This window comes from Indicator indicator, chromosome 24 (genome assembly GCF_027791375.1).
Source record: "Indicator indicator isolate 239-I01 chromosome 24, UM_Iind_1.1, whole genome shotgun sequence".
Lineage (NCBI taxonomy): Eukaryota > Metazoa > Chordata > Aves > Piciformes > Indicatoridae > Indicator > Indicator indicator.
Genome location: NC_072033.1, coordinates 6,994,196 through 7,137,152, shown reverse-complemented (window position 1 = coordinate 7,137,152; position 142,957 = coordinate 6,994,196). Strand labels below are relative to the sequence as shown.

At 45.9% G+C, this 142,957-nt stretch overlaps 3 protein-coding genes across 6 annotated transcripts; 2 read left to right on the top strand and 1 right to left on the bottom strand.

Annotated features, from left to right (window-relative positions):
• Positions 1 to 53,595: 53,595 nt before the first annotated feature.
• CEBPB (CCAAT enhancer binding protein beta) lies at positions 53,596 to 54,585 on the bottom strand. Its single transcript, XM_054392020.1, has one exon. It carries the CDS (start codon positions 54,583 to 54,585, stop codon positions 53,596 to 53,598), a length of 990 nt encoding a protein of 329 aa, XP_054247995.1.
• An 8,970-nt stretch (positions 54,586 to 63,555) lies between these two features.
• Positions 63,556 to 83,343, top strand: PEDS1 (plasmanylethanolamine desaturase 1). The gene is made up of 5 exons (XM_054391779.1): positions 63,556 to 63,826; positions 78,298 to 78,389; positions 79,963 to 80,107; positions 80,928 to 81,140; positions 83,222 to 83,343. Exons 1-5 carry the CDS (start codon positions 63,556 to 63,558, stop codon positions 83,341 to 83,343), a joined length of 843 nt encoding a protein of 280 aa, XP_054247754.1.
• Positions 83,344 to 87,820: 4,477 nt separating this feature from the next.
• UBE2V1 (ubiquitin conjugating enzyme E2 V1) lies at positions 87,821 to 102,094 on the top strand. 4 transcript variants are annotated; one of them, XM_054391780.1, is made up of 4 exons: positions 87,821 to 87,851; positions 97,656 to 97,804; positions 101,099 to 101,224; positions 101,620 to 102,094. In XM_054391780.1, the coding sequence occupies exons 1-4, from the start codon at positions 87,830 to 87,832 to the stop codon at positions 101,764 to 101,766; spliced, it is 444 nt and encodes a 147-aa protein (XP_054247755.1). In that variant the 5' UTR covers positions 87,821 to 87,829; the 3' UTR covers positions 101,767 to 102,094. The 4 variants fall into 4 exon arrangements, with proteins under 4 accessions (XP_054247755.1, XP_054247758.1, XP_054247756.1 ...); XM_054391781.1 differs by having other exon boundaries at positions 87,830 to 87,845; XM_054391782.1 differs by having other exon boundaries at positions 87,830 to 87,851; positions 97,665 to 97,804.
• The last annotated feature ends 40,863 nt before the right edge of the window (positions 102,095 to 142,957 follow it).

Below are 142,957 nucleotides of genomic sequence, written 5' to 3'. Positions count from 1 at the left end.
TAGAGCATGGAGGCACGAATCACTGCTGTTCTGATCTGATGTCCAGTGATAATGCTAGTTTCAGTTCTGCTTGTAGAAACCTTTAAGTGTCTAGCCATGAGTTTTTTTTTTTTGTCTCCTCCTAGAATAAAATGATGTTGCTTGTTTGTTCACTCAGATCACTGCCTGCTTACATACAGTAGAAAGAAAAGAAGATGTCCCATCAGTTAGAAAATGAAGTCTTTCAGTCTAGTAGGAAATAATCCCTCAGAAATGTCCCGTATATGTGGAAGACTTCTGAACAACCATCTAGAACAAAGCAGTGAAACCTGATCAAAGAGAACAAACTCCATCATTTAAGATGGTTTTGTAACTGTAGTACTTTATCAACAAATAGATATTGCTGTAAGGGCTGACTGACTGGGTTGTGCAGATGTGTAACATCTGTGCACATTTGGCCTCTGGAAAGTGTCCTAGTGATGGTTCATTCCAAAAATTGTATTGGTTTTCTAGCATTTCTCTTGACTGGATAAAGGAAGAATGCTTTTTCCGAGGACATTTTTGGTGAAACTGTTTTTTGGTTCAGATCCAGTAGACCAGGGGAGGCAGACTACAATAGTGAATAAGCTCTCAGTTCTCCTAAAGGAGACCCCAAAGCCTTGTCAAAAGATTATGTCATTGATGACAACCTATCCTGGGCACACAGTTGTGAGCGCTGCTGGTTAAACCATAACAGAGAGGGAACAGAACTCCCAACCAACTGTTTCAGTGTCACTTTTTTCAGAATGTAAAGAAGTCAGGAGTCTTGGTCAAGAAATTAATGTGGCTCAGGGATGAGCATTTTGATATGTTCTGAACAGCCCTGGTGAAGGCTACATCTCTGTTTCAGTGTGCATGGCTATTACAAGTGCACAGCATCAGAATAAGAAGGCAACAGCATCAGTTGCATCCAATTCTAAATCAGATCTGAACCTAGAAATGGGCAACAAACCTTCATTCAGCAAAACAAGGGATGTGAAGGTGATGCATCCCTCCACTGTCAAGGTAGGGAAGTGTGACTATGTCCCACTGAAGTGTGACATGGTTCGATGAGGACAAGCTTTACACTCAGTAAAGAGAATTTCTCAGGTTTGCTCAGAGACATCTCCTGAGTAGGGGAGGATGTTTCACTTTCATTGTTGCTGTCAGGACCCATATTTGTAAGGCACTCTGAGCACATGACTCTGCTTTCCCTTTGAATCTGGATTTTCTGCTGATGGAAAAAGAAGAAGCCAGATACCAACTGTGTAAGAAAAAAACATTTTTTTCTCCTTGGCTACATTGTGATCTCAGTATGTTGCGCTTCAGGGTATGGTCTCTCTTCCCCAGAACAGCACAGAAGAACTGTATAAAATATGCATTTGTCCATGCACCTGCAGGGAGGAGAGGGGGCAATGCAAAACCAGTGGCTTTGCTGTCAGCCTTCTTATTGAAGGGTATGTTCTGTGGTTTCTAAATTCCTTCCATGGTCTAAGGCAGTAAACAGGTCTCTCTGTTAGTCAGATGCGTAAAGAGAGCTTACTTCTCTGTGCTTACTATCTAGGTTTGTTTGGGTACTTCTATACAGCCACAAAGGGATACAGTTCATGACAGACCTTTTCAGGGAGACCTAAACCTTTTACAGAGGGGAAATTTTTCCCCCAATGTGTTCTTTCCTGACAAACTGTGCTCTCCATCCCCAACTGGCAGTAAGCTGAATGACTTTCCATTAAATATGTGAGCTTGGAGTGGGGAGAAAACAGCAGCACACAGGCCAGCTTATGAATTATTTAATATAAGTACCTGTGTTTTAAACTTACACGCTTAACTTGCACTTAATCCAAACAGCTGTAAGTGCTTTATAAAAGGTGATATTCCCCCATTTTGTGGAATGAGAAACTGAGGCATGGTTCAGCTCAGTTATTTGTCCAATATCACTTGCTGCTGGGAACAGAAAACAGAGTTTGATCTCATGTAAGAATCATTAGATAATATATATTAAAGAGGAAATACATTCTTGTTTTGAATATTAATGCATTTTGAGATCTTAGGAAGAGGTAAACATTTTTTAATTTAAGCAAGGATGTTCTTCTTAGGTTCTTGTTCAGCCATCTCCATAATGCATTGTCTAGTTTAAAAATACAGCAAGAATATTAATTGGAACTTAACTCTGTCTTCCTTTTTCCACCTTCTTTCTTCTCTTTCAAGATCCTTAGACTTGATCTTGTTTGTGTGAATCAATCCCCTGCATGTGAAGCTTTTTTCAGCTTCTCTAGCCTTTCTGTTTCTTGTTAGTTCTATTCACAGAGTGCTTGTTTCTTGTAACTAATTTCCCTGTACTTTCATTTGCACCGTGCAGTTCAAACATGCAGGCATTCTGGGAGCAGGCAGCCTGCAATCCAGGCCAGGGGAGGTATATGCTCAACACCTCCTGCACAGTCCCTACTTCCTTGTTATTGCTGCCCATAAGCTCTGTGGTTTCTTTGTTTTAACCTGGCAAAGTTCCACTGTGGTGAAATCAGCTCAGCCCCGTGAGCTGGCTGATGGCATGGATGGTCTAAGGCTGGACTTAGCTTTTGCCTTTTTTGTTTGCTGATAGATGAGCACTTTGTCCCCTTTGAAAAGCTGACCACTTCAAAATCCAAACACTCTCCAATACTAAATTGTACCACAAGTCCTGGGAAGTCCACTGACATTAAGTCACATCTTGAAAGTTTCAGGAAGCAGTTTTGAGCTGGTTTTGTGTGTGTGTGTTTGGTTAGTTGGGTGCTTTTGCAATTCATGTATGTATCAGTTTATATGACCCCAAAGACATTCTGACTGGATCCATGCTTGCACAGTATCTAGTTTGCAGAGTGAGTTTTCATCTCTATTTTTCACCACTGCTACGCTATAAATGTTAATGGAGATCATAAGAGGACCATCAAATTGGCTACAAACTATTTTGTCTTGGTCAGATTAATTTTAGGTTTTGGACATTTTTTAAGTTTCTGACTTAAAATGGTTATCTTTTGTAATTTAGCATCTTTCTTATTTATCTGGCTTCTAGCCAAGACCTCTTCCCACTGTTGGTAAACCAGACCAGCCATTGGGTTGACAGACTTCTGTAGTCATGATGAGGAGCATGCCCATCTCTGTCTCTGAAAGCTGAACTTTATTGTCCTAGACACAAACACATGGCACAAAACCCCCTTTTTAAATGCCACATGAGATTCTGGGAATACTCTCCCTGATCCCAGGATACTTTTAGAACTGTTTATCTAAGCTCTTTAAAAGTATGCCAAACCACCAGGTGTTCTGTATGCCTGGGGCCCCACTTGTTCTGGAAGGCTTCCTTGTTTTTGTTTGTACAGACAGTTATCCTGGTCTGGATACTGGTTAAGTGTGCCTCTCCCACTGCTATATGCATGTTCCTAGGGATTGAGAGAATTGCTTCCCCACATTAGGATTACTGTGACCTCATTTCAGTGTCCAGTTCCAAGGACTGCAGTGGATGGTGAACAAGACTGTGTAATGGCTCTTTAAGCTGTTTGCCTTGATCATCTTAAATCCAACTTGGGGCCATCTCTTGCTTCTATACAGACCATTTCTTCTAAGGCTCAGGGGACCTTTGCATTTATAAACACGTTTCTGTTTAATGTTATGCAACAGCCACCATTTAGTTGTCAAGATGGGTTTATTTCAGTGGGAGCTGAGTGAAATTCCATGGCTTTGTGTTATGCAGAAGGTCAAACAAGATGGCCATCATATCCAGGAAACTATAAATAGAAACTGTACAAATCAGCAGAGCATGACTAGTGGAGAGGTGGTCATGTGAAACTGCCCAAATTTATGTGCCTGGTTTGGGAACTAAAGGTTAGGTTCCCCATATGGAGAGAAGTAAATGTATTTTGAAACACCCTCTGGAAGAGAATTCCTTCTCTGTTTCCCTAAGTGCTTAAAGCAAAGAAAAAACACCCTGAAGTATACAATCAAAGAGCCCAGTTCAGCCGAGTCATTCTTTTTCAGCTTCCAAATGAGACAACCATCTCTATAGAGCTTTCTTGGATGGTTCTCATACCAAAATCTTACCAGGTAGAAACTAGGAGAATTATGAAACCTGGAAGAACAAATAATACCTCTTTGGATACCATATCATCACCTTCCTTTTCGTCCTTTAGAAAAACAATTTACTGCTTCATTGTTTTGTGCAGGTAACCATCACAAATACTAGACACAAGCTGCTCTTTCATACCTGAGCTAGGTGGTGGGTTTCATGACAGTGCTCTGCTTGCTTCTCTATTTTCATGCACATGACTAGTTTGTGTATTTGCAGAGATTACTCTCCCTTCTCAAACAGAGAGCAGTGACTGGATCAAATCCAAGCATTGTTTAAGGGTGGCCTGTGACTCTGTGGTTTGTTTTCTTGTTTTGTTTGTAAATGTCAAAGACATAATGATATTTTTTGGAGGTAAAAGTTAATATGCACTCGAGTATTTCAAAGGGCTGAGCTGGGGAGGAAGTGAAAAAGTAGGTCTCGGTATTTCTTTGGTGATGTCTCTCCTCAAATACAAAGTGGAAGCTGATCATGTCTCACTGGGAGGCCACATTACCTTCCTTTTAACACCACAGGCTGCCTGTCTGAACGTAGCCACCTTGGATTTGGGTTTAAATCTAAGAAAAAATTACGTCCCTGACCTGATTTTTGAGTGCCAAATTTCCAAAAACTTCAGTGAGGTGTGTTTCATAGTAAGGACTTTCCAATACTAGGCCCCTGCCTTATCTGGGATATAAATGAGCTAGGCAGGAGAATTTGCTATGCTTGAGCCTGGAAGGTTAATCTGTGTTGCCACTTGGACTTTGAGATGAACAGCCAGTCTTTAGGTACCTGGCAAAGTGACAGAGGAAGAAAATGGTCACAACTAATAAATTCATCCTATTTCACTAGGTTAAAAGAGACCTTGAGTGGATTATCCAAGGTAATAGTGTGAAATTCTCAGTAAGGGATTGTTTATTATGGGCAAGTAAGTCTAAGTGACAGCAAAATGTTCTGCAGGGTCTGATGCTTCTGTGAGGTCTAGGCTTTCCAGGTTGTTCACATGGAAATATCATTGCCATTGTACATAACTAGCAGTACAAATTGGCTTCAGAACTAAACTCCTGGGTTTTGCAACTTTCTCTATGCTCAGTAATAGCTAAATCACGCAGACAGTCATTCAAAATAAGAGTACAATTGTTATTGAACAGGGCATCTTATTCATCTCAATATGTCAGATTTCTATAAAGGAAGTATTCAGAGGTACAAAATTGGTTCCAGTGAATGTTTTGTCATGGAAAAAAAATATTAACAGCTTTTGAAACACATTTTTTAATTGACTCATCCTTTTTTTTTTTGTTTGTTTTTTTTATCCCCTCAATTTTTAGTTTGCAAAGATCATCCACGTTTTTTCCAAGTAGGTACTAGGAAAGGCTTTGAAATTTCAGAAATATTCACAGGAAAGGCAGAGCATTTCCTGATATCTCAGCTTGGATCCTTGGGGGAATATGGCATTTTTTGCAAAACTGACAGAAAGCAGGTAGGATTTTCACTGCCTGCCAGGCAGGTTTGAAAACCTGCTTGATTTCCTTCCAGCTCACCCACCCAGCTCCTAGGGAGGCTGCCAACAGACAGACAGGGAGTTGACAGGCAGAAACTCATCTTTGTAGTTCTTCAAATCTCTCTCCTCTTCTGGTGGTCTCACAGGGGTGACTGCTATAGCTCTGCGCAGCCTATCGCTGGACTGTTTCTAGCTAGGTCTTCCAGAATAACGATCTCCGCTAAAACTGCTGGAATCTTCAGGACCTCTGGCTCCTGGGCAGCCTGCCAGACTTGGGCTCTTTTTGCAATCTTTAACACTGACCTCAGGCTCAGAGCTTGGAGCTTGCTAGCAGGTTCCCACCTGTTGTCTCCTCTAAGGGTCAGGCAGCCATTTCCCCCAGAGGGCAGGTATGCAGACTCTCCAGCTGCCCATATCACCTTCAGATTCAATCCAAATTATTATTTTTTTTTCAGGTATTTGAATTTGTCTACTAATTCATGGCAATTTCACTGAAGTGACTCTTGAAATTGAGATGAGGCCAATTGAGGAATATTCTTTAGGGCGTAACTAGGAGTGTTCTGTGAGAAATATTCATCCTTTTGGAAGTTATAGACAAAGTGAATCCTGGATCACCCTGGGAACTGATCCTTTCCTTCTTTGAATACCTTCTGCCTTAAGGAAGAAGGTTGAGTCAAAGCTGACGTGGGTCCAGTTCACAATACTCAAACCTTGTTTTCTGGTTCTTATGGAATAATACATTGTCACCAGTGAAAAATGGTAAGATAAAGAACCTCAGTCCTAGGGCAGTATAAACTCTTGGTTTCAGACATACAAAATTTCATATTTGAGAAAGTCACCTGGTGGAGAGCCCAGTACTAAGGGGTTTTTTTCTGTCTTTGTTACACCTGTTTTGTTCAACAGAATTGCACATAACACTGATATGAAGATCAGCCACTTTCAGCCAGCTGAAGATCCTTTCCTGGGTGTCAGAGAAGGCCAGCTTGTGACATGTCTGCTGAGTGTGCAAGCTTTGGCAGAGGCTTTGCCACATGCTCAGAATTGTGTTTGGGAGCACAGTAGCTCATTTTGACCAAGCAGTTTAATTAGCTACTGAAATGAGCTGGGGTGAAGGGTGAAGCCTAGAGATAAGATTTCCATATGGCTTTACCAGTGAATCACTGAGACCCTGTGGAATATGGCTTGCATTCAAAGGTTGACAACATTTAACCTCAAAGAGCTCTCAGGCACTGGGACCTGAGTGCTTTAGCCTTTACTAAACAAATAGTTTTAATGATTTGAGCTTTAACAGGAAAGTCCAGTGGGGGCTGTTGAACTCTGGAATTCGCTGCAGGGGGGCACAGGAGAGATTAGACAACATGGCTAATCAAAGAAAATCTGCTTTACATTGTACTGCTGCTTGCACAGCCCCCAATTCATATCTGCAACTCCCTCCTGCCTCAGAGGGAACTGCATGTGTAGACTGACCCTTTCTTTGCTGAACTTTCCTATCAAGATCTTCCAGGACAACCTCTGAATTCTTGTCAGTTTTTTCAGTGATCACTTCTCTCCCTGAAGCTGGGACGGTTGTCCCAAGATTTGCGCTGCCCCTCTTTTGAATCAGCACACCTTTATCCATGGTGTGGAGTAAACTGAACTGTCAGCTGAAAGGATTTTTTTGGCTGCTCCGGTCGACTGCGCAGCTGCACAAACAGCTGTGCCAGCAGCATGGTGAGTGAGGAGGGGGGCGGTTGCCCATGCCACTGAATGTGAAACCACAGCCTTCATCCTTACAACTGAAACGTGCTTTGGTGCCAGCAAACCACTAACGGCAAAGGCATTGGATAGTTCTTCATTCTTCTTGCAGGTAGTGGAAGATAAAGATGGGCCTTGAAATTCTGTTGTCCCACTAGCACTTCAACCCAGTAGGTCCAAATGTTTAAAAGAAAATGCCTCCAAACAAAAGTGTAGGTCACCAGTTGGTTTGTTCTGAGGTTTATTCCAACCCCAGCTCTCACTAGGCTCTTGTGTTTGCATTATGGGCCTTGGAGGCCTTGGAGCTGTGTGTGATCATGGCAGATAGAAATGTGGCAATGTGAAACATCATTGCCCATGAGCTGTTTGTTCCCACATTGCTGCCAAAGCTCATGAGAACCTAGCTGGCAGGACTTTGTGGCATTGCTGCACATCCACTTTGGGCAAAGTCAGCTGCCTTACTTTAAGCTATTTGTGATAGTTAGAGGCAACCTGGATGACTTTGTACTAAAGCAGATGAGACAAGTGCACACTCATCTTCTCTTAAAGAACTGTGGTGCAATAACTTTCAGAAACCAAGTGGTAGGATGTAGCCAGAGTGAAGTAATATCTCAAACAGCTTCCTCTGTTTCTGCAGTGTTCATAAATGGGTTTGAAAATAGCTTTGTGTTGTACACCCAGACTGAGCCCCCTTAAATCCTCATTACTCTCAGCAGTGATGTGATGGGCCTAAGCACCAGAGCACAGCTACACACCAAATGATCTTTTGTCTGCATCTACATCCCAGTTGGGACACGTCTTTTAAAAGGCAGCCTTTTGTAGTTTTTGTACTTCAACTACCAACTAAACTTCTTATCAGTGTGATTCTATCAACAGGAAACTGGTAAGAAAAAAAGAAGTACCCAACCCATACACCACGATGTTATCTAATCTCTATCCAATCTGCTTTCTGCTTGGGGACACATGCAACAGACTGCAGTAACTGTATGTCAGAAGGTCAAAGAATACAGACAGGGGACAGCAGTACAAATAACCAGTTGCGACTCAAAAAATCCAAAGCTGAAGCAGATTTTAAAAGCTGCTTAGTAATCAAAATATCTCACTGTATAAATCAGCCTTCTTGTGGTCATAGCTCCTCTGTTTTATACTCATTGGAATGTTTGTCACCATATCAGAGATGCAACAGAGGTATTATGAGCAGAAAAAGAAAGAGGAAATAGAGTTTCATCTTAAACCACATGCCTGTACTTTTCAGGTATGGAAGAAAGTGGTTTCACCTATTGTGAAAGAGACTTTTTTGGAGTGCAAAAGTCAGTTCCTGAAGTGTTCAGCTCTTACAGTTGTGTGGGGATATAAGACTTAGCTAAAAGCATTTATGAAGATAAAGAGATAACATTATATATAGGTTTCCTAGATGTATGGGTTGGAGTAGATGACCTTTAAAGATCCCTTCCAACCCAAACCACTGTATGAGTCTACGACTCGCAGTTGCAACAAATTGGTAATTGTTAATATTTGTAATTTCAGCAGACAGCTTCTGGCACCATGAAGATGCTCTAGAACTATTTTGGTCAGAAAAGGTTGAGGCTTCCTTTGGTGCTTCTTTTCAGTTGAGGTTGTGCTCACTGGAGACTGAGTGCCAGCTACAGTCACTGAAGCAAGGCCCTTATGTCAGATGTAGACCTGGCAAAAGCGAAAACTCAAACTGCAGATCATCTCCCTGTTCTGCCCTCCAGAAAGAGGTGCAATATCAGAATACTGTACTAAGGTAACTCTGACCAGCTGAAACAGATGGCACAACCATCTTGTCATCCTTTCTCATTGACCCCAGGGTTGCCTAAAACCTCTGCAATCCAATTATTGGTTTTAATCTTATTGCATTATTGCACTAAGCATATTATTTAAAGACTATACAGGTATGGTTAGCTGGAATATGTGTGAGGCTTGCAAATTAAATGCATTAATGAAAGTGGAATGGGTGCATGTCAACAATCCTTTTATGAGGAGAATGAAGAGCAATTAAAGTAGGAAGACTGAGAACGAGAACTTAGAGTCAAACAGTTTCCTAGCACTTTCTTTCATGGATTATGGAATTAACTAATTCCTGGTTCTGGGACCCTTTTCTTGGAACTGATGACAAAAAAGACTTAACTGGGTCATGTACATAATCCTGCTGCACTCAAGGTGTGATTAAAGGATGTGGGAGTAGGTTTTAAATATATAAAGAGCTGGAAGATTTTTATTCAAAAAAAGTAATAATTGAAAAAATTTCCTTAACTGGTCTAGAATTTTAGCAGCCGTCACTAGGAAAATCTGTTATTACGAAAGCAGAGCTCACACACTCTGAAGGACTTTAACCCATCTGTCTCTCCTCTACATGGAAAGACCAATACATTGCTTTTTCTGGCTAAGGCACTTCTTAGCATGCTGTTTGTAAGCAAGTAGTTATTTCAGTAAAATATGCTGTTGAGATCTGTTTTAGAAAGAGAGATCTCAAACATTATGGACTGATCAGGTGCAGAGATTAGAAGATGCTGCACTCCACATCATTGTGGTGCTGCTGCTTTCGGCTCTGCCACTGTCACAATCACCATGTGAACACACAGTGGAAAGGCTTTTTTAGTTGAAGTCTATGAGCTGAAGTCACCTCGTGATGGACTTTAAGAGGTCCTTGTATTATCTGGGAATTTGGTATAGCAGATACAAGCCAAAGTATTGAATATTTGGCTGTATTAGCTTGTGAATAGAATTCCATCTTGCTGAGTTGGGGAATAAAAATGAAATATGAGTATCTTAGAAGAGGTGTCTCTTACAGTGTGTGAACCTAATCTAGCTGCAGCACCAACAAAGCTTTGGCTCAGAAGGTTGGGAGGATGCTCAAGATGAAGGTGACCTCAGGAGAGTGGCTCTCGGCCCTTCTCTGTTTGCGTAGAAGTCTCGCTGACCATCATGTCCCGTCACTGTGGAATCTACAGAGTGATGATGATCCCACCAGATAAAGACACAACCCTGGCTACCTCATTTTTATGCTAAGGGTCGTGAGACCCTGGCCCAGGTTGACCAGAGAGGTGGTAGTTGTCCCATCCCTGGAACTATTCCAGGTCAGGTTTGTTTGGGGCTCTGCAGGGGACTGGATTAGATGAACATTAAAGGGCCCTTCTAACCCAAAACATTCTATGATTTTGTGATTCTGTGCAGCAAATAAGCAAAGATGATTTAGCCTGCAAAGACCTTGCTGCTCCATGTGTAGTGATGGGAGCTGATACCATGGATTTTAGGCATTCCTGCCTCCTTGATTACTGGTGTCTAAATGAACTTGAACAAATCGTGCTGGCTGTTCTGGCCTTCTTGTTTCTGACTGTAAATGCAGATGATCCACCTTTAAGTGGTTCTGCAGGAGCCAGAGTACAGGCTTTCTAGAGGTGCATGATGTAATCTCAGAATGCGTGTTAGAGCAATGATTATTGACTAAAAAAGGATAATTTTTAGCTTTAAATATATGTGCCTTTTATTTTGTCTTGCTATTTCTTTACTTGCAATAATTGTTTTCCCATTTTTATATCTTTTATTTTTTAATCAAAAACTCCACAGGCTGTTTGCAGAAATGCCCTGAGTCTGTGCTGGTTAATCTTGGGTTTTGCCATCACTGGAACGTGCCAAAATTGTCTTGTTGTCTATTGCTGTGTTTGACAAGCGACATTCAACCTTGTGTCACTGGTATCATCTCTTTGGCCTGGCTGTGTACTCACTTCCCTTCAAGTGGTTAAGTTAGTGGTTGTTTTGTGTCTATAATTTGGCTATGGGAAACAGATCTTCCTAGCAATGTGGTACTAGAAAACTCCCTAGAACTATTTCAGTTTTTTTTTCTTCCCACTCTCTGTTATGAAATATTCATGATAAATTACTGGATGCTAGCAAATGCTGTGTTATGGTCATGTGTGCACAATACCAGTAGATGCTTTTTATAGCATGTAGGTCTTCAACAAGAACACAGAGAGCCATCCACTGTGGGTGACAGAGCGGGCTGGCACCTTGCTCTTCCCAATTACTGCTCATTGTTGTTTCTCCTCATTCAGCCCATGACTTCAGCTAAAGAAACACTCAGAAGAAATGAAGAGGGCAGAAAGGACTTTGGAACAGGGCTTGTTTGTATCACTTTAAGTTTAAAGTTATACGGTTAAATCAGGGATAACTCTCATCACACTCATGTAAAGGCACCTTTATCAATGTAAGTTACATGGCAAGTTAATTTAAGCATGGTCTTTACAGAGCACCTGCTGCAGTTCAACAACGTTTATGGGTTTGGATCTGAGTAGATGCAGAAATAGTTGTGTGGATATGAAAATGCAAAGTGAAATGGTTATACTAAAATAAGTCATACAACTAATGGCATCAGCAACAGCTCTTTCAGAGTAAGGGGTCATATTATATCCACCTCTTAGAGGAGGAAAAAAAGAGGAGAGGAGTCTCATTGCAGGGGTTAACTGAAGCATTTCAGCTTCTTTGTGTAGATAAAGCCTTTTTAAGGAATTCAGTATTCTGTGTGTAAATATCCTTCCTTATTCTAATTTCTTTCTCCTTACAACTTGGATACACTCCCATCAGTCAGAGCAGCATGGTTTTACAGAAACTGCCTGATGGTCCTGAGAATCAGCAGAGTCAGAGCTGGTTCTGGGAAGCTTCCATTTCCTAAAGGATCTATTGAGACCCATGGCCAGCTGGGGTGAAGAGAAAGCTGGAGAAATTGAGTGCTAAACTATCACATTCCAGCTTTCTGAAGCTGGCTTTGACTCAGTTTAGGTCCTTTTCCAGAAAGTCTCTAAGCTGTGTTGTTACCCAGAGTCCATGTCATAGACAACTTAGAAACGTGGACCTCCTCAAAAGAGCCTCCTGGAAAGAGATGTGTTGGGATGGTTTGAGCCTCAGCAAAAAGCAGTGGTTATAAAAACAAAGCATCCTGTCCCCTGCATTTGAAAGAGAATATTTATGAAAGGAATGCACCAAAACCCACAAGAGGTGAAGGGACATGTAGAGCTGTCTGCACCCTCCATATTCCTTACACACTCAGTCACTGCAAAAAACAAACAAACAAGGTGGGACTGGCTTGGCCGAGATGGGCACAGAGACTGACTCAAAGAAGCCCAGTGTCATGGCTGTAAACAAAAGGGGAGATGCATTATTTGGAAAGTGAAACAGATTGATAGGAAAGCTGTGTGCAAAGAAAGGATTATGAAAAGGGAGGAGTGGCAGCAGGACATGTGCATGGCACCACTGTAAAGTGCACAGTGGGGTAAGTGGGGCTGTAGGTTTGTCTGGGTGCAAGCCTGTGCTCATGTATGTGCCTGTCTGCGCGTGACTGCCCACACAGATATCCACCCTCTCTGAAGGGAAGGACCGTGGGACAGGCCTTGTCATTTCAGCTGTGGGGACAACTCCTCACCTTGTAATCTCTGTTTTTGGTTTTGTTTTTTTTCTTGCTCTGCCTTGAGCAAGGCCTGGATGTGTGCCCGTATCCATGTAAGCACATATATGTGAGTACCTGTGTGCGCTCCCGAGAGCCCTGCGTGTCTCAACTTGTGTGTTTATACAGGTGCGTGCACAAACACGTGTGATGCATGTGTTTGTTTGCACACACTGAGTAAATATGGGTGTAGCTGTACATTTATGTGTGACTTTATAAGCCAAGTGTTTGGTGGAAATTGTGTGTTATACCTCTGAGTATGTGGGAAGCTGGGTTTGTGTGTATGTGCTTCCTTCATGTGCGCAGCTGCCTACCCACCTCCGGATGGGGCTTTTCCGTAACAGGGAATGCTGCTACATTTTCTGTGACCAATGGCAAAATAATAGTGCCAAGTGAAAAGCTTATGCCAATATGAGCTAGTGACTGGAGCAGGATAGCTGTAGTTCTATAGTGCGTCAGTGGTTCTTTTGTAACAGACACTTTTTCAAAACCTTACCTGCATTTACATCGAGCTCTTTGCAAAAGGGGAAGCTGTCAGTTTGGATTCCACCTGTTCTGGGATTCTTTAATCCACTCTAAATGCAACATGTTCTTTGGATAGTTATATCTCAGATATTAAGATTAGACTGTATCTTCTCTACATCACTAAAGATCAGTTTTTTAATTGCATTGATCTAAACATAGAGGTCCAGCAGCAGCCCAAGAGCTGAAAGTGACTGGGGGGCTCCCTAGCACTGAACAAGCAGTCATTTGGCCAGAGTGCCTCTTAGTCTCATCTGTGACAAGTAGGATGTGTGTATGAAAGGATCTCAGATTCCTTGGGCATAGCAGTTACAGTGATTGAGCTCTGAAGGGGGTCGGTAGGGACATTTGAAGTTCTGGAGCAGACCTGTGCTTCACCTAGCCCATCTTAGTGATACAACCGACTGCCTAACTGGGATGCTTCATTTATTTCCCCCTGCCACCTGGCTGTTTTAAAATCTCTTGTCTCACAACATTTAATTTTCAATGAAAAACACTTCTCATTGCCTAGCAAAACTGTTCTTCCCTTCAGACAATACTCTGTGTGTGCATATAGACCTATGTGTATGTAGATATATGTGTATTTATGAAATAATACGCTGATTAGTATCTGCACTGTGCTGTGTACTGCAGTATCCAGTTATTATGTCTTGGCCACATCTAATAGGTGCTGTGCTCAGCAGTGCTGCATCGTGGCCTTGGTTGCTCTTGTAGGATGACACTGCCTTACTGTGGGTACTCAGTGGTATCTTCTGTTCACAGATGCAGTGCCGTGTGCTTTGTTTCCTGATGACATTTGCTTTTAGCAGTGGTACCATCTAGGGCCAGTGAAGGTAATAGGGTCTACATAATTTGCACTGTCTAGCCTGAGTGTAGGTCCATATGGTTTAGATTTTTTGTGAAATAGATGTGATTTCTCTGTCAGAAGGATTTCTTCCTTGGTTTCCCCAAATATAAAATTAAAGAATTCCTCAAAAATAGCAAATTAATTGCCAAGGACTGCATAGTAGCTATGATCACTGCTTAATGTGCTTTAGATTCCAGACATGTAACAAATTAGCTTCTGTCTAAGGAATCATCTTTCTGCAGGCAAATTAAAGATCTGTACCAAGAGATGCTAATGACATAGCAGTGATGTGATGTGATATGATGTGATGTGTCTTTTTTGTATTGTGGTTTCCTTGTGACTTTATCATTAAAGCAAGTGAAATTATTTTTAGTAATTTTAACTATTTTACCAGAGTATTTGTTCAAACAGTGCTTGATTCTTGGGGAAGGGGAAAAAAAAAAAAAGGAAAGTTAAAAGCCTGACCATGTGTACAAAATACTTATTGCACAATTTTGCACACACAATTACCCTGATGGCAAATGCAATTACACACTGCACATCTACAGCTGCATGCACAAATTGGCAAGTGCTCAACTCAGGATTTTTATGAAGTGTAGTGAATTTATTCAGCATGAGAAGGCTTCAGGAATGAAGTCTTAATCTGAGGACACAACAAACTAACCTTTCTGTAGGACATGCCTCCATCCTATCTTCCCCATCCCCATTGCTTCCTCTGCAACTGACTTTTTCCCTGGAGGGCAGTGATGAGTTTTGAACTTCATGATACACTCATCTGTCCCTGTGGAGCAAAGAGCAGCACACTCTGAGTGATCTGATTGCCTCTGATATGATTTTATCCTGCTGAAGACTGTGCCCTCCATTTGCAGAAGTGACCTAGATCTGTTCTGATTTTTACTATATGCTCCAGGGATGATATTTAAGCTGTTTGCATGGTTTCACTAGCTCTTGGTGTTCTTCAGGGTCCTCATGTTCTTTGCTGCTCTTTTACTGTGGCTTAGTCAGGAGATTTTTTTTCACTTTGACCAGAAAAGCCTCGTAACAACTAATGCTCTGGGGCTCTTCCCCAGCTGACAGATGTAGTTAAGTACTGGTAGTTCAGATTTCACCACAGACCAGATCTGGATTTTCAGTGTTCAGCACTTGCAACTAGAGGCCATATTTTCAAAGCAGCCCCCCTCTCTCACTCTGACACTTTTGTAACTTCTGTGGTGTTAATGGATGGATTTTTCCAAGGGCTTGGCAGCTTCTTGGAAAGCTGAGAGAGGTCTTCGGAATATTTAAATTAATGCTACTTTTCTTCCAGAAGGTAGAAAATACTGTGACAGCATGAGTGACCACAAAACTATTAAGTCTATCTGGCACAAACTGGTAAAAAACAGACTGGGTTATGGATGAAGCTGCAGCCTTTCTTTACCCTTGCAGGTCAAGCTGAAGACTCTAACAAATCAGTAACCTTGGAAGGGTGGAATTCCTCTAGAAACATCTTCTCTCTCTTCTGAGTGTTGAAGGAGATGAGGTTGGAAAACATCATTCATCTGTTGCTAAGGTATAACTCACTCAACTTTGGTGACTGATTTCAAAGGGAATCCTGTGTAAGTAATGAGTAAGGAAGCTTTCAGAGGGTTGAAAGCTTGCTATGGGTTATACTCTGTGTGTTCATTTGCTACCTGTGGCTGAAAGAAGCTAGAGAGGAGCCAAGAAGTAATTTTGCTCCATGGGAGAGCACTAAAATTATTTTTTCTGGCTTACACAAGGGATCTGATTCTCCTGTCACTTATGAAAGCTTTGTAGCTATGTAATCTTACCTGAGCTGCTAATTTATTTCAGTACCAGTGAAAGCAGAATTCAGGGTATTGCTTCTGTGAGAAGTGAGCAAGCAGGGGCAATATGCATTTGTCTCCATGTTAACCTTGTTCCTTTTGCTCAGATCTTTTGTGAAGCTCTTCTTAAGTGCTTTCTATCAGTAAATAATTGCTTTCAATATGTGAAAAAAAAATGTGATTGAGATGATTCTTTGCACAAGGATACAGTGGGAAGGCAGTTCTCCCATTTGTGAAATGACCTTAAACAGTCAGCCTAGTGATGCTCTTCTTAAGGGAAAGAGGAAGGAAGTTGCCAGGCTATAGCCCCCCTCCCATGTTAGACATTCACTTCCCATGTGATGGAAGAGCATCTGGTGGGTTGTGCAACCTTCCCTATGAAGCACAACTCTGTATGCATACCAAGACCTTTGCTGTGGGATTGGTGCTGTGGTCATACTGTACATGCCTGGCTGTGTCGTTTTCCCCTGCTTGCCACTTACTTGCCTCTTCATATCAGAAAAGCAGAAACATCTTGTTAAAAACTTGCATCAAGTCACTGTGTGTGTGTGTGTTGGGGGGGGCAGTGGAGACTTAGGATGTGAATCCAGCAGCCACAGGTGTGTTGTGGAGGTGACACCACCTCTGTCCTAAGGGGAAGGTTTGTCATTTGTCTTTCTGCAGGGTGAGTCACAGAGCAGCACTCCGGCTGACAGCAGCAAAAGAAGCCAACAGGGCGAGAACATGTGAGAACAGAAAAAATTGTTTAAAAGAGGCAAACAGCAGACAATCCCTAAGTTAGCTTCAATTCCCTGTGGCTGGCAATACAGAGGGCAAAAAAAAAGACACTATTTTTAATGCTCTCCCAGCTCAGCATTATAAATCAGCAACTGATCTGAAGTAGTTATAGCACAAGTGGAAAGATGGTTTTCTCTTGTTGCTGTCCAAAGGAATTCACTCAGAGATCTAAATGTCAGGGTCTGTCTTTTGTTTCTTGCTTGAAATCTGCACTTATCTCCAGATCTGAATGGGAAATGTTTTGCCATCCTGACAAACTTCTCAGAAATTAGAGAATGTTCCTGTATTCACACTGAGTTGAAACTCACATTTTTTCCATGCTGCACAAAACCCTCAGAAGACACCCATGCCAGTGTAAGTGGTAGCCTGGTGATTCTGGTAGCCATTTGGGATAAGAATGAGCTAGGTGCTGGCCTTGGTTCTCCCCTTCCCCTAGCAAGTGCCTGGCTGTTGGAACGCTGAATATTTAGGATCTGCTTTACCTTTCTTAGGAAAAACTTCCTTAAAAAAAAAAAATACATTTTTAAATTTTTAAATGTGGCTTGATAGAGATCTCTTCCTCCTGTTCAAAAATCCTTTTCACTGAAGATTCCCAAGCAGTTGTAGATGACAAAGCTGTAAACAAGTGTTCACCAGGTGAAAGCTTCCCTGACCCCTTCACCAGCCCATTCAGTGGGTGCTGGGCTTTGCAAGAACAGCCAGCAGTGGATGTCAGGAGCTACAATGAGGTCAGCAACTCTGAGTGTGAACACCCATGGGGGATACACCATCAGATGGACTAGGTCTATTTTTCTCATATATGTTTTCCTTTCTATATAATCCTACTGCTGTAGCTCTTCTGGTCGGGGTGTGAGGAATTGTCACCCTGACTGAGGTAGGCTGACAAGAGTCCCTAGTGTGAATATAGTCCAGCCCAGACAGAAGCTGAGTTCATGCTAAGATTGGCTTAGCTGTATTAATGAGGTAACAGACCCAGTTACTTAGTGTCTGAATCACACACAGAGGATTTGTTTACCATATGAACAACAAAGACTTTGCTTGTCCTTTTGGTCAAAGAAGAGGCACTATGGAAATTGAAAGATTTACCACTATTTAACTATATATCAGTTTTTCACTTTCAAATTCTGTCCAGGTGGTTTATTTACCATAAATTTAACCTTGGACTCAAGCTGAGATGCTTAGATAGCACAGTACCTTGGAAATGCTAACCCAGAGATAAAGAGAGTACCATCAGACTGAAATGAGAAGAACTGTCTGGCCCCTTCTCAAATACCCAGGATAAACAATAGTGATCTTTGTACTTGGGCTGTAGGCGTGTTGTCAAGGTAAACGAGACCTGGCATGGGGCCCTATTGTCTCCTTTCCCACAACTCATTAAGATTTACTTGTTTTATCATCAATGAGTATAATAACCAGAGCTCTGATTATGCCACAAGGACATCCCAGTGCCAATGATTCATGAAACAGAGATTGCATTAGACATCAGAAGGGTCTTCTCAGAGGTTTCCTCCGTCTCTTGTAGGAGGTAGGAACATTTCAGAATAAACTTCTCAGCAGGGACCACAAGGCCAATATTGCACACTTGTGTGAAGTCCTTTGTGTCCTTTATCTAGCCCTCACCCCCCTTAAGTTTATCCATCAGGGGCACCCTTCCCTAATGTGCTGCATCAACACCCACACACAGAGGTTGAGTTGCAATAGGGCTGGAGGCTACTTTACTTCAGAGTCCTTGCCAGCAAGGATTGCAGCACATAATGAATCAGCTGGATTATGCTTACCTTGAACAGGTCTGCCAAAAACTCTGACCTGATTTCCTCTCCCCCCACTCTCATTTCATTGTGAGGAGCCAAATGGGCTCTGGATGCAATACAGTGCCACTAGCTAAGTTGCCAACCCACAAAATTTTGCAATAATACACCTTTGTCTTTCAGTAGCATCTCTTATCAAGCAGTTCATAGTTATTGTTACAGACCTCAGTGCCTCAATGGAGCAGATAAGTGTTATTCTCCAAGCTACGATCTCCGAGCAGCTCAGTGGTAAAAGTAAGACCACGCTGGGCTGCTCTGCTGCATTAGCTGTTTATGAACATACATCTAGTGATTCCCAAGTGCAGATACAAGATCTCAACACTTTAGTTCCTCGTGCTACTCCACAGTTCACTTCTTAAGGAGGCAGTGAAATATCTGTGGTACTTAATACAGGGGGGCTTGTTCCTTAACAGATGGGAGTTCAAGTGCAGTTGTCCCAGCACTGTCATCTTTAGCTCCGTTCAGAGGGCCAGTTAACACTGGCCATATCAAGCCTTGCCAGAACCCATTATAGATGCTGATTTGGACATATGTTCTGGAATATTGGAGTAGTGTTTAAGGAGAGTAGACTTTGTTAGTGAGTGTTTGTGCTCCTGGTAGCTGTTTTGCTGGAGATAATGCTTGCAAAACTGCAAATAGAACATGCTTATCTTTCCTAGTTTCTAGTTGAACTAATGGATGTACACAAGCTGTTGGAGAGTTAATTGAATAAGTGATGTGTTGCAGGGTTTTGCTCTCATTCCCTTCTAACACAGAAAACTGTGTGCAGCAGTGTCCTGTTTCATGTTTGTTTGTTTTTAATACACAAGCAAAACAGAGCATTCATGTAAGAGACAGCAACATCAAAGTGAAAGAGAATGGAACATAGTAAGAATTGTGAGGATTCTTATTTCCCGGGGAGTTTTTTCCACACTCTTGGGCTTGACCACAAACCCCAGCACTTCAGGGTCTCTCCAGTTCTGTAGTCCCACATACCAGATACGGGGAGCTGGAGAAAGCCTGTGGCACTATGCAGGGAAAGAAGCATGTGATTGTCTGTCTGCAGTGCTGTGCCTGAGGCTTGTGCCTGTCACACAGTACAATGTGGAGCTCGCCCCCATCATCTTGTGGTGTGGGATAGGACTCAGCCCGTTCCGCTGAGACCTGGGATGCAACAACCCTTAACTAAATTCTTCGTCTTTAAGCTCTGGGCAGTCCTTTGCATGCCTGACCTTGGGTCATGGTCACATGCAGAAGAGGGGACAGAGCTAGAATGCCTTTCAGAAGCACTGCAGACAAAGGACAGGTTCAACATGTTTGATCAGACAAGCATTAACCCATTTTAGAGAACAGAAAGGTTTTTTGTGATATTTCAGCATGGAGGAACTACAGAAATAACTCCTAGAGACTGATTTTTATGACAGACATGGAGGTTTTCTGTTTTGTTTTGGTTGGTTGGGTTTGGTTTTCTTTTATTAATGAAATCAGTAAAAGATTTTCTTTGGTGTCTGTTTATTCAGAGGAGATGTTTAAGAAGATGTATTGCATGCATCTATCTCATACATTGGAATAATATATAACATGTTAAATATAAAGACTGGTTGTGAGGATTAACTGTCTCCCAAACGTCTTTAAGATCATGTAAGTTTTCATAACTGAATTCTTCTCTTGAATAAGATAAACTACTTATTTGCATATAATAAGTTGATTTTTGAGGCCAATGCTGCATAGCTTTGCCAAAGTGAAAACTGCATTTGCAGAATTTTAGTTACTCTAAGCCAAGCACTTGGCCGTTTCATTGCAGGCATGTACTGCATTTGGACCTTGTCAAAATTCATTCAGAAACTGAATGTGAGCTTTTTTAGCTGTACCAATCATAGCAAGACAGAGCTTTTCAGAATGAATGCCATCAAGACTATTTGCAGTAAAGATAGATTTCTCAATGTTCACTCTAAAGGTTTTTTTATCGGTAAGACCCTATCAATGCTTTTGTTTTTCTGCCAGTTGCAAAATGTATTTGTAATAATACACAAACTGAAAGCAGGCAACACCTTGCACAATGCAGCATACAATGCATCAGCCACCTTAGCTCCCAGGATATCCAGAAAGGCTCAGTTTATAAAACTGTTTGCATGGCATGTTTGCAGGACAAATTAAATGGAATTTTAGGTAAAGATTCTGTGATCATAGGGCAGAGCAAACAGTAGTTATAACTTTGGTGAAATATATAAACTGTATCATGGGTAGTTTTTGCCATTTCATCCCCTGAGTCTGTGTATAATACTCTTCACTGGTTGGTTAGTATGAATGTGTTTCTATCTATGGATCACTTTCAAAATATTTATCCTATCTTGATTAGTGGTATAATTTACACCAGTAGTCATCAAATGCATGGCTTTGTGAATGGATAACACCTAAAGACCCTTCAGGATGGCTGCTAGAGTATTGCTGTGCCTTTAATATGTGGGTATTCCTGTGCATAACCTAAGGCATCTCATATGTGTTGTGAATTTAAGACTGTTCCAATCAAAAAAGGAACAGGCCATTTTGGTGGTGAATGGGGACCTGTTTTGTGAGGGACCTTCCAATCTGTTAACTTCTCCAAGGTTTTGCAATCTCCATGGTGCATCATATATTCTTTTCTCTGTCTTCTTGTCCAACAACTGTGTTTATATGTGAAAACATAGGAAGAATTCTGTACTGAGTCTCACCACAATCTACTAAGTGCACCAGGCGGTTATGCCAGATTGGTTAAGTTCTTCTCTTGGTAAGGGTAGCAACAGAAAAATAGCCAGAAAAATGAAGGACAGGGAGTGAGACAATGTGAATCAGACTTGCAATTGGTGCAGAATGGATGGCCCAGCTGGCTCTTCAACTTCAAGATGAAGATAATCTGGATTTAATTTAAACTGGTGACAGTCTGTCCCAGGCCATCTTATAACATCAATCACTATGAACCCAAGCAAAGTTAACAGCATTTTATTTGAGCCACACAAATGAGCTCCATGAGTGGAATGAGACAAAACAAGATTGAAAATGCCATGCAGAAAGTGCAGTGAGGCAACAGAAACAAGGCAGAGGAAGGCAGGGCAAGATCATGCTGACCCAGATGGCAACAGGTCACATCTATGACCATCTGGCATGTGTCTGGCCACGGGAAGGGTGTTAACACTGCAGCCTACCAAACACCTTCCCTTCAGGTTAAGCCATATGCCTCAAATTTGTACTTTTTATTCTCACCCAGTTGTAATTTGAATTGTTATCCTGAAAACTAATAGGAAAATCCCAGCCACCTCTGTAAGTTGAGACAAGGTCGTGGTCGGCATAGTGAGGCAGAAATCAATTGACTCTTTTAGAGTTGCACTTGCTAATGCCAACAATGTAATTTGTTTTATTAGTCTGTATGGGCTTGATCTAACTCTTGCTAACGTCAAGCAGTGAATGCAGAGCCTGTCCTGACAGTCAGCCTTATCACCATCAGGAGAGATGGGGCTCATAGCATTTTATGTCTGCTGCCAAGAATTAATTGTGTTCAAGTTAATGCCTGAGTTAAGATTAAGCTCTGCTTGATTGACAACTATTGCTATGGCAGGAAGCATAAACCATGAGGAGCCAACTTAGAAATTAGACATTTTGTCTGGATTGCCTTCTGCAGATGGGAAAAAAGGAAACACTTCACTGTTCTGCTGAAACGCAACAGTGTGCATCAGGGCAGTAAAGAGATGTCCACTGCACAGAAAGTAGTACCATGATTAAGTTGCTGTGAGGGCTGTGCTACAAAGAAGCAGTTAAGAAAAAGGGCTGCTGTGGTGACAGCCAAGAAATGGGCAGAGCATGTTGTCAGGGGTAATGAAAGGAGGGCACAAGGAAAAAGGCAGGGAGTTCAGCTGGTGTAGCCAGTGAGCCATCTGGGAGATCATGGCAGCCTAGGAGTAACTGGCCACAGAGAGACAGATCAGTTGGGGGAAAATGAAGACTTGAGTCTTCAACCTATCTGTGCATGAACAAAACCCCCAAGGAATAAAGTAGAGCCTAACCTGGGGCCAGCATAGAAGCCTGGAGAGAAGGAATGTGAAGAAGTAGCAGAAGTGGTTTAGGGCTAAGCAGTAGGTGATGTGACTTTTATGCAGGGTCTCCAATGAGACATAACCACTGCCTTGTAGGTCCTGTGATGAGAATTGCTTTGGAGTTCATCAGTAATAAGAACATTAACATTATATCCCCTAATAATATATTAGATATGCCCCTATTCTTAGTATTCTCTTGGGTTTGTGCCAGGTCTAAGATAGATCAGAATAAACATACAAAAACTTCAAGATTGTCTGCTCAATGTTTTTGTGGTAAGATGATCAGAGAACATAGAGCACTGGAGGCAACGAAAAAGAAGCACTTCTGAGAAATGTTTCATCCATTGCAAATGTATTTTGTTGGGGTTTTGTTTGAGTTTGTTTTATGACTTATGAGTATAGATGCAGGGACAGTTTCTGGCTCAGAGCCCTCAGTTAGTAAAAGCTGGCCAGAGATCCCTCTCCTGCACTTAGACACACAGAGGACCTAAAGTGCTCCTTGTCTTTGTTTTGGTGCAGTTGTTCAAAACGATGTGGGGTGTACACAGGGCGTGTCGATGCTGGGCCTTGTGGGTGAGTCTGTCCAGAGGTTGAATAAGCCTGCCTGACGCCCTGCTACCTATAGTGGAATAAGCAGGGATTTTTTTTTTTCATTAGAGATTATTATTAATTACAAGTATTACTATTTCATTTCAAAGTGCAGCTTAGGAATTACAACACTTTCCACTTCTCCTTTGGCTCAGTATCTCATGCTGGTTCAGATTAGACTGGGAAGCACTGTCAGGAGGGAACAGAAGGGATCTCACAGGTGAAAGAGGTATCAGTCCTGGTCAGAAGAGTGTTTTTGGACCACAGATTCCCCAGCGCTTCCCAGCAGTTAGCTGTGCAAAGGTATCCACACACTCCATGGCACAGGACACTGCCATGCTCCCATTTTCTTTTGAGCATTACAATTCCACCACCTCAATTTAGCAGAACAGTGCATTTGAAACTACCCTTGTGGGATGGCTGTACAGAAGCAGACTGGAGCACCCAGCCTGTCTGGGCCCGACAGTGTGGTACCACCTGCAAAACTGCAGCAGAAGCCAGCCCTGCAGATCAGCTGATTGACAGTAAGTCCCTTATAGAGCCTATGAGAACTTGGCAGGAGTTGGGAGATGCTGCCACACCAGGGCATTGCTTTCAAAGTGGTAAGAACAAGCTTTGAGCTGCAGCTTATTTGAGAAGCACACCCTCAAGGAAATCCCATTTTCCCCCAGTTCCCTGCTTTGTGAGTGTGACTGCCAGCCACAGATCTTTCTCCCACAGCTGCTGTGCACAGCAGAACATGAGCTGAGGCACAGCTGGACGAGCATGCTGTATCTCAACTACTGATTGTCCCATCCCCTTATCCCTTTACAGTGTCCAGCCACACTTGAAAGGAATTGAAGGGAAATTGCTGCAGAAGGGTTGTGCCTTCCCCATCTCTCCTGGGGTATCCAATTCAGAATGTCCAGCCTGTTTATAGCCTGAGCTCTTCAGGCAAGGAACGTGTATTATGTAGTTTATATTTTATGGCAGTATATGAATGTTTTGTTATAATAACAACAACAATAATAATTAGGGCTGTGAGAGCCCTGGAGGGCTGGAAAGGAACCAAGCCCTGCAGGTTCTCTTGGATGTTCAAGTTTGACAAGGTTGAACCATCCAGTTTTAACCACTATCATTGGTGCCCTCTCTCACCGGCTAGCATTATGACCAGGAAGTCTGCTCCTGTCCTCCACATGTCAGCTGGGAACTGGGATACCCTGGGGCTTCTTGAAGGAGGAACTCAGAGTTACTGAGGAGGATGTGAGTGAAACTCACTGAACTTTCATGAATGTGGGCTGAGGGTCGTGAATCATCAGATCTACATCCGAGGCCAAGGCTGAGCGGGGCTGACAGGCTGCACAGAGCCATACCGTGATTTGGAATTGCAACACTGTCCTTTGTCCATAGAGCACTCTGAGATCTCTGGCTGAAAGTCCCCCTTCTATGTCATTTTGAAAACACTCTGAAGGCACTGAACTTGAATGTGTTAGGTGGTGCTATAGGTAATAAAAGCCATCCTTGTCTGGAACCTCAGACACAGTGTCTTTCTTTGGATCTTCTGTCTGGGACTAGATCTGGAACTGATAATGATAGAATTTTTTTCCAGATTTCCACACAGAAAATCTATGTGGACCTGGAAAGAAGAGATGTTGCTGATGCACCAAAGGGTCAGCTCTGATCATGTTCAAGACACTGTGCTGAGCTGCGGCATGACATGCATTTCCCAACAAGGCAGCCTGACAATCATTGCGTGGGACAGGGGTCCAGGCACTCCTGAGTTTTCTAATCCAAATTCCCACAGTGTTGCCTCAGCTAATCGCAGCCTCAGTTTTCCTCACTTGTAAAATGTGGGGGTAATAACTGTGCATACCTCACAGAGGGCTGTGAGGATTCATTAATTAAACGATGTTCGGGAAGTGCTTTGAAGATGAAAAGCCCTATATAAATGCTGGGTGTTACTAGTGCTTAGTGAGTACCTTCAGAGCCACAAGCAGGGTGTGCCTGCAGGAAGCAGAGCCATAGGCTGAGACTTATGGCTAAGTGCCTTTAAAAATAAATATGATCACTAAATGCACTGGAGGTCAGCTTCCCTCTTCTTCAGCTTGGGGTGAGCTCCCACCTCAAAGGCACTGGGGTTTTGCTTTGCCTCCTCCACTTTTGGAAAACACAAAACTGGTTTGGGAGTGCTGAGGGAAGAATTGTACTCATGGTGGTGATGCTAGGAAGCAACCAGTTCCCTCTAAAGTAAACAGGTACAAAACCCTACATATTCAATGAGAAGTATTGTCCTGACAGGTACCAGAAGTCTTGGGGAGTGTGGGATTAGGAGAGCAGCTCTCGCAAGTTGGCTTTGTCAGGAAAAATGTGTGTTTCCATATGTTTAAATGCTAGGGTTGCATGTACAAACATTGTCACTATTGAGACAACTGCCCAAATGACATGCAGGTGGCTAGTCATGTAGACCAGTCTCATGACTCCCTGTGCAGTCATGCCAATTACATGCATACTTTAGGGATACAAAGACGAATCCGTACTTGCTCCTTCATACGCATGTTTGAATGAAAACATAAATGCTGATTTCCTCTTCTTCTCTGTGCTCCTGGAAAATCTAGTATTTAATATTCACCTGACTAAGCAGAAATAAGAGAAAAGGGGGTTTGATTAGGTTAATTGTTTTTAATGACAGCCTGCTACACTTGACAGATCCTCCTTGTGAAGCCTCCAGAAAGGCAAAATTTCTTTCAGATGTATTTGGCATGTTTCTGTTTTTAGTAGGCTGTGCTGAAGTTTCATTTTCTGAGTTGGGCAGGAAGGTCATTTCTTTCACAATTCTTCTTAGATTTTTCTGGGAATGGCATACCTAAGAAATAACATATGACCTATGGAGATGTCCAGGTGGAACTAATGGCAGAAATTGAGAAGATAAAAGCTGTGTTTACTAGCCTAAACAAGACTTGATTATAGAAAATTAACAGCATAAGACCAAACTTTGAACCTGACTCCAATGTACTTGTGTATAAGATTTAGGCAAAAGCTGGAAATTCTTCTGAGATAGATACGTGAAGTGCTTCAAGAGCAAATGTTAGTTATTAAACAATTTGTAACATTAAAATTTATCACATATGTCATTGGTTCTTTATATTCTAAAATTATCCAGAAAAATATGTAAATACCTGAGTCGTATCTACAGCTGAGGCCAGAGTGCATCTATCACGTAAGGAACACTGCTGGGCTGCTGAAGGGGACATGCAGAAAGATCAACAGAAACATGTAGACTTTACAAGGGGAGGACAAATGTCCATGATTTGAGACCACAGAGACCTGTAGGGAGCAGGCAGTGATTAACAGGTTCTGCTCTGTGTGCAGGCCGGAGGGAGTTTTATTTTACCCATCCTGGAATGCCCTCATGTTCCTTCTTATCATAAAGCATATCAGGTAGTTTGGCCACTCACTGTAACACACTGAGCACCAGGCTTGGGACACAGGAGTACTGCCACTGGCAGGTTGGGATCCTTTAAATGTTTGTGCCTCAGTTTACCCACTGATGAAGATGATAACCTTCCCAGAGTGTTGTGGTGATTAATTATTGATGTTAGTAAAGTGTTTTGATAATGAAGAGTGCTACATGCTGGCTAAAGATGTTAATTACCTCAGACTCATGATGAAATTTTTGTATTTACATAATGAAGCAGTCACGGAAGATGTGCAGAGATGGTCTCTCCTGGTGAACCGATTCTTCTAATTCAGCTAACCCTGCCATTGTCATTATCTCAATCAAATCAAATCCTTTTTTCCATGAGGAATGTGCTTCTAGAGCAAGCAAAGCCCACATGCTCTATGTGAGATTCCTGGGATGGCAAGCAGCCACAGTACCTTTGCTAATTTCAGTCCCTGCCCATGAAACTCACCTCACCCAGAACTTGTTTCAACTTCTCCAGCTGTTCTTGGCATGCGTTGAGATTTCATAAAGTTGATGCCATCAACTCCCACACATATGGCAAGAGAGAGTGAGAGAAAACCCACACACAGTAACTAATATATAGGGAGAAGAGGTATTTGCATGGGAGAGCACAAACATGAGGCTTTTCTAGCTGGCTCAAATGGCTCTTCACTGTTAATGTCAAGATGCAAAAGGATATGCAAATTAGGAGGATGACTCAGAGAGTCCTTTCTAATGCATAACTCCAGGAAGAAGCAGGATGCTTCCAGCAGGGCCACTCGATTAGTTTTTATGGAGGCCAGCTGGGCAGTTTTTATTGCAGTTCACACAGCAGAGTGGAGCAGTGTCATCACTTGGACTCTGGCAGACTGGGCAGGTAGCACGTGATGGCTTCAAGGCTGGGGACTGTGACTGCACATTACAGCTGCTTGCTCAGAGACTACTGAGGAGTGTAGAAGGTGGCACATGTCTAGGCCACTGAAGAAGCCGGCAAGATCTGATTCATGGTCCAGACCCAGAATGCAATCTACCCTTTGAGGTAGTTTTGCTAAGGCATTATACCTGTGGTACAGTAATTTTATTCTCCTTATACGTCGTTTTCACTTTTCCTTCAGAGGCAAGTGCATAATTTTTCAAACTTTCTCAGCCTGTGAGACTTGTTTTCAATCCAGAATTCTTTTTTCAAGATGTTTCTTAATTATTTGATAGATCCTTTAAATTTATAATCTCACCCTAGTTTCAATAGGAAAAATCTAGAGACCACAGGCAGGGGCACAAACACAGAGTGCAAGCAATAACACCCATTTCCATAGTCATGTTTAGATCTGGGCAGGTTTCCAGGGGAATACACATTTGTCTCCTAGAGCTAGGACTTCAGGAGGAGCATGGTTTTTTCTGCACTGAACAGTCACTCAAAACTTTTGCTTGAGGTTTGGTCTGCTTGTTGCAGGAGAGCGAATTGTTGTAGTGGGGATAAGGCAAGAACAGGAACAACACCAAGATTTGGCACAGCACAGAGGTTCTTACACAGAATGGGGATGAATTTCAAGTTTCTCTGCTCAGTTAGCTCAAAATAATTGAGTGCAAGTGGGCACTGGACACGTATTGAGACTCACTGCTTCCATGTTCATCAGGCACTTGGCAATGCTCCTCCCTTGCCAGTCTCCTTCACTAGCTGAGGACAGAATCACTTGCTTGGAGTTTCTCAGCCTTCTGTGCCCACCACAGAGTTTAGCCTTGTTCATCTTCTTTGCTCTGCCATGTGTAGGGCAGGATCCTGCCTATCAGCTGCAGCTGCTTCATTAGTCACTAATGGGCTGCACACTTAGGAAGCATTTAAATGTATTTTATAGTGATTGAAAGACTACAATGACATTTTGCTAATTAATTCATTGCATACCCAGGGAGCCCTGCAAAACTTGGCCACATTGTGGGGTTTATTGGACACCAAATATCAGGCCTTTTATTTCCTTTTCTATTTATATTCTCTATTCTAATGAAAACCACAAATCTTTCCAGGTGACTTGTTTATTAAGTGAATTTAGAACAGTTAACATTTGCATTTATTAATTTTCTAGAAAAACTGGTATTGCTAGTTGCTTGTGACTCTGACTGCTATCTTGGATTTCATTGGATACCAGCTGCAAGTCTTGGTAATGAGATTTTGTTGATGATTAAGCCAATGACGTGATTTTCTGTGGCATGGAGCACCTACAGCTTCCTTCAGCTTCCCAATGACCTGAGGAGGACTCAGCACCTCGGACAACACCTCTGCAAAGTGAAAATAAAGGCCAAAAAAAATCATCTTTAGGTTTTCACAGCTGTGTGCACAGCAGGGTAACTGCTTGTAAAACCTGAGTGTGCATCTGCTCTGGTTTCTGATACATTCAGGGTAATGGCACATCTGAATTATTCTCGTGAATTACATGTGTAAGCTGAGTCCTAAAGCTAGTCATGTCCCAATCCATGAACATAAACTGATTTTAATTTTAATATGAGTGTTTGGAGTTCTGAGCTCAGGCAGTGAATTTTGATGTGTCCTTATCTGAAGAAGTATCAGCAGTACCTTCTCCCAGATCTGTATGTGCCCTGGACTTTTGTTCTATGTTTCCTTGATTGCACAAACAGAATTGCTTTTTTAGTAATTTCAGCTGATTTCTTTTCACTAACAACAGATCTTTTCTCTCTGCAAAAACACCTTCAAATTCTTAATTTCTTTTACTGGGTCAATGTTATCTCTTCTATGCTCTACATAATACTGCTGAAGATTTTTTTTTCAGATAGGCAATACGCCAGTCTCCTTCATAAAACTGAATTACATCTTGAGCAGGTATGAACTTGGAACAATTCCTACCTCCCAAGTGAAATAACTCATCTGATGCATTGGCATACCATGGATCCTGCACAAGCTGAAGAGGCTGGGAAGGCAAAAGGAAATTTTTCTAACTCAGAGCTAAATTCTACTGATGAAGGATATGTTCAACCAACTGCAAGAAAACAAATGATTGTTCTGATTTATTTTCCACTGTAGGAATAATTGGTAACATTGTTCTTCTTGGCAAAGATGAATAGTTGGAACCAGACTGTTACACAGAGACAAAATATCCACAGGGAGAGATTTCTGAGGCAGTCATAGGATGCACCCTACAGAGTGTGATTCTCATGACATTAAAGCAGTGCTAATGGCATTGCGATTAACTTCTAATGAAAAAAGAAATTAACCTGATAAACACAGCATAAATGTTCTATGGAAGGGGCAATAAAAATGTTAAATTTTAGGCAAGGTTTGGCTTTCACTGAAGCCGAAAGAATTGAGCTCACTGAATTTATCCAAAACAGGAAAAAGAATTTAATGACTGTGGAGAACGAAGAAATCGTGCATGAATCTGAGCTGCTGAATAACTCTGTACCACAGAAGAGATCCCCCAGAGTTTTGCAACAGTAACTGTTGTGTTACTTTGTGGAATTTTCTGGTCCTTTGATAATGTTTCCTCCTTTTAAGAGCAAAATCCAGACTGCTTCTTGAAAGCTTTTAGAATATTTTTCCTTCAGCTTTTATCCTAGAGGAGAAGGCAGGTATTTAGGTATTTAGGACAGGGAGCCAGCAATTTGGATTCTCTTCAGCTTTGTCACTAACCAGTGGTGTGACTTTTGTCTCCTTGTACAGCACCACGGTTTAGAGAAGCTCTGAGGAGTCTCTCTGTGTGTCAGAAAGGATTCTGTTAGTGCCTACTACAGGCACTACGCCTTGGAAAACTTGACACTTGGCGTTCCCAGCTCCTGTAGTGGATCTTTGCAGTCTGGCAGAAAATACTCCCACTTGCAGATTGTGAAGCTGTGCTGAGGTACAAGTTCCCATGTTTACCCACACATGCTTCTTTGACTCAATCTTTGATCTCCATGGCATTGTAACACCATAGCTTTGTTTTCATTTACTTTACTCCCAGTGTCAGACAAGCCTCATAGTAAAGCAAGTGTTTATTTAGAAACAATTTAAACATTTGGGTACTAGACTGGGAGGAAGTAAACAGCCAAAATGTAAAGTAAATTGAAAATATTTCAGTACTGGATTAAGTTTTTTAACAGAGGGTGATATTTTAAGCTGTCCTCCCTGGAAACTAAAAGAATGTCTGCACACTAAGACACTGGGATCCGTTAACCCCACTCCTGAACATGCACCATGCTCTGTCCTTCTTTGAAGTTCTCCACACTTTTATTCCCTAGAAATTAGGTTTTATAATATAAATGTGTCTCTAATTGGCTTTTACCAAAGCCAGCAGCAATGGATATTTTGCCAGTGGTTCCTCTGGGTTTAGACCTAATTGACCAAAGGTGTGTGACCTCTATAAATACAGCTGCTGGCCCTTCCTGGGAAATAAGTGTCTTATTATTTCCCTCTTCCTTGTAGCCAGCCTTCTGGTTACTGCTTCCCACCCACTCTGAGCTACTTCCTTTGTTTCTTTATACAGAGTTATTAATGTTATTCAAGACACTGGTTATACACAGATTCTATTAAGTTATTGTTTGTGATGTGCTACTCGTTTCCGACAGGGACTTGTATATGCTAATTTATATGTTTACGGATTATTTATTGATAAAAAGTTGGCCTGAAAGGACTTTTCTATGAGAACAGGAATTTCTCAGCTTCATCCTATGTCCCAGTCTCTTAGGCTAGGATTTTCAAAGTTCTTCAAAGATACCCAATTTTTAAAGTCTGCCTTGAAAGGAGTCATTGAACAGCTCAAGGTTCTATTGATCTTATTTGATTTTGAGTGCTTGCCTTAAAGTAAGACAATTGTCACTGGGTACCTCTAGATTCCCCTGACTTTATTTGGACTTGGGTATTTGCTCAGGAAATGTACACACTGGAAACAACAAGCTAAATAAAAACATGGGGGGTTTTTGGTGCCCTCAACTTTAAAATGGGACTTTCAGTTTCCAAAGGCTGGCAGGGAGTTAGCTTTGAGTCAGTCTTTGTGTGGTCATTTTAATTCTGGAATGAGAGTGTTCTTGCACAGAATTACACTAAAAAGTTTTGTCAAGAGACATTGTCTTTTGTTTCCATGAGTTTGCAAATATTCCCAAACAAGTTTGATGTAAGCCAGCAAGCCCAGCTTTTATCCTACCAAATAACAGCACCTCCCTAAACAACATGAACCCTCAGCTAAGTGGGAGCACAGGGAGGTGCCACAATGGAGTGCACTCCTGACCTCACACTGCCAGCAGCCTGGGCCAGACAAGGTCCAGAATTTTTGCCATGGCCCAGACAAGATTGCTGCAGAGGGTCCCTGTGTGATACTGTCACAATGTCATGGTTTGATGAGACTTCAATAAACTTTCTAAGCTGCCTGAATTCCTCTGACAAAGGGCATTATATGTGTACAGTTTGCATTGTCGCCTAGCTATGAATGGCAATTAAGACTTCACACCTAGAATTTGTATTCACAGTTTGTAAAATTCATTTGCCTTGAGTTCTTTACTACTGCTACCAGCAAGGCATGTGGCAATTTTTATTCTTCATCCAAGTGGTGTAAAACAAACCACTTCCATCAGTCTAACATCTTCAACTGACAGCAAAATGGCCCAGACCTGAAGCAGCTGACTCGATGCCACTGTGGTTGTGGTTTACGTATACCTGAACAGAGTGTACACACCTTAGCAAGCTGAATTAAAACGATAGTGCACAAGCATCCAGCAGATACCACCAAGCCTGATTCTGCAGATCCTCAGACCATGAGTGAGCTTACCCACAGGAGCAGTCAGGTCTGGGGACTCCCACTGATTGCAACACTGTGGCAAGGTGATTTGCATATAGAAAATGCTTCATGTGGGCACATTCTTGTGTTTATTCAGTCCCGTGGTCCCTCACTGCCATCAGCGTTCAGCGACCTTCCCAGCAATCAGCAGCATTTAGGACTTCATGGTATCCCATGCCCTAATTCAGCAATTCATTTAACTATGTTAGTAAGATTCATACACATCATTCAGTGATTTTTGGAATGGGGAACACACCAAATACAGTTAAATTGCACTTTCAAAACATTGCACTGAAAACAGCACTCTTGGTGAAGAGTAAAGCCAATGCTCATTCTTTTCCTTTTCCCTGATGCTATTAGGTTGGATCAGATTGGGAAACCTGTGTTCAAGGCAGTGAGTAGGCAGGCACAGGTAGTCAGTCCAGCTGCTTTAATGGCACTGTCTGTGAGTGCTCACCAGAGCTGTGTGCTGGGGCCCACGATGGGTGACACACAGCAGTCAGAACGCAAATATCTTACTCAAGCGTGGCAGTTACTCATGGAAGTAGTTACCTTGGAGCCAGAGGGACTGACTAGGGGCTCCACTTTATAGGATTATTTTTGTTGCTGATGTCTGCACATTGTGACCAGAGGTGTAGGCAAACCGGAACACAGCCACATTGTTTGGACAGAGCAGCAACAGACCCTTCTTCACAGACTGCATCTCTGGACAAATGCTCATTTTCTGACTTTGCTGGGGAGTTTTGTAACAGTGTATAGTGAACATATTCAAATGGGAAAGTCTCTAACTGGTGACTAGAACATCAGTACAAAGAATTGTTAATAAATTAATTGAATTTGGTTTTATTAGCTAGAAAAATAAGCCTAGGTTTATGTTGTTTTAGTAGAACTCAAATCAGGACAGAAGACATTAAGAACACAACTACCATAAAAACTGCCACACAGTAAGTCAAAGAACAAGGAAAGTCCATGGCTATTAATGTTCTACTATAGCATTCCTCACAGCCTCTCTGCAATGTAGAGAACTGCAAGCCAACATTTTTCAACTGTCCTAAAGAATGTGAAATGTAAATGTTTAGAAGAGTGTTTTTCTTGCCAAGCTGAGAGCGATCATAAACATCAGCTTCTAATAGAAACATTTGAAAAAGATGCACTCCCTGCTGCCAGCTTTTGAGAGCAACACCATTTAAATTAGATCAGAGTCTCCTTGAATGCTTGACACTCCATCACTGCCTTTTATTTGCCAAAGTTCATTGGATTGATGTTATGTTTAAGTTTAAAGTATGAACTGCAACAGTATTCAATATGCTGCTTAAATGTCATGTGGTAAACAATAAGTTACCTGCCTCAAAATAAAATTTGAGGACATGCCTAAAGAAAATTTTGAGGGAAAAGCACCAGTGTTTTAATTGTGGTACTTTATTTCTGTGGCATCACAAATGTGCATAATATTTTCCTGTCAAGTGGAGTTTATGAGTTTGTCGAGGTATAACTTTACCACAGCTAATAATATACTAAAAGTGAAATGTAACTTACTCCTTATCCTACCCACTCCACCTCTCAGCTGAGAGGTCTGTAAGCATCATTGATAAAATAGCGCAGCACACTGCTGTGACAGACCTGTATTCAGTGATACTGAAATCCTGATTATGGCAGCACATTATTGATCCACAGTGACATCCTCCCATTATTTATTGTCAGATAATCTTAGCCAAAAAGTTCAAGTTTCAGAAAACTGAAATGCTTTGTGAACTAACTGACTGGCTTAGTTATATTGCCCTGAAATTCCGAATGAATCAAACAACATCATTTTAGTATTTTCTAAGAGAAAACATTTTAGGTTTGGGATTCATTGGTTTTCCATTTCATTTTGGTACTTAATTATATTTTTAGAAACCCTTAAAGCAAAATTAAATATTTGAGTCAAAGCATTTCCTTATGAACCAAAATATTGATATTTAGTGACAACTGCTGCTGGTGAATAAAATCCAGTGTATTTTTAGAAGTGCCACTTGTGATCAGAACCCAAAGCATTTCCTTATATAATCAGTGTTCATATTCTTCAAACTCCTTCATTTTGCACAACAGCAGATGAACTGGAGGTGATATGGTTATTAGTGGATCCTGCTCACACTTCTTTGCAGTTTTTATTTTGGTAAAGACTTGAAATAACTTAGGAAAAATATGTTCTTACATAAGCTACCCAGGTTTTGTGTGTAACCTGCTGCTTGTTTGGAACCACTTTGTTAATTTAAAAGAGGATTTTGAAAGACAGTTGTAGGTAGCATCCCCAGGGAAGTAGGTACCTAAAGAAGGATCACAATGCTAGGACTGTTTGGACAACCACAAAACTGAAATAGCTGTGCTGTGGTGAAATCTTGAGACTTTATTTTCATGAACAGTAATTGGCTTTTGGTTTAGTCTTTGCTTCTTTTTTTGTTTGTTTGTTTTTAATATGTGCTTTGAGATGATCACAATCTACATTTACAGACTACTTCTGCAAGTATGGCAGCTAGGACTGTCCAGCTGCGCTGTTCTGCTCCATAAGCCCCATTTGAGAAGAGCTGAACTTGGCTGTAAAGCTTATCATGGAAAGCAAGGACAAAAGACTGTAAGTAAGAGATATCTTGAATGGATGCAGAAGAGAGTGCTTGAATCAATTTAATCTTTTTCTGTTTTGGTTGTTACAGAAACAAATAAGATCTTTAGAAAGTTATCAGCTGTTCCCCATGCCAGAGAAAGAAAGACCAAAGATGAGCTTGAGTGAGGAGAGGACCAGTCAAGCCTCACAGCATGGAAAGATATGAAAAAGACCCAAGAGCAGAGATTAAGAGGGTGTGAGCTGTGCTGTGCTGGCAATGAAATCCCTGAGAATTTTGCCATGAAAGCCCAACTGAGCTGTTCTTCCAGGTATGAAAAGTACTACAAATTACAAATATAGAACTCACATTAAGAGGTTAAGACAGGAAGCTGTTTTCTTCCTAGGGTGAGCCAAGAAGCTGCAAAATCTGGGTCCCCAAATGCATGTATTTAAGCCAAGCCTTGGCAGAAATCTTGCTTCCAGCATCCTTTGAGGATGTTTTTTACATCATAGATCTCCCACCACTTCCTTGAGTTCTAGTGGCTTTCCTTCTCTTTTTCATCTGACCAAGAGCAAGCACTGTGAAGTATATTTTAGAGTCAACAGATGTCTTTGCATTGTCTTTAACAGGCTTTGAATCAGAGTAGAGAGGTTGTCGTTCTTAAGTTTATAATTTGTTTTGCAGATAAATTAGGACATTTTGCTATTGTTTTGATTTGAGCCTCAGATAGCCCTAGAAATAACAGATGCAGCAGATACATAAAACAAAGTTCATGCCAATGGGACAACCAAAAGAGTTTATATCTGTCATCCCAATACAAACAGGACCTTGGTGGCAGAACCAGGAATGAAAGTTAAGAGTGCTGACTTCCTTCCTTGTGCTTTCACCATTTAATCATGCAGACTCCCCAAAATTATCATAAAATTGTGCAGAGTAGCATCCAGCAGAGACCAGCTCTGCCTGGCTCCTATGAGCTTGCCAAGGCTATGGGGATAGTAAGGGAAGAGACACACAATTAATTTTCAGAAGGGTTTTTTCCTCCCTTTTTGTTGTCGTCTTTGTGGTGGTTTGTGAAATGCTGGGAAGGAATAGGACAACGAACAGAAAATATTCCAAGGAAACCAGCCTTCTCTGTGCCATTGCCCAACAAGCAGCCAGTGTACCAACCACGGAGCTTTGCATAAGGGTGTATGACACACATGGGGACTATGATTTCTGCTAGCATGAGGCCTCTCTTACTTCTGAATTCACAGAGCATAGAAAGGCCAGAGAATCAGAGCTCTCCCTGCTTGGTCAGTGATCTCCCTCACCTCTAATACAAATGCAGGTGCAAAATTATCCAGTCTTTTTTTTTTTTTTCATAATTAAGAGCCATAAAATGGAAGCTGCCTTTGAGCATTTGGCTCTTCCTCTCTTGCAAGTTAGGGCCAGATGCATAAGAGGACTTAAGCACCTACAACTCAGTAGGTTCCTCCCTTTTCAGGATAACATTTCTTCTAGTACCAGCAACTTTATGTCTAGACATGCCCAGAACTGCTGTGATCTGAGCAGCTTAGTACAGAGTTCCCACCTAAAACCCACTGGGATCCTGAAAAAAGTAAAGAAGCACCTATTTTCTTAGGACAGCCAATTCAGATGGAATACTCTGACCAAGCCTAATACACACCAGCAGGACCAGTCTCTTCACATGACATAGTCATAGACACAGACACAGAGAGGTGCTACCTGGCTGGACAGTTTGGCTTTGACTGACAAACATGAGTAGAGTGAGAGACATCCTTAGCCATTTTGTATAAGGGTCCAGGCATGTCCCAATCTTCTGGGGATTGTCTGGGGGAACGAGCATTCCCTCGGGAAGTGAGATTGTAAATCTGAAAGTTTCCAACACAAAGAAGAAACAGAAAGGCAAACCCCTTTCAAGGAAAACATAAATGTAGAGAATTTGGAAAAATAAAAAAAAATAACCAGCATAAAAATGTGAAGAAACCACAGTTATTTTGCTGGCTAATATCATGAAGACATGATAGTACTTGCAGCTTCCTTGCTTGGACCTGGCTTGCTCCAAAGTTATTTTGTGTGTTAATCATGTGGTTTAGATGATGAAGATTAGGTCTGAGTGAGCTGCTTCAGATAAAAGGGGAAAAGGCTGCAACCAGACATTCACCCAAAACTCCATCCTAAACTTTTCTAAGCTTTGAATAAATAAAAAAGTATTAACTTTTCATTATTATTCTTTTGTTTTGCAATTAAGGTTTTATTTGAAAGTACTATTATTCATTAGCTGCAGTTATTCATTCAAAGCTTTGCAAGTGTACAACGCTGCAGAAGGAATGCTCATCGCTGCAAACACAAAAGTACACATTTCGAGTTCACAAAAGTACATTTCTATCCCTTTTCCTGAAGTAGAATTTTATTGGAAGTAGGTTCTTTAATCATTTTTACTGCTTCAATTGTAACTACCACCATGCTGTCCAAGTTTCTGCCCAGCTTTGGTTCTCAAGCATCTTGGCCTGAAATGTTCAATTACAGATTTCCTGATAAAGACTGACTGCAGCTGACACCTAGCGATTTGGCCAATGTTTCTCAGAAACAGGTAAATGAAGTCATGTTCCAAACCCTAAACAGAAATGTCTGAGTGGTCTGGTTCTCAAAAATCCCCAAGAGCCAATCACTGCTTGTTAATTTGGAAAACTGAAACTTTTTTCTTTAGCACTATACTATGTATAATGCTTTTAGATACCTGTTTTAAATGGCTGTCTCAGCTGATGGCATCCTTCTGTGCTTGATTTGCACTTACTTGGCATGTGGTGTGCAAGGGAAATATGCACCTACTCCACTTTTATGGCTGAGCTGGGCAACTCTATGCAAATGTCAAATGCATGCACAAGCCTAGTATTTGCCATTGCAGACATTAGGCATGTAAGTATAACTGTTATAATTCCCTATCACATCCTCCATTGCTTTTAAGTTATAGACACTGAGAGCTTGGCACTTCCACATGTGCCAAACAGCATTTTACACACCCTGTGGACTTGCTATGAGCCCACAGTTTGACTGCACAGTCATAAGGCAGTGGGGAATCAGGCTCTAGATGTGTTGTATATGAACACTTCTGTTTAAAGAATCAAGCCTTGTGCATTGCAGTCCATTAGAATACACCAAAGAGCAGGAAAGCTGACTTAAAATACCCCTTAAAGGGCTAACTATGGGGTACAGGTCAGGGAGATACCAAAACATCAGGCATTTCACAAGACTGCTGGACCTTGATCCTTCCAAAGTGCAGGCAAATAAATGAGATGCTGAAATTATCTCCTTCACTGTAGTCACTGGCAAGAGGCAGTTACCTTCAAAATGAGGTTGAGCATCCCAAAAGTTAAGGAAACATGGATCCTAACAGCTCAGTAAGATTAATCCAAGCCTTGAAGCCTTAGAGCCAAGTCTAGGCAGAAGAGGTGTGTCGTAGGACACAAGATACTGTCTGCAGACTGCTGCTCAGTTGATCTCCCTGTACACCTGCAATTACTGACTCCAAGTGGGTATAAAGGAGGGAGCTGCTTCTTGTGACAGTTGCTGTTTGTGCAGCAGTTCAAACCCTTGTGTCAGGATATATTAAAACCTGAATGAGTAAATCAGCTCTAGAGAGTGACTTCCATCATAAACCAAAGAGGCTTGGATTAACATTTGAACTTTTTGAATGCTTATTCTAATTCAACCACAGAATCTTCTGTGAGCTTCAGCTATCACTAGTGAAGACACACGACCTTTATCTGTGGTCCATCCATGAACTTTGCAGTTTTTGCTTCAGTGGGACTTCGTTGTGCAAAGTGTCTGTGCTTGGGTGAATGCTGCTCAGAGAAACATGGATTAATAAACTACACTTTTATATGAACTCTCTTACATCTTCTGTAGTTGGGAATAATACCATGGCCTCAGACTTGAAGTGAAAACAAATAACCCACTTCAAAAATAAACTGCCCTAGGAAGTGTCTTTGACTTTTTGTTTTATGCTGAATTTAATAAAAAGAAAAGAAAAAAAAAGAAAAAGACAACATGTGAATGTAAACAATTGTCCCTGCAATGAATGCAGTACAAACATCCCAGTGTTTTGCTAGTACCTGAGAGCTGCACTACAGAACTGTCTATAAACAACAGTGAATCTGACAGGTCTGGTTTATTTCTCTTCCTCCTGCATTTCCTTTCAGTGTAAATTAATAAATATTAATGAAGAAGAGAAGCAATAACACTTATCTATTATTTTTTCTCCTTTTATTTTCTGATAATGCTTCATTTAAAAGTGTTTTGGGCTTACATGTAGACATATATATAGTTGTTTGAGCCTTTTATTAGCCATGATTCATTCTGCATATCAGCATAAAGTGGTGCTCATGCTTTCAGTCTGTATCTGTTCCATGATGCTCAGTTATCTGCCTGCCCCTGAGCTATTGGTAGGTATGGATTTGCATGTACACTGTTCTCCTATGACAATAGTATGCCAGGAATGACCGGTCTGGTATTACCTGGTCAGGTGAGGTTCCATTCAAATAATGTACATGCCACCAAAACAATTCAGATCAAAGGTCTGTCTTTCAACAGAATTAAAATGTAAGGACTTCTAAAGCAATTTTAGCAGTTGGCTTTACAAATGAACTTATGTCAGCTGCTCTGTATGATGACTGACTAAATTACTTCTGTATCTAATCTTATCTAGGTATCTGTCTGTCTGTTTTTCAGCATTTCAGTACCCATCACCATATTATCTAGGCGCCACCATAAGATTAAGAAGCTCTGCAATGACATTCTCAACATGATCTGTTCAAAGGTCATTAGCAGAGCCTTTCATACTGGAAAAGATTGGAGGAGAGTTCGGAAGCATGCAGAAGGCGAGAAAGAGGAAAAGGAGGAGGTAAGCTGTTGCAGCCATTTTGCTTGTGCTCACCCTGTGTGGCTGGCTTAGCTAGTACTGAACATAGGAACATCAAGTCAGCTGCCTTTATTCTGCTACAGGACCACAGTACTTGTAGACTATAGTCTCCTCAGAAGGTTATCTCACATGGCCTCATGACTGGTGTCCCTGTGCTTCAAATGCTGCTTACATGTTTGGTCCTTATGATTTTGGTGCACTACTGCCTCAGAGAAGGACATTTCTCTCACAATTCCTAGTGGAGACCAAGCACTGCTACTCAGGCAGCCACCTTCTCCAAGTGAATGCATTAGTTAGCATTTAATTTTTAGTTTAGTGTGCAAATCCTACAAACTCTTTGTGTCTGAAGAAGCCAAGATGGGTGTTTTTCAATGTACATAAAGTTACATAGGCCCCACAAAATCAGGAAAGATTATTTTATTCAACAAGGCCTAATCCTGCTTCCACTGAAGCCAGCTGCTGCTGTGTCTCTGACAGCCATGAGCACACACTGAGGACAATCTGAGGACAAACTGAGGATGACCTGGGGACCTTGCATTATGGAAGGTGGCTCTGGCCATGCTGTGCTCACCAACACAGTCTGTGACTACCATTTCACGTGCACTGGTAAGATTTGCCAAAGCTCTTTTTTTCATCACTTCAGTTAGGAAGCTTGATTCAGTCCTGAGAAGGCCAATGACAATGTTGACATCTTGCTCAAACAAACCCCTAGAGGTCTTTTGTACCCCTTTTGGTACAAAACCACTAGGGGATTTACACGAAGGGGTAAATAGGTGGTTCCAAAGCAAGAAGGAAAGAGCCAAAGTTGGAAGCTAACCACAGTACGTGGGTGTAAACGATTACCAAAGGCTTCCAGTAACTCTGCTATCATCAGAGACTGGCTTTATGGGTATGGCCTCAAGAAGTTTCCCTCCACTTAATTAAAGAGGCAGATAAGTATCTAGGTGGAGTGTGCAGATAGGTTCTGAATGAGTTATCCACTAAGGCTGGTTCGCTGCACCTATTGTTAAAGCCAAAATATAATATCAGATTAATGCATTATATTTGCCTATTATAGCACTATGTCATCATTATATGACATGTTATAATTAAAGCTCTGCGTTAGAAACAAAACTATTTGGCTTGGGATAAGTTGCCTTTATGACTTCTGTGGTTATGATTTCCTCCTTTTCTTAACCCCTTAAAACTGCATAATATAGCTATTTGTAACTGAATAAAGAAAGTTTCTAGTTTCAGATTCTAATCTCAGGTAATTCAATGTAAATAAAGTAAAAATCTGGCACATATTCTTTTCCTGTGTCTGAATATTTGCTAATAGAGGGAAATCCACCTTGTTTGGGTCAAAGGAGTCACAAAGATGGGCATCAGATTAAAGGAGAGCATGCATAGCTCACCATCTGGCCCTCTCAGTTGTCACTCAGCTGTCCACATCAGTTCCTGAACCTGTAAAATTCTGCATTACTTTTCAGGAGAGAAAGGCACTCAGCATACTTTCACTCTTCTTTATCTTTCTTGGAATTACATGAGGAAAAATTAGTTATTAGACTAGATCTGGACCTAACACTCAGGAAAACCATGCTCACAAATGCAAATCTGCAAAATGGGTGTGTGATTGCATGCCTAACGTGGAGATACGATTAAGATTACAGTTTGGGTAACTGACTATGCTAATGTGTTTAATTAGTGATTTGCATATGCAAGGTTTTAAATTTCAGGAGTTGGTGATTCATGCAGTTCAGTGCCATCCTTGGCCTTGCTGTCAGAATCAGACAGACAGAGGATCCCAGCGGTACCCCTCTCCCCCATATCAAATGCACAGAGCAAGTGTTGGCACCAGTCATGGGGTAATTTCCCCAAAATAGCCAGGCTTTGTGAGTTTGAGAAGCAAACGTTGCAGGGCAGTGAATCTCCCTGCTGTTGTTTGGTAGCAGCCTTTCTTATTTAATATTTTGCAATACTCTTTATACAAATCTAATGGATGTCTTTTATGTCAGTAACTGAGGCATGCATTCGGTTGGTTTGGAGATGACCACCTTAATGAAGGTTAATGATGAGAGGACAGTTGCCCATAGCTAGGGATGATATCCCACTGCCTTAGTCAATCAGGTGGTGAGAGTTTATTCTGTTGCTGCAGTGTTGGTAACTCGATAATTTGCTTCCTAATTTGTGGATGACCTTTCACATAGTCTTGAAGAGAGTTGGATTTGGTCTTGCTAACTTGCATGTACAGTTTCAGGGTTTAAGTGCACCAGGAACTCTTTTGTTATTTCTGTTTCACCTAGATCTTAGAAATGTACATTCCCTTTATGGGCACAGTTTCTCCTGTGTAGGAAGGCCCCAAGCACAAGCACCAGATGTCTCAGATCATCCATGTGGGACACATCCAGCCTTCTGATCTGTATAGCTCACCACAGACACAGTGTTAGCATTTCATCTAAAATAATGAAATTCCTAAAGTAAAAAGTGAAAAAGTAAAACCAATAACAAGCAAAAATATGGAGATTTTGGGTTAGTTTGTGTTTTGAGGCTTTTTTGCTATAAGCTTTTGCCACTGGTACCCTGGCGGCAGCTCAGAGGGAAGTTTCCCTCTGTGGCTGCTTACTCACCCAAGTAAGTCACAAAACTTGATCCCGCCATGACTGCTCCTGTTCGCACAGAACCCATGGCTGCCAAGGGATGACTCAGAGGGCAAAATGGGACATGATGGGCCACCTATGGGCATTCCAGAAGAGTGTGTCCTTTCCCTGGTAATTAATTTTCTAGTCTGCAAAATACTTAACAATACAAAACACTGCTAATTTCTCTTTTTGTTAGACATTTCCATCAGCCTCTTAAAGATGCTTTTATGAACTTCATTCAGTCTTTTTCCATGTTGATTGACAAGTCAGGCCTAATTACCTGGATGGTTTATTATCATGACATGTTGTCCCTGAACAGCTTTTTATTACATGCTTAATTAAACTACAAGGATACTCACCAACATCAGGAATTACAGACTGTTAAGGGGAAGGGAATTGGAAAGCAAAATGTTGAGGACTCGATGGAATTCTGTGAAGGCAGAGCTCATTCAGAGGGAGAAAAAGGAAGACAGTACGCAGCTTTGAGGGTGATCTCAAATGCCTTGAGAGGTATGAGGCATGATAAAAATATGGAAATATGGCCCCTGCAGAGGATTGCATCATGAGGGATAGGCTTCACTACTCATCGGGTGAAAAAAAATTACTTTCTAATAGCATCTGCCTATTTTACATGTATAATGAGCCAAAATCTGTGTGGTCATGTTACTGCCTGGGAAGTGTTTGGAGTGAGGGACAGTTGTGCTTCCAGTCATTTTTACTAGAAGACTTTCCCTGCTGAATTAATTCATATTTTTAGCTTTTAACATAAAATTTAAATAATTAATATATGGTATTGTCATGGCTGCATGTCTCATATTGCACTGTTCTTTAAACAAATAATACCTGAGACACATTCAGGAAGTATCTGTCTGCAGATAAAAGAAGCGAAGCAAAGAAAGGTGAATTAACTTGCCCAAGATCCTGAAAAAAGTTTGTGTCAATGCCAGTCACAGGACTTTGCTTTCTTACTCCAGAATCACTAGATCATCACTCTAACCTAATTAATGCAGAGTCTCTGCAGCAGAGGCTGAAAGCAACCATCTGTGCTTAACATCTAGAATGGAACTGGTGGAGCACCCTCCTGCACTGTGCCAGGTCCCATCGGCTAACTCAGCTGTGCAGCATGTCCAAAGCCCTCTTGAGACCCCTAGCTAGTGTTTAATCCTTAGGGGAGCTGAAGGAGAGCACAAATTAGCTGAGAGAGGTGTTTATTTGGAGGTCACATTCACCTCCCTTCTCCCCTCATGACGCGGTGGTAGGTACAGGAGGGAAGAACCCAGAGCTGCATTTGTAAGGAAGCTTACGATAAGTTGGCTTTTTTGCCCTACATTTGTACACAAGAGTGATTGGACTAGAAACAACTCTGGATCTTGACAAGCAGAAGGCTGAGTTGTTCAGAGTTCTCAGGACATGAGAGTGAAAGGCAACACTCCTTGCAGGCAAGCTTTACATAATATGAGATGGTTTTTAGATGGATAATTAATTCTCCCATTTCCTCTTTGATTCCTAAAAAAAACTTTACACATACTCAAGTCCCAGTGACAAATTCTTCTCAGAAGAATCTGTTTTGAAGGAAGTGAGGGCACAGAGGTCTGAATTCCTGATATCAGAAATGCTTGTTTTGGACTACCAGAAACAAAATGTTTCAAAGATGGGAATGGCTCAAGGAAATTCCTCTTTGAGTGCAGGTGAGAATGAGGCCAGTTTGTGCTCTTCCATGGCAGCACAGCATAACCATATTTTCTGAAACACAAACACATGCTGCAAATATAACTTTTCTTTGAGGAAAAAAACATCCCCATCATTTCTGGCCTCAATAGTAACCAAGATAACCCTCAGAGTGGGAGCAGTGTGCAAAATAGAGAACAATGTCTGTCACAGTCTGGAGAAAACAAGTAATAGACCCAAGAGGTCCATATTGTCTCTTCATTACAGGAATCTGTTGATGGGAGGATTAGGAAGGTACTAACTTAAGAGCACAGGTACTATCTTGATTAGTAGTTTCACAGTCTTGTAAAAAGCATCTGATTTTGCTCTCACATGTAGGTGGGGCTTTGTTGGCAGGTGGAGCCTAGGAAAGGGTTACCACTATTTTTTTCCCCACATCTAATGCTATCATGAATGTGTAAATGGAATTATTGCAGAGGAGAGGGTGCTGCAGGGACAGACTTTGCCCTCCAGCCCTGCTCCATGGGCTCTCTAATAGACAGTTGCTGCTGGCAGGGTTACCCAAACATGTGAGAATCATAGAATCGTCTTGGTTGGAAAAGACCTTTAAGATCATGGAGTCCAGCCATTAGGAGGTATTTGTCTCTGAACTGTTCTGTATTGCAGAATGCTGCCCTGCTTCTGCCTGCCTGGGCTAGGTCAGGTACCCCACAGATTGCGCTGCTGCCCTGCTCTGAAAGTTAAATGTCTTAGAACAGGATTTTGCCTTTGAGTTGTTTTTTTGGTGGTGGTGGTGGTGGTGGTGGTGTTTGGGGTTTTTTTAACAGAGAAACATTTTAGTTATACTTATCATAGTATACTGAATCTAATGCCAGTAAAGCATGCCTAATTGGCAGGATTTAGAGACTGATCGTTTCCATTTATGCCCAGAACAGGTAGGGCAGCAATGAAAGCCTCTCCCACCCAACCCCACCCCTTCTCGCCAGTGTGCCTCAACCCTGCCCTGAAGGGACCACCTGGAGGGCTGAGAAGGGAGTTTCCTCCCTCTGCGCAATAAAAGGCACCGTCCTACCGTAAATACCAGGTTAAGCTTATGGCTGTTTAATAGTTAGTGTACCTCTGGTAATAAAGCTCTTGAAGGGCTCGTGCAGAAGAGCACCTGTTAGTGAATTAATGCAAAAGCAGGAGGCATTTGCTAAGGTTTTGCCTTTAAGGACTTGGCAGAAAACACTAGAGCGGAATTTTCACTTCATGTTACCATAGGGTCAGTGGGAAAAGAGTTCATTGCCCCCAGCCTGTCTGCTGGAAATGGTTCCCATCACTGCCACAGCTTGCAATAGCCTTCCCAGAACCATGTGCTCTTTGGTATCACTTCCTTCTTTTCAGGCCTCCTGACCACATGGAGATCTGCCTTCTTGTCCTTTTTACAAGTCCCTTTCTGATCTGTCAGCCTTACTCGTGTACTGTATCCACAACAACCAGGCACAGGGCTGAGAGGTTTGACTGCATCATTCCCTCCTGTTCTGAGTGCCCCATCCTTCACAAGCCAAAATCCACAGGAACTAATTCTAAAGAAGGGTGCAGTCAGCCCTTATTTGTTATTGCCAGAGGAAGAACTACCAAGGAGCAGTGGTTTTCCTCTGTAAAGAGGGAGCATCTGTTCATCTAAATAAAATGCTATCCAAACAACACGGGCAAGCCCTGTACAAACACCATACCACTGTGAGTCTTCAGCAAATCAGGCTTATGCGACTGCAGAACTATAATAAAAATAACATTTTTTAGTAGCCATTGGTAGCACTTGTTGCCCAATGCAGATATCACTGCCTTTCTCAGCATCTGCTGTATCAGTTGCCTTCCAGCCCATAGAAGTCCATGGTTCTTGGCAGCAGCTCCTGCTGATGTGCAGTGGTTTATTGCTCAAGAATCCTTTGATCAGCAGCCAGGTACTAACACCATGCTCTGGAGCAGTGGCTTGCCAGACCTGGCCAGCACACAAACCGGATGGGCTCCTTCAATACAGTAGGAGGAAATCAGGAATCCTTTTGGCCTGTTTGAGTGCATCTCATTCACCATCTCTCTGGGCAGCCAGATTTTCTATCATGTTTGTGTTCTCAGGACTTATGCCCATGCCACAGCTGCATCACAGCAGTTTCCAGAAGCCAGGAAGCTGCAACTCAGGCTCTGGAGGTAGGGCTTTCAGCAGAGCACTTGGCACATCCCAAACTTTCAAGCTTGTGTTCAACATTGTTTTGGTTTTGCTCAGGTAGAACTTCAAGTACTTTGTATAGTGATAGCTGTTAGAGCACAGGCAGTTCCCCACGTGTCAGATATTTTGTTGTGTTTTTTGGGGGTTTGTTGTTTGTTTTTTTTTCCCTAAGTGCAAAACTGCTGAAGCAAGTCATCTCTGTTTGTACAGGAAGAGACAGCCAAATCAGCCCATGTCCATGAGCTGCTGTCTTGAATTTGAAAACACATGAAAGTACTTGACATTTGCCAGGGCATGTGCTCCCAGAGACACTGTGAACTCGGGTCCTTGTATATACAGATCCATGTAAATACAGATCTATGTATTTATCATTACTTATGTGAGTAATAATAGTTCCACTGAAATCACTACAGCTACATGTATAAAATGAAGCACACATGTAAGATCAGGATCTAAATATATAATAGGCAAATATACCTGCAGCTATGGCAACTGCACTGTGACTAGAGATGTATGTATGTGCATATAGCTTCTATTACATTTAGGGGCTGATAGATAATCTAAAGATATCTTATAAACTGCTCAAAGAGCCAGGACCAGAAACTGTCTTTGTTTCAAAGCTCAGCATTTATCCCTTACATCCCAGTTTCTGTCACAGTTCTACAGTCATTAGCTCTGCAGCTCTGTAATTTGCATTGAAAGCGATTAAGGACACTGCGTACACAGTAGCTAAAGTCACACATAAAGGCCTTCTGCCTTCTCCTCCTTTAGATTTGAGGACTCAACCCAGCAATCAGCACTATTCTTAACTTTAAGCTCAAAGTATTTTCTGCCACCATAAGTAATCATTAGTAACTCAGCAGCAAGAAAGCAGTGCTGCTCAGAATTTACCTTTCTTCATGGAGCTGGTACAACAGCTGGCTTGTGTGTTGAAGTGAAGTGTAAGGTGCTAGAGTCCAGCTGGCATTCCTGTAAGCAACCAAACTCTTGATAATTACTGCCTTTTTTTTTTTTTTAAATTCTACTCATCTTGTGCCAAGTTATCTCACAGATTTGTTCTGTGCCTTGTACATTTAAATTCTGGACACACTTAAGTATGTTAATAAATTACATTCTAGGTTCATATTCTGGCCTTTTTGTATTTCATACAAAAACTAAGAGAATCTGTATTTTACTGCTTCAAGGCAGACACCTAGGCTCAGAGAAAAGTGGCAAATCACTGTCAGAAGAATCCACCCCCAAGTTATTGTCTAGATGGCAGAGGCTGGGGAAATCAGCAGAACAATGTTTCTGCTAGCAGCCGCCACTGCTCTCCTTCTGCTTCTCAAACCGGCTCCAGGCACTTTCTCTTGTTCTTGTGATTCCCTTCCTGAATTACTTCAGCCAAGTAATTGTTTCATCATGTTGCACAGAAATATTTTCCCATTGTGTCGCCATGACACTCATTTCTATAACCAAAGCTCCTCTGCTGGATTATAGAAAAGATACTGCAAAGCTTTTGTGGACTCAGGACCCAGGTGAGCTAGCACAGGAGGGGACACAGAAGATGAGGTTAGAGGGATTTTTGCTTTGTTTGAGGGAAATTGTGATTCCTATTACTGTAATTTCTAGACAACATCAATGAGCTGCTTACCACAGGCTTAATGAACTGCTGTTGCAATGTAGGAGCAAACCCAAGGTATTTATAGAAAACAAACAAGCCATTGCGCTTGGTTTGTGTGGGGATAGGGACTGTAGCAGCCTGTAGCCTCTACCCAAAATCCAGTTCTTTGACTGGTATGATATACAGAGATGTCTGCATCTGAGTTCATCAAAACCAAGTCTGCTGATTGACCCAGCACTTCTATAACGTGACTTCAAGGATTTATTCTGCTGCACATTGTATGAAATTAAGAGACCTAAATAAAACCTCTGATTTGAATACCCTGGACTCTGAGAAGTGCTTTGCTAGCTGTGTAATGTGTGATACAGGGGAATCCCAGGGGCAAGAGCAGATAGGACAGGGCAAGGTGAAAACTGGATGCAGATCAAAGTCTTCCTTAGCTTTTAATTAGCTAGAAAGTATTCCTTTTGTTTTTCACATCCAGGCAGATCTAACCATCACCATTTCTAGGAGGGGAGGAAAGCCTTTTATTCAAAACAAAGCATTCAAACAATTTAGCAGGTGTGGAAATGATCAGAAAAAGACATTTTGATTGCCAGTAGAGTTTCTAATAGATCAAACTGAGCAAATCAGAATTACAGATATGCTGAACTGAAGAGCTGTGTTTGCAGCTGCTGAGGCCTGGTGTGCCAGCACCAAGCTATGTGCTGGCATCAGACCCCAGGGGTGGTGCTCCAGACAGCCACACTGCTGCTTCCAGGATCATCTTGAAGAGAAACTCTCCTGGAGTTTCACATAGTCAGGTACACCACACCATAAATTTCACATGATCCTGATGTCAGTCCAAGGCTGTATCTGATCTTTTTAGATGTTTACATACTCACCATAGATTGTGCTGCTCGTCTCCCCAAGCTGGGGCAAAACAGCCAGTTCTCATGAAAGAATCAGGAACCTCAGAAAACCTCTGGATATTATCCAAATGTAGAGTTTGTACCAAAGTTCAGCTTTATGTTGCAAAGATTAAACTCTCAGGTGATACTCTAGGTGCCAACAAAGAGTTAAATAAAACTTCATTCTTTTAATGATTTCCCTCATCTCTTCACCAAGTGTCTCTGAAAAGAGAACTATTTCTCTATCATTTTTAATGTATAGTTTTTGCCACATGGGTTTATTTTTATTTTACTGATTGATTTTTAAAAGTATTTGTTTCCCTGAGAGTATTTAACCATATTCCTAGTTTTGTCTGGATTTCATGATTAACGTGGTAGGATCTCTTCAACATACATGCATAGGTTTAAACAGTTCTGGATGCTTCACATTAACATATGAGGTATGCCCTAAAATTCTGACTGTTAGGCATTTGTGTAGACTTAAACATAAAAAAGACTAACACTTGGGATAGTAGAAATAGACTTTTTTTTCCTTTCTTTTTCTTTTTTTTTTTTTTTTTTGCATTAGCAATCAGTAGCTAAAGGAGTTAGAACCAAATCCATTGTTACCCCATATCCACTATGCAATCATCTGTATCCAGGACAAACTGGATGCAGAACCCTGCCATTCCAGTTTGGTGGTGCTTTAGATTTGTATTGATATGAATGACAGGAAAATGCAAGACACTGCTTATTGTGTCTTAAACGATATCACTGTAAATAACAGAAGATGATGTGTAATTTGGCCTTATAAATAATTCTTTCTCTTATTAAAGCAGATACTAGGTTGCATTGACTTTTTATTTAGTCACAGCTAGTGAAACATTCCTTGAAAACTAGGTAGTAAGAGAGTAACTTTATGTTTTTGTACACATCCACATCAACGACAGTTGTTCTAGCAATGAAATTGTAAAGGTAAACATTGTGCACAAAGCTTTTTTCAGGTTGTAATTTCAAAATCTGAAGGCTATTGCAGAATTTTAATGAGGAAAACCCCATACTGTTATCAAATGTGATCGAGTCTCCTGCCCAGTTACCCTCTGGTGCATGGGCGCAATTTGGGGAATGTTATTTGATACAAGAGAAACAATTAGTATTGAATCAAACAGAAATTTTCCTGCATCTTCCAAGAGTCACTCATGGAAGGCAGTGGGGAAAAGTGTGAAAGCAACACCACGGTGTCAGGGCTGCACAGAATTATACATGCACTGGGCAGATAGCAGAATAATATTCCTGTCAATAGATTAAAGAACTGATAATTAAATTATAGATGTGTTTTAAAGTACTTGTTTTAAAATGATGCCCACAATTCCTTTTGCAGAGCTAAGCACACCTGATTTCAGACACCTAGCGAATGGTAAAACAGTGCTAGAGGCTTTGAAAAGGAGTTGTCATCTCTAGGGGTTTGTGTCACAGCCTTAATGCTGTACAGGAAGGACTATTATTTAGGGATAAGGAGAAAGACCTGTATAAATAAGTCAATGCAATAAACAATTTGAAAAGTACAAATAAAAGCCCCTTAAAAGTGCTGTTTACAAACTTCCATAACATTCAAAATGCTGCTGGGGTAAGTGTCTTAACTTCTCTGATGGTTTCTCTGCGTACAGACTGCGAAGTCTCACCACACACTGCACTGAGTTGCAGTAGGAAAAGAAGCTCAAGAGACTCTGTCAGAAGACAACTGAAACATACCAAGTACTGCTTTCAGTTAACATAATCTTATTTGTAATGGGAAACTATATCAATATTTGGAGCTGAGCCACTGTTTGGACAGGGATTTTCCAATCTCCCCCCTGTGATAAGAAAAGGTATTTGGAATCTTTTTTCTGTTTTGATGCTTGGAGTTTTCTCAGATTCATTTCCAAACTATTTTTTCTAGGAGACGTTTTAATTACAGGGGCCTTTCCATGTGATTTATAAAGCAGGGTATTTCAAGACCTCCATGCACTCACTAGCACTACAAAGCTCCTAAAATATAAGTTATGTGAGTAATACAAGGTTAGGAATATAGGATTCAGAAATTCTCTTTTTTACTCTTTCACAAATCCCTTCTGAGGCGAGTGAAAAATGGGTGCATTTATGTCCTGTTTTCCTGTATGCAACTGCATATTTTGAACAAAATTACATTGCTGCATAAGTTTTCTCATGAGAAGAAATCTGTAATCCTAATTAGGAGATAAAATGTAGTACAGCAATAATTTAAAAGTTCTTTAAATTGCCCTGGCTCTCCAAAGCTGCAGCAGGCAAAGTTTAAGGACGGGGATTAGCCCACCATGCCTGACAGAGCTCTATCTCCAAAAGTGAACTATTATTTAAACAAATATAAATACCTCTAGTACATCTTATCTTGCAATCTGCCCTGCCCCCACGAACTGAACTTTTGTTGGAAGCTTTGTCATTTATAAAGAAAAAGAAAGAAAGAAATGCATCTGAAGGCTTCTTCAGTCCTCCAGCAATTCCACCCTTAGCAGCACTCAGTTCTAACTGGGAGCACTGCTTCCAAGTTTGGGTAACATTACATGGCCTACAGCACAACAAGAAAATAGGATCTAACGATGTGGATAAGTTTCGTAACTAGAAGAATAGTAGAATAAACAGCCACAGGAGGCTGGAGTAATCATCATCACGAGGGACAGTCAAGACAAGATCTAACGTCTATCTTGCCTGCAAGAACTTGAGTCATGCTGGTGCAGGAGCTAGCTCACCCAAGAAAATCTATTCTTAGGGTCTTGTAAAAACAACTTAACTGCACTGTACAAATCAAAACCCAAACCTGCATCAGGACTAATACTCCACTGCTTCCTACAGCTCTCAGCAGGAGCTCCAGAGGACTGCGGGAGCAGGGAATGTGTAACACATTTCAGGAAGAGCTCTGGGACACTCACCCGCAGGAGGCTGTGATCTTAAGTGTCAAAAGAAAAAAAAAAAAGCACAAGAGCTCTTTCAGGAGAAAACATGTTTTGCTTAAAGAAACACTAGAAATAAGCATCAAACTGAAGATTTTCCCTTCTTAATCCTGTTTGTATCGGAATGTACAGTAATAAATTCAAGTCCCCTGTCTATACTGAAAACCCCTTCTTCCTTGAGCTGTCAAACTGAGCACAGATGATCAAGGAGTTTCTTTCCTGGGGAACTGGGAATCTGAATCTAAAAACTTAATACTTAAATTTGGCTTAACAGGAAAATGGAAAATGCTGAGTAAGACCTGATCATTTGCCCAACTCCTTCCACATAACCAGCTTGAGCCTGTTAACTTCTTACAGACCTCAACCCAACAGCATACAGCTGGTCAAATAACACAGCCTGGGAGCCCTGGCAAGGCTGGCGTGGTCCATCAGCAGGCAGAGCCCTAGTTATCTGTGAAATAAAGTTATAGCTAGATCCAAACCTCCTCTCCTCCTCCGCCAGCCCCCCACTACTTCTCTGTTGCTTGCCCCCAGCAAACACACACACGCACAGAAACAACCACCTTTCATCAGAGAAACTCTATCTACAAATTTTAGAAGAATGTCTCAAGAGAGAAGGGAAGGGACTTGCTTGTGTGCCTCTCACCTGGCCGGTTTCATGAGAGCTTCCTGAGCAATGACCGAAATTACCGACATCCAACAGAAATGCTACTTTCTCATGTTTATTCCTGTAAACTGCAAACATAAAAAATGCTGAATCATAACTTAGAGAATAGAAACTCTGTAAAGAAAACACAAACAAAAGATCATTTCAAGTTTCTTCCCTTACTTTTTCTTCCTCCCTTCCACTTCAGACTTGGCATTACTTTGCCAGAGATTGGTCATGGTTTGGACAGCACATCTCACTCTACACGTTCAGAACAGCAAGAAGTGCAAAAATAAACCCCAACACAAACACCGCCTCCCCAAACAACACCCAAGCAGCAGCTAAAGCAAGTGATTAGAGGAAATAAAATGAGGCAACAAGAGCTGGCTAAAGGTTCCAGCTCTGCTCTTTGCTGGGTTTCTCTTGGGGTTTTTGCTTATGTTTTTTTTTTCCTTTCTCCGAGACACAGAGCAAGCCAAAAGACTAACAAAAATCCTGATCCCTGATCAGAGAACTGAATGACATTCAGCAAGAATTTCAGCCCTGCATTTGATCTAACTTCCAATGTGCCTTCAAAACAAAACAAGCTAGTTTTTTTTAACCTAGTCATAAAGTTTATTAAAATTGTTCATTAATGCTTCAAATGTAGCAAGAATGCATAGATCCCAAAATATACATATGTATTTTCTTATAGAAATAGATTATTCTTTATAATAAAAAAAAACTGTAGGAACATCTTTAACAGATTACTCAATTCATGACTGACAGTTACACGAGATTGCATCATGTACACAGCATTCCCAGCCATGCTTAAAGGATTGCATCACTTTGCCCTTGCTCTCCTCTCGCTCTTTTAAATAACCCCAGCGCCCAGCAGCCCGCAGAGCCCGCCCGTGACGAGGGCCAGGGCTTATGGGCCCCCACCGACAGCCCCCGGTGCGGTTCCCGCGCGGCGGCGGGACCCTCCGCCAACATGTAAATAAAGACCAAAAAAACCAAACCAAACAAATAAACAAACAAAAAAAACCCAACGACAAAAAAATTTAAAAGCAAACCAACCAACCCACCCGCCCCTGGGCTCCCCCTCACCCCGGCCCGGGAGCGTTGAGCAGGGCAACGAGCCGGCGGCTCCGCTCGCCCCGCGGCCCGGCCGGGGGTCAGCAGCGAGGCGAAGAGGTTAGCAGGGGCTCGGGCAGCTGTTTGAACAAGTTCCTGAGGGTGCTGAGCTCTCGGGAGAGCTGCTCCACCTTCTTCTGCAGCCGCTCGTTCTCGGCCGTCAGTTCCAAGACTTTGTGCTGAGTCTCCAGGTTTCGCATTTTGGCTTTGTCGCGGCTCTTGCGCACCGCGATGTTGTTCCTCTCCCGGCGGAGCTTGTACTCGTCGCTGTGCTTGTCCACGCACTTCTTGGGCTTGTTCTTGCCCGCCGCGGGGGCGGAGTAGCCCCCGCCGCCGGCCGCTGACTTGGAGGATTCGGAGGGGTTAGGGGTGCCGGGGGGACTGGAGGAGGACGAAGTGGACAGGTTCCCACTGCTACCGCTCGGCACCGACTGGTAACCCAGGTAGGACCGCACGGTGCTGCCGTAGGGCGAGGACATGCCCCCCGGTCCCGGCCCAGCGCCTCCTTCTTCCTTACGGGGCCCTTTGCAAGAGTCCAGGGTCTCGAAGACCGGCTCCACTTTGGTTTCCACGATCTGAGGCGGGAAGCAGCCCGGCAGGCCCCCCGGCTTATGGCTCTGGCTGGCGCAGGGGTGGCTGTGCCGGGCGAGGCTGATGTAGGTGTAGTCGGGCTTCTTGCTGCTGCCGCTGCCTTTATAGTCCTCGGCGAAGAGATCGGAAAGGAAATCTTGGCCGCCGCCGCTGCTGCAGGGAGGCTCAAAGTTGCCCCCTGCTGCTGCTGCCGGAGGAGGCGGCTGCGCCGGCGGCTGGGATGCTGCTAAGGGGTCCAGGTAGGGGCTGAAGTCGATGGCTCGCTCGTGGTCCCCTACGGTGAGCTCGGTCATGGAGCGGCCCCCGGCCGCCCGCGGGTGCAGCTTGTTGAGAGCAGCCAGACAGTCCGCCTCGTAATAGAAATTAGCCACTTCCATGGATTTAAAGGCGGGCGGCTGGATGGGGAGGCATGCTGCGTCCCAGGCCACCAGGCGTTGCATGAAAGCAAAGGGGGATGCGGGGAGGAGAAAACGATGCAGGGGGCGCCCCCCCGGCAGAGGATCGAGCTGCCGCCGTCGGGGTGGGGGGGTGGGGGGTGCCCAGACCCTGCCTCAGTCTGTGGCGCTGGACACGGCCCCGGCTGCGCTGCCCAGCGGGGCTGGATCAGGTCCGGCGGCGCGGCGGGGCTTCACCGCTCCGGGTGCTGCGGCGGGGGCTGGCGCGTCTCCTCCGGACCATCTGGTTCTGGGTCCCGTGTCCTAAAGTCTCTGACTTAGGAAAGTTCCTTTCCTCAGTTATTTATAGGGGCGGTGGATCCCATAGCAACAGGCGCGTCACCGCCTGGCCGCCTGCCACGCCGCACGCTCGGTAAGCGCCGGCCCCGGCCCCGGAGGAGGCACCCGCGGCGGGTGTGCCGGTGCGGTGGCCCTCCGGACCGCCCGCAATAAAAACGGGGCTCTGCTGGGGAGGAACGGGCGAAAGGAGGGGAGCGGGCTGCGGGACCCCGCCGGTGTGGGGAGCACCAGGGTGGCCGTGGGCGGGGAGACGCCAGCGGGCGCCGTTCGGCCCCAGAGCGCAGACACGCGTGTGTCGGGACAGCGGTGCTGCCTCCACTCCGTCCTTCGCACCGGAGAGCGGGGCGCGGTGCTGGGCTCTGGCAGTGCCCTGCAGAGGTGGGTGCAGAACCCGCCTGAGCCCCTTTTTACCCGGAGGGTAATTTGGGCAGGAGAGATTTTTCCGAGTGCTTTTGGCAAGGCAGTACAAAGCTGCAAACAGAAGCCAGATCCCGTTATTCTCCGGCCCGTGCACAAGTGAATCCCACCGGCGGGGTGAACTGACCCCACGGACCTGCCCAGAGCCGACCAGAGAGGAGCTGGAGCAGGACACGGCGTGCTCCAGGCTTCCTTTCCGTGGCCAGAGGGAGCAAACCCAGAGCTCCCCTCCCCATCTCTGCGTGAAGGGATGGTGGCCTCAGAGTTTGTCTTGATGTGTTGACTTTACATGCTGTGGTGCAACTGTCAGGGTACACAGCGATAGGGAACCTGAGCGCTGAAACCAGAGCAGACAGTGCATGACACCACTCAGAAGGAAAGTGAGAGATGTGGATAGAAACGTGGAATCCAAATGTTTTTAGAATTGCGGTGTAAGTTTGGGAAGGAAGACTGAATCTTGATGTCCGTTTTAATTAAAGACACCCACCTAGGGAATCAAACTTATATTTTCACTCTCTTACTCCCACATTTACCTGTCTACAAGCTGGTGATTCATCCCCAGAATAAAGGACATTAATTTAAAACAAAACATATAATTAAAGGAAGTAGGAGTGTCCTTCGCCTCAGTAAAGAAGACCTAGCACTGCAGGGAAAATGACACTGCCTCTTAGAATAATGTGAAGCAATCCTGCGGTGTGGGAAATATTGTAACGTTAAGCCAGAGGAACAGGTATTGCATTATACGATTCAAACAGTCAACTGTTCATCATGTTCAAACCTCAAAACTTTGAAAAGAGGAAGAATTCAAGAGTCAGTCCAGTGGATCATTGGACTTTTTCTTGATTATATATATATTTTTTTTAATTTGCTTTTTCTCTTTACTTTTCAAAAGGACTTTTTCTTGCCATAACAAAAGTACCCTAACAGGTTTTCAGGCTGCAAATACTTCTAGTTCCATCTTTATCTACCAAGTTAATCTTTGGTGAATGCACCAGAGATTAAATTGGAGCTGGGCCTGGCCAGAGAGCTGGGGCTGGAGGTTGTAGTTGGAGCCCATACCTTCATAAATACAAACATTGGCATTGGGTGCAAATGCTGGCAAGTTGCAGTGAGCCAGGGCTTGTTCTTCTGGCTGTTTACTCCCTCATGCTCTGTCTTTATCCTGCATTCTGATCTGGCAGTTACATCCAGTGGCTGCCCTAACTGGCCCTTGCAAACGAACTCTTAAATCAGTCTCATGTGCTTCCTACCTCCAAACTGTCTCAGGGACCTGCAAACAGAAAGTCTCCTGCCCTGATGACCTGCTGAAAACCATGGTTGGTCTTTCTTGGCATTACCCTGACAGATTTCCAGCTTGCCACAGCTGTTGGCTAAATCTGAGGGCTGAAGTCTCTTGGCAAATTTGCTGGGCAGTTTTTCAGGGTATTACTGGAGACTACACCTGCCCTCTTCAAATATCTGCCCTATTCCCCACTGCTGTGCAGCAGAAAGTTTTGCTCCTGCCCAGGCTGATCTTCCTTAGCAAAATAAAACATCTCTGCAACTGTCATGTGAAACAGATTGTATCAAAGATGGTGTGGCCCACACCTCCTTTCCAGGTCAGTGCTGAGTCATCTTGTAGTCACCGAGATCACACGTCAGCCAGGGTGGTAATTGAGGTTGGATGCCCAGCTTGTCCCCTCCTTCCCTTCTCTCCCTTCACCTCACTGATTTACCTGGATCTCTTTAAACTTCCTCCAGCTCACCTCAAACCCCAACATCCACTCTCACAGAGCCAACGTCCATTCTCAGCTTCTCATGGGAAACTTGTTGGCGGGACTAACCACTTATCCAAAACCCTAGCATTCAGCAAGCAGGTTTTGAGCTAACTCTGGTTTGTTTTAAATTGCTCCTGCACTTGTCATAACAAATGCATGGCCATAAATGTTTGGGGGTTTTTGTTTTGTTTTATTTTGTTTTGTTTTGTTTTAATGGGAACAGGTGCAGAGCGAGAGTCGCACCACAGAGGGTTGGGTGGAGGTCTGGGCATATGAAGCTCTGTCCCTGTGAGTGCAATGGCTTAACCTGGCCAGATGTGCAGAGGCTGATAATAATCATCCTGAAACATGTCCTCAGAGAGATGTTTTAGATAGAAAAAGAGATGCAGGCATTGCTGGTGCAGAGATCCAGGCAGTGGTCTCACTGTGAAAAACCTGAGGGCAGCAGCCCTTCTGCAGCATGTCTCCCACAGAGCAATTTTCGGCAGAAAAGCAGCACTTCTGTGAAAAGCATCTTCTTTCCAGTGATTTCATTGCTTTTTTTTTTTTTTTTCAGAACTAGTCAGCTAAGGAAGGAGGCAGCATAACTCACAAATTACTTAGAAAGAACATCAACATTTCTGAGCAGAAAAAAAAAAATCTGATGCAATAGCATCCAGAGTTCTCTACATTTGTATGTGAAGCAATATAGATACTGGGAGGGTAACAGAAGGATACCAGAACAGTGAAAACGTGGAAGAATCTCATCCTCATTTCTGTCGGGAATTAAATTCTGCTCTCCAGTTTTCCTTTTGTACAGTAGAAGCCACAACTTTCCATCTCCAACCTCAGACCTACAATAAAGCATTGTTAGAGCCATTTGCTTCCTGGAAATTGTCTTTTCCAGAATTTCTTGTGAGCTCTCCAGTTCAAATGCTCCAGGTCTACAGCAGCTGTCCCTGGAAGAACGCCATCTTCGGGGAGATGCTCTTAGTTTAATGGTGATGGCTCCAACCCTGAGGTGTTTATAAGAAAATTCATGGACTGAGGGTCAGACTCTAGAAAACGCTGTTCTGTAATTTCTGGTGCTTCTTGCTGCAGACTTGTCTCATGTATTATTTCCCTTAGCTCTTAGCAGATCAGTAAGATCAGAGCTGAATCACACTACACCCTGTTTGAGTACAGCTGCTCACCCATAGACTTGCAGTCCAGAACAACAAGGAAGGGCAGGAGGAAAGGAGATTAATGCCAGAAGTTGATAATTGCATCAGTGAAAGAGATGCTGTAGGCAGTATGTTGGACATAAGCTAAAGAGGTGAATGTGAGGGGTTCCAGAACAGATCAGTATCCATGCAAGTAGGTAGGCTGGGAGAGAGTAGAGAGGTGGTGCGGGAAGTTCTCTAGGGGGTAGGAGGAGACCTTGCCTGCAAGACTGATTTAAGTGGAGTGGTGTTGCAATAAAGGCTGCGAAACAGAGAAATAAAATTGAAATTTATTTCTGAGCACACTGTATGCTCTGTTTTTTTCTTCTTCCTAGCCCTAGGTCCCTCTTTATACAGCTGCACACCTTATGCCAACAACAACTCCTAGGTTGTACCTGGCAGAGGCCAGAATTCAATCTATTGCTTTCTACTTGCTGTTCTCTGCCATAAAACACAGCACTTGTGAAATGTCAGTCAGGGACGATGTCTCAACTCAGAGAGAGGTTGGCTCTCCTTATGTCCTCCCCAGCTTAGACCAGACTCAAGACTCTGCCTTATTTTAACATAAAAGATGATTGCCACATGCTTTCCTCCCTTCTGAACCCGCAGCTGCGATACTCTGCCTTGTAGTCTCCAATAGCAGGGAGCTGCCCAGACAGTGTCAGGCCATGTCTCCTGGCCTCCTTTGGTTCTTTTGTTACACACCAGAGTCCTCCCCCTCTCTAAGCGCTCCCTCACCCCTTTGTTCCCATGTGACATGGTGATGCTTGGGTATTTGTTGGTCTACTGCTGATTTTCTGCTCACCTCTGACCTAGCATGCTTGGCCTTTGCAGTGCTGGGTTGCTCAATCCCTGCTTTTATCTACGTGTTGCTCTTTGCCCTACCGAGTGTTGCAGAGATGATACCTGGGGATTGACACCACTGCCTCCAGCCGGTGGGACAGCATGAGCGAAATACCTTCCCCTACCAGACTGAAATTTTTCCAGAGAAAACAGGAGGTCAGAGCACCCGCTCTGTGGCTCTGCAAAGGAATGAAAAGGAGGGATAGCCAGAGAGCACACAAACACACACAAGGGAACAGTGACAAAGCAAATGCTGCAGTCTCCAGTCTTGCATTACAGAGAAAGTCCATGTTGAAGCCATTTGGCTGACAAGACGTGGGCTGCGATTCTGAGCAGGGACAGTAAGAAGTGATTTGTATTTTTTGAGTAGCTTGTTTCCCTGTGTTCAGACCAAAATGGCAAAGCAGCTGTTGTCCACTATCTTTCCAGAAATTCTTCATAGTTCCCTGACATTTCCTAGGTGATTGTATCCTCCTACTTGGATGAATTTGGTTACAGATCACCTATTGATATTTTTTTTTAACACATCCAAGCTTTTGAAAGGTCTATCAAGGGAACAGGCATCCTGTCCCTCTAGGACACCAAGGATGCCAAACATCAGAAGTTCCCAGTAACAGAACTTAGTAATTCGTTTAGGAAACATCTGAAAGAGGAGAACTATTCAGAGGTCCTGAGGCTGCAGGCCAGGTAGCTGGAACTCCATGGTGTGCATTGCCATGAGCAACATAAACCAAGGGCAATCTTAGGGTGACAGGAAAGTAGGCTTAAGTGAAATTTTTTCTTCATTAAAAGGATTAAAGGTCTGTCCCCTAGACCTTTTAATTTTTCATCTGCTCTCATCTAATGTTGAGCTCCATGGAGAAAGTGGGGCTGCCAGGGAAGTAGTTAGAACTGGCATCTAAGAAGAGCTCCTGGACTGGTCTGTGACATGTGGCAGCTGGCCTTCGATGGACCAGGTACCAGGTGGGAATAGCCACAGTGTTCTGTACTCCACATATGCTTCATGGTCCCTGTCATCTCCCTATCTTTGCATTTCTGGCTGTGGACAGGAGCCGTAGGAGTGGCTGTTCCAGCTCTCCCACCCACTGACGCTTTCCCGTGTGAGAGAGAGTCCAGCGAGGGAGCTGCAGCCAGTTTCTGTTTCCTAAGTGCCTTGTGGCTCAGGAAGAGCCAGAATTGCCCAAGTGAGGGGAGCAGGGGAGAGAGACGAACTTGAAGGCTGCTGTGTGCTAGGAGCCGGGCATAGTGGTGGGCAGCAGAGGTGTAAGGGAGAAGGTGATCTGACTGCTGCGGGTTCGCAGAGTGGAGCAGTAGCCAGGACTGTGCCGACTGAAATCACTGTCATCATTTAAGGCGTGTAGGGAGGCCCGGCTGTGACTGCAGCCACTGACAGCAGTGAAAGACCAGGTGATGAGTTTTATGAGGAACATACAAAACCTTGCATTGCTCGGGTGATGTCCCTAATAACTCACTTGCAAACGGGCTGTGCGGCTGGAACCATGGAAAATTTTCCCGTGAATGTTGCTGCCCTGTGCCCCGTTCCCGAGGTGGTTCTGTGTCGGTCTGTCTGAAAGGGACAGGGCTTCACACGGGTCGCGTTCCCCAGATTCTCGCACACCTCCGCAGCTTGGCCCCGCCGCTCCGCTCGTCGCTGGGCACATCCCACCGGGCACAGCCCCAAGCACAGCCTTCCCGGGCACAGCCTCCCCGAGCCTAGCCCAGGGCACAACCTCAGGCACAACCCCAGGCACACTCCCGGTTACAGCCTCCCCGGGCACAGCCCCTCCGCTCCGGCCCGCGCAGCGCCGCCGTCATCTGGCTTGGGGCGCCACCTAGAGGCACCGACGGGATGGGAGCGGTACCCCCCGGTCCGGGCCGCCCCGTTCGAACTTGTTTTCTCGGAGGAGCCGTGAGCCGACCTCACGCCTCTGGGGCCTTGTCCTGTGGGGCACGGACTGCTCAGAGCGAGACGGAGCAGCCTGTCCGCTTCCCGTGACATACACCAGTCCTCTCGGCCTCCCGGTGCCAGGGCCAGGCAGGTGGCTCATGCCCGAGGTGCCTGAAGACAAGCGGGAACATTTCACCGGGGACCAGGTGCCCAACGCAAACAGCACAGCAGCTGCTTGGTTGTCTGCTGCCAGGGATTCAGCTCTTTAAAAGGCCTCCTTAGAGTGTTGCGACCTGATGTGATTCTGATGTGGTCCTTATCTTCTCCAAACAGCATCAAGATTTCCTGCAGAATTACTCTCTTAATACAGACCTGAGTGTCTCAGGAGCCTTGTCCTAGCTGTGCTCATACCTGTACCAGCTCACCAGTAGGATGCCTGATACATCACTTTTGCAGTGGTGGTGTCTCTAAAAGGCATTGTCCTCACACAGTGTGAAACCCCCGTGACTCCCCTTTCTTGGAACATGGTGGCACTATGGCTGTACCAGCTCTTGAAGTTTCACCAGAGCTGATGAACTAACTCACTGCTTCTTCCTTCCTCCCCAGATAATGATAAAACCCAGAACATTCTTTAGATGTGTCCTGAGCTCTGCTTTGTCACATGAAGGTGAGATTAGAGAGGACTTCAAAGCACCCATTCCTGTTTGCAAGGCCTGTCTTTAGGCAGCTGCATGGACATTATTACAGAAAGATGCAGCTTTATTGCAGCTGATGCCAGGGCAAAACTAATAAATGTTTTCCAAGATAATTTGATAACCCATCCAAAGCCACATGTTGCCAGCAATGTGCTGCCTTGTCTTCATACTCACAGTCCATACTCACAGTCCTTTTGCCTTGGCAAAACAAGATTAGGAACAGATGGAAACACTCCCAAGAACTGTACCTTAATTAAAACCATTTATATCTTTCCTGTAATTTACACACTCATAATTAGGATGTATAGTCACATATCACAAAGCATCTAAGGGTGCCATACTCCACTGAACTGACATTAATTCACTCACATTTACATCCCCTCTGTATTGATGTTATCATTGTCACTGTGACCCTAAGAGAACTGTAGCAAAACCCTTAGTGTCAGAGCAGCCTAACCTCACAAAAGTGTGATGGAAACATTGACAGAACATTCCCATCTCTCAGCCTAAACACTGCCTGGTCCAACAAACTGAGGCACCCCAAGATAACATCTTTTAATTGGCCTATTACCTAATAAATGAAAAACAGAAAAATCCCTCAGGTAAATACCTTCTGTGTCAGCAACAAACCATCATTTATAGTTTCCAGAATTTTTGATATCTAGATGTATATATACACATAACTCTTGATCAGGACTTAGGGAATTTCTGAGCCATTCTTTCTGTAGGAACTGCTAATTTGAGCATGTGATTTCAGTTCCTTGTTAATTAACTTGTGATCCCCTAACAGCAGGACAGGCAGTCCCTGAGAGGCACCTAGCAGGGCTTTAGCCAGCTTCAGCAGTGTGGCAATGTCATGACATGACCGCACAGAGCAGTCCTTAACCATCAATGTGATCAAGTTTTGGGCAGTTCCCAGGTGATTTGATGCAACCAGTGTTTCTTTTCCAGCTCTGGAGGAAACCCAACAGGCAGCCCCTTTGTCTCATCCTGCAGGAAGAGGGTCAGCACTGACCCACTGGAGGGGTGACGTGGTGGTCCAGAGCTGTTAGGGCGGGTACAGCTGTGGGGCCCAGCCGATACTGGCCTGTGCTTTGCTGTCACTTTGCCCCAGCTGTTGTGACAGAGAGAAGCATTTTATACACGGTGTGTTTTTCACACCTGTGGATTAGATACCTGTGTTAGTGTCCACCCTCTGCAAACAGATCAGTTTTAATGTTTAAGTGAAATCGATGGAATTATTTCCACATTCCTTATTTGAGTGCTATTTTATTTGATCTTCAAACGACTCTGTTGCAGACACGATGTTTTCTATAGTATGGTGCAGTACCTCCTGCTGCTGGGGCTTTTCCCGTGTATATTTGGGAGCAGAGAGTGCCTCGGTGCAGGCTGAGACCCCGCTGGCTAAGGAGCACGGGCGGGATCACCTAACGAGTGGCCGCGATTACGTGTCGCGGCAAGCGCAGGTGCCTCCCGAAGGCTCACTAATACCGCACGCCTGACGGCTCCGGCAGCACCCGATGACAGCCGGTGGCACCGTGCGCGGGCAGGAGCGCCGCCAGGAGGCGCGCGAGGCACCAGCCGGAGGAGCAGAGCGGGGAGACACTGCCGGGACCTTCCCACCCTGCGCTCGTTCCACCGGCCCGGCCCCGCCGGCGCCTCCGCCCGCTCCCGCCGCCAGCTGCGGCCCGCGGGGCGGGGCGCGGAGCCTCCAGATGTGACCGCCGACCCTGTCGCCTCGCCATTGGCTCCTCCGCGTCGGGCGGCGCTGTCCATTGGCCCGGCGGCTGCGCGGCGGCGCCGGCGATATGCAGGAGGCGGTGCTAGAGCGTGGCTAACCGCGCCCGCCGCTCCCCCTCCGCTACCGCAGCGCCGCGGCGCGGCCCCATTTCCCGATGCTGCCGCGGGCCGCAGCGCTGCCGCCGGGCACCTCGGCGGGGCCTGGGTGCCACTCGCCGCCGCCCGCCGGCTTGGAGGAGGAGGAGGAGCCACCGCGGCTGCGGGGCCGGGCCATGGCGAGCGGCGGCACCGCCGCCGAGAGCGTCCCGAGCCGGGCGGTGGCGGCGGGGCCGCAGGCAGAGGCCGCGGAAGAGCTCGAGGGCGGCAGCCGGCGGTGGGGCGCGCAGCACGCCGGGGCCCGTGAGCTGGCCGAGCTCTATTCCCCAGGTGCGGGCGGCGGCGGGCAGCGCCCCGCGGGGGCGGCCGGGCAGGAGGGTGGGTGGTTCCCCTCGGGCGCTGGGGGCCGGCCACCTCTGGGGGATGACTCCCCTTTGGTTTGGCTCCCCTCTGAAGGGTGCTCGGAGGCCAGGGAGCCCAGGAGGAGTGGGGTATGGGGACCTGGCTGGGCCTTGCCGGTTCAGGCCCTGCTAGGGCTGGGTGAGTCGGCCCAGGGCTGTCGGCGGTGGGATGCCGCATGCTGGCGGCCCTACGGCCGGCTGCTGCCCGCCCTCCTCGCGGCCTGATCTGAGCTAGTGAGTGCGGCTGCTTAAAGAAGTCTGAGAAATGAGCTTTGCTGTTGGGGCGGAGGTTTTCCAGCTGGAAGTTGTCCACAGTGAGTACTCTTTCCTTTAGAAATAAGCAAACAAGAAGTGAACCTTTCCATCCCAGAGCAGATTTGGTTGCTAAGCAAGGTAACAACAGAAGCTGTCACTTCGAGTATTTATTCAGTGAACTCTTCAAAGATGCTCAGTCCTTGCACCCCAGGAAGGGGCAGAGGGAGGTTTGAATTTAGTTTTGGCCTTGTCTTCCTGAAGCTTGCAGTTAGTCAGAGCTCAGTGAAGTGACAACAGAATGATAATAACTGCAAACTCCTTATGACAAAGTATGTCATTTGATGTCAGCTGACAGTGAGAGTAGTGCTAGGTGTTTTTGCCTTTCCTAGCGAATCCATTCACCGGTGAAGGATTGAGAAAGGGAAGACACCTTTTCAGCATCTAGCAGTTCCTGGCAGGTCAGCGGAACAGCTTGGCTTGCACATTCAAGGCAGTTACTGGCAAAGCAGGGGTTCTTACTTGCACAGAGCAAGTAACGATAAGAAAACAATGGCATTCATTAGTTTGTCAGTTTTCTAGACTGTTCAGAGCAAGTCTGCCCGTTTCAGTTTGTACTGATCACATCTTCCATGCCTTGAGAGAAGGTGGTGCGTGACCTCTTCCAACTGGTCTAGATACACAGTTTGGACCCAGGCAATGACTGGGCACTGTGCTTTACGTGGCATAGGAAACCGCTATCAGCAATCAGTGGCTTTACTGTTATGCTCTGCTCTTGCTCATAAAGAAAAGATTTTCCTCTCCAAACAAGTTGCTACCCTTATCTTTAGCTGTAGATCAAAGTTCCTGGGAAGTCTGTGATGTAGTATGTGCATAGTGGTATCTCTCAGCAGTGAGCTGTGATAATATATTAAACTTGCATATTTTTTTTCTGGCATTGCATAACTTGCATAAACAATGTCAGAGTATGTGTTATGGTGGAAGTACATGATGTTGAACTACCGAATTCTTAAGAGTAAGGCTTGCATATCGTATGCATAGTTAGCATGACTCTGGAGTACTTCCATGACTTCTCTAAGTGCATACTTTGTGGCTCTGTGTTACCTTATTCCTTCATTCAGGACATACTCTTAAATTTGAGTGCTCTTTGAACGCGAATTGTTGATGATGACTTTGCTCCATCAACTGCTCTGCCTTCCCGGTCTATCCAGAGCTGCGACTGTGTTTCTGGACTCGGGTATCCCCAGACAGTCATGTGGGTATCCCTGCATTCAGGGTACAGTGGTGTTTGCTTAGACTGATCTCATGGGACTTGCTAGTAAGGAGGCTTGTGTTTCCTGAAGTTAGCTAATTGTTCCGTGAGGATCTCCCCACTTAGCTGCTCTAATCAGGGAGTAGTTTTCTTTTTGAAGGAAGTGAGTGTTAATTAACTCTTACTTTCATCACTCCAGGGATCTCTTTATAGAATTTACCACATTGTGACCTGATGCTGTCTTGAAATATGTCTGTTCTTGTGTCTTAATTTAATTTTATGATTCTCTCCTCAGCAGCTGCAGAGGATGTTCATGTATATACTTAAGACCTTCTAGAACAAAACTCTGCACTGTAAAAGTCTTTCTTTATGCTTCTTTAAAATTGTGGGTGTATGGGAGAAAATACTGATCCTTCTTTGATGTTCCTAGTTTTGTTTTCATTGCTTGGTATAGTTGAGAAGGTGGCCTTGATTTAGCATTTAGAAGAAGAAATTTGATCAGGTCAGCATAGTGGAGTAGGAAAGAAGCTCTTGTCCTGAACACATGCCAAACATGTGAGTATGCCTCTACTCCTGAGAGAGGACATGCAGCTCACATGTAGTCCTTAGTGATTGTTCCCCTGCACATTGCTTTGCCTCAGACTTGAGCAGTGCAAAGCGTGTAAGGCTGCAGGAGGGAGTGGACTGTGGGGTTAACTGCTCTGGGCAGCCCTGAGCAAGAGACAGTTATTCTGACTGGCCCCTAATATAGGTAAAGACTGTCTGTTCTGAGCATGGGAAGAACTAACTACAGCCAGGGCCTTCTGGGTCAAGGTGGCAGCTCAGATCTCCTTCCTGGATTTAGGCATTAAAATTCTGGTTCTGATCCCTTAATCCATACAGGTCTCGGATTGAGCGTTCCCTTGCTGTCAGCATCAGTGCCTTGTGAAGGTCTAGCAGTGATGAACAGGCAGAAGCTTTCTGCTGCCAATCTGAATATGCAAAGTGTTTCTATACTTTTATGTGTCTGCTCCTTTTTTATAGGCAATAAGGTAGGCTTCTGTAAAGGTATGAGAGAATTTGTGTTGGTTCTTTCTCTTTGCTTCGTATGTCAGAATGGCTGAGAGGTTGTAGCCTTCTGCCTGGAAGCAGGGAGGCAAAGACAAGACTGCAGGAGTTAAGTAGGCAAGCTGAAAAAGTGTACCTGCAATGTGAGGAAAGCAGTGCTATGGCCACCAAAATACAGGATGTTGCTTTTTCTTGTTAGCACAGCAACTTTGTTTGCAAGCTCTGAGTTTTGAAGTCTTACAGATCATAAGGTGATTTAAACACAGGACATCTGAGGCTGGAAACTTCTTCCCAGATCCAGACACAGCAGCAGCACTGAGTACTGAATGAAATACAAATTTGAAAAAAGATGTGATGCAGGGGAACATTATGCCAGCAGCCACAGGGAGCAGGAAACTAGGACAATGTGAGATGATGTCTGATTTGTCCCTGTTATTTGGGCAAGGGCTGAGGGAAGGAGTTAGTAGTGGCCCATGGATGAGTAATGTCATGTAACAAAATATGCCCACCTCCTGTGGATAAAAAAAAGTTTCTGTTTCAGTTCCCTCTCAGATGGAGCAAATCATCCAGGCGGTAGAATAGTCTGTCCATTTTGGACATCAAAATGTCCTCTCAGATAAAAGTAAACCAATTTTTTCATTTTTTTCCAACAGGAAAGAGACTACAAGAATGGATCTCTGTCATCTTATGCTTCTCTCTGATCTGTTTCAATTTTTACAATCTTCTCTTCTACTTACGACTGGAACACACGCCCTCTGTTATTGTGGGGATATGTAAGTAGGAGCTGTTTCTCTTGTAATGCTGCAGACAAATGTGTGAGCTTTTAGGCTTGGACTGGCTGTTGGAAAGGCAGAGGATGTTTGTGTGTGCCCAATGTAGTGCCTTTGAAGCTGAGACCATCTGCAAAACTAGTTCTTGCTTTCTGTCTTTCAGTGGCTTCTCACTATCTCAAAGGTGAAGTTTTTAATGTAGCTGATTAGGTTTGGTGTTCTTACATAGCCATTGCAAGTGTAAGGACTATTGAGAGCTGCCAGGACTGTCAGAATTGGAAATGAAGAACATGGATTAGCAAAAATGTTTGCAAGAACATTTAAGAAAACAAAAGCGCTAGAGAGATCTCATTAAAGGTATTTCAGACATCACACTGCCTTGGTTTCTGGGGACTGATAACTAAAACCAAGTATTTTGGTGGATTATGCTTTTATGTCAGGATATGAAGTTTGGCTTTTATTCTAAATGATTACTTTTTTTTTTTCCCCAGCAGTATAACAAAAGTTGTAACTTTCTTGTGGTAATAACTGTCACTCTTCTTCTCTTATTACTTGGTTTGATTGGAAGTGTAGGCAAGCAAGCTCTGCTTCATGTCTTTGGCTTAGGCGTGTAAGAGGTGTTTAGGTGCTGACTCTGGCAGTACAGAGCTAGCTGGTCTAGTGCAACATGAGTTGATCATTTCACCCTCTCACTGAGTGAGAAGAACAACTGCTAAAGGGTTCTAGTTTGATGCTGTACAGCTTTACCGATAGAATTGGGAACTGCATGGAATTAGCTAAAGGAAAAACTTAGAACAAGCTGGGTGTGAAAAGTGACTCCCCAGTGTTCATTGCACCATTGGAAATCTAAACCTGTGAACAACTTGAATGTTGCTTAAGACTCGGAGCAAGGAGTGTCAGTGTTGACATGAGCTTTGTGTTATCAGAGCAGTGTTGAAATGCTGTCGTACAGAAACTTTATTGAGGACAGGCAGAAGAGAAGGGAGGGCAGTGGAGCAGGGGCAGCTGAAGCAGTGTGTCTGTTGGCATTATTTGGGTGGCACAGGTAACTTGTAGCTATATAAGGAGGGGACGTGAGGAAGGGAACAGGATTGCATATAGAAATTGGGAGTCAGCTGCAGTGCACACCTCTCCTAGCCAAAGCTCATAAACTTCTAGCACGGGATGAAGGAGAGGAGAGAACAGTAAGCACTTCACTGGTCTTCTGCTGTGCTTGTGATGCATGCTGAGTGTTCTCATGATGGGTGGGTATAAATGTTTGCATACTTTTATATCAATAGCCTTGTTACCTGACAGGGAAACAAATGGTGCCATTCATTAGAGGGGTAAAGCTTCTGTGCTTTATAGTAGAAGTAACTTCCCCATAAACTCTGAGGTGTTGTATCTTTTAGAAGAGAATGGCACTTGTCCATAATCACTGTTATATATTGTTAATGATTTTTTAAAAAAAAACAGAAACACACACCAAAAATGCCAAACCCCACACAACACCAGATTCAAACGGTGATACATGATTGGTGCTACAAATGTTTGTTGAAGCTGAGAAGTGGTCATTCCTGATGCCTGTTTTCATGGGCTGAATTAAAGGTTACTTGCTTTGTGTTTGGGCTAAGAGGGAATCCATGTCCTTCCACTATGAGTCCTACCCATTCATTTGGCCTAATTTAATCATGCCCACTCTCAGCTGATGAGGTGGAGGTGTTGGAAGTAATAGAGAAGAATGTGGCATGAGAACTGTTCCATCATGATGAGGACAAACAGACAAGAGAATCAGTAATAATAGTTAATCTGTAGTGCACTCTGTTTGCAACTGGCTTTCATCTCAGAGATAATATTGATAAAAACTTGAGTTCTCTGATATCCTGGTTACCAGTTTAACTGATAAAGCAGCTAATTCACTGATAATATTATTTAAGTAGTAGTGAATGATTACAGTGGCAGAATCTGGATTCTGTGCAAATAAAGTAGTGTGGAAATAACTGATAGTGTGTACAAAAATGAGTGCAATAAAGTAAGTGCTGCATGCTTTCTTGTTTTGCTGTCTTCCTTCAATACATTATTTCTCCAGGCAAAGTCTGAATGTTGTCTATAATTCACAGTGATGTTTAGCTTTTATTAAGTTTTGTGACGCTCATCTCCATACGTGTCCTGGTTACTAAGTGCTACATGCAATACAGTGGATAAGATAGGGAATACTGAGTCATAGCCATCATCAGATGTATTCCCACTGAGAACTTTCCTCAAGCTTAAATCGGAATCTTGACCTTTGAGCTGAGATCACAAAATAGCAGTTATGCTAATAAAGACATTGCCTAGATCCAGTTCAGGTCTTTGGAAATCTGAAAGTGCTCAGTGATCCAATGGGCTGGTTGGGACCCCCTGTGTAGTCTTGTTATAAATATGTTTTTTCTTTTAAGGAATAGGAAGTAGTTTGTGTCTTCTGCATCATTTCACCAATCATAAATCCTATAATTTAAGACTGCTCTTTTCATGCCTTTGAGGGCACACATAACCTTTGATAATGCTGTAAATATCTTGATCTCTAAATTCCTAGGACAAAAAGGATCTGATCCTCCTCATGCTGGGAGTCCAAAAGCCCTTACTTCCTTGTGTGGTGTGAGCAGGCAGTCTGCTAGAGGTGAACTCAGGTGGTAGGCTGTCATTTACTGTGCTGAATCACCCATGGGCAGGGTACTCTGGCTGTGGAGTGAGGGAAGAAGTGTGAGGCCAGAACTTTATGGCATTGTTTTAGAGTAGCTTTTGAACTGGGCTGTTTCCTGCTGACTAAAGATGATCTTCCCAGAAAGGAAGAGGTATGTGAGTTTGTTGTCTTCCAGACTGGTTTAGAAGAGAGAGGACACTTCCCTCCTCCCTCTGCCCCCTCCCACCCCTGACCCCCCAGTATCAATAAAAATAAAATAATAGAGAGAAAGCAGACAATGGATTTATTCTGTTGATGTTCTTTCTGTCCTAAATCCAGTCATGCCCTTTTCTGAATATCATCAGTTGCTAAGAAGCTATGACAGTCTTCCTCTTTGTGTAAGATGACAGTTACACAGATTTGAGCCTGGTTTTGTTTGTGTGGTTTTTTTATTATTTGCATTCTTAACTTCAGGGAAGCCTTGGTTAGGAAGACTGGGTGTGACAGAGGCTTAATACCCCTTGCTTTTTTAGCTGTAGCTGAACCAGGACACCAGTCCTGCAGAACCAGAGCAACCTCTGCCCCTGTAGGAGACACTCACTAGTGCCAGGGACAAGGCTGGTGTAGATTTAACTTGTGTGAAAAGCAGAAAAGCCTCACCAGAACATGCAAGATGAGGCTTGAAAGCTCTTACACCTTGAGGTGAGTTTGTGGCATCCAGCATATCATTCAATATACAGGAGTTGTGTATATGTAGCTGGTATATTAATAGCATCTAGATAAAAGTTTGGCAGGTTAAAACATGGATTCTGGTTTTAATTTCCCCTTCTTCCTCTTGTCTTTGTAAAGGGTTTTGAAACTTTTTTCAAACCGATTGACTTGTTTCTGACATTTGATTTTTAATCTGCAGCCATGTTTGTTCTTAAGAGAGATTGTTTATTGCTGCCTTTAAAAAAATGAAGTTTGTGTTATAACCTGTTTATATTCATAAGCACTGCTGTATGGGAGGGCAGATATCTTGAGAAACATCTTGTGACACAACCCAAGATAAAATTAATCATTGCTGACTTGAGGGATGGGGAACTAATTTCTTTAAACTTATTTGAGGTACATGTTTCATTATTGCAGATGTGGTTTCGCCAGCAGGAGTGTGCAGAAAGAAATCACTTAGTTTGCTCTTAAAATAGAAACTCCTTCTGATCAAGGCCCAAACCATTTTTGTTTCAAGCTTGAGTAGCTCTGCAGAGCTGCCCGTGCTTAGCTGCATTGCAGAGCCAAATGGTGAGTCTGTACTATGTAGGGAAGCTCTGGCACACACTGGAGTAAAAGCCCTCTAGAGACCACCAGCGCTTTAGGAAATGGTCTGCTCTGCATGTGGGTCAGCCACTTCAGAGGCCTACTGCTTTCCACTCAGAGACAGAACTGTAGCAATGTCACTTTACTCTGCATTTACTTTGTACATTAAAGTGAATTTTCACTTGTAATTTCAAGGATTTTTTTTCTAAAATTATTTTAATTTTTTTTTTAACCAGGGAAGCCTCAGTTAACAAAGAAAGATTGTCCTTTTTTTTTTTTTCTTTTTTGTGTTGGTCCAAATAAGCCAGACGATTGTCACCTCCTAACATAGCCCAACTGAAGTAACTGAGTTACTTCTTAGCTGTAGGTAACTCTGTGTTTTCCATCCTAAACTGTATATATCATCTGTGGTGACTCCACGAGTTGGGATTAAATAGGTGTGCTTTGTTGCACTTTGTATGGAACCAGTAAAATTGTATTGCACTAACCCAATTTGTGTTATGTCTTCTGTTGAGCTATTCTGTAGCAGTTAGATTAACTTGGGAGCTCCAGGCCTTTCCAGCACCAAAGGATCCTGGAGGCTGTTGGTCTTCAACATGGATTTATGGAGTGCAGTTGCTCCTTTGCACTTAGGCAGGTGATGTTGACACCAGTTACTGGTTCTTCATGTAACCTGGGTTAGAGGATCAACTATCTCAGGCGTGCTAGCAGCTGTTCCTGAGCAGGGTGGATGAAGGCTATCCCCTGATGGGGGCAGATGAGGCCTCCCTGCCCCAGAGTGCTTACCCTGCTAGTGAAGGGCAGCTGGTGACAAGTCACCATCTGTGCCTTCCCCCTTGTGTGGACAGCAGACATGCTATTGGACGTGCTATTGCTCTTTGTCAGCAGCAGGGACTGGGACAAAGAAACCTCTGTGTGCTTGCTGAGTTGTCGGGGGCTCTCTTAAAGTTGCAGGGGACTTTGGCTGAGGGATTTAAGAACTATAGGTCTCAGTGGCCCCGATTCACTCAGAACAGTGCCTCTTGCACTTCAAAACACAGACACATATTGGGATTTTGCCTTGATGGAGCGACTTATAGCAAGTGGTGACAGAGTAATCAGCTTTGCAGAGTGCAGAGCTTGAACAAAACCAGTGTCATGGCTGCTTATACCCCACACCAGGCAATGTTTGGGTATTGGGTCTCCTCTGGATGCCAGTCTGCATGCACAGCTGGTCAGTGCTCCTGAGAGCTGAGCTCACCCTGCTCCATTCCTGGTAGTGTTTTAAATGGATGAAGCTGGAGGCTTAGTTTGATTAGCCATACTAATGAAAGTATTGGATTTTTAAATTATTATTATTATTATAATGAGAGAAAGTTTGTTCTTGGTTTTCATTTAGAATCCTTTGTTCTCTGTTCTTTTAATCACTTTCTTCTGGGATGGGTTAATTGCTTTTCTAGTAATGTGTTTCTGGGGGGGGGAAAAAGAACACACACTGGTACTTTTGTTTAAGAGCCTGAGACCTAGGTAGAGTTGTGAGGATTTTGTCATTTACATGTGATGGGTGCTTCACAAGCATTCCATCAGCTGGAGAAATAGTAGGAATAGGTTACTTTGTGCTAACAGACCAAGGTTAAAGATACAGAAATACAATTTGGTTGTCCCTATCATTAAGGTTATCAGGTAGTGATTCTCAGCCAAGTTCTGCTTTTGATAAATGAATATTTGCTTTAGGACCCGCTGCTGTTCAGCTCCAGGGGAGACAGTACCCTGATTCCTTGGGGATCTCCCTTTGCTGGTACCTTCTGGCAGTGTTGCCAGCTCCTGGTTTCAGCCCTGAGGCTGGTATTCAGGTCAGTCACAGCTGGAGGTGAGGCAGAGGTGTGCCCTGTTCTGAGGCAGTGATTACACAGAATTCCCATAGCAGGGAAGGCTGGAGGTGTCTGATCTGAGCAGCATGCTGATCATGCAGAATAAGCTTGTGTGACTTACAATAGACTTTCCCATCTCTGGAGTGCATATGTTGTAGACATGGCATTATAATATCATATAATTACTCTATATAATAATCATACTACATATGATATCCAGGCCCTTTGCTTTCATAGTTAAGCTGTTACTTGTGCTGCCAGGTCCAGTTCTTCCTGGGTGTTTCTCACCTCTATGTAGCTGAAATAATTAACCTTTCTTTTTTGCTTTTGAGCTGCTACACTTTATACTTTTTGAAACATTCAAGGGTTATTTTCTTAGCTGTAAATGGCCATAGTATCAAACCACTGCCTTCCCTCTACTGAAAGCTGTGGAGTGTGGAATGCAGATGGCTAAGATGTTTTGAAGCAAGTAAGTAACAAACTGTTACTTTAGGATACTGATTTCTACCAAACAATGTTTTTTCTGTTTTGGAATTAGCCACTGCCCTGACTCCTTGGTGCTGCAACATTCAACTAGTTCCTACAGTCTCTGTTTGAAAGTGACTGCACTTCTCAGGGATATTACACAATACCACCGAGTTATTTAATAATAAAATCTTTTACTGTTTTTTTTTTCTTTGTTTCCTCTCCTCTCTGGAGACTCGGAATTTTCACCGTAAATGTTAAACTTTGTATACTCTGCTGTAAGGCTCTGGGTTACAGTTTGACAATTATATCTATGCAAAGCCAGGCTTACAGGTGGCTCTGTAAAATTTCAGTCAGTATGACATTGTGTTGCAAACATGCAAAATAGTTTTTCTCTCTTTAACACCTTGTACCTCAAATATCCTGCTCTCATTTGGCTTCCTGCTGTTCACGCCTGGGAGCAGCCGGGCTGCGGGAAGTGGTGTGTGACTCACAAGCAAAGCCCTTCGTTGAGGTTGCAAAGTCTCCATTTGGTATTTAAGAAAGGAAGAGGAGGAGCTGGGGCTTTTCTGTGATACAAGCCCCTACATATGATCTGGTTTCTGAACAGAACATGAGTGGGAGCAAAGCCATCTTGTGTCGATTATATGTTGGGGCCAATCTCACTTCCTGGTAGGTGACTTGGCTGTTTGAATGTCACTGGTCATGTTCCAGCTTGTTCCCTGACTCCCTTACTTGGTGGTGTCTGAGGGTGCTGCTGTGCCTGTAGGTGTGCCTGTGTGAAGGATCACAAGTACAGGCAGCTGAAGAACAGCCATTCTAGCAAATGTGTGTCAGTCATGTGTCATCTTGTTTTAAAACTTCTGCTGCTGGTTGAAGTTCATTTGTACACCTTTGGTCTGCCCGGATGCTAGGCCTTTTTCTTTTCTCCTGATTCAGCAGTCTGCTTTCAAAACAAAGAAATCCCGACGTTTTGAGCAAGTTCTGCAGTTCTTCACTGCTGTGCTGCCTTCCCCTCCTTCTGTGTTTTCTGAGTACTCACTTCCTCTTCAGATAAAAGCCATGGATGGGCTGATCTTCCATCCTACCACTCAGTGAGCTGCAAGAAGGCCAGTGTGTTCAGAGCAGTATTGCTCTAATGCTTTGCTGATCCTGCTTCTGATGAGGGTCTAAATCCAGTGTTTGCACTTCATATATTCTGCTTTTTCTGACTTCATGATTAACTCTCTATTCATGTTCAGGGCTGTCAGTCTTATCTCACCCTCCCAACCTTGATGACAGAGCATCTTAGAGAAGTAGCTAAACACCTGTGCCTTGGTGTTCTGCATTTAAGGACAGTGCCAGGTATATGAGAGTATTTAGGTCAGTTCATTGCTGTCTGATGTGCCTTCTGACTGGAGACAGGATGCAAACAGTGTTACAATGCTAGTCACATATAACCTTTGTTATATATGTATATATAACAGTTATATATATAGATATAACAGTTTTTGCTCTTATTGCAACTTGTCATACACAACTGCTGAAGAGCCAGTAAGCCCTTCTGCAGAAAGGCTAAAATACAATTTCTGCTAGTTAGGGTTTTTCAGATTGCTTTAGTATAATGCACTGCTTCAGGCACCCTTCATTCTTTCCTCTTAGCTTTCTACCAGCTGACATCAAAGTAACATGGGAAGTATCCATTGAACTGTCAGTATTTTGCCTCCCTCTTTGTTGTTCTTCCTGCTGTTATTTCAGGCTCTGGTGATGCAGAGTGCTGGAGGCGATGTGGGTTAATCGGCCCATTACCTCAGCAAGAATGGTATTTTACTTGTTGCAAAGCAAAGTGTTTGGATATCTTCCCCTCCCCCCTCTCCCCCGGAATCGAGGCCGCTTGCTCTTTCAGCAGCTAGGTGCAGATCTAAAAGCTATTGTGCTCCACCCTGTCTCACTGCAGCTTAAATGTGTGCTCTGAAACAAAACCAAGTGCACAGAATTTCCTGCATGTACAAAGAAGTTGTCTTTAGGACAATCAGGTGATACATAAAGGATGAAGTGTCTCCTGCTGTATTTCAGCGTCTGGGCAAACTAGAGAATGGTTTCAGCAGTGGGGATAGATATACAATATGAAAGTAAAGACTTTTGGGGTAGTAAGTGCCACGCTATTCCTTCTTTTTTTTTTTTTCTTTCTTCTCCCATTTTGAAAATGAAAGAACTGCAGAGGTGAGGGATCAGCTCAGCAAAAGGGAACCACAGGAAGAGGTGCATCTGAATTATGCTGTGCTGTATGCACTGCAGGTAACTGCTGTGCCCTGAAGGTGAATAGCTTTTGATCAATAGTAGGAGAACAACCTGCTTCTCTTTTTATGTTCTAAAAATGAACTGCTTTTCAGCAATCCTGCTAATGTTACAAGAACTTTATTAAACTGGACTCTCAAGGCTGCTGACCTAAGCATCCCAGCTGGAGTAGGGAAATCAAGCAAAGTCCAGATCTTGACCAAGGTAAATAAAAGTTGTGTGATTTGTGGGGAAATATGTTTCCTGATGTATCTCAGATTGCTTTTAAGTTTCTGTGAGAGAGGAAGGAGTAACAAGATGCTTTGGAGTCAAAGCAAGATGAAGAGCAATTCTAACTTTTGAGGTGGATTACAAGTGTGTTAGAGTTGTTTTGCCTGACATCTTAGCAAGCAGAGGGATATCTGCCTGTCACAAACAGCCTCTGCTGTAGACAGGAGGCTGTGCTTGAAGGAAGTCTTCAGACACATAGAAAACAAATGTTGGCTCATGGAGGAGAAAGCCAGGAATTCTAGCTTCACAGACATCTGAAGAAGAGCTGACAAGGCAAGCAGAGCAAAAAATAAATTTGCTGTATCACCGCTGGTTTTGCAGCTCACTGCTGTTTCTGATGCAAAGACTATGTTGCAGTGGACAACCTCTGTAAACAACCTGAGCTTTGTAAATATCAGTGGGGAAAACTAAAGCACTATATTTCAACCACTCTGACCTGGCTCTGTGACTGCTGCTGTGGTTTGCATGGACTCAGGCTTCTCTGAGAACTACTAGCCATGATAATAAGTGACTGTGCCCCGTGCTCAGAGCACCAAATGAGAGTAGGGAATGGCTAACTGAGTTGGTTTCAAACATGTTTTGAACACATAATCTTTGTATTTCTGTTACTGGGACTCACTGAACAGTAGGCTGCAAGATCAGTCTGTAGTGCTTTAATTGGCATGGACTTCATGTGTGTGATTTTTGAGGGCCTTGTGCTGAGCTCATATGCTATCAGTTCCCAGGTACTTTGTGTTTGCATAGTGTGCAATAGATGCTTTGAAATCTGGGCCCTGCTTCTGCTGAATTCTTCTAACCACACCTGCAGCTAAGTATGTGCTGCCTTCCCCCTTCCAGAGCCTGAATGCTGGCACTGTGGAGAATCACCAAGTATGCCTATGTGTGTATATGTGTGTGTATGTCTATGTATGTACATCATCCCTGGGGGATCCATCTCAGAAAAAATGAACAGAAAGGTCTTTCTAGTATTTTTATTAACCTGAAGGGACAGTTCTGTGGTGAAAAAGGATCCTGATTCTTAGTCTGGTTTATTGTTCAGGAAATCTAGATTCCGTCCAGACCTAGTTAATGTCCTCTTGAAGCCTGCTCAGAGCAAGATGTGCAGGCTTGAACTAGTACCTCTGGGTGCCTCTGCCCTTTAAAGGACAGGATCTGAAAGTACTAACTGCCTCGAGCATAGAGGCCCCAAGGCAGTATCTCATTCTTTGTGTTGCTGTAGCCATATTTCTGTGCTTTGTGCCACGTTCCCCCAGCCTTTCTGTTAAAAACAAAAAAAAAGGAACTTCTTTGGCAATCTTCTCTGAATTTTCTTCCTCAAAAGAGTAAAACTCAAGAGTGTCCCAAACTGTGTTGGAGAGTTCATTACTAACAGGTTGGGAAGTTAGGAATTGGATGACTTATGCAGGTGAAGAGCAATAGGTACCTGTTGAACAGCATCTGACAGGCCTGTTGTGAACTGGAAAACACCCTGCTGCTCAGATAACATCTCTGTCTTTACTCTTAAATGTCCAGATCAGTGAGGAACTTGGATACATAGATCATTCAGAACAGGATGGCAAAAATAGGGCTTCATGTGCAAGAACTGAAAAATCATGGGTACTTGACCACAGATTTAAAGTTACTGTGGTTAGCAGACAGAAGAATCTTTACGCTTGCTGCAACATTGTCCCTCCCTGTGACAATCTAACTTTGTACACTTGTGATAGTGGCACGTTGTGTCCCTCACAAGTAATCATGAGTTGGTTTCTGGGGCCTTGCTTGCAGCTTTGCAGATGCCACCGCCCTGGAGTTGCTTGATGTTCCAGTCTTATTTTGTAAATAGTATTCCTGCACCCAGGAGTGGCTCTATAACTGTAGGCAGTCAGCAGAGTTCAGTGCTGCTTGTTTGTGGACACAGGTGACCAAGGGAGAAGAGGAAGGGTCTGCAGATAGTATTATCTGTTGGATAGATATAACAGCTGTTTTACAGCCAAGTAACCTGTTAAACACTACTAAAGAAGAGGGTAGACAGGTCTAAGTGGTTCAGTTCTAACTTACTAGTATTTTCCAGCAATGATGAAAGTTTGTCAGATGGGTTTAATGACAGTTGTAACTATCAAATGGTGTCTTGTTAACTTTTTTCCTAGTTGCCTGGCCTTGTTTCTTCAGATTGGGTACATCTCATGAGAGTCTAAATACCCAAGCTAGAAATAAACAAACAAATAAGGTTGCAACTGAGTATAAAATGAGTACACCAGTAAAAGTGCTTGTGTGTATCTAACTGTTTCTCTCTCATTCAAGTTGCAGGAGTTATTACGGCTGACTTTCTGTCAGGATTATTTCACTGGGGAGCAGATACCTGGGGATCTGTGGAGCTACCCATAGTTGGAAAGGTTTGAGTTTCTTATCTTTAAGCTTGAAAAAATGATGAAATACTTTTCTGGAACATTTCCAATGATCCCATCTGGGTTGAGCAGTGTATATAAACTATGTATCTTGCAGTCTTGCCAATGTACCCAGCTGCTCCACCAGTAACCTCCACTCAGGGACACTCAATTGCTGGTGAAGTGCCGTGTGGGCCTAGGTGCAAGGTGACGCTTTCATTTTATCACCTTGGTAAGGGTTTGCACATGAGTTTTCAATACCAGTGTTCACAAACCTTCCCAAGGTGCTGTGGGAATAGCCTGTGACACCACAAGGATAGAAACCTGGCTAGACTGCTGTAGATCTCCTAGAAGGCCAATAACACAGAGATAAGGAGAATTGTTCCTGCATTTAAACTCTCTAAAAGCTGGCTTGTAAAATATGAAGACACTCCAGTTAGAATCTTTCTGGTTCTCAATGCTGCTGGCCCCTATTTTACATGTAGTAGCATGAGAATGGTGATGACTGAAGATTTAGAATTGGGGTGTATTATACATCTCTGGCTATAAATGTTTAGTGGAAGATACACTAACTTCTATAATAAGCAATTACCTATTTTTTAAAATAAACTTTTTTACAGCTACCATTATTTACTCCTTACAGTGTGGTGTTAGAGGGATTGCTATTAAAAAAAAAAAAAAAGATATTCCTTGTAATTATCCAGAAATACATGGACCAGAACAGCAAATAATGGTTTGGTTTAGGTTTTTGTTCACCTTCAGTAGACTTGGTAGTCCTTGAATCTATGTCTGGACCATAGGGTTTGTTTAGTTTTTGTTTGATTTGAGGTTTTGGTGGTGGTGTGGGGGGTTTGGTTTTGTTTTGGTTTTGCTTTTTAAAAAAAAAGGCACTGTAGGAGGTTCTGCACTAAATAAAGAAGAGTTCAGACTGGTCAGGACCTCTCTGCATAGACTACACATGATGCATGTGTTTGAAGCAGATAACTATATTGGTTTTGCTGTTCCAATCTTACCTATCACGTTTGCTCTGTCTCCTTTGGGATTGTGTATTCAGGTGTGATTTCTACTGCTAGAGAAGACTTTTCTGCAGTCTGACTTACATTGGTTTGTCTAGTCATTTAACTTCCATTTAGTCTGTCAGTGCTGGCTTCTGTAGCCCACACACAATGTTAAGCTGAATTATTTTTTTTTAAGCATTTTCTTGGCTGATGCTGCTTAGCAGTGACCTATATTTGTGAATTTCACAGGCTTACTCTGCCTGTGAAAATAGGATGCTGATGCTTTGGTTTTGAGATCCAGAGAATGAAGGTCCTAAGTGAAAATTAGGAACAATAAAACTAAAGCAATAAAAAACCTGGATTTGGGTCTGGGAACTGGGATTGTTTTGCAAATCTAAATCAAATTAACTGAAGTGTGGTCATCACAAAAGTTCAAGTCCTGCTTGCATGGATTCTGTGCTATGGAACTCATAGACTCAGTCATCAGCTTTGAATGTATGTGGGGTTCTGAGGGGTTTTGTATTTTTCTTTCTTAGATCATTATTGAACCATGGTGTCATTGTTTATCCATTTGGTTTTTCCAGGCCTTCATCAGACCCTTTAGAGAACATCATATTGACCCCACAGCAATCACCAGACATGATTTTATAGAGACCAATGGAGACAACTGCTTTATGACACTGGTCCCATTGGCAAACATGGCATACAAATTTGTTTCTTTTCCCCCAGGTAAGCTGCTACTTTTGACTTCAGGTGGATTTAGCATTTTTATTGATATTTAAGTGAACATTTTGTCTGTGAAGCTAGGAGGAATCAGTAACTAAGATAACAGCTGTTAGAAGCATGATGCTGCTGGGAGGAGGGAAGGAGAATTTTTTATTTTCTTGTGATGGGACAGCTAGATCCCCTAGCTCAGCAGAAAATCTGTGGCTGAAGACTCTTGCAAGGAAACATTAGAAGTTAGAGTAAATACTCTTTCTAAGGGTGACCAAACTGTGTGCATATAGCAAAAAAGCTTCATCTCTGTGTACAAGCACTTTATTTGGAAACCAGAAGTGGAAGAATTAAAAGATTAATTCAGTTTTATAGATGGTAAACTCAGAATTTAGCTTGCTCTTCATAGATTGGTTATCAGGAAGAAGTTCCCCACAATGAGGGTGGTAGAACACTGGAACAGGTTGCCCAGGAAGTTAGTTGAGGCCCCTTCCCTGGAGATATTCATGGTGAGGCTCAACGAGGTCCTGGGCAACTTGATCTAGTTGGGAATGTCCCTGCTGGCTGCAGGGAGGTTGCACTAGATGACCTTTGGAGGTCCCTTCTGGCCTGAACCATTCTATTGGCAGATGCTGATACTTACCATCCTGTCTTGTGACATTCTGGAATTGCTTGGGGCTCACTGGTGCTTGTGCCACTTCTGCCAAAGCAGCTTCTCTGAGGCCTTTGTTAGTTCCTGCAGCACCAGGCAACTCTGTCTGGACAGGACATATTTTTTCAGTAGAAATTTGTCTTTTCATAAATGGTATTTAAAGATCCACATCTTGTTTTGCAGAGGCATTGTGTGAAACATGTCCTTGGGAGTGTTATGTCTTTGCCCTTATCATCTTTATAACCATGACAAACCAGATTCACAAGTGGTCCCACACGTACTTTGGTCTCCCACGCTGGGTCATATTTCTACAGGACTGGCACATTATCCTGCCACGGAAGCACCACAGGATCCATCATGTGTCTCCACACGAGACCTACTTCTGCATTACAACTGGTACTGCTGTCTTGTTCATCCTGCAAGCTCTCTTCAGGAGGCTAGTGCAATTCCCCTGGCAAGATGTCAGTTAGCGACAGCCTTTTAAATGACATGGGGCAGTTAACTGTGCTCTTAGCTGCACAAGCTCTTAGCAAAGGCACAGTTGGCTTTGCTGCATAAAAAACGTGGGGGGAAGACTTGTGATTGGCTAAAACGTAACTTTCAGACTGACTATCCCAATGATACTGAGATCCCATTGCATGATGGCTTGGTAATCTCATGCTAGTAATGGATTTTGATCATTAAGTCTTAAGGCTGCTGTTCCTTAAAAAGATCCTGTCGTCTGCAAGTATAGCTTACCTTCAATGCTTATTTCTAAAGCAAGGCTTCTGGATTTTAAGCATTTGTTCTGATTTGGGGCAGAGGAGTAGACAGATGTGCAGAAAACTGGCTTTAGGTTCCTCTTGTATCTATATTAAACCTTATTTGGGCTGTACAGGTAGGCATACTCAGTCACCAGTTACACAATCCTGAATAAGTTAACAAGTTCATCAGACAGCTGGAGATAAACCACCCTGGTTCTTCATTCTGTCTTTGGCTTGACAAACTTTGTGTGTTGGTTTTGGAATCTCTGCCAAGAATCAAATCACAGAATCTAGTTCTATGGCAAGAATGTCAGGTAGCATGGAACAATGAAGGAGGCTGACTTGACAGATGATGGCAAAAATCACCCTAAGAGCTTTTTTTTCAGTTCTACTATGTCCTGGAAGTTTAAGCCTGGCCACTATTGGCAGTATTGGGGTAGTTGCATTTTTAATCTCATTAAGGAAAAAAACTCATGTGTTCTTCTGTTCACTCTGTACTCTAAGTGTTCATACCACACTAGTCTGACATAATACAGCACAGTAGAATGTAAACTTGGATCTTCCAGTGGAGAAAAGTGTTTTTGCAGCCCAAAGCTGCCTCTTTCTAGAGCAGAATGAGGGGGAGGACAGAAGTATGCAATCAATGAGCTATTTAAAGGAGGCCTTTACTGTGTAAAATAGAACTAGTTATTGTAAAGCACTCGTTGTGACTTGACCTAAGAACACATAGCCAAGTCTGTAAAGTACAGTTGGTTTCAGAGCTGACCTGTGTACATAAAGGGTCTGCTCCTGAGTCATGGCCAGGGAAGGTGTCAGATAACAGGACTAGAAAAGATCCATTGAACTTGTTTTGCCTGCAGAAAATGACTGCATTTATTGCTGTTGTCTCATACAGTAGTAAACACCTGTCCCATATTAACCTGTTAGAGTCATCCTGATTATTGGGAAGCAGAAGTGCTCCACTGGCTGAGTTGCTGAGCTTTGGGAGCCTGCTGCAAGTGGTGCTGCCTTTGTAGTCCAGGAAGTGTCCAAGGCCAGCTACTGTTCAGTGCGGCATGGTGCTGCAACAAGATTTCCTCATCACAGCTTTTGATAGCAATCAGTTATGCAAATTTGAATTTTGCCCGGGGAGAGCATCATATATTTAAGTACCTTAAAATGAGAACTGATGTTGTAACTATCTAAACATGAGGCTTGAAAAGAAAAATTAAAAAAAGCTTTTAGTTTGTGAAGCCTCTGTTAGTGGTGTTTGGGTCCCAAACAGAAATCTTGATAGTTTAAATTTGTTTAAATTACTTTTTCTAGTAACCATGGTGTTGATAATGTATTTGAGATTTCAGAGCCATGTTTTGTGTATTTACTTTCTTGTTCTTCTGCCCAAATTGAAGCACAAAGCACAGGGGAAAGCTGAGCTGGCTTTGATGGGGAAATTAAGTTGGGGGGAGGTGGGAAATAGATGAAATTGTTGGGTTGGGATTTTTGTTTAGTTACTCGAAGTTCAGCACTAAATCTAAGGTACTATTAACACAAATGTCTTGGTTCTAACACAAATCATTCAGCTTGGTGGTCCCTTTTCTGATGGCTTTGCAGTGGCCATAAAGTAGTCTGCCTCTCAACTCCCCTTATGTTTGCCTTGTTTAATTTAGTGAATGTTTTAAAATGCACGCTGCAAGACACTGAACTTTGGATGCTATGACAAACTAACTTTTTTTTTTTCTTTCCCTTTGCACTCAGGTTGGCTGAACTATCCATTAGAGAAAATAAGATTCTGGAGGTGTTTGGAGAACATTATCCAAGCAGTTACTGGGGAGAAGCCAAGAGCAGATGACATGAAATGGGCTCAGAAAATCAAATAACTTTTGCCAGCCTTCTGCAATCCTTAACTTGTTGCCAATGTTGTTTGTTGTTTTTTTTTTTTAAAAAAAAAAAAAAAGCCATCAGCCAAAATCAAGATCTGCAAAGAAATAACAGACTCTAAAGCACAAACTAAAAAGTGCTAACACAGACTATAATGAAAAGAACTAATTCTTAAAACAATACTTGAAATGAAGATGATCACTCTTGCTGAGCACCTTTTTGTTTAGCCATGTCTGCTTACATCTTAGAAAAAACTTCATCACTGTATCTCAAGGCTCTCGGGCAAGCCAGAAGGCAGAACAGTCAGTCCATTGGTACATGGTGGCGTAGTAAACATGTGTTGTATCAACATTATTGAACACTTCAAAAATAGCTTGTTGCCTAAGACCTATAGGGAGAATGGGTGACAAGGGTTTGTTGCTTCACGGTTGAGTCCAAATACACTGCATGGAAACAGTGTGTCAGAGTAAAGGAAGCCTATAAAATCATCACTGTTCAATGCACTTAGTGATTGATAAAGCTGTCTTCACTATCATGTTAAATCTAATTGATGTCATGTGGAACAGACTTCAAGAATCCCACTCCACCAGTGGGCCACGAATCCTCAAGTGTCTTCGGTTTCCCTTAAAATTGTTCTACTCTCTACATGGAGTTAAACCATTTCTGCTTAAGCCTTCAACTTGACAAGCCTCTGAGGAGAGGGAGGGCACCCGGTACAACACATGCTCATGTTTGTTCACATGGAGTGCTCACTGATGAGTCTTCTATTAAGTGTTTCCAACCCTGGTAATAAATGTTTAAAATAGTTCTAGCATTGGGCACATTGCAAATAGCTGTATTCAAGAGCTCAAGGTATCAAACTTGTAATGTTAGAAGGGAAATGTCAATGACTGGTGTTTTGTTCTTTCTTCTTTTTTTTTTTTTTTAAGGTGCTTGCTTGTTTCTGTAAATAATATAAAGCCTTAATCTCTTCTGGTGTAATGGAATAATATTTTAATGTGATGTTTGAATGTATATAATATATTTATAACAAAGCAGTTGGATAATACTAATCATGTTTGTTAAGTCTTGCTGCTTTTCTTTATTCATGCATTAGTCAGCACTTAGTCCCAGAATGTGATCACTGGTTGCAAAATGGCTTATGCTATTCCAGCCACTGGGAACACCTTGCAGTCCATTAAGTCTTGATTAGGGTGAAGTGATGAGTTGTTGGTTGGTGGTATAGGAGCTTGACCCTGTGTTATGCCAGAGTTCAACCCCTTTCAGGAAGAGCAAGTAATTCTGCTTTGGATGCTAAGCAGTAACTCTGCTGGATTGGGAAGGGAGAGGTTCTCCTAAGAACATCCAACAGGCCCTTTATCAAGTTAATGTAATTTGGACCTTTTTTAATTCCTAAGTGAAAGCTTACTAACGGTCAAATCTAAGCTTGTTTTCCCTTTCCTAGTTGCAAATTGAGTTGTGTTCAGATTGTCTTTTCCTGAAGAGCAGGGTACGGTATTTTTGAGTAGACTGACCTTGCTCTCAACTACTTCAGATATGATGGACCACAACTTCTGAAAGGGTTGGGACTTGGCAACTTCCTTTCGGTTAAAACTGCTGAATGCAGACATGACAGTTGGGTTCTGCAAGTTAAAATCACAACTGGTAACTTGGTTATCTTGAAGAACTTTGTATCATGACATCAATTGTCTGTTCTACTTGTCACAGTCAATATCAGGTCATCATGTAGCTTTAACAGTAAAGACTATTTCACTCCTGCCCTCATCCCTCTCCCACTTTCCCTCACCCTTGGCTCCAGCTTGAATTAAGTAAAAGTAAACCATTGTCCATGGCCAGTACAGAACTGGGTGGATGCTCAGGGCTTCTGTGTAAAAACAGCCTTAAACACCAAGTCCTTTGAGAGCTTTTCTCTTACTGCAGCTTGGAATGTCAAAGGAAGAGCAGTGGTGCGGTGTATGTAACAAGGGGATGTGTAGGGCATAAATTACTGGAATTTGTACTTAAAGAGCTGTTAAAGGCAATGGCTGTGCCATCCTCTCAGCCGCTTGATCTATAGTCTTACTGAAACACATCTGAGCTACTGATACTGGTGGCTGCTGGGACTGGTTTGATAATCTTGCTTAATTATGAAAAACTGGGACAGCAGTTAATCTCTGGATGCTCTTTTTACATGGTGATACTGTTGTGACTCCTGAGGCTGCTCTCGCTCGGGGCAACACAACACATCTGATATGACTGGCACCTCACAGGGTCCCCTGTGCATGTCACTGGTCATGAGGCTGTGGTAAGGGGCATGACCTGTGAGCAAGTCCTGCCATTGTAATCCTTGATCTTTCCCTCCTTGCTGGTAATTGAAGCATATCTTAAAGCTTCCTACACCTTGGAGGAGGGTTAAGGAACACCTGTATGGATTGGCTTGTTCTTTGGTCTTCAGTTTGTTCCACTCTGTTCCACTGCTGTAAAGTCAATAGGGCAGTTCTGGAGCAAACGGGTACACAGATTCTTCTTAACAGATGTAAATCTGGCTTAAGACAAATTTGTCTTAAGGTGATTAGGAACAGATTAGAGCTAAAGCAGAATAAAGTGCTCCTTTTGAACTCCACAGAGATGACCTGCGTTTCACTTCATCTAAAGGCTTTTAAAAGCTATTTAATTCAAGTCTCTCATCTCCACAGAAAGATGTGGTCAGGCTCTTGCTCCCTGGACCTTCAAAAGGTCTTTCATGCCTTTCACTCTAACATGTCTGTAGCTGCTCTCCAATGAGCCAGCTGCTCCTAGTAACATGAGCACCTAGCAGAAGGAGATGTGTTTTTTTACATGTGTCTGTGGTGATGTAGAGGTCCTTCAAGCAGAGCTGTTTGGGGTCTTCACCTACAAGGTGAAGCATTGCGCTGTGGCAAACTGAGGGAAATTGCTGCAAAGTACCTAAAATCCTGCTTGACCTTTTATTAAGCTAGTACTCAGGACAGGCTCATGGGCTGGGGTCTGGTGTTTGAAGATCCCATTGCCACATTTCAAACTTCCGAGTTTTCTGATGTCTCACAGCTTCTCCACCTTGTTTTATTTTTCTGATGGATCAAGTTATCTGTGTTGTCTCTACTGGTCTGCAGCCTTGACCTGTCTGATGCCTCTGAAATACTGGGGACAAACAAGGGAGTGGGTTTGGCCCATAGCACAAGACATCAGGGTCAGGATCAGCAGACTTGCCAATATGAGACAGGGCTAAACTAGAAAGTTTTGGCTCAGGTGCAGGGGCCTGTGTATAGTCCTCCTGGAACTTGGCTAGAAACAGGCCTAAAAAGTGAAAGGGAAGTTGCTGGTTGGAGTTCTGGCTGCTTCTATCAAACAGAGTTGTCCTGGTGAGCTTGGCAGCCCGGTGAGCAGCAGGGTCTCTTCTGCAGGCTGGTTCCCCATCTGCTGGCCAGGTTCTCTGAGCTCTCATGCCACCTAGCTGCTTCCCTGCTGGCTTCAACTATTGCTCTCAGACAGCAATACTGAATTCTAATGCTAAAGCTTAGAATTAAATAAAATCCAACTAGCAAGACCAACACTGCTCTTTTAAAGCAGCCTTAAAGAATAATTTATAGAACCAGCACCTTGGTTGTTTGCTGCTCAGAGCAGATACCTGATGGTCTTCAAGACATTTTGCTTTTGTAATTGTTTCTGCAGATTTTCATGTGGTGTCTTAGGGCACGGGTTCTGGAATAGGTGTTGCAAGACAAAGCAGAAATAATTTCCCTTCTTTTCCTTTCGATGGAGAGGATCAGGGGAAGAAATGCTGTTGACTAAAACGCAGCAGTGCAGATCTTCCTGACGCTCCTTATATCTCTTCAGGCTACAGCTCCTCTAGGTTCCCATCAGCTAGTTCAAGCCTGTATGGGAGAGCTGTCCCTGGAGCACAGCGAGCTCTGTGTGGCAGTGCTCCATGTCCCCTGTTCTGCCGAGGCTGTCCAGGCCCTCGGACTGTCTTGACTGCCCACTTCCCAGTGCCGGACTGGGTGCTGCTGGGGTGGAACCTGTGAGTGCTGGAGGGCGCCAGGCAAAAAGCGGCAGATCAGATCTCCTGCTCGGGGCACCGCGGTGTCCTTGGGCTTGCCCTGGCTGGGCGCAAGAATAGGTTAGCGATGCGCAGCATCGGGCTGTCACCAAGAGCCTATGACCGTTTGTGGAGCAGCAGAGCTAGCGCTGCGTTGGAGTTTTAATAGCTGTTAAATGCTTGGCGTCTCACAGCTCCCTGGGATTGTTCTTCCCAGGGTTTCTGTTAGAGCCTCGGCTGCCCCGACAGCACTGGTCCGCTCCACCCGGGAGCCCGCCTGCGCCTCGAAGCTGAGCAGGCAGCCTACGTGAATCAAGGAGCTCTCTGTGCAGCTGATCCGTCGCGACCTCCCTTTAGCGCACCCGCCCGAGCCGCGCCCTCGGAGCCGCACTTCCCGCGTTGCGTTGACGTCGTGGTAGGGGGCGGGGCTCCAGCGGCAGCGGCGCAAGATGGCGGCCACCACGGGTGCGGGTGAGCGGGCGCCGGGGCGGCGGGGCCGCGGGCCGGGGAGAGCTGGGCGGGGCCGCTCCTCACCGCTCGGCAGCCACGGCCCCCGCGCACGTCGGCGCAGCGGGCTACTGGCGGCCGAGGAGCCTGGTCCGGGCTGGAGGGGCGGCGGCAGGCGCTAGGCCGGGAGGCGCCCGGCGGAGGGGCGAGGGCGGCGGCGGCTGCAGGGGAGGAGGGGGCGGCGGTGGCGGCGGCGGCGGCGGTGTGGGCCGGTCCGAGGAGCGAGGCCCAGAATCAGGCCGGGAATAGTGGTGGAGTCAGTCCCCGGCGCTTCTCCGGCCGGCTCCTCCCCGGGGGCTGCCGAGGCCTCGCGGTGGGAGCGGCCCCGGCTGGGTGAGTCCGATCCGAGGACGGGAGGGCTGAGTGGAGCCACCCCGGGGCCTGCGAGATGCCTGTCCCGGATCTCTGCGAGCTGGCACCGCGAAGCGGCGCTGGGACAGGCGGCCAGGGCCGGGATCCCCTGATCGGGGCTGGCCTGGCCCGTAGCTCGTGGCTCGGTCCTGAGATACGGGCCTGGGGTGAGGGTGCACCGGCCGCTGACAGCCTGAGCACGCCCGGCGCAGCGGCTGATCCTGGCCGCGCAGAGCCGCCGTGCAAGCTTTTCCTTAACGTACTCCTCTTCCGGTGAGTTCGGTGTGGTCAGGGTTGACCCTCGGCTCTCTGGTCAGTGAGCCATGATTAGAGTTACGTGGGTGAAATGAGCTGCTTTAAAAATCTTTTTCAATGATAATATCTTCCTGTTACATCAGAAAGATGTACTTCCTTGTCAGGATGTGTATGATTCAAGAAGTCGTTTGGGGTATTTTTATCCCCTTTAAAATTGTTCCTCCACTTCTTTGAGCAGTTGAACAAATCCTATCGTTGCTTTTATCATTACGCATTAAACAAAAGTACTGCAACTAGATTTTGAGTGTTTTTTCTTTCTGCTGACATCCTCTAATGGACTTGACAGAGCAAATAAATTAGTTTCACTTCTGTTTAGCCATTTTCATTTTCCTGTTTTCATCAGCACATAGAGGGTTTCAATGTGCTACTGTAATGCTTGCTTTCAAGTTATTTCCTCCAAAGTTTGACTATGAGATCACCAGAAGACTGCCCTTGAAGATACAACAAAAACGTTTTGGAATTCTTTTGTTATGGATAGGTCTCTATCAACCAGTGTCAACTTTTAAAAGTAACCATTGCAATGCAGATAATTCATAGAAGTCAAATTTAGAAAAACACTTCCAAAATGCAGTAGATGTTCTGAGAATTGTATTTCACAGATCTGTGTTTGAACATATGTGACTGTGAGGAGTTGGAACACTTGATTAAAATACACCAAAAATGTAGTAGGGACTTTTCCCCTCTCTTATGTCACATTATTCTGGCTGCCATACTTTCTCAATAATCTTTTCAAGCTGCTGACTTTTCATTTTGTATTTGGCTGGAAGAACAAGACAAATATTTTCCTTGGTAAGCCAGTGTAGCTTCGTGAATTAGTTGTCTGGGTGGTCACAGAGGGGTATGTGTGGAAAGGGGGCTTGTCTGCAGCGATAAAGTCCAAAGCTAGTCCTACTGTAGCCCAGCTTTCCTTTTGCAGTGAACAGGCGTTGTGATAAGCTGTTGTTCACCATCATCTGCTAGCCACATTGTGCCTTTTGGGTTGCTTCCTGTTATTTCCTGGATTTCTGAGAGCTGTCTCCTTTCTTCAGTGCTGGAAGTATGCAGCCAGGTGTGGGCATTTGACAAGCACTGCACTTCAGCTGCTCGTGAGATCTTGTGTGTTTAACTGCTTCTGGGAAGAGGTGGGGAGAACAATGAAAAAAATCAGTGTGTGACTTATACGTGTGTTGCAGTAACACTGAACTTTTACAGTAAACTCTAAATTCACTATGGGAGAACCTTCAGATAGAGACTAGCAGTTCACATTGATGGTATAATCATACCCTGACCTGCCAGGATGGTCTTCTGCGTTAGTAAAGGTTGGAGAGTCTCCTGATAAAAGAGAACAACACAGTGTCCAGGTACTGGTAGTGGCACTGCAATGCAGTGTGTGTGGTTCCTTCTTGACACTGCACTGAAGGTATTGACTAGCACTTACAAATGGAGGCTGGAAGTGACACCTTCTTGTTCTCTACCTCTGATCAATTCATTCTGGGGATTTGGGCAGGTAGCTTAGTAATATCTTTACTCATGTAAAAAAGGTTTTGCCAATACTTGTTTAATTACATCCATTCGTATTTGTTTATAAAACACTTGAATGTGTTTGATATCCTGTGTTTGTAGTGGTTCAGCAAAAGAGCTTAAACAGAGATTGAGGATGAAAAATACTCAGCCCTTCTTCAAAAGCAGCTACTGACCCAGAGGAAGAAAGAGAATCATAGAAATGGTAGCAAATGTCCCTGTAGCTTAAAGTCACAGGGCTGCTCCTGAGAATTAGACACGTAAGCCTTACTTTGGTATCAATAAACAGGGAGAAGTAATGAACAGGGGGAAAATACTCACCTGGAAGAAATGTTGTGATGCAAGGACCACCAGTATCACATAGAGGAGAATCCTGTGTTACTGGTAATGTGGATTTCGTACACAATTAATATGAAAAGAGAGAACTGACTTTAATCATTCCAACAAGGCTTTTTGTAGAGGACTGTATACAGACACCCCACTGTAAGCATGCATCTGTAATTCAGACTGAAATGTCAAGCAGGGGCACTTCCCTGGCTCAGGTACTAGAGCTGATCTAGGCCAGAAATCAAGGGTTCCTTAGAGGCTGCCATATTCTGTGGCCATGCAGGGAAGTTGGGCTGCATGGAGTGTCAGTGTAGCAGTTAGAGTACAGGAGCTTGCTCCATGTCACTGTGCTGCAGACTCCAGTGTTACAGTGGGTCAAAACCTGACCACGTTGGCCTGTGGAATCCTGTTTCTCTTACCTTATCATCCTGAGAAAAGTTTAACAATCTCATTTGACCCATTTTTCTCTCCTATGTCACTTTAGGGAGTCTGTTGGAGGGCTGTGTATTTACCAACAGCGTGGAAAAACTGAGTGGTAGACCAATCTGCCCAGATTTAAGTTATTCCAGTCAGAGGAATGTGAAGAACTCCAGAAGGACAATTCATGAGGTGTATAATTCTGCTGATATTTGTGGCTTAATGCTCCTAACAGAGAGACAGAGAGAAGAGCACAGATTTAAGTACAGTATATTGTTGGTGGACCTGTAATATCACAGTAAACTCAAAGTTACGCTTGTGAAAAGCAAAGGAGAGGTTACAGTGAAGGAGAAACTGTATTGAAGGGTACAGAAGGTGTACCCAGCCTCTGCAAATGGACCATGATGTCTCCTTTGGAGTGCACTGCATGCAGTAGTCATTGCTATCTCAAAATAAATATTGCCATCCTCCAAGTACCTTCTAAGTCTGTAAGTAAAATACTCAAGGGTAGGGAAAAAGTAATGGATGAGAAAATGGGAAGATAATCTATGCCTTCTTAAATAAGGTGGCTCATAAGAGCACCTGAAATAGCAGGTGCTGAAGGAGTTTGTTGCAGAGCTTCCTTGTGCCTTTTAATGGAAGGATGCAGTAAGTTTAACTAAAAGATAAATAATTCAAAACTCTTACAAGATTATATTCAGTTGAATCTTTTCATGTACAGTGGTATAAATTACATAATGTATTTGAAAAATGCCATTCTGGCTGAGAATTTAAAATGATTCATTAGAGTGTTAAATATGTAAGTAGGTAAGGATCATAGCAGACAGAATGCTGACAAGCTTGGTGTGGTGTATGAAGGCTGGGGTTTTCAGGTTCTAAGAGTGTTTTTTAACTGTTGCAGGTCAGATTGAAATTACTGTGTTTCCAGCTGCTGATTAGTTTGTGCATTTTCCTCCCAAGCCTGACCTGGCCCCAGCCCAAAAGCAAAGCTGGGGGCAGTGCATCTCTCCTCTGCCGCTCCTGCCTGTGCTTGTCAGTTTGGGTGATAAGAGTCCTGTTCCCAACAGGTAACTGCCTTAGTCTACCCCTGTGGCCTCTTGGTCTTCAAAGCTTATCTTAAAATCTGAGAACCTGCTTGTGTGTTCACCTTGTGGGTGGTGTGAATGGAAGAGAAGCCAGCGATGGGTTGTGGGTAGAAGAGGCAGCTGGAGGTGAGCTGGCAGCTCTGGGTCAGGAGCAGCCAGTCCTTTGCAGCAGGCAGAGGAAGCGGTGGGCTTGTCCCAGTGAGATGGAGTGTAAAGACTTTCTTCAGGATGCTTGTTCAGGGTGACTTATTTTCTAGAGTAACTTCTAGCTGAGCTGGTAACGTTTTGCTTTTCATCCGTGATACAAGCTGTAGAATGCATCTGATTTTAACTTTTCTGCTGCTGGAAAGCTTTGTTTGGCTTCAGCCCTGAAGGATACTGCCAGTCTGCCCTAGACAAATGTTTTAAATGATCTCTTTCCAAGTAATCTGCTGAAAGTATTGAAAGACAGAACCAGTGCTCTGGTTTGCACTGCAGAGAAATCACTTCAGATTGTTTCATGTGCTCAGGAAGCTATTTTGGATCTGCAAAACATCTGAGAACCCGTCTGCGTTTTGAGAGTGGGAATCACGACTAGAAAGACGATGTCTCCAGTTCCTGTCTCCTGAAGGTGTTTGTGACAGCTGCTGAAAGCCTTTTTATTCAGTTTTAAACATTCCATCACTTCAGATACTTTATGTAACACTGTGACAGGGAATGATTTCCTCATTTTTTACAGTTGCAGTGCTGCAGGGGTAAGATGCCCAATTTTCAGTAGTTGCAGTCTCTGAAAAGAGATGAGAGATGTATTGGAAAAGATGTAATTAAGACTGAACTTCAAAGACACAATACCAAGCAACAAAGGGCAATAACATACTAAGCAAAAGAGGTGTTTGAAGCTCAGATTTCAGTTAACTTCAGTTACTGTAAGTCAAGAGCTAGACAGAAAGTTAAAATTGACACGAGAGGCCAGTTTGATAAGTTGCCTGTTATTGGTGAAGATGTCAAGAAACCTTCAACAAAAAGATGGTTCCCTCTTAGAGCCCCTAATGAGTGAAGTGTGTTTTCTGTCTGCTTCTCTGGGGTGTTCTGTGTGGTCTGTTTGTGCTTTAAACCTGAGGAGAAATGCTTGTAATTTGATGTCTCCTTAGAAAGGAAAGAGAAATGTATTCTTGAAGTTTCTGTGAGAAGTTTGTATTTTGTTCTACTGACTTTGAAGAGGATCTGCTCTCAAAGGCACACTTCCACCTTGTTTTGCTGGTTTCACTGTCCCCTTTTCAGCTTGATAAGGTGTATGAATTTGGAATTGCTTACACTGTATGACTGGGGAAAATGAACAGACTGAAAAGTATAGTCTGTCCGAATGTGTTGGTTTTAACTTGTTAAAAGTATTCTGTGTCCTTCACATGAATGTAAATTCAAGATAAGGAAAATCTCAGACTGGGAAGATTCCTCTTAAAGCTATCATAAGGCACATTCATTTGCGTGTCTGTGTATCTCTAGTAGTGCTGTGATATAAAGTTAGTCTGAGAGTTCTTTAATGTCTGTAAAACTCCAGGCTGGCGTTAAACTCTCTTCCAGAATAATTCTGTTCTTTCCTAGTGCAGAACATTCCTTAGTGAGGTTCTGAGTAGTCATGGTCAAAGACCTTTTTGGTTTGCCGTCTCTCAGTCTTGTGGCGCATTGCTGAGAAAGCAGCTGGGTTGCGAGGTGCACAATACAGTCATAATTCAGCTCTCCTAGCTTTGCTGTAGTGATTAATACTAAATATCTCCTTTTGCTCCAAAATGTTTTTTCCATTCGATTTCTGGCAGTATTTCAGTGTGGTCAGGCAAGCTGCAAGTGAAGCAATTATCTAGATGTTACTGTATTTTTCTACCGAATAAAGCTGCCATTTGAGAGGAGTCTTGAGCCCAAGTGAAGGCTAAATTAAAATGCATAACTGAAAGTACTTTCAACAACCTGATTACTTTTTAATTGCCTCTTTATTTAGGTTTTCTTGTGTTAAATGAAGGACTCTCAGTAAAACAGGTTGGTTTGGTTACTGCCTTGAAAGTCACCATTGCTACACTGAAAAGATTATGCAACGTATTTATTGGGGGGTGGAGGGAGATAGGCAGTTGACTCATGGTGTGTCAGCTGGCACAGGACATCTAACTCTGAATCTGCCATGGTTTAGCCATGGAATTGACTTGGCAAGTACTGAGTACGCCTAGAGCAGATCACATCACTTTCTAGGGATCTTGAAGGACAGCAAACATGTTGATGATGTGCTCCCATATAAGTGATAAAGTTTGTGTGGTTTCTGAGGTTTGGTCCCAGCAGGATGTGGTAGCTGACCATGACTGCTCCAGGCCATTGCAAATGAGGAGTTTGAGTTGGCTCAATGGCTTTGTGCATCTTTCCAGGCTGACCAGAAGGGTGAATCTGGTCTTTTATTCCGCCCTGCTTAAGGACAGCTTGTTTAGAAATTATTTAAAAGCATTTATGATCGTATGGCCATAGTCTTTTAAATGTATATGTGTGGTTTTGTTCCTGTTGAATCTCCTGAGAACATGTCAGGAAGGGAGCTGATTATCATGTTTGCTGTGACGCTGAGTGTACCTCCTGAAGTGGCTGAGGTGCTGGTCTTCCATTTTACACTTCTGAGCTTTAACATAGGAGAAAAAATAATATTTAAAAGGCAGTGCTACTGCTGGAGAGGGTGGTTTGTTGTAAAGTGACCAATCATCTCCCATGATCGTTTTGTTGTCTCTGAAGAGCCTAAAGAGTCAAATACAGGTGCTTCACTTTTTATACCTCCTGTAGTGCTCACAAGTGAGCAGTTGCTGCAGAATTAGTGATCATTTAAGTTAACTTTTTCCCTGTGATGGGACCTGGTGCCCGATACGACTAGCGAGCTCACTGTAGACTTCAGGCTTGTCAGAGAACTATAAAATCCTGTGTGAATTTTTTATGGTTGTGATTCATGCTGAATTTGTGCTGAATCAGAGCAGCTGTATCTGGGGAGAGCACGGAAGTAAAGTTGCCTTCCCTTCCTGTAAGTTTGTAAAAAGCCAAGCCTAGCTCTGGTTAGCAAATGCCAGAATTAAGGCTGCCTTTCAGACTTGGCCATGGCCTCCTCAGATACCTGTGTGGTGATGTCATTTTTAATTACGTGATCACTTCATGTTCTTTCTGCAGGATTCCTGCCTTGGTGAGCAGGGGTTGTGATACTCAGAGGAAGGGCAGACAGGCAATATTTTTGTTTCCCTTACTTGGTGTGTGTGGCCTGTGTCTGCTCATCATAGAGCTGATCCCTCCTAGGTGAGTCATGGTGGTCTGTGTAAACATGAGTAAAGGGTCTTCGTGCCACTGGGGAATGCAAAGTGGTGTTTTCAGGTACTGAAGTGTGGAGACTGAGACGATGCCTGCTAAGCATCATGACGTTGTGGTGCAGAAGAGTTGTTTTGTGGCAACACAACCGATGGGAGGCAGGACCTGCACTCCAGGAGGCTTCCCCTGTCACTCCAGTAGCAGGAGCGGCTCTGCTTGGGTTTCTAATAATAGCCAGGGAGGGTTTCCTTTGTGGCATCACCTGCCTCAGAATGCTGCTGTCAGAGGGAGGGTGGAGTTCACCCTCTAGAAGGACCTTTTGTTTGTCTTTTGTGTTTCTTTCCCAGGGTGCCAACAGGCAGGGCTGAAGCCTAGACAGCAGCTTCAGGCATCGTGCAGCTGTGAGTCATTCCCAGTCCCCATCCCTGCCATGCATCTGCTGCAGCAGAAAGACTTGGATAGGTGGGGGGTGTGTAAGGAAGAGTGGCACCTTGTCCTTCAGCTCGCACTCCGTCTGTTTCTCTTGTCCCTCAGCTCTTATCCTCTGTGCTGGAGCTAGACTGCTCTCCTCTGCCTCCCCCAACCACAGCATGGAGAGCACTGGGAATGTAATTAAAAATGGAGTGGCTAATCTGTCATCCTTCAGGTATGAGCTGCATACTTGAACCTTCATGTGGCTGAGGTACACAAAATACATACTTCACACTTTTAAGACTTACTGGGAGGGGGAACACTGGAGGTTTTTGTGCAGTGGAAATGGGGAGGTGACAGTGGTCCCCAAGCTATCCTGTTACCGCCAAGGCTTTAGCACTTGGTTAATCTTATGGTGATGGCTTCACCACCTGACTCATTTCCTTTCACAGCCAAAGATGTGCACTGCTTAGCAGCCATGGAAACAGAAGGTCTTGCTGGGAGGTGAAGGTGTAGATTTGGCATAGACTCATTTGTGTTTTAAAATGGGGGTTGCAGTCAGTTTGTCACACATTGTCTCTGCTGCTTCCCCCTCGTCAGGGGGAGGACTCCTCACACTCTTCCCCTGCTCAGCATGGAGTTCTTCCCACAGGAGACAGTCCTCCACAAACTTCCTCAACAGAAGTCCTTCCCACAGGCTGCAGTTCTTCATTAATTCCAACCTAGGTCCCTTCTGTGGGGTGCAGTCCTTTGGGAACATACTGCTCCAGTATGAATGTCCCACATGGTCACAGGTCCTGCTAGCAAACCTGCTCCAGCATGGGCTCCTCTCTTTCCATGGATCCACAGGTCCTGCCAGGACTCTGCTCCTTTGTGGATTTCCCACAGGACCACAGCAACTTTTGTAGTCATCCACCTTCTTCTACATGGAGCCCTCCATGGGCCCTGCCTCATCATGGTCTTCACCTTAGGCTGGAGGTGAATATCTGCTCTGGTACCTGGAGCACCTCCTCCCCCTCCTTCCCTGACCTTGGTGTCTGCAGAGGTGTTTCTCCAACATGTTCTCACTCCTCTCTTCTGATTGCTACTGGTGTTACACAGCTGTGGTTTTCTGTCTTAATTAAGCTATCCCAGACAAACACCATTGCTGATTGTCTCAGCCTTGGCCAGCAGCAGGTCTGTCCTGGAGCCTGTTGTTGTTGGCTCTATTTGACATAGGGAAATCTTCTAGCAGCTTCTCAAAAGCCACTCTTGTAGCCCCCAACATCAAAATCTTGCCATGCAAACCCAATACAAAGGAATAGTAATGGCCTAGAGTGCATTTCAATTTTGTGATGACTAAGGTACAGTTACCAGAAAGAAGAATGAGTAATAAATCATCTGTGGCCTGGGCTCAAGATCTTCCTTTGCCATGGATTGTGTGTGGCCTTGGATACGTCACATAAGCTCTCTATACCATTGTTTTCCATTAATGTAATGGGAAATAAGAAGATTTCCCTGGTTTGCTGTGTTTTGGGGATAAATGTGCCAGCAATTAAGTGCTGAAGTTCCTTGGTGGTGGAGGTCATAAGTACAAAGGATGCTATTGCTGCTGACAAAGCCCACTTAAATTAACTTCAGATTAACCTACTAATGTTATGAAAGAGTTTTATTTGCTTTGAATGGTATTTTTAAAAGCTCTGAATGAGGTGAGTGATGTCAGGCTTCTCATGGTGTCATTTTGCACAATCTTCTACATTTTCGTGTATTACATCATGTAGACAAGTGCTGATTAGAGCTTCACAACACCTGTGGATCTCTGAATGGGCAGAGATTGCCCTTCCTTTTCCTGCCTGGCAGCATTCTAGCATGTTTAATTGTAGATACCTTGTTTTGTTTGTAAAAGCCAAGCTAAATATGAGGATCTTTTTTGTAGTCTTGAAATAGTTTCATTCAAGGAATAGTAATGTTTTTGTGTTTTTGCCCAAATTGTTTTCTGTAGAATGACCAAAAGTGTCAGTGAAATCACTCTAGCTTTATTTTTTTTCCTAGCTTTATGAACTCAAAATATTTTCCTGATTGTTTTCAGGAGTAAAAGTTCCTCGTAATTTTCGTCTGTTGGAAGAACTTGAGGAAGGTCAGAAAGGAGTAGGTGATGGAACGGTTAGCTGGGGCCTTGAAGATGATGAGGATATGACACTTACAAGATGGACAGGAATGATTATTGGGCCTCCAAGAGTAAGTATCCACCTTAAGTATTAAAGTAGTACTGTTTCTTTTTAATCTTCTCCCTTTTTTTCTCTTAATCTATCCACTGAAGTAGAAAACAAACCACAAATAAGTGAAAAAACCCCACTCTTAGCAAATGATTTATGTTGAAGGTTCAAGTTCCCTATAATAATGGGTTTCATGTATCCATGTGTCTTTTTGCTTATAATTTGGAATATTTTCAGTGCCCTTCTCTGGCTAGTTCTGTTACATGTCTGCTTTATATTTACAGATTCATTAAGACATAACTTTTGAGATTCCAGGATTCTAGTATCCTGTACTCTTGAATACAGCAAGGTTTAAAATCCTTCGGCTAGTGAGATTACATGTGGAGCTGATGTAGGTAAAACATGGATGTTTTGTTCAGTACTGCTTAGTCTTTCTGCTGTTTCTTGTTGAGTTTATGGGTTGTTTTTTATTGCAGCAGTACTGACTTGCTCTTGTAGAGTTTCAGCTAACTCAGGAAATTCAAATTTTAATGAATTCGATTTATTCTCTGAATGTTCTCTCCTGAAGTAGCTTTGTTGTAATGCTACTGGTCTTTGTGGTAGTATTGTTGTGTTCTCTTTCTTTTTTTGTCCCCAAACCCTGCTAAACTGTGAGTCTCCACTCTAACAGGGGACTTGAGGACTTAATTCTGTGTTGTCCCTATGCATGTATCCTAAAAGCAAAACTTGACCGTTGTCTCCAGTTTCACTGTGTATCCCTGGTCTGTTTCCCTAACACCCTGACCATGAACTGCAAGTAGCTGATTCTCCTGCCTACAGCAGTAGAGGATGTCTTCTATATCTGGCCTCAGTATCACTTCTCAACAATTCCAGTGTTTTCCATCTATGTTATGGAAACCTTTACAGACCTTAAATAATGACACTGCCCTGTGTATTTCCATTCTGTCAGTTACCTTTTCTTTGTCTGCCATTGTTAACATCTCCCCATCAGTGGTTTGTTTATGATATGCCTGCATAATTTTTTTAGAAGAGCATTTGATTTTAGATCATTAGGAGAGTGTTAATGAGCCTGCATTAAGACTGTGAAGAAGACTCACTGTGTGCATATACTTTATGGAAAAATTAAGCAACCTTGAAATCTAATTTAGAAAATTAAATAGAAACTGCAGTGTGCAGACAGGGACATGCTGACTTGTCAGCAGTGGTAGAAGTTTGTAGTTCCTGTCATCCTGCTAAGCATGGCTGGAGGACTAGCACAGAAGGTGATTCACCTGTGCCTCTTTTGTCTTTCTGACACACTTATGAATATAGATTTTTATTTTCTTTTCCTAAAGTGTCTTGACTTCTTTTGAGCTTACTGCTTGAAAGCAGCAGCTGGTATTGAGAAATGCCCTGGGAGCTTTGCTAAGTGGCTGTCCTGCTTTTAGCACTGTTCATACTTGGGTGTATTAGGACCTTTTTTTTTTTTTTTTTCTTTTCTTAATAGGATGTGGGAGTACTGGCTCTGGAAATAAATTTCTAAATCCCATTTCTTTCTGGGTAGAAAGCAGCCACACTCGTAGCAGGTGGCAGAATCTTATGTTGGGCATCCCAGAGGGAAAAACGAACTGTGTTGCAGAGTTAGATTTGTGCTGCTGCTCTGAGTGTCCCTGCTACCTTACATGGAAGCATGCTTCTCCTTCCCAGACTTTGTGTGGATGGTTTTGCAGCCAGTGATTCATCTTTTTTATACAAGCTATTTAAAAACAGTGGTGCTGTCAAAACTTCAGCTTTATCTGCACATATTTCACGTTGGCTATAGACATGTGCGCTGCTAGGGCTTTCTGTGCTCTAGTCTTACTGTGGTGCTGTTATTTACAAAGACCCTGAACCTGCACAGACCTCTGGGCTGTTCATTGCTCTGTGTACAAGACATGCTCAGGGTCTCAGCCAGGAGACCTGGGCAGGCCAAGGAAAGCTGATGGGTGACTTGTTTCCCCAAAAGCTTTAACAGAATTCATTTTGTCATTGCCTTTGCTGGGCAGGCAGCTGTGAAAGGCTGTCTGACTGGGGTGCTGGAGAAGTGACCAAGAGGTACAGCTACCAGCCAGCGCTGGCTGGGTAGCTGCAGGCTGGTTCACAGCCAACTTCATTTGCCCAGATAAGAACCAGCTGAATCAGGAAGTCAGTTCTTGTATTTTTAGTAATTTACATCAAAATGCTCATTAGTATGAAAGAAAATATTAAGTCATTCAGGAGTGTAACAGCCTCCTGAAAGGCTCACATGGAGTTTTATATTAAGGTTTTGTACATGGGCAGTTGTGGTTGAGATCCTGGTGGAGCTGTTGTGCTTGGCTGCTGCATCTGAGCAGGACCTGCTGGCTGCTTCTGGGCTTCTGCACTCACATATTTGCCTGGGTTTTTGTTCATAGTCTCTACCTTGGGAGTTTAATGTTCATTGCGGTGTTGAAGGTGCAGGAAATTGTGTCAGAAGCTCTAAATCTGGAGAGCTTTGTCTGCCTAAACTTCCCCATGATGATCCTGTTCCTGTTGTATGCTTCTGCCAGCTGCCTGCATTGCCTAGCTGCACTGGAGCTCTGCACCAGATCATCACATCAAACCCAGTTGTTCTCAGAATGCAGCACAACATTAACTGTTGTTGTTTCTTTTACTTAAGTATTGAAAAATCAGAGTAGCCTTGTTACATTTTTCTCTTTTCTTTACCTGTAGATTTCTTACAGACTCATGATTCAGGATGTCTGTTATCTGTGGAGTAGCAGCACAGCATGTTACTTGGGTGGAGATGAAGTGATAAAGCTGTTTGGGATCAGGATGTGCTTTGCAATGTGTCGAATCTTGGAGCATTCCTCTTTCTGAGAATTAGCACATTGGTTTATGACCAAAGAGTATTTTTCAAGTGCAGTTCTAGGACAGGCTGCTTTTAGACAGTTGCATAAGCTAAAGTTGTGGCTTCAGTTTCAAGGTAGTGTGGCTGATTAGTAAACTGATAAAACCAAGCTGCTTTCCAAAGATTGGTTGAAAAGTAGGTATCTGATCTATGTGATGATTCAACTGGTGAATGGGAAGCAATGCCAGGTTTATTCCTAATATGAAAATTTGATGCTTAAAAGAGCAGTAGAATTTATTACCCTGAGGAGGTGTAGCATTTGATGCTCTGAATATTATAAAATGAACCCAAACCAGAGGTGGCCAGCTCAGTATATAAGTGTCTGCCCTTATGTTTAGTAGCTTGCACGTTCCTGAATTAACCACTCTTTGAACCAAATGCTTACTGAACTGCCTGATGTAATTGTTCCCCCCTTTCTTTTCCCCTCAGACAATTTATGAAAACAGAATATACAGCCTTAAAATAGAATGTGGGCCTAAGTATCCAGAAGCACCTCCATTTGTAAGATTTGTAACAAAAATTAATATGAATGGAGTAAATAGTTCTAATGGAGTGGTAAGTCTTTGGTTTTTATTCGTTTTAATATGATGTTCATGTGCAGCTTTGAATTCTTGCTTTATTTATACTTGCAGCTTGCTTAGCCACATACTGCTTGCTGCTGCCATTTGCTTTGTGAGGAAAGAAAGAGGGATAGAAGGGAAGTGTCTGAGCCAAGTGTGTTCTGAAATCGAAGCACAGAATTTACTTTTCTTGCTGTCTTGTCACTCACAAATAGTTGCATCATGCGGGGATTTGTTATGCTTTTAGGAAACCACTTTGCTTGCTTTTGCTTTCTTTGGTTTCTCCCATCCAGATTTCTTGTAGGACCTTTAGTTGGAGGGTGTGGGGGGGGAGTTCAGTATATCAAAGATACGGATTCTGACAGGAATGGTCTCTTTTGTTTATTTTAGGTGGACCCCAGAGCCATATCAGTCCTAGCAAAATGGCAGAATTCTTATAGTATCAAAGTTGTTCTGCAAGAGCTTCGGCGTCTAATGATGTCTAAAGAAAATATGAAACTTCCTCAGCCACCTGAAGGACAATGTTACAGCAATTAATTAAAAACAAACAAACAAACATGCCCCCCCTTATTCAATTTAAGCTGTCTTCATTTTCCACAGTAGTAAATTTTCTAGATGCATCTTGTAGACCTCAAAATACTGGAAAGGAAGTTCCCATTCAAAGGAAGTTTTTCTTGAGATACTGTAAATGATACTAATTTTTTTTTTTCATTTGAAATATAAGTTGTGCTATAACAAATAATCCTGTCGTGTAACCACTGTCCACATAGCTGAACTTCTGGTATCAGGAAAAGTCTATTTAAATTTATTACTGTCAAGACCAGTGTGGCACATCTAATTTAACTGTGAAAGCATACATCCCACAATCACCTTGCTGTGTGTCTGGCCTGAGTTGGTTTTGGCTTGGTTTGGGGTTTTTTTTTTGTTTGGGTTTTTTTTTTGGTGGGATTTTTTTTTTGGTTTGGGGTTTTTTTTTCTGTCTTTTGCAATAGAGTCAAAGCTCAGGGCTATTTATTAGAGTAGACACAAAGGTTTTTTGCTTCCAGTACTACACTGGGCTTTATGGACTACTAATGGGGATGTGTGCTAACCTCAGTCATCCCTCCCTTTGTGCTATCTCTAGTAAAGGCTGAATGTGACTGACTGTGGTCGTTTTGGGGGTTTTTGATTTTTTGTTTTGTTTTGTTTTTTACGCCCTGATAATCTGGGGCAAGCTTTCCTTCTTCCCTTTGGCCAAGGCATAGATTGTATTTCACTTCCTGGTGCCCTTCACCACTGACATGGGCTTTGGGTGAGGGATTCCAGGGTTCTTTTAACCTTTTTCCTCTTCCCCTCTTTTTAGTGAGGGTGCTGCTTTCTTTTTGCCCCTCTTTGTGACTCTTCTTACCCCTGGCCAGCACAGGGGTGATGCTGGGGCAATGACTTGACCTGTTCCCTCCTGCTTATCATTTTGGTTTTGCAACAAATTTAGTCTTCACCAGCCTGGGAAACAAGAGTATCTATTCTGCTCGCAAACTTGGATTTTCCCTGTCCCTCCAGCACTGCTGCCACACCACCAAGCTGGCCACAGCCAATGTTCTTAGATAGGCTTTGACGTGGTGAAAAGAGCAGTAATTTACCAGGATTGCTGAAATCTGCTGCTGCCAAACTTTAATGGGGAGGCTCTGCACACAGACATTCTGAACACACACTCCAGCTCAAATAGTTGCATTTTGGTGCTTTGGATTGACCCAAGAATGTTAATTAATGAAATGTTGCACTTAACGTTTGCCCCTTGTAAAGATGTGATGACTACAGACAAATCAAATCAGTGTAGTGGCTTTTATTAGGGTTCCTTAAGTCATGGGAGAGAAGGCTCTTCAGTGAAGATTCTGGGGAAGCAGTGCACACAGCAGATAAGGACCTCTTTTGGCTTTGCATCCTGGCAAATCGCTGCCTTTTCTGGTTTACTGTTTCGGACCACTTACTGCTGAAATGTGGATGCAAGCTTACATACAACCAACCCAGTGTGTCCTAAGTTTTATGAAAAATTCAGTGTTTGTGTAAAAAAAAAAAAAAAAAAGAAAAAGAAAAAAAAAGAAAAGGGAAAAAAAAAAAGAAAAATGGAAAAAAAGAGGAAAAGTAAAAATAAACACATTTTAAAGCAGCAGCTGTCAAGTCAATGAACAATTGATGTTTCCATTAACTCTTTTGAGGAAAATATTAGTTGTAAGGATTTAACATCCTCTGTAATTAAAGTTTAACAGTATTCCATAAGCAGCCTTTTTATTGTATCAGACCATTGCCTGATTTTAATATAATAAAAAGTGTGCATTAATATTAGAAGGCTTTAATTGTATTTATGTTTAGAATTTTGATCCCTTATGGAATTCCTGATTTGTTGGAAGTATCTTCCTACAGATCACATTTAGCTAACAGGATATAAACTGGTGGCGAAAGGCAATTGTCTTTATCCAGCTGCTGCTGCTGTGCCAAGTTGAATCTTTAGTTTGGGTTTAAACCTCAGAGTCCCACAGACTTGGCTGTTGGTATTAGGTGATGCTGAGGAGCTGCTGAAACAAGTTTCTAGATATATGTGCTGTCTGAAGGAGCTTTATCCTTGCAGTGACCTTGATGTGCTGTAGTCCTGAGGAAATCGACTCCCCCATACAGCTGCATGTCATACTGTCAAGTTCAAGGAGAACTTCACAACCTGAAATGTTACCTGTTGTCCCTCAAGCAGTGAAGTGTAAAAAGCTGAGCTGCTCTTCAAGTCTGGATTAAAACGGGGCTGTGAATTGTTGGCCTTTGCCACCTCAGAGGATTGCCAGAACGTGCTCGTGCACTCGCTTCAGCATTGTGGTGAAACAAAGGTTCTTCAGGGTTAGGAATGACCTTTGGTGAAACTGTGAAACTTGCTGCTGGCGTCTAGCCTGGAATACTACTCAATCCTTTGGTAGCTCGGAGGTATCTGTGAAGAGAACGCGACTAATCCTTTGTCAGCATTGTGTCTGTGTGTTTATTTCAAAGAGCTTGGTACCTAAATGCTGTTCGATAGGAACCAGAGCAATGCTTGATAATTACGGTGTGCTGCTTGGTTATCTCTGGTTTTCAGAGCTGTTGTAAGAGTGCCCTTGCCCTGTTCAGGAGGGTATGCATGGTTTGGGGCCTCCAACCTTCATGCTTCGAGTAACAATTTTAAAACCTTGAAACTGTTTTGCTTTGTTAGAGCATTCCACCCTGATCTGGGCCGTGCTCTGCCAGGAGCCTTGCTGGCAAGAGCTGTGTGCTAGCACCATCTGCTCTGCCAGGCTGGGTGGTGCTGTGAAAAAAAAAACAAACCACAAGGTTCACTGTCAGTGTTCTCACCCAGGAGCTGCGCTCTTTGAATACAGCAATGCTCCAGTGTGCTGCTGCTCCCCTGCCACCCAGGAAGGATCTGTGTGGAAAAATAATGGCCTAAAGTCAGCTGCTGCTGAATCTGCATCTTGTAGCTCTGTCAGTGTGTGACCTGGGTAAGAGTGGAAGAGACCAATCACCCCACAGCCTGCTTGCTGGGTTATGCTTCACAAATGAGGTGGTGGAACAAAATCGTGACTTACCTGTGTTTATCCTAACCCTGGCAGTGTAAAGGTAAAATGTTTCATTGACCCCCACTGACCTGCAGTTGATGTCCTGAACCAATGTCTCCTAAGAGTTAAGGTATGAAATGGGAAATGAATACTGCTGGTGGAGCAGGTCCTGCCAGAGGTGGCTGATGCAGAGCTCATGGAGGTGTGTGAGCAGAGGTGGCCATGTGGCTGGCCCTGACTGTCAGGTGCAGAGAGTCTGTGAGCCATCCGTGTACCAAACTTCCCAGTAAAACCCTCTCGAGCAGTGCTCTCTCCGTGGGTGTGGAGCAAGCTTTTGGCTCCACTGGCAGTGTGAGGACGGTAGGGGGAGCCAGCCAGCTTCGCGAGGCTTATGTCCGAGCAAGGTGCCGAAGCTGCTCGCTTGGTTCAGTCCTCTGGTGGGAACCACTTTGGGTGTTTATCCTGACTCAATTTCAGTTTAAAAAGCCTGGTTACCAATACCTTCTCACTCTACAGGCATTAACTTGCTAGGGGAAAAACCAGCACTGCAATGAGATGTTAATTGTTAGTGAAGACTAATGGTTGCTTGCTTCTTGCTTTGTAATTAAGCTCTGTGTATGTAGGTAGCTTATGCTTAAATATGCCTTTTCTTACAACTTCTTGCAGTGCTCCAGATTTAAAGTTTGTATCTTCCACTACCATTAGAGTAGTAACTCTCAAGCCAAAGAGTGTCACCAGCTGCTCTGTGAGAGGCTGGTGCTGTCTGTGGTTCACCCTGGAGCCCTACAAGGACACAGAGCAGGAACAGCCAGCAGTGAGTGTGGCTGTGCCCACCAGACCTGGGCAGAGAGCCTGAGCGAGGGGCAGGCTGCTCCCAGTGTTCTTGGTGCTGCTCTGGGCTGTGTGCTCCATCTCCTGTGGCACTACCAGGCAGATGTGATATAGAGGAACAGCATTAGGTTTGATGAAGGAAGTAAGCACAACAGAGATGCAGTGAGACATGCGCTGACTCCTTTGCCAAAAATACAGCCTAGTAGTGTCTTGCCAGGGTTGTAGGAGCTATTTGTGGCTTACTTTGCTGTTTGTGGGAACTGGCCATCAGGCATTTGAGGTCAGTGCTTTACCTACAGGGCAGTGCTTTCTACATCAAGACACAGCACAGTGAATTCAGTATGTCTTTTTCAAGCTGGCACCAGCTTCTACTGAAACAAGGGAGTTCCAGTTCTGCGCATACCTGTAAATATGTGTCTGGTTCAGGCTCTACCTACCTTCAGCTGATAAAAGGTGAAGAGAATTTGATTGTATTATTCCTAATATCTAAATTTCTACATATTATTTTATATTTAAGAAGCTTTTTCTGATGGTTTAGGGTTTTTTCTTAAGTCAGTGGAAATTGCCATATTACATTAATCCTTGGCTAGGGTGCTCTCCAGAAGCCTGGTAACCTTGCTGTTGACTGAGATTCAGGTCCCTTAATAGCTTCTCCTTTTCTCTGTTCTTGCTGTAGCAGATTGCTGGAGAATGTGCTTAACTTTTAAGCTTGCAGAGAGCCCCAATGAAGTCAAATTTAAGTTGGGCACATGCTTAAGTGCATTGTTGGACCAGAGCCAGCACACTCAGCCTCTGCTAGGAAAGAGATTTTTTTAGCCTTTCTTGAGCATCTTCTTCCTAGTTCTCCCTTCTTTGGGACTACATCCTTGGTGCTTGTGCCTTTGCGTTTTCCCTGATGTCCCCCACGTTTGTTGCAACAAAAGAACAAGAGCAGAAGATGACGTGGAAGATAAGGAGATAAGCTAGATTCTCATCATTTTATATCTGTCAAGCATCTTGTTGCCTTTTCGTCTTTATCTCCTTATAAATAAAGCCTACAACAGGTTCTCAGAAATGTGGGTCCTGTCCTAATTTTCTCACTCTTGAGCCAGGTTGTTGGTGGCTTTGCCCTGACATGTCTAGAAAGCCCTGCGGTACCTTGGTGGGTAATAGGAGTGGAGAAAATGACAGTGGTCTGTCTGAAGTCTCTGCTCCCTATCCATTGCTCAACATCTATTCTTTATGTTGTCTTACTTCAGTAGCTCTCCAAAGTCACCAAAGAATATTTCAAGATAGCCAAAGCAGAAGTTTCTTTTAGAAAAACAAAGCAAGTTGGAGTTTGGAGAGAAAAGGGAAGCAAACTTTTGAGCCATCTTCATCAGAAATGATAAGCCCAGTTTCACCCTTTTTATTGAGCTGCTTTAAACCCTCCTGTTTGTAATTGTCCTGGTAGTGGTCTCCAGATCTACAGAGAACAGGATTTTTGTTTGCCTCATAGTGGAGGCTTTCTGGGGCAGATATATGCTTATTTGTTGGTAGTAAGTGCAGGCAGAAGGAGAGCAGAGGGGAGGCTCAAGGGCTGGTGGCACCAATTGCACACACACAGGCTGGGGCAGGGTAACATGGAGATGTAGATTTTGTGAGCTGACAAACAGCTGCTTTCTCTCCTCTCAAGGAGGGGGAGCGCACACAGTCACACACCTTCAGGAGGATCCTTGGAAATTGGAAGCAATATCTCATTACAGCTTTTTGCAATCGCTGAGTCTGGGATGCCGTGTGAGTGGGATTGGGATGCACACCGGCTGTGCTTGTCATCCTGGAGCAGCACTTGAGAGACAGCCATAGCAGAACAGAGATCTCAGTAAGGTATCTGCCAAACTTCTGTCCCTCCAAAGAGACCTCTTAAATCCCTGGGCTACCAGATTAGATGCTGTCCAAAGTTAGCGGCCAGATGTTTCTCAGCTGTTTGGACTGGTTTCCAGCTGAGACCAAATGAGTGGCTATCCAACATGTAAGTATTAATATAAACATTTCAGAGGCCTTGCCTTGAGTGAGCCATTAAAAACTTCCCACGATGCTGTGAGCGCTGCTGGCTTCCTTGGAGAGCAGCAGTGTGTTGTGTATCGCGCTTGGATATCCTGAGCGGGTCAGGCGCGGGCTGCCACCTGCTCCTGCAGCGCTGGGGCCAGGCCTCCCCCTTGTTCGAGTGGCGCCAGAGCCGTGTGGTCCCTGGAATTTGATTATTTGTGTTAGCAGATAATTTAGGCCAGAAGGCTGAGAGTGTTCCCTTCCTTCCCTGGATGTCGTCATGCTTCCCAGCAAAACACAGTCCCGGGTTCTGTGTCCCTTCCCCTCCCCTTGCCCCACAAGTACAACAGAAATGTTTTCAGTGTCCCTTCTTCTGGAGGGTCACTGTCCACTCATTTTAAACTTGGTTTTAGATTGTGCAGGCCTGCCAGAAGGGGAGGATTTCATTAAATCCAGCATGCAGAACCATGTTTTTAATTATTACTTGTATTAAAAAAAAACAGAAGGAGTTTTTGATGTGGTGTTCTTCTGAACTGTGCCTAATGCCACCCATGAGCTTTAGTCTTCCAACATGAGCGATGAGAAATGACCCTCTCTGGTCTCCCACTGGTGTGAAACAAGACCCTTCTAATGCTCTCCATCGTTTTCATCAGGTTTTAATGCCTCAGTTCTCCAAGGCCTGGCCTATGCTAGCCCTAAACTGAGTAGGATTTTACACCAAAGCCAGGTCCTGCTGAGGGTGCAGGATGTTTATGTGCAGAGGCAGAGGCTGCTCCACAGATAAAAGTGTGTGGGGCTGGATCCTAGGGGATGAATCTGCACCTCAGTGCTGGTGCCTGAAGTGGTGTAGCAGGTGACCTTGGTCTCCTTGCTTTTAAGTTGCCGTATCACAACCTGCAAAGATATCATGGCTCTGCCTGGGTTACTCCTTGGTGTGATCCACAGCAGCACAAGGAGTGGGGGGTGTGTTTGTGTGTGTGTTGTACTCACCTGTCTTGGGTTGGCTTCACTTTCCTGAATGGACTCTGCTCCTGATTACCTCTTTTCTGGTGTCACTGCCAGAGCTGCTCAGGGTGAGATGCAGTGGAGGAGTTCACAGAATCACAGAATATATTTGGTTGGAAGAGGCCTCCAAGATCATCCAGTCCAACCTTGGACCCAGTTCTCCTTATGGAGGTGTTTTTTCCTTATGAAAGGTTTGGAATCATAGGTGTTAAGGGCATGGGCCAAAAGGGAGGATTCAACAAAAATAATTCAGGTATTTAGGCTGGAAGGGTTGCTGTAACATGGAGCTTCATCCAGCACCTGGCAGCTTCAGTGGAGACAGTCAATGCAGCCAAACACTTGATGAAATATGAACCCCCAAAACAGCTTATTTATAGGTCTGGTTGAAAAACCCAAAAATATCACCATGGGAGATGTTTGCTGCAGTGGGCACTGAATGGGAGCTCCTGAAATTTAGGGCCATAGTTTCACTTACTGACAACCAAAACATCCAAACCTGAGAAGGTCAGGGCAGCCTTTGCTTCTCACTTGTCAAAACCCTCCCTGTTACTATGGAGCCATGCGGGAGAAGGGCTCTTAATGAACAGAGTGTGTTCCCCTTGGGAAGGCAGAATTCCCAACAAGAGTATGTTCCCCTTGGGAATGCAGTGTTTCCCTCAGGAAGGCACTGTTCCCCAGGAAGGCAGTGTTTCCTTCAAGAAGGCAGCATTCCCAACAGGAAGGCAGTGTTCCCCTCAGGAATGCCGCATTCCCATTGGCTGCTCTGTTCAGTGCCCTTGGCTCCTGCCTGGGATGGCGCCATCCTGCCTCTCCCTGCAAGGATTGATGTTGCTTGCACATTCTGTGTGTGACCCACAAGTTGAATCCATCCATCTGACAGCCTCATGGCATTCATACCTGGATGTATAATGGCCTATAATAATAATAAAGTTTGGGAAATAAGGCTTTTGAGCCAGCTTCTCAGAAGGTGGTGTCCCATCAGTTCACATGCTGTGGTTTAGATTAATTATCTCTCTTTACAAGCAATAACATTTTGTAAGGCAGAAATGTGCAGCTATAACTCATAATTTGTCAGGGTTTGGGCTGGAATGCCTCTGATAAGCCCCATGTATGACTTTTATTGTATGATCCACAGTCACGCTGCTCCTAGGTGAAATGCAAGCCCAGAGACTGCTGTTTCTACCCTGAGCTTTTCATGTTGCTTTTCCCCCCTCTCTGCTCCCACATTGTTCACAACCTGCCCATGAGCCAGCTCCTGTGTTTCAGAGGGTTTACAGGCTGCCCAGATTGATTCTGCAGTCTGGGCATGATCCTGGCCTCCAGGTGAAGCTGTTTTAGCAGGGAATCCGAAGGAAATGATCTCCAGAGGTCCGTTCCAGCCCCTACCATTCTGTGATTCTGATTCTGTGAGATGTGTACAACCCTGAGCCAGGCAGTTCCATGGGGTCAGGGGCATGTGGATCTTGCTGGCACACAGCTGAGGGCTGGGTGGGCAGGGGAATTTTTGCTACAGGAGGTTGCCTTGTCCTTCTGTCTGCTGGCAGCACATCTGAGCTGGGGATACTCCATATTGTTTCTTGTGCAGTGGTTCACCCCAACTGCAGAGACTGCCAAGGTAAGCTGAAGCTAGTGGTGGCAGTCTACAGGCAAACTGCATGAGTTCATTCAGTGTTCATGACCTGGCACTGGGCTGAGCTGGGCTGCACTGGCAGGTCTGTGGGCCCTGCCCAGCTATGGGTGCTGGCTGTGAGGCACCACACTTGCACCCCTTGGTGGGAGCAAACCTGTGCTGGCACTGATCCCGCTCAGAGTCCAGGAGTGGTGGGATCTGAGGGTGAGAGTTGGATCCGTTTGTCTTTCCATTCTGTGCTGGGAAAAGGCTGCAGTTTTGAAGAGAAAAATGAGAAGTTATTTTCCGTGTCTCTAGCACAGACAGCATTCCTGCAAATGGGAATTGTCGGCCCTGGATGCTGGGCTGGGTGTTTTCAGTCGTGGCATTTCCTCGTGTTTCTTGCTCATTTTTCATCCATTTCAATTTATTTTTAATGGCCCTGGCACCCTTGTTTATAATAATAAAGAGCAACCGTGTGGACACAATGCGACTGTTTCAGGTTCAAGTGTTTTTAATAACCTTGCAGCAAGAAATAGACCCCAGCTGAAGCCTGGAGAACCTGATGAAGACTCTCTGCTGCTGCCATGAAATACGATTTCGGAGTCACCGCTGTGCAAACAGCCCCGGACAGCGATCGCTTCACCACCTTGACTCCCAGCCAGGCTTTTGAGACAAGACTCCCCTTTGTATCACTCCAAACCTTGACTTCCAAGCAGTGTTTTTGTCTTCTAGACATGACCTAGCAAAGGGCAAACAAGGGGGTAGATGAAGAGGTGTTTTCATTGTTGTTATTTACCTGTGCCTCCACAACCCTCCTCAGTGCATGCCCTGTCCAGAGCAGGGCCTGGGTAATTCCCCATCTGGGACATTGCATCAGGGCAAGGCGAAGGGAAAAAGTGACAATAGGCATTGTGAGGCCTCCCTCCCTTTAATTAACTAAAACCTTATTAGCTATTTCCAGTGGTTTAACAACTTGGAGGGAGTTGTTTGCCAAGAGCAGTCACCAGGCGGGTGCTGGCAGAAAGGGCAGGCTCCTCGTGCCTGCCCTTCAAGGCACGAATCCAGGGCTATTGGGCTGCTGGAAAAATGCTGCCTTGGGTTGGAGGCAGGTATCAGCCTTTCAGGAAAACAAGGATTTGGTTTTGGAGAACCACAGGATGGTAACGCAGCCCTTGGGAATCCCTGGCCAGTGGCCTCCTCTGTCGGGGCTGTGGGGGTGGCAGAGGGCAGTGGGGGTCACTGGGCAGAGGAGGGGGTGAGCATGTGTGGCACCTGTGTGCCAGGGTTAAGGGGTATTCCAGGAGCCCAGGGGGGTTTGAATGGCCACCTCCCCTGTGGCCCCAGCCCCAGCAGCTTGTCCCATGTCTGTAGGGTGTGTACTGTGGGTTCCCTGCCTGCACAGGGGCAAGTCTGGACTTCCCTGCTCGCTTGTGGTGCTGCAGCATCTGCATACCCACTGGGCAGAGTCTGCCCAGATCTCCTCCCAGTCACCCGCCCTGTAATGAGGTGTGAAGAAGTGGCTGTGCCCTTGCAGAGCTCCCCAAAGCTCCCCTTGCAGGAAAGGCTCCTTTCCTTCAACCCAGCAGCTCTCCCATAGAAGTTTACTGTGCTTCTGCCCTCCTGCCTCCCTGGCATCCCTTCTGGGGGTGTACATAGAGGGCAGCTGTAGCCACACCACACTGTCTTCTGCCTTGGCATCAAGTCATGTTTTCCTGGTCAGTCTGGGGACAGGGTCATGTCTTACACCTGGCAGGACTTAGGGGAGAAAGTATGGTGACGGTGAGTAGTAGCCCCAGCACTGTGGCTGATGGAGGTGCTGGATCCCAGCAGGGAGGGAAGGACACCTCTGTGGCTCCCCACCATGTGCCCAGTGTGCCATGGTAGCAGGAAGGAAAAGGGGGGGTGGGGGTGGAGCCAGGGTCCTGCTGTGCTGGGGGATCACCTATAAATTATCATCATCCTTGTTAGCAGGAATGGAGCCTGTCTGAAGTGATTCTTGCATCTTCTGGCACCAGTGTGGCCCAAGCCTGGGGAGCAGCAACGGTGAGCAGTCCCTGGGTGCATGCACCAAGCTTTGCATGTCCTCAGCTAGAGCTGGGAGCTGGGAAATCCTCTCCTTGCTCCCTTTGCTGCCCTGTCCCAAGGCTGAGCAGGGCCACGCTCAGCCCTTTGTCTTTACAGGGTCTTCTGCCCTATTTATCATCCCCAAAAGACATCTTCCCTCCCTACCCCATGCAACATCCCCCGAAAAATAATAAACGGCGGCAGGCTCTGTAAACAGAGCCTATCTGCAAAGCTGTTTGAAATGTAGACAGGCTCAAGTGAATTAGTTCAGCGAGGACTTAATTGCCGTCCTGTCTGTCAGCGTGCAGCGCTGAGGGTTAGCAGGGGAGCGCTGTGGCAGGGAGATAGATGGGGTCCTGTGCCGGGGTGGCAGCTGGGGTCACTGCTCCAGAAACCACGTCCCGGCATGACCCCTGTTGAGATAAGCAGGCTCTGCACCATCCCCATCGCTGTCTTGTCCTGCTGCACTGACCTTCCCTGGCCTCCCCCCCCGAAGTCAAGCCCAGAATGAAAATCCTAGGAGAAGGGCCTGGGTTTGCAAAAACAGATCTGTCATCCCTTCCCCACACCAGATGAGGGGGTTTGGTCTTGCTGGGGCTCAGGGCTGCTGGTCCCCGTGGGCTGCAGTGGCTGCTGATGGCAGTGTCACGTGTCCCCAAAGCACCAGGCACTGCAGAGCGGCTATCCAGGAGCTGTCTCCATTGGGCAGGGGAGATATCCTAGGCAGGAGAAATTCCTTCAATGATATATGAGAGGAGCAAAATATGAATCTCCGTGTCCCTTGCCGAGGAGCAACAGAGATGTATCACTCATGCACTGCAGAACAATCCCCACAACCCCAGGCTGCATCCCTTTCACATGCTGCTTGAGCCAGCATGAGCGCAGCTGGTGGGCAAAGATGCTGGAAAAAAACCAAGGATAAGCAGCCCCCTGCTTAGGCCTGTCAGAGGGCAAGGGTTTTCAGAGGGGGAAGACAGGAGACTTCCCAGGAAGGGCAGATGGGGGCCCAGCCGGGTAACCAGGGAGGGGGAAGCACCTCGGGGTACGGCACAAATGGGGTGTTGGTGCGGGGAGCTGCCGCCTCGCTGCGGGGGCACTGGGCTTTGGTGAAGGCAGCCGTCAGCAGGGCGTCTGGCTGGGCTCTTCCCCACCTCCCTAGTAATTAAACAGCAGCCTCTTATGCATGTGGAAAAGGAAGGAGAAAAAGGAAAAAAAGATCAGCAGGCCCGAGCCCTTAGATTACTGTTTACCCCCTCGAGGAGCACAGAAGTATATTGTCCATTTAATAGAAGCCTATAAATCACTGAAAAACATTTATAAAATAATTGAAGGTAATGGGAACCATTTGTTTAAATAACATCACGTTCATGCCCCAGAGGTGCAATAAAAGTTAGATTAATTGATAGGATTTTATATCTCACTGTGAAAAAAATCAAGTCACATTCTAGACACCGACAGTTTGGGAAAGTTGCAAATTCATCAGGCACCCAGCTACTATCAAAATAGTCCCTTCCATGCGAAGAGGCACATTTATATGACCCTGAAGGGTTTTGGGATGAGAACTATTTACTTAAACTGTGAAGTGAACTAGCCAGTGTGAGATCCTGACCCAGATTGGGTTTTTTTTTTCCTTCCTCTTCTATCTGCTGTTTCATTTTTTTCCCCCATTATGATAAAAAGCAAATAAATATCTCCAAACCAAAGGCTCATTTCTAATCCAGAGCTAAAGTGTCCTGCATCCCTCTGTGCCCATGAGAACAGCACCTCGGAGGCACCGGCTGAGGAGGCTGGGGCAGGGATGCAGCCCAGCTGTCCCATCCTGAGCTGTTCTCCACAAACCTCACCGGGTCCCTGTCAGCTCCTGTGCCAGTCTCCTGGCTGTGGCAGGGTTTGCTCTCCTAGGGCTCCTCTCTGCTGCCAGCCAATGCCAACAGCAAGCTGCTTTCAGGTTGTAAACTGCCCCCCCAGCCCCCTTCCTTTTTCCCCTATAACTGTGCTTTGTGGTTTATTCAGTTGAAGGGCAGAAAAATGAAATAAAGCATGGGTTTTAGCAAAAGGGCAGCTGGTGGGGCAATGGGAGCTGCTGATGGGCAGGGACTCCCCAGCCCTGCTGCCACTTGGGTTCTCACAGAGCTCCCATGCTGCCCCACACTCCACTCCAATTTTGCCCTAGGTTTTCCCAAACTCCTTCTTTCTCCTCCTTTCTCCTTCTTCCTCTTCTCTCTCATGTCAGGGAGATTGAAGCCAGCAGCAAGTGGTGCTACAAGGAACCATCACCCCCTGAGCCATCCCATCATCCTGCTGTCCCAGTGGCAGCAACAGGGACTTTGGTCTTCTTAAAACACCCTTCAGGGCTCATCTCTGCAACACCTCCATCAATCCGACTGTAGAGGTGGACCCACAAGCATGGGTGTCCCCAAGTGCAGCCCTTTGGGGTGGGTGGCACAGTGAGGACCCACCTCGCTGGGACCCCCACTCTGAAGCATTTCCAGGAAACCCATCCCTGGGGAAGGGCTGGCTCCCAGCTGCCCACAGCAGCCAGCCACACCGAGCCCGAGCGCGCGGTGCAGCCTCACTTCGCATCAGCTTTTGATAAAGGCACCCTGTCAAACAAGGGCTGAATAAATCATGATGTGTTACCAAGACGCATTACAGCTTTTAAAACAACCACCATGGCATTCTACCCCACGGACTGATGAGTCTGGGGATGCCAGATCCCTGGCGCTCCGCAGCCTTGCTGGAGCCAGCTCACATCTGGAGTGCAGTAAACGTACCCAGAAGCAAGAAAGCAGCTCTGTAAGGGTCAGGAGTACAGAGAGCGGCTGCTGACTCCAGGCGCCACCCCAAAACCCACATGCATTTCCTTGTGTAAACACATGTGGCCAAAAGGCAGCCATGGTCACCTTTCTCCAACGTGAGCCCTATAAAACCGCCAGCAAAGTGAGGAACAATGTCACTATTATTGTTTTAGAGGAATTCCTCCGAAGCAGAAAAGCATAGCCAGGCTGCCGACAAGGGTGTCTTTAAAAGCAGGGCTGACAATTGACTCCAGAGCTGAGGGGAAGAAAAAAAAATCCCCCTGGGGTTGATCATTTGCAGTTGTTGGGGGCTTCTAGAGCTGCCTGTTAACCTGCTGGCTCCTGCAGCCACAGAGGCACAGATGCGCACGCAGAGCCCTTGCACACTCATCACCCTGGTGGGGCAGCTATGGGGGCCCAGGCAGCCCATCCTGAGGATGGGTGCTTTGGGGGCAAGCCCCAGGGGAGACCAGGGTGCTGGGATTGGATGCTGGTGGAAGCTGTCCCTGAAGCTCTTTCTGCCTTAGCAGTGCCCAGCGAAATGACCTGCCAAGAGCCAAGCACACCCAGAGACCACTCCCAAACCTGTCATGGGTTTATTGCCCATGGAAGAAGAATTCTCCCCTTCACCTTCTATCAGCTGTGTCTACAACCCTGCTGATGCAATCAGAACTCCCATGGCTGGCATCATTCAGTGTGAGAACTTATTATACCTAGAAAAGAAAACCACTGGTACCTTCTCAGGAGGGCCAACCAGAGCAAATATTTGGGGTCCTGGAGCTGCTTTCTCTCGGTAGGGTCCATGGTCAGTAGGATCATGACCTTACAGCTGCTTCTCTCTGGGGATTTACTGCCCAGCAGCAAAGCCAGACATGGGCTGCCAGAAGCAGCAGGAGCGATAACCTGGGGCCGGATCCTGCCTGTAAATCAGGAATTGCAGCCTGGAGCTCAGACCGTGACCATTGGGTATGGACACCCTCAGCACTGCCTGGGGAGGGCTGGGAGATGACAGTGGGCGCTGGGCACCTGCCAGGAGCCTTTAACCTCCACCCAGAGACCCAGCTGAACAGTCCTCCAGCACCAGTGATACCTCTGCAGGAGGTCAGGGCAGGAGGGGCTTGGGGACAGGGTGGAGAAAGGGCTGTGAATATGTACCAAGGCTGGAGGCCTGCAGATAGGGCGAGTCTCCACGCTTAACACCTGATTGGGATGACCTTGCTCCTGGATAAGGGGCTCTCCTTCAATGAACAGAGATGGGCATCTGAATTTCAGTGATAAGCCCATCAAACAGTTAAGTGTGTTAGAGGCTGTACAAAAGCCCCACAGAAAAAGTTTCTCCAGTGAGTCAAGGTCCCAAAACCTTTCTTTGGGGAGCTTATCTTATCAGGCATGGATGGGATGCAGCTCGCTGGTGAGGAAACGGGGCCAGCTCAGCCTGAGTAATGGGGCTCTGAGCAAAAGCATTGCAAAACTAAAGGTGCTTTGTAAAAGTTCTGACATTGCAGACAGAGTGGTGAGGAGAGAGGAAGAGGAGGCTTAGTCACGTTGGCCATCACCCAACACTGTGGTGCTTCTCCAGGGCAAGGTCTTTAATGTCCTTTCTAGGACAAAGCTTTACATCTGCCTTCTCCCCTTTCTCTGAGAGAGCAACCTGGAGGCTGTTCCCAGCCAAATCCACTCCTTAATTCCCTCCTTTGGAGGCTGGGGCCAGCAAGAGGGATGCTGCCAGAATCCCAAGGAACTGAGAAGCCTCATTCCCCCACAGGGCCACTGAATGAGAGGTGCTGGTGAGGCTGGAAGGGTCCTTCAGCCACTGACCCCCGTGATGCTGGGCTTCCCAGGAACACCTCCAGCAAAGGCACGGCCTATGCCCTCTGGGACGAGACGTCAGCCGTGGGAGGATGAGCTGTCGGGAGCCACCGAGACAGCAGTGAGTGTGATCCTGACTGAAAACAAAACAGCTGGCCAGCCAGCTCCTGCCTGCAGCTGAGCCCGAGCATCAGCACAGCCCGAAAAGCCCCTGCGGTCCTTCGGGTCCCCTTACCAGCAGGAGCCAGGCGCATGGGAACCCAAAAGCCAGAGTAAACAACATGCAAATGCTGGCCAACTTTTAAAAACAGCTAGAATTCCCAAGAAAGAGGAGTATCAGTGTTCAGGGAATAAACACCCAAAACTATCCCCAAAAGGAGGAATATTAGCATGGAAGGGTGATGCCTTCCTTGGTCCTTCTTTCACCCTGTTGTTGATGGAGATCCTGAATTTCTACCTACTTGGGAACTTCTTCCCAGGGTAAGCACCAGCATTAAATTAAAACCTCCTTGGAGCCTTCCCCTGAAAGCCAGCATGTCCCAGCTGATTCTGAGTATGCCCATGTGCAGAGGGGCGCCGTTGGGAATGCCTCACTTATGGTCCCTATAAGCGCACATTGGGCAGGATTCCTGGGGGGCGGAGGGATGGGAAGCCTCCAAGCTGTGGGAAGCCTTTGGTTTCTGCTTGATGCTTGCGTAAAAGCCTGGACACCCACATGCTGGGTGAGTTTCTCTTCTGGGAGAAGGGAAACAAGGAGGAAACTGGTGATTTACTTCATGCAGATGGTATGAAATTGAGGGAATGGCTCTGCCACTTCCAGAGCAGCACAACTGCACTCTGACCTCAGGGTAGGTGATCAGGACAGACTGAATAGTCATGATGTGTCCTCAGTGCTGAGTGGAGCTGGAAGTGGACAGGTGTAGGGACCTCAGTGCTTCTTCCCCGTGTGGGCTTGAAAGGGTTAAGGCATTTGCACCTCTGGAGGCTTCCCAAGCAGCACCTGTAGGACACATGGTTATTATTGTCATTCCCTTCATTGTTTGCATTTTGGAAAAGTAACTGTCCTTAGGCTGGGGATTTAAAGCAGGCTGTGGAGAAGCTGTCAGTGTTTGCTGCTGGGCTTCTGTCAAGGTGGAAGAAAGGGGGGGACTTTTTTGTGTGGATTTCTCATAGTTAACCAAATAAGAAGAAAGGACTCTCTAGCTGTGGAGGAAGGAAGTGTCACAAATGATTGATGATATTTTGGGCTCCTTGTTGAAATATGGTCAAAGACATTGGGTGGGAAACATTTGGGGCCAGTTCTGCCACCTGCTTGCTGTTTGCTGGGGACCCAAGGCTGGCACAGGAAGGTCAGAATCTTGTCCCCAGATGTCCTCTGGGATTCCTGCTTTGTGATGGCTCAGTTCAGGCCACATTTGGCAATCTCCTGTGATGCCCACATAGCTCAAGCCAGCCATGTGCTACGGGACCTGCATGTCAGGGGCTTTCCCAGGGCTGGGAGAGCTTCTGCTGCAAGCATATAGGCATGAAAGATCCATATCATGGTGTGCCTACATGAATGCAGTTTTGGGGAAGGTCCAAGAGCAGGTCACAGGTGAGCCTTGCCAGCTGAATCACTTTGTTTCTTCTTCATCATCCTGGGGACACCCAGGCAGCACCAGATCCTCACTGTGGTGGAAGATAAGTGTGAAGGACCTGAAGCCCAGCTCTGGGGGGACAACCCTCCAGCTCTGCAGGGCCTGGCCTGTCCCCAGTGCATGGTCCTGCTGCATCACCTCCCTCCAAACACCGCCGGCATCGCAGCCCACCTCTCTTTGTAGTGCTATTTTTAACCACCAAAGAGAGCTCCCACCTCCATCTGCTGGAAACGTGGCATGTCACCCCCACCACCCGCAGCAGTCAAGAGCCCTGCTCATTTTCAAACCCGCCGGAGTTAGCTTTAGATATAAAACCAAACAAGCAAACTGAAAGGGGCTTGTTGTGTTAAAAAAGTTCCTCCGAATTAGTTCTATCTGGCTCGTGATCCCTTTTTGATTGAATAGTTAATAGCAGCCAGGTGCAGGCGGCGAGGGACACCAGCTCGCGCCCCTGGAAGCAGCCTGGGAACGCGGGCGGTGGGGCAGGCCACGGGCGGCTCGGTGTGTGGGCTGCTGCTGCTGCCCTTCCTCTGCCCCCCCTCCCCCGTTCATCCGCGGGGATCCCAGCCTTTGTTCCCTTCCCTCGGCAGGGAGACCCACACACGTTTGTCTGTGTGATCACGAGCAAGCGCTGGGCGCGCTGCCGGGGCACGGGCAGCGGCGTGGGCACCTGTGTGCCAGTGCACGTGGGCGGGTGAGGCACACACGGCACACTCGGGCGTGTGCATCACTGCCTCTGCACAGACACGGGCACCTCCTCGCTGGCAGCTGCCTCTCTACACTCAGCCGAGGGTGCAGGAGCGTTCCCAGTGCTCCTGCAGCACGACAGTCACGTGGCACTCGGAGACGTTTTTCCATCTTGGCACTTCCAAACGTGTCTGGTGGTGTTTGAGCTCATTTCCATCCCCCAGAGTGTGTCTGTGTGTGTGTGTGCAGCTTTACTGCATTAATTTTAGGAACATGCTGCCTCTGCAGACAATAATAAAAAGTGGATGCCAGGGAGAGACACTGTCCAGAAACTAGCAAGCTAAAGACGTTGCTCTCCTGGAGGATGACATGACCCCAAAAGCACAGGGTTCAGGCATGAAGGGTCCTGAAGGTGTTAAAATTAGCCTCATGTGCCCAGCCCTGAGTCAGGACAGCAGTGCTACAGTCCTCAGTGCTCCTTGAGCCCTATCCCCATGCCAGACCATGAGAGCAACACTGCTGGGCAGCAAAACTGCTCCAAGCTGAAGAAGCCCAAGCTGTCTCTGGCTTGATGTGTCCTTGAGGGGGTCTCTTTCTATCTAATATGTCTTTTTAAAATGCACTTTTTTTTTTTTTTTTTCTTTTTCCCAAGTGATGCAATTTCCACCCAACACTGATCTGGAGAAAGATCTACAGCATGTCACTTCCGATTATAACTCCTGTGGTGTTGGCTGTAGCCTGCCTGGATACTTGATTTATTCAACTACTAAATCCTCCAAAGAAACTCTGTGATTTTGTATGAACAATTCCCTTATGCCTGAAAATACAGCATTTGCCAGAGCATTTTCTAGGTGTAGGCATCAAGAAAGTCATTAGTGCCAACAGAAGGAATTGTTATGGGTTCCTAAAATCTGGGGCAAACCCTTTGTGCACTGCAGGGGTATGGACCAGGCATCCACATGTGCTATCCCTCCTTTCCTGGGCTGCAGAGATCAGGATAGGGCTGGTGCCAGTGCTGTTGTGGGGTGTATTTTATTGCCTTCTGTGGGCAGTGGAGGCCAGAAGAGAGCTAGTCTGGTGTGCAGCTGGCGTGGCACAGACGGAGACGGACAAAATTAACTTGTCAAAACATTTTGAAGATATGCTCTGGGGCAGAATGTGTTTGCACTGGATCAGCACTTTGCATCGTGCAGTGGCAGTGCTTTGGAAGCACTGAAACCAGATTTCCTTGATCACTGGCACAGAACTCTAGTTCTGCATCTGGGAACGGGGCTGGTGACACTTTTGAACTACAAAGAGGGTGATAAGAGTCAAGGGAACAAGGCACTGTCTCAGAGCCAAGCCATTCTTTATTATCCCAAGGTTTCAGGTGTGTGTAAAGGGCTGCAGAGAAAAATCAGCAAAAGGCCTGTTCCTTGTCCTGGAGGGGAAGTGTTTGTAGGATTAGAGCATATTTAGACATGGCAGAAATGGGATTCCTAAACAAAGGGCCGGGGGAGGCAAGCCCCTGTGCTGCTGCTGCTGGTTCCCACCGCAGAGGGTTTCCAGATTTGCTGCCTACCTGCCTGTGGGAGTAAAGCTGTCCAGATCCACTGCCCCTCTCTCACCACTTCCATTTTAGGAGGTGATGGAAACAGGGTTAGGCATTTCTAACCCCTTGCTTTCTTACCGAAGTGGATGAGGTTGGAGGGGCAGGGGTGCAGCTGGGAGTGTGCTGCTACCATGCTGCCTGTTCCCAGCAGGCAGGACCCAGCCTGGCTCCTCACCGCTTCTGCGTGCACATCCACTGCCATGCACACCAGCAAACCTGGCTGCTGCTTTCTGCACCAGGATCCCCTCACCTCGAGCACCACCTGCAACAGCCACACTGGCCAAAGTTCCAGCACCTACACAGGCAACATTACCCCACCTGAGTTCGCTTTGGTGCCAGGGCCCTTTGCTGGCCAGTGCTTTGTACTGCTCATGGGACCAAGCTTCTTCTTCATCAATGGCCACAAAATCAATTGGACTTAAATGCTAAATTGCCACATGGCAAGCAAGTGACACCAGTTTAAGTTGGGATTGTGTAATTAGCAGAGGGGGATGCTTCCTACATCAGAAATCAAGGCAGGCTGAAGAAAGGTGTCAGTGTGAGCTGAGAGAGCAGGGACAGGCCTGGGCTAATTAAGCTTTGGCCTGAGTTTAGGAAATAAAGATGCACGATGCCAGATTGTCCCTGTGGAGTGAGGAGGAGATGCTGCCAAGGATTTTGAATGTTGGAGCTGGAGAGAGTGGGCTACAATACTGGAACAGAGGGGATGGTGGACCACCTCCCCTTGGTCCTTGGAAACCTCCCTCTGAGCAGGATCCTCAGAGGGACCGCCTCCTTTCTCCCACCTTGTTCTGTTTGTCCTCAGCTCAGTCCTGGTGCACGTGCAGGGACTCAGGCATGTGTGGGGTGAGTCACTTGCAGTGAGCAGGAGCAGATGCAGGGAGGCACATGTGCTGGGCTTGGCTTGCAGCAGCACTACATATGCAATTTTTTTATTTACACCCACAATGACTGTAGAATCTCTGGCCAAAACTTCATCTCCTGTATGGGAAGATTTGGCCCATGGAGAGACGTTAACTTGAAGGCGAGGGGGAAATATGAAAGGGCCCTCTGTGTGCAGAGTAATTTTGTCTCCAGCACACAGCCGTGGTTTTTCCATCTCCCCAGGTTTCATCTCAGAGATGTCTCCTTGCCTGGGCTGCAGCGAGTGATGCTGCCTGTGGCTGGGATGAGATGATGGCACTGCACCTATGTCAGTGCCACTGAGCCATGTTCCCACTGATATCAGCCCCACTGAGCCATGTTCCCATCAACACCAGCCCTGCCAGGCTCTGCTCCCACTGCTGTGACACTCATTCACAGGGGTTTAGGGTGCAAGAGGGATGGGATTCATGGGAGGCATGGCTCTGCCCTTGTGCAAAGGCAAAGGATGGGACCTATGCTGCTTGGCTTTTCAAGCCTTTGATGCTGAGCATTTATTTGGGAGCACTGCCACATTCCATGACTGGAGGGGATGGAGCTGGGATGCATCTGAGCGGTCCTGGTAGACCAGCTAGACTCCAGTCACCCAGGGAGCACCTTAGGATGCTTGGCTCCCTTTTGGCCCTGGAAATGTGGGGTGCAGGGAGCATTAGGTCACTCTTCCCATTTGGCACTACATTTCCTTGGCAGTTAATGAAAAATTAAAAAAAAAAAAAAAAAGCATCTTACTGCAAAACTCAGAAGAATAAATAGGGGTGATGAAAGAGATTGCTGGTGTGCAATTGATCTGCTGACTCAGCCTCTTCTCCAGACAATCCTCTGGCTACAGAGCTGCTGAGCGCTTGGGAGCCTGGTGGTGGCCCTGCCAAGCAGCAAGCAGCAGGGGACCAGCCTGGCCCTGATGTGAGGCACATACCACTTTCACACATGTAGCGAAGATGTGGGTCCTCAGCGTAGGCGGCTGCACCCACTCCTGCCCTGCAGAACTTAATTGTTTTCTGCAAAGAAAAAAAATAATAAAATCATTTGGGGAATAGATGGAAAAAGGAGATAGCGTCAGGCAGTCATGGCCTGTTCTCCACCTGTTGTTATTTTGGTCTGGCCCAATCAACCTGCTAGCCAGGCTGGAGCCAGAGACCATCTGGAAAAACTGCCGTGTTTATAAAACTGACATGGAGCAGCACCCCAGGGCCCTGACCTCCCACACAAATCTGGAAATGATTAAAATGGCCCTGGCTGCCTTCACTGCCTGCAGAGAGCAGCCCACCGACTGCATTTGGAGTTCTCATCAGTGGGGCTGGGACCATGGGCCCTCCTCCCAGCACCCTGCCCACCCTGACAGCTCTGCATGCCCTGCCTGTCCTGCCCACCCTGCCAGCTTTGCATGCCCTGCCTGTCCTGCCCACCTTGCCAGCCCTGACCACCCCACCAGCTCTGCACATACTGCACATGCCACCAGCACTGCACATCCTGTACACTCTGCACATCCACACCAGCCCTGCCAGCCCTGCACATCCTGCACACCTCACCAGCTCTGCACACCCTGCACACACTGCACACCTCACCAGCACTGCACACCCTGCACACACTGCACACCTCACCAGCCCTGCCAGCCCTGCACGCACTGCACACCTCACCAGCACTGCACACATCACCAGCACTGCACACACTGCACACCTCACCAGCCCTGCACATCTTGGGCATCCTGTACGCCTCACCAGCCCTGCCAGTCCTGCACACCCTGCGGGAGCTGGCAAAAGCTGGCAGTGCCAAAAGCAGTGGGTGCAACCCTGACGAGCTGGCAGTCAGCTCCTGTGGGTGCACACTCAGATGAATGTGCTGCCCAGCTCCAGGTTGCTGCTGAGGGACCAGAGCTGTGTCCAGCACTTCCCTGGGAGCAAAAAGGCTCTGACAGGGATTTGGCTTGGGCCCCAGGTTTGGAAAAACACTCCCCAAAGGGCTGCCCTCCCCTCCATACGGCTCTCGAAACTTCTACCTCAGGAAGTCACTTATCAAAGCAGCTTCTGTGTCCTCCATGTAGCAAAGGGTATGTGACACCACGGCCAAAATTCAAGCCACATTGAACCTTGATGACCTGTGCTGGCCAGGGGATATTTGGCTGGTCTCAGCTTTGCCTCGCCTGCTGGGTAGCGGTTTAATTAGAGAGGTGTGAATAATGAATTATCTGTGACTCCAAGCCATCCATGGAAAATTCAAATCAACCTGCTTTTAGTTTACAAGACGTCAGCAAACTATCTGCCAAGAGAAAGCAGGGGGAGAAAGAAAAGCCAGACTGCATCTTGGTGGGGGCCGAAGCATGGGTGGAGGCTGAAGAGCAGGAGGTGATGCTGTGTGGTGCAGCCCCAAGCCCAGCTCTGGTACACAGAGAAAAGGGATGTTTATCCCCTTAGCCTGTGAGCTGGGGCTGGAGCTGCTGGATGTTCTGCAAACACCCCTCACTTCACACCAGTGGGTAGGTAGGGGTGAAGTGTGCAGCCACAGCCCACAGCTGGCAGGGACAACAGGTCCTTCTGCATGAGGTCTGTCTCCCTAGGTTCCCTTCCAGCTCCCATGGGAGCAGATGAAGCACTGGTCCCAGCACAGGGATAATGCCAATTCTAGTACCCATGGAGGTCCTCATGGGGAACGGTGCACCTGGCACCTTGGTAAGTCAGGGAGCAAGGGCAGGGATCAGTTCTGGCATGAGCGAAGTGGATCCAAACACCTCTTGCACATAGGGCTGCTGGGATTTATAGCAGCAGCTTTGGTAAACGTTTGCCTCACCCTGGCACATGGGGACTTGATCCCTGAGAGGGCCCTGGCCTTGGACCTGGAGGAGCCCCTTCTGCTGTGTTTGTTTTTGTCCCTCCTCTAGTTTACCTGCTCAGGCACACTAAGCTCTGGCCCTGAGTTTGCTACCACTGCTATTCTTCTTTATGCTATCAGGAGAGGATGACAGGGACAGGAGCCAGAGGGGCTGTCTCGGCTGGGGACATCCAGGAGCTTGAACTTGGTGCAGCTGCTGCTGGGCACAGCTGGGCAAGATGCTCTGGGCAAGACTTCCCAGAACTTCGCCTTCCCTCCAGGTCTAACCCTGACCTGACTGTGAAGGTGGCAGCTCCCTTCCCACTGTTCCTGACCCACCCCACACGATGCTTGTCCTGTTCCTGTGTGCCTGGGCAGGGATGCTGGGAAAGCCACAGCTGTCAGTGCAGGAAGGATTTTTGATGGAAAAGTGTGCAAAAATTTTCAGCCTGAATTTCAGATGCTTTAATCAGCTGCTGATAATGAAGAGGAGCCCAGACTGCTGCCAGGGACAAAGGCTTTGAAAGGAGCAGAAAATAGACCTGTCACCTCTTTTGTCCGGGGCCAGCTCTGCTCATTGATTTCTCTATCAGATGAGTAAACTGATACATATTAACCCGGAGCCAAAGCAAACATATTCTTGAGTGTTCAAGAAGTTCAGATAAGTCCTTTTCTCCCTCTGGGAAGCTGTAGCTGAAGCCCTGGGGTGGGGGCAGCCAAGTGGTCCCAGACCAGTTCCTGGTATGGGTGCACCTGGAGCATGTGGCTGTGTTGCCTCAGTTTCCCCTGACCTGGGGAGGGGCAGGGATGCTCTGCCATGAGCATATCCCATGGAGGTCCAGCCCCCACCCTGGAGCCTGCCAGCTGCCATCGCTCTTCTACCCCAGGGAACGTGTGCCATGGGAGCATGCCAGCCCTCCTGTCATCAGTCCTCTCTGCTTGTTAAGATTATTAAATTACCCCCCAGTTTGTGAAAGGAAGGGCCACTGGCTGATAACCCTATGAGGAGGGATGACTGATAACAGCAGGTAGGGCGGCAGACAAACCTCCCTGCCCACTTCAGCAGCAGTGCAGGGCTCCTGTGCAACACCCACACCTCTCACCTGTGCCTGACAACTGCAGTGACTGCAGGGGCTCGGAACCCTCTACTAGACTGTAACCTCCTCTGAAATTATGGCTAAAACCTGCTACACAACTAGAATGTGGAAGTAAACTGGGCTTCAAGGGAGCTAAATACTTGAAGACTTGTGACTGATTCAGTTCCTGGCCATGGACAACAAAGGCTGTGGCCACAGCAGTGGGACTGACATGGGGTTCTCCTCCCTTGGTACTCAGTGAGCACCACTTGGCTTTGGGGGGCATTTCAGGGTGCTGGGCAGTCAGAAGTGAAACATTTCTCCAAGACGTGAGCATTTTTGTGCTTTTTCCCTGGGAGACAGTCAAAATGACTCAGTGCTCAGGGGGGTTTTGGTACAATGATGTCTGTGCTGGTTTTTTAATAAGATCCAAAGTTTCATTTCCACGTAACTGTCTTGGTTAATTTTGCTTCAAGTTTTACATTAAGAACTGTCCTAGATACTAATGCTTCAAAATGTCTATGAAATGGTGTATGCTATATACACTGTCACTGCAATATATTATTTGGATGGCACAAAAATCAAGTTTCTATAAATTGCCATCTAGGAATGAGGAGGGTGGATCCCTGTGGTGCCACACGGAGATCTTGTTGCCTCCACCCTCCCCTCCAATGTTCCAATCACTGGACAGTCTTGGCCTGCTGCCCCCACCCTGGGAGCTGAAGGCAAATGAAAACTGTGACTGTGGTGTTTCATGAAGGACAGAAAGGGGGAGAAAGGAAATGATTTGTCCCTGTCACCACCAAGCTGTGTGACATTGGGGAAAGACAGGAAGCCATCCACCTCCAGCTCAATGAGCAGCCAGTTGTGCTCACCCTGTTCAACTGCACCTGACCCAGAACCATATTTCTGCCAAACAAATAAAACTAAGACACTCACAAGCTAAATAAATCCACACCACTCTGCCATGGGAGAGTGAGAAGCTTTCAGACAAGGGTAGCTGGTGAGTGGGACCACTGGTGACACCAGATTTGCGTTGCACCTTGCAAAGGCTGGGCAGGAACTGGAGGAAACTGCAGTGGCTGACAGCTGTGCCTGGGAGCAGGTAGAGGAAGCTGAGGCAGCCCCAGCACCATGACCTTTCCTCCCTCTGGAAAACTGCTGCCTCAGCAGTAAAACTTGGGGTTTTCTGGCCAATGGGCTCCAGCTCCCCAAGATTGTTGCCAGCTGTGGGAGCCTGGAGAGCCCAGGGAAGAGGTTTGGAGAAGCCCTGACCAAGGGGATCCTCTGCATGGGCTTTGCAGAAGAGGGCTGAGTGCTGTACAGTGGCTCACCCACAGCGACTCCAGCAACTGCAACACAAGTCATTTGATTTCTCACATGGGTAAAAGAAAAGGGATCTGGGGTGAGCCTCAGTGCTGAGCAACCCACCTTGTGGGTCAGGCCAGCTCTCACATCCCACAGCAGGGTTTTCTGGCTTCTGGGTCACGGTAACTAACATTTAGCCTTTTTTAAATGGTAAGGGAGTTGTCCGAAACTGGGGCAAAGGATGGGAAAAGCTGACATCGAATCCTGGTTTCTGTTCTCCATCCACACTGTGACGTGTTTCTGGGTAAAAGCATGTTCAGCTCAGGGTGTGGAGCTGCTGGTCCTACTGTACACATGTGGGCAGCCAAAAGGGCTGCTCTGCATGCCCCAGCCCCTACCAGCTCCTGAGTGAGAAGTGGACATGAAAGACATGTCCTTGCCAAAGGACAGAGAGAGTGGCTTGGCTGGCAGAGCCCAGTGTGGGCAGGGGGAGATCCTGGGCTCAAACACTGCGGACCAAAGCTCAGCTCCAGCTGGGAAGGAGAGTGTAGTGTGGGATGGGAACCATGCTGTAAATCTGTGTGCTCCCCTCTAACTACAGAACACAAGGCTTGCTCGAAGAACAGTCTGTGCTTGCTTGAAACTAGGTCCAGGTGAGCCCATAATGGGATCCAGGCTTCCACTGAGTGTGGCTAGAGGTTGACAGAAGTTCAAGGGGTTCAGGTTTGGGATGAAACTTGCATGTCTGGAGGGAGCTCACAGCAGCTGAGTGTCGGGACTCTGCTGCTGCTGCCTTTGCTTGCCTTCAGCTAAAGATAAACTCGGAAAGGGTTTTTGGTCGGCGTGGCAGTGCTGCCGTGGGTGACAACAGGATAGGGAAGCAGGATCGGTCCCCTAGGTGAAATACTAGGAGGAGGAGCAATGTGCACACAGCAGAAGACACTCCTGCGTAGGAAACAGGAGCCCGTTCCGGTGAGGAAATGGTACGAATGCTTTCTGTAGAGTTTTGTTTTCATTCAATCCAGCGTGAGTCAAACCCTTCCTGCCAGCATTTCGCCCGGCGCGGTGCCTCCGGCTGGCACGGCCGCTCTGCGAACACCCCTTCCCTACCGCCCCTTTCCTCGGCGGGTGGAAGCTGCGCGCCGGGGCGGCCGCAGGAAGGCAGAACAATGCGACCGGCGGCCCCGGCGCAGGTGCTGGCTGGCCCGGCCTGCCGCTGGCGATTGTGCCGCCCGCACAGATGTGTCCGTGAGCTGCGGCTCCTCGGGGGCTTTCCAGGGAGGCCCTGATGAGCTGTGTGCATGAATCACGGGCTGGCTGGAAGATGGGAGAAACGCAGCGATGACGGGAGGAGACTGGGAGGTCGTGGGGGGAGGCTGCAGCAGCCTGTGCTGGGAGCGGCTGCCTGCGGGACAATTAGGGCAAATTTTCACGGAATCGTTTTGGCTGGAAGGGACCTTTCAGATTTCCAAGTCAACTGTTAACCCAGTACAGCCAGTTCACCGCTAAACCACGTTCCTCAGCACTACATCGACATGGTTTTTCAATCCCTCCAGGGATGGTGACTCCACCAGTTCCCTGGGCAGCCTGTTCCAGGGCTTGACAACCCTTTCTGGGAAGAAGGGGTGGGACTAGGAGGATGCCCCAGGGCCAAGCTCTTCACGCCTTGGCTGCCGCGGTAGCTGGTGCGCTGAGTCGGAGCCACCCAGCTCATATCCTGTCTCCTGCAGCCAGCCCAGAGGGAGCTGAGGGGCGAGGGTAAGAATAGCATGGCCGTCCTTCCCGGCCGTCCTTCCCGGCTCCCGGCCCCGCCAGCGAGCCTGGGCCAGGGATTTCCGGAGCAGGGCGGTGGCTCTGTGGCCAACGGTGGATGCGGCGCCATGGCTCTGCCTGGCCACACACCGGCTGGCTCCTGGCACCCGTGCCATACCATGTAGCTCAATGCCAGGGAATCACTTCTGCTTCTGTCCCATCCAAAAGCAAGAGCCCAGAGTGACCAGCCACAGGCGACTCAGATGACAATGTCAGCAGTGCGAGGGGTAGCCAGGGAGTGTGATGGGGAAGAGGATCCAGCATGAAGCTGCTGTAGGAACGTTCCAGCTCTGAGCCATTTCAGCTCTGAGAAGGGCCCCTTAGAGGTGAAGAAGTTGGGGGCATTTAAAACCAGGCTGGTGATGGCCATCAGAAACATCATGGTAGGAAGGAGTGCTGGTTTTCTAGTTGGATTGCTTTCCCTCATAGATGCTCCAGCATGGAGCAAAGCAAAGAAAAGCTGTAAATGGCTTTCAGTTCTCCACCTGAGAGATGCAGACTCCCTGTGCCCCAGCCCACACCCTGCCCTTCCCCTCCAAACACTGGGCACCACACCAGATACTGTATCCACAGCCAGCTGCAGATGAAAACCCGTCAGAGCGAAACAGTTGCTGCAAACCACACAGCCCTGCAGACCAAAGGCCTTTGTGTGAGGAGAAGCTGGTTCCCCACTGCTTCCTCTGCCCTGCCGCCTGTGACCTACTGTGTCCTCCGGGCCCAGAGCCGGCACAGGCAGGAAACAGGTGGGATAAATATTTGTGCAAACTGGAGTGAAATTTCCCTTGAAGGCCATGCAATGTGTTTCCCTCGTGGTGGTTATGAATGGGAAGGTAACGGCCGGCACAGCGGCAGGTGCTGCCAGGGTGGTGTGGGACCGGTGCTGCTGCCTTCCCGGGGAAAGTGAGCCCCTTACATCATCAAGAAGGCAGGATTGGAAAGATGCTGGGGGCTGCAGGAAAAGCATTTAATTGCTGTGACTCAAACCCAAGCCCCATGGGAGCCCTGCAGGGTAGGGGCCAGCACACCCCAGCACACCCAGGAGAGCCAAGGGCTGTGGGACCAACACATTGGACCCCATCCTGCTAAGACAGAGCAAAAGCTGTTACAATGATAGCATGAGGGGCCACCTGGGTCAGGTGTCCTCTGCAACCAACCTGTTTTGCTGGAAAAGGGTCATTGGAAGGGTGGGGCAGATCCTTGCAGAATTGCAGGCAGGATCTGACTCTTTGAGCCCACCAGCACCAGTATGAGGAACAATTGAAAAATGCACTGCAGCAACGCTTCTCCTTTTCCACAAGAATGCTATAGGGGAGCCTGCAGCTCTGGCACCTGTTTCCAGCAGTGTGTGGGTAGATTTGGAGGGCTATCCTCAACCAGAATTAAATTAAACAAGCCTGATGTCTCAAACAGATTCATTTGGTGTATTTCAGAGCCAGGCAATGGGAAAGGAGTGGGAATTTTCTTTCTAAATAAGTGGGCAAGGGCAGCCTGCAGAGCACAGGATACAGGCGTCTCTGAGCTAACACACTCATTACAACCCCGACATCTGCTCTCTGACCTCTTGAGCTCTGATTGCTGACGAACCTGCTGTGGCTGCCTTCTCCCCTCTTGGATTTCCTCCTACTCCTGCCTGTGGATACCACGAGGTCCCCAGCTGAGGGGCAGGTGGGAGCCGTGGGTGCTCACTTCTCCCCCCACCCCCTGCAGTGCTCCGGTAGCAGAACCCTGTGATTCGGGGGCTAGAGGGTGGAGATGGACTCTGCAAACCAACAAGGGTTTCACAACAGTTTGCTTAAGGGCTTGTGACTTACATGCTCCTGCTCAGGTGCTCCAGGCAGGAAGCGTTGGGGAGTCACCACCACCCCTCTCAGCACCACCTATTCACACACACTGGACCTGCCGGAACCAACCACAGCAAAAAGCTGCTCAGCATTCACGGGCAGCTGCCTGCATCACCTGGGAGCCTGAGATCCACCTGGCATAAATCAGCACAGCTAGTGCAACCCTCCTCCAGCTATCCCCCTTTTTAACTCCCTCTCCTTCCCCCCTTCCCCCCAAAGCTCTTTGTCTTGGGCTCTGCAGAGGAAGCAGACCTTCTGAAAATAAACTCTTGCTGCTTTGATCTGGTTTATGGGCACGCACTGTTTATAGCTCCGTGCGTACGACTTGACACCTTCCCACCTGCGGCCCCAGCAACTGCTTCTTATCACAGCCACTTTGGATATTAACAGGATGGCGGGGAGGGTGATCTGGAGGTCCCCAAGGCCCCCAGCCCTCCCCACACCCCACTACCCTCTGCAGCCACTCCCACTCCCAGGGCAGGAGAGAGACAGGCTAGTGTCCCTCTAACATGTGCTAATTGCATCAGCCCATGTTTATTGGGATGTTTATCTAGACTGGCAATGATGGGAGGGTCCTCAGAGGCCAGATCCATCCCTTCCCCACAGGAATTAGCTCATTTTGACCTGTGCTTTCAGTATAGCCTGGGACAGCATCAGGTTCCTGTGCCTCCCTTCTGACCTGGCAGACATACACGTTTGGGAAGAGGGAGGAAGAGCAGGAAAGGCCCACATTTCAATCACAGAATCACAGAACACTGGGTTTGAAGGGACCTCAAGGATCGTCTGGTCCAACCTTTCTTGGCAAAAGCATGGCCTAGAAAAGATGGCCCAGTGTCCTGTCTAGCTGAATCCTACAAGTGTCCAATGTTGGGGAATCCACCACTTCCCTGAGGAGATTATTTCAGTGGCTGCAGCAGCTACCTTTCTGATGGGGCTTGTCACCACATGAGGGGATGCTGGCTGGGAACAGACTCTGCACTGGGGTACAGAGGACTTTGCTTCATCCCACTGTAAATCTGAAATTTTGGAAAGGAGTTTTGCCATGCAGCATTGGTCCTGCTATTGTGCTGTAGCACAGCAGTGACACTGGGAATGTATGGGTCAGCCCCATCCCCGAGTGCTGCAAAGCACATCTCCTTGCTGCTGAGGAGCTGCCAAGCAGCTCTGCTTCTCCAGGGCCAGGGCACCACGTTTGCCAGTGCTGGAGGGAGGGCAGGTACCACTGCTTTCTCTGGAGCCTGTTTCATGGAGATTTCTGCTGTACTCCAGTGTCCTGGAAAGGGCCCAAGATGTTGCAATAAAATGAGTCTGTTAATAAACAACATCAAGTCTGGGCTGTGCTTACAATCGTCTTTTATCCAGGCTTGCCTTCCAAACACCCGCCATCAGGGCATCTCTGAGTCAGCAGCACATACCCAACAGCAAATCCAGGCAGGTCCCCTACAGGGCCCAGCCCCACGCTGCTAGGATGGGCTGCGCTGGCTCACCTGCACCAGCTGGGGCTAGGAGTTTGCAGTAGCACTGCCTGAACATCCTGCTGCTCCATGGGCCCCCAGTATCCCCTTCCACCCCCAACTCCTCCACTGCCCTCAGGCAGCTGCTGCTCCAGTGGTGTGTTTGGTTGCTGATCTCACATGAGTCTGATGTCCTCCCATCACTGTATCCCATGGGTTCCTGGCTGCACTGCACTGCACAGCCCAGCACCTCCAGAGTAGAATAGGCAACAGCAAACATCCACCATGGTGCCTAGATCAGAAGAAGAGCTGAGGTTTTGGAAACCTCCCCTCCAAAATGCAAGGGAAAAAAAAAATACATGAAATTTCAAGGCTCATTCCCAAAAGAAAGTCTTGAATTAGATCAGCTTTGGTCACTTCTTCCATTCTTCATCAGACACTTGTGAAGTATTTTGTTTTCACTTTGAACACACAGAATGTTTTGAAGTGCATTTAATTAACTTATATTTCATGGGGAGAAAAATCAGTTGGGATTGGAAAAAAAATAGAGTTTTGACAGAGCTGCAACAGTTGGGACATATTTTCAAGTAGAGAAATTAATAAAATAAAATTAAAAATCCACGTTTTCCCACCATATTGATTGCAAGTTTCCAGTTAAGAGCATTTCTTTACAACACTCTGAGCTGGCTCCAGCAGCAGCACTCACTTCATGCCTCTTGCTCCACAGAAGGAGATGGTTGGTAACACTTGAAACTCGCATTTAAAGCCAATACAGAGGCATAGTCTGGGAGGCTCCTGCTATGAGGCATTTCTGAGGTCAAGCACCACAGAGAAGTGGGGACCAAGCACAGCCTCACCACTCGCTGTCAGAGGCGGGTGATATGTATCAGCCCCCGGGGCTGGGTCCCCCCAGGATACACTGTGCTATGGGGAAGGGGCTCAAAGTCAGAACCCGGGGCTGGCGTGCCTGGGGGGAGCAGGGAGTCCTGCCCACGGGGCAGGGGTTCTGCTGGAGCACCTGCTCCAAGGTCTCGGGACAGGGTTACCTAATCTCAGGGCAGGCTCATGCAAGCGGCGTCTTGCACAAGTGCCTGTTATCGGCATATTTTGGGGCTTAGTGGTGGCGCGGAGCGAGGGACGGGGCTGGGGATTGCTCTTGGCTGCCGAGTGCTGCGGGCTGCAGCCAGGCGCCGAGGCTGGGGAGCAGCCTGTGCTGTGGTGCTGCAAGCCAAAGCTCCAGCTTATGGGGATGCATGGAAAACAGCCCAGAAATCCCAAGGCTTGGCCCGGCGACGGGAATGACTTGCCTTTGGCATTCTCCTCCTAGCACATCGTTGTGTTCCAAACAGCCTGCCAAGAGCAGGGGATCCCACCACCCTGCAAAACGTGATCGCCTCAGTGTGGCAGGACCAGCACCTGGTCCTGCTGCTGCAAGGAATCGTGTGGGAGTCACTGTTTGAAATACCCAGGGGAAGGTCTGGTCCTGCTATGCAAGTATCAGACGGGCTCTACCAGGCATTTCTCACCCTTTGCTTTCCAGCTGCCATGGGTGAGGCTCTGTGGCTGGCTGGGCTGAACAAGGGTCCCTGCCACTTCCTTGCTGAGTGTGTTAACCACATTCCTGTCCAATCCAAACCCTTCCCTTACAGGAAAACCTGGCTGTTCTTTTGGGCAGACACTTGCCAAGGCAGTATCACATAGAAATGGTCCAGTTGGACTTCATGTATTAAATATCTTGGGGGAACCCTCAAGGAGCAGCTGTATTGGTGCCATGGGGACCTGCAAAGCTGTGTGCATCTAAAGGATGAGTTCTGGTCTAGCCAAAGGGCAGTGAAGTGGCCAGAGTGCTTCCCTGTGCCCTGCTTTATCAGGCTATGTTGTGATTGTGTGCTGCAGTGGCAGGGTAACACTGTAGGAAGACCCTCACACACAGCCTTGCAGCACTCATGGTAGAGCTGGATACCCATGAGAACGTCCAGCCCCACCTGCAGTCTCATCTGACCCTCTTGGGGGAATTCAAGATCATGTCTATTCACAGGAAATACAGATATCAAAATGAGAGAAATCAGGGTTTATTTTGAAGGCAGGAGAAACTGCACTCACTGTTGTATCAGGAAGCACCACACCTGTCCCAGGCACAGAGCCAGCCCTACTTCCCAAATGGGATCACCATGCTAGGAAACTGGATGTGAAATAATCCAGGGGATTAGTTTCTAAGCATCACCTGTGAACTCCAACTGACTACAACAACAGAGGAAAGTGAGGCAGCTCTTGTTTGGAGCCTCCTGAGGACACACCATCACAGGTAATGGAGGAGTACTGCTACCCAGGGCGTTTAGGGCAGCTACCAGGCTCTGGAGCACATGGAGCAGGACTGAGCAATCTCACCACCTCCCTTGGGATGTACAGCAAGAAGCAGCCATGTATCCTATAAACCATGGTTTGGTGCAGAGGCATTTCTCCCTTCTCCTCCTTAGCACCATGGTTGGGTGGCAAGAGCCAGAGGAGCATCTTGGTAGCCATGTGCGTGGGAGAGGAAGAACCTGGTGGTACCCCCAGAGCCTCTGTTGCTCCCATGCTGCCAGCACTGGGATCTGCATGGCCAGGGGCAGCAGTGCCCAGTCATGAGCTAGCTGCATGCTATCAATCACCGTTGAGCCACGCAGTGCCTCCCACCCTGAGAGCTTCTTGAAAGAAACTCCTAATTTTCAACACCTACTTAAGGCTCTTCAGGCCGCGTCGCTGCCACAGACGTGAGCTCATGCTGCTGCTCGCAGGCATCTGCAGCCCTGCTCCAAGGCTTACGCCTGCAGCAAAACATCCCCCAGCTCCCCACTGCACAAGCGGGTGCCAGGTGAGCACCAGCTGAAAAGGGTCACAAGGTGAACCCCCCTGCAATGCCTGTGTGGATCCCAAGGCCTCACCATTTGAAATAGGAAAGTCTTAAAAGGACCTGGCTCCTCCTTTGTGCTCCCTTGAGTGTATCTTCATAGCTCACTTGAAGATCCGGGTATTAATGAATGTCCCCTAACCAGGGGCTACAGGAGAGAACTCTGTGCTTGCTGCTGCTGAGATGGGGACAGCCCTAGGGCCTGCAATACTACCCAGCTCATGACTCACCAGCACAGAGGTTGGGAGGGGGTTTCCTGCAGTGGCTCCTCAGAGAGGTCCTGCTGCTCTGGACAGCCCATGCAGCAGAGGTGGAGGGTGGTCCTTGGGACAGTGCTTCTACCTGCCCTGGTCTACCCTTGGGGCAGCCAAGATCTTCCCTTCTCAGGTGAAGCCTGACAAGGGCACAGCCAGAGCATGGTGCTATTCCAGGGAGAAGCTAAAAGGCAGACAGCTTTCAGCTGCTCCCATGCTAGAGTGTGAACAATCAAGGCTTGTTTGGTAAAGGGCCTCTGTGCTTAAACATCACTCCCCTAGAAGCACTGGCTGTGTGGTACCCCAGGGTGTGCATGCCACTCAGGAGAGCTCCTCTGGGCATGAAGAAATTGGATGGATAGTACCTAAAGGGAGGCTTGTCCCAGTCTCTCAGCCCAGTGTGTAGGCTGGACTTGAGTGTAAGGCAGGAGAAGTCCAGCCCTCTTCTGCTCGTGGTGCCCTCCATGAGTGGGCAGTCCTTCCCCCAGCACCCTGGGCTGAATGAGCACAGCCAGGAGGAGTGGACAGCTCTCTTGGTTTCTTTCTCACCAGCCCTTGGCTACCACAAATGTTTTCTTCTGGCTAACCACAGCTCTGGCCAAGAGTGAAGATCCCGGGGCCTGGGGACGGAAAGCCTGTGGTGATTTCCTCCTGCCTCATGCAAGCTGAGCTCCCACATGAAAGGGCTGGGAGGGTGTAGGAAAAGTCTCAAGAAGAAAACAAAAACTTTTTAGCCTGGAAATGGGTCATGTTGTCAATCCAAAATAAAACTTCAAAGCCAGAGATGCCAGGTTGTCCTAAATCACCTGGGCAAAGAAAGCCTGCACGCAGGGCTGCTGAGCAGTCTTGGTGCATGGGTTTCCAAGACATTCATGGTATGTGAAACAGAAGAGGTGTCTGATACTGAACACACTTCTGGGCTGAAGTCCTTCATAATGCTGCATCCTAAGGAGTCACCACAAGCCCCAGTGGAAAGGCAGAATGGGGGATGCTGATCAGTATCATGAGACAAACCAAGGCTAGGTGGGAATAAAAGGGTTAAAAATCCAGGGAAAAGCTGCAAATGGATTTCACAGATGGCCCTTTAGTCAGGACTGCAAACCTTCACAGGCTGCACTTTCTGGTTGTACAGGTCCCTGGATGTCATCTCTACCCTGTGCATGCTGGGGTAAGGGGGGGGCAGCTGGCTCTTGGGGACCCCCATCCCCTCTGGCACTCTCAGAAGACAGAGAAGAGCAGAGGCTGGGATGTGGCTGTGTGGCCTTGGTTTCAACAGGAGGCATGGAAAAAAAGAAGGATGAGGTCACTGCAAAGCGGTTGTGTAGGATGTGATACAGGAGTGGGGCATATGGAGGAACAAGGAGCTATTGTAACCTTGTGATGGAGGGGAAAAAACAGCTGTGGGGATGGCAGGTCACCTCCTGCTCATGCCAGACACGTGGGGGGTTAACTTATCTGAGATGACATAAAATAAGTCCAGAAGGGAAGTTGGCTACAAGGAGATAGCAGAGGCTGGTGGGGTGCTGTGGCAGAGGCATGGGCATAGCTTTGCTCTCTGTAGCAGCCCTGCTGGGAGAATGTAAAACAGATACTGGTACAGATACAGATACAGCCAGCTCAGGGGCAGTGAAACAGCTGGAAAACACCTGGAGAAGCACAGGGGATGCTCCATGCACAGGTCTGCTCCTTTCAACTCTGTCCTCCAGATCCTCAGTGCATTTGTTGGGGTCTGGCCATGGGATAGGGCTGCTCAGAGCCTATGGAGCAACTCTGTGCAGTGGTGAGGGCTGGAGCAAGCTCCCGGGGGCAAAGCCAAGAGCCTTTCCCTCATCCTGCCACTCTCTGAAGCTCCCAATTTTTTAGCTGCAGCACACTGCGCCCAGCTGGCAGAGTAGCTCTGTGCTGTGGGATTGGGAGTTCCCGCCCTATGGCATGAAGGAACCCAATGGGACCATTATCCCAGGATGCATGGGAGGTGGCCGTTGCTCCAACTGGGGCCACACGCTGACCTGAGAGCTTCCAGCCCTGGAGCCTCCAGCCTCTAGCTCCAGCCCCTTCCCTCCCTCTGCCCCACCACTGCTGCAGTCCCCCAACCCTCCCATCGCCGTCACCCCGGCCCTGGCCAGCCCCGCGGTGGCATGGGGCAGCCGTGGCGTCGGAGCTGCAGACTTTCTGTCTGCACGGGGACTTCCCGTCCCCGCTCGGCGCTGCCGGCACGAAACCAAAGAGTGGCTTGTTCGGCTGCCTGGGCCGCCTCCGCGCTGACTGCCCCTCTCTGTTCCCGCTAGGAATAATATACCCAGGGCTCTGAGCATAAATTGAGCTTCCCAGAGCCAGGCTGGTGGGGAGACTTTAATGGGAAGGAAAATAAACTGTGTACTCGGCGTGCGGGGAGGTGTGGTGCTGGCTGAGGGGCACCGGGAAAAAGCTCCCCTTGGTTTCTTTTTTTTTTTTTCTCCCTCCAAGTTGTTTTCCGAGGGAGCAGGCATATGCATGCCCTCCTGTGCCATTTGTTTGCTTCCCAGGATGCCAAGGAAAAGAGAGGCATTCTAAAATAGCTGATTGAGAGCTCTAGGGCCTCTCATCTGCCAAAGGGTATCAGTGGCTCAGCACTTATCCTGGCCCTCGGGGGAGGCATTTTCTTCAGAAGCTGCTTCTTTTCTCCCCAGATCGCTCCTTTCAGACCTGGGCTGCAGGGCTGTGACAGGCTGTCGTGGCACAGGCACCCATGAGGGATGTGGCCGTGCCAGGAGGGTGCCAGCCTGTTTCTGATTTCTCAGCACAATGCTGCGATTCGGGGCCTGGGGAAAGCGCCTGAGTCACACCGTGAACTTCCCCGGCCAGTCACCGCTGGGAAATACACTGGTATCTGCTCAGCCACCTTCAAATTCCTCCCGTTCAGGAGTAATTCCCACCGCTTCTCCCTTCCTGCCTGCTCCCGGTGCCGGCTGGGACTGCTCTCAGGCATATCAGCAGCCCAGGAATAGGAGGAGCAAGGGGAATATCCAAGGCGGGGGAGCAGCGCAGGATTTAGATGTGGGAGAAGAAAAGAAAAGTGTCTGTGTTTGATTGCCTGGCCGTGCAGGGTGGACACCAGCAGCCCTGGGGGCTTTTGAGCTGCTGGGACCTGCACCCTCAATGTACCTCCCGGTGGGGGAGGCTCTGTTGACTTAACGCTGAGGCTGCACCTATTTGTGTTTGCAAAGCCTTTGAAGTCCTCGGGATGTACCTGTGACTCAGGAAAATCCACCCCCTCTATGACCAATAATTGTCCTGAGCAGGAGCCAGGAGGCCAGGGGGGTGGTGGGTGTCCCACACCCACAGACAGCCCTGGGTGGCAGGATGGGCTTCCCCAGGGCAGTGGGGGGGCTGAAAAAAAGTCCATCGGTTTGGGAAACAGTGGTTCCCTGAAAATGTTCGCTATCAGCTTTCACCAAATGTCAGAAATACAAATGGGAAGTGAAATCCCACTTTTGGAAAAAAATGTTTGCTTTAAGCTGCAAGGAGGCTTATTAAGGGAAGATAGCCACGTTTTTCAGTGTGGTACTCCACTTGTCCCCCTGGAAGGCAGCCTCCCCCTACCCTGTGTTCCCAGGACCATGTCCCACTTGTGTCCCTTTGCGTCTACAAAAGCCCCCTGAGCCGGGGTGGGTGTAGGGGTCCTGGGAAGTGACCCTGGCACAGCTGTCACTCATGGCGGAGTGAACGGTGCTTTTCTGCCCTGCAAAGCCCAGCCAAGCTGCTCAAGGACATGAGGAGGTCCCCCCCACCCCATATCCAGCTTCCTCCAGGAGAGCCATCCTGTGGCGCCGGTGCCTCTGTCTGTGCCGTATCCTGCTGAGTAACCCCGGCCCACATCCATACATGGGGAAGAGCCGGGCGAGAGGCTTTCTCCTCTGTCAGACCTCTCCCTCGCTCAGTAAATAACATTCCTGCTAGTGCTGGTATGTAGAAAACTTTCCAGCTCACGTCAGCGTCGCGGCTCCAAAGCCTGCCACCGCACCAGCAGGGTCTGTGCTCCCTCAGGATGGGGGCTGCACCCAGCAGGACCGTGGGGTACAGCAGCAGGTCCCCACTCACCCAGTGCTGCCAGCTCAGCCTTCATGGGTGGCATTTTACTTGGAGGGAAATGTGAATGTCTCAGATGATTGTGGTTCCCTGTGCCCCATCAGGGGATGATGCGGGGATGCCTGCACAGTGAGGAGTTCTCCAGTGACTAATGCACCAGCAAAAACCCTCGGCTGCTATCAGCTGCCCCAGCCCAGGCTCACAGCTAAACCCCGGCTCCTCCACTCCTGCTGCAGCAGTTCCCAGGGTTATCCACAGGGTGGGAAAGAGCCAGAGACCAGAGATGGTGGGTGGAGGTGGGGACCCAGGTGCCAGCTCAGGGGTACCCTCATGTCCCTGCCTGGGCCCACTTTGGGCAGCCTGTGGGGGACTCAGGAATGGTTCCTCTCTCCTGCACAGCCTGAGCTCAGGCACATTTGTATCTGGGTGAAGGGGCATGTTGGGGAAGGTGACAGGGGCTTCCCCACAGTCCCCTCCACCCCTGACCTCAACCTGCCACCAGCTGCAACCTGCAGCTGCACTGCTGCCCTGTCCTGTGCAGTGCTCTGCTGGAGTGGCTCACTGTCACTATCAGTGGCACTTACATTTTCTGCTCTGTGCTTTGATAGCTGTGGCAGACAACCTCTAATATAGGGCTGGTGCAACACCACCCTGAGTTATCCCACAATGCAATTTGTGCAGAGCTACAGCACTGGGCTGGTGCTGAGGTGTGATTTTAATTACTAATTAAGGTAAAAATCTCTACACCTTCACAAAAAGAGGGTTTCAATTTGTCCAAGAATTGCCTGAGACAATTTAAAGGTGCTAATTCAAAGAGTGATCCATTCTCCAAGGCTGTCGTGAGGACCTGACAGGAGACAGCTCAAGTTTGGCAGGCAGGGATGCTTGGGGTCACTCACCCTGTGAATCACCCAACCAGTGTGGGAGAAGCTAAAAACTGATGCCAGGACCTTGGTGGTGGTGAAGATGGTTTTGGCAGGTGGATCTGGGCTATAAAGTTCATGCAGGATTCACCCGTGAGGATCCTCAAAGCTTTGGGGTTTGTTTGCAGGTGTACTCCCACCTGGGATGCAAACACAGACAAAAGCAGAGCTTTGAGCTGTATCCAAACACTCAGCAGTTAGCACCTGGGCTGGGCTAATCGCCAGGAGCAGGTGCAGGTCTTCCCTCCTTGCCATGGGCTAGTGTGGCCCCAGCCTTCCCCAGCACATCTTCAAGCTGCTGTGGCTGCAGAGCCAGAGCCCCTGGCAATTTGGGAAAATCCCAGCTGTGGGCAGGATGCTCCATACCACCCCATGTGCTCCCACAATGCTGCTTCCCAGTGCTGCTTCCCACAATGCCTGTCAGCCAGGAGCCAGGAGGGGAATTTTTGCTCTTGTTCCTAAGCACCAACGTGTTCCCCTGTGAGGGCACAGTGTGCTGGCCACCTTCCTGCTCCCTGGGCTGCTGGCATGTGCCACCTGGGAAATCACACCCTCTTCCCAAACTGATGCAGTGACACTCCTGGCTCACTTTATGGCCTCATAGGGAACTCTGGGCTGCAAAGGGTTGGGAGATGAGACTGCAGGAAGTTTTATAATGGCACTACTGTCCTTGGAAGAGGGTCCTGCTTGTTTCTTCCTGCTGCAGATCCAGGTGGAGATGGTAAAAGGGGTTGTGGTAGCCCTGAAGAGATGATGTTCATCATGCACTACTGTGTGCTAAGGTGCAGCCTCTCTGCTGGAAACAGGAGTAGGAGCCAGAGCTCTGGGACTTGGCATGCAGATGGTTCCACGATTCGCCCAAGGCCTTCCCAGCTGCTCAGCAGAGGAAATGTGTGCTGAGAGATGCTGGGGACAGGCTATTTCCTCCCCTGGATTTTTTCTTTTCTTTCTTTACTCTGTTTAGGTATGAAAGAGCTGCGTGTGGAGCCATGGGTCCTGTTGTGGGGCTGGTAGGTCTGTACTCCCCAGGGTGGGGCCAGCCTGCCTGTCTCTTTCTCTCTCCCTTTGGCCAGAGATGCTGTGACACATTCCCACAGCAGGTCTGATCCCATAGCAGCCTCAGCCCCACAGCAGCCCCAGGGTCATGGAGCATCCCTGGCTCTACACTTTGAGCTCTCTTTGCACTTCCTGCAGTGGGAAGAGGCCAGATCCTGGAGCAGTGGTTGGACTGTGCTCCCTCCTAATGCACTGGTGTGAAGTCAACAGTGCCTCAGCAGTGAGGATCTGGCCCTCTCCACATGCCTCCCTGCCAGCTTCTCCATGAATAATGACACAAACGTGCTTCTCGTCCTGTCCCCGGCACTGGGCTGCTCACCAGGGCATTCACAGGCTCCACTCTCGTTTCCCCATCTCTGTTTTACATCAGAGCAGCTCCCATCTGCCTGTCTGTCTCCTCTTCTCCCCCCAGTGCAGCTTCCAGACGGCGTTAAATGCCCAAAAGGAGAAGCAAGCCAGGCAGGAAGGCTGGAGGCAGATCTGTGGTAAGGCAGCTCCCACCCCCAGCACCACGCCCTAAGCATCAGTCTAGCTCTGCATCCTCACCAAGGTGACAATAAGGACAGTTGCTAGTTGGCAAGTACTGAGAGCTAATCCTGCCTCCGAGTGCCAGGAAGTACCTGGGGACTTGTTGAGAGGGTAAAAAGTGTCAATGGGCTCCCCAGAATCCATATGGGGCCCTGAAGGGTATCAGAGCAGCCCCCACTCCAGCGGCACTCAGTTACGTCCGCTGCCATTGAGGAATAGCTGTGCCAGCATCCTGCCCTAGATGTGCTAGAGCAGGGCTGACTCTGCTCACAGCAATCCTGGCAGCAGCAGCACCACCACAGAGGATAGCTGGTGGGTAACACTGGCCTGAAATTGGATGGAGGAAGGATAGAGTTGTATGAAAAAAAGGGGCTTCTCCCCAAATGATGAGACTGCAGGCGAGAGCCCCGCACAGCCCCACGTGCTCCCACCTGCTGCCAGACATTAGAGGACAGATGTTACAGCTGTGAGCACAACAGATCAGCACATGGGTGGTGGAATCCCAGAAACTTTGCACTGGCACCCTAATTGCTCATTTGCTGGAGGGTCTCCCCAGTAACATACTTGTCTTAAAAGCAGCCCCATCTCCTAATGTGGCCAAAAATGTAGTGGGATGGCTGTCTCCATCAACATGCCTACAGAGCCTGCTTGGGTCCCCAAGCCCTGCTTGGAGAAAGAGAAAAATGAAGTATTATTGGGAGGGAGATGTTAAAAGAGCTCAGAGATGAGAGGACATGATGTAAAATACCTTTTCTGTTTGTTTGGCACCTCAGACCTGCACAGCCTCACCTTAGGGACTGGCTGTGAAAAACCTGCAGTGCTAAAAAAAAAATCTCAGAACTTGGAGGGAGTGGAGAGAGTCAAGGAGAGACCCCAGAGCCTGGGTAGCCACATAACTCAGAGCCATCCCTTTTCCTTAGGCTGACTGGCACATTTTGGGCACTGGCCACTGAAACAAATATGAAAGATTAGGAACTGTCCCAGTCCTGAGTCACTCCGTTAAGGTGAGTCTGACAAGGAGCTGAGCTTTGGACACAAAGTTGCTGCCTCAAGCCCCATCCCAGCTCCTCTGATCTTGGCCAGGAGGCATTGTGGAATCTGTTCAAGGGTCACCCTGCCGGGAAGGGGCATGTCATAGCTTCTCCAAGCCCCTCCAGGCAATGGAGCCAGCTTGGTGATGTTTTCACCTGCTTCTGTAGA

Excerpts from the sequence above, each read along its gene's own strand:
- CEBPB (XM_054392020.1), bottom strand. The coding sequence starts at position 54,585 with ATGCAACGCCTGGTGGCCTGGGACGCAGCATGCCTCCCCATCCAGCCG.
- UBE2V1 (XM_054391780.1), top strand. The coding sequence starts at position 87,830 with ATGGCGGCCACCACGGGTGCGG. Across the intron at positions 97,805-101,098 it reads TGATTATTGGGCCTCCAAGA|ACAATTTATGAAAACAGAAT; the intron begins GTAAGTATCCAC and ends TTTTCCCCTCAG. Across the intron at positions 101,225-101,619 it reads TAAATAGTTCTAATGGAGTG|GTGGACCCCAGAGCCATATC; the intron begins GTAAGTCTTTGG and ends TGTTTATTTTAG.
- PEDS1 (XM_054391779.1), top strand. The coding sequence starts at position 63,556 with ATGCTGCCGCGGGCCGCAGCGCTGCCGCCGGGCACCTCGGCGGGGCCT. Across the intron at positions 78,390-79,962 it reads AGCTACCCATAGTTGGAAAG|GCCTTCATCAGACCCTTTAG; the intron begins GTTTGAGTTTCT and ends TGGTTTTTCCAG. Across the intron at positions 81,141-83,221 it reads CTACTTCTGCATTACAACTG|GTTGGCTGAACTATCCATTA; the intron begins GTACTGCTGTCT and ends CTTTGCACTCAG.